Here is a 125,209-nt window from a genome sequence, read left to right on the forward strand (position 1 = left end):
AAATTGGGCTCAAGTGAGGTTTATTCTACATCTTGTAAACAGTATCAATTCAAATCCATTTCTTAAACCATAGTACTTTGTAAGTAGTTGTATATAAATTCAGGGAGGTGCTAACATCCCCAAGTAATCTCTGTTGAGCTGCAAATCTCTTCATTGATTATCGCTGCAGGCTGTAGACCTGGAATACACGACAGACACAGAGGGTAAAGGAAAATAAACTACACAGAAGGAAAGAATGAAAGAAAACTGAAGAATTGGGCTTTTTACTGTTCTGCCTGTGCAACTTCAGCTGCTGCTGGTGACAAAGTCCAGGGCTCTAAATGGCATTCTGATTGTACTGGCCAGGGGGATGTGAGCTTTGGGACTAAGCGTTAAGGGAGAGGGCACACAGCAGTCGCTGTGTTGCTTTTTTAAAACTACCGGCCACACTGAGCTACAGTGAGGAATTACTGCACACCACACTCATCAGGAGCAGCTGGGTTCATCCCAGACTCCTGGGCACACACAAAGGTAACAGAGGCTCCAGTTCAGGTTTTATTTGTATTGTAGTACAATAAGAGTGCAATTTGAACGTACACATATTGAACAAAATGTAAAAATATTATTTATGCAATGCTATGGAAGGAAATTAACAGAGCAATGCAACTTACTTAATACTGACCCTGTTTCACCTCATATTATGGCAGGTACCAGGTCACCTACATGATCTGGAAGGGACTCAGAGAGTGAAAACTTAAGAACTCCAGCCAAAGAAAAGCCTAGCAAAATCTGTGGGAAGATGTAAAATTCTCCCAAGCTCTGTGCAACTGAAATGCTCTGTTTGTTCTCACCCTACAGCTGAGCAACTGCCCACTGCAGCATTAAAGAGAGGACTGCCAAAAATCCCGATCCAACTCTTGTCTCTCTTCTTGCGAAGTAACATTCTGGAGCAGTCCTCAGTTTCCAGGTAGCTAGGCTTTCTCCCATATAAAGTGCATCTGATTTACATCTTCCATGTATATATACCAAGTGCAAGGATTTTCCCTGACAAATCGTTACAATAATCCTCCAAGAAGGGAGCTTGCCTTGCCTCAGTACCTGCTGGTGACATCTGCAGCCTGCTTAAGACCTAGTGAATTGCATTTATTTTACACCTAGGATGTGCTGGTGCACCACAAGCATTTAAGTATCCTTTTCCTCATGCTTTGCCTTTCCCACTATGCCTTATTCATTTATAAATCAGAGTTTTCAGCTAGAAAGTGGCAGGTAAAATAATTCTCCCACCACTGGGAAAACAAACCTCTGTTGAATATGAAACCAGGGTAGCGGACCTAGCTCGAGCATAGTTTTTCTCCATTGTTGCAGTAACTATGCTGAAGACTGGGAAGTGCAGACACAATTGAATGTAATTTCTTTTCTGCTAATCTTCTTGCCTCAAAATACTCCTACTTTCCTCCATCTGAACGACTGTAGCAAACTCCATGTAAATGGCTGGGACTCTATTGTGCAGCATAAACAAAAAGTCTTCTGTGAAGTCAAACTTTATTTTTCAGTTGCAGCTTTCTCTATAATGGTCTTTTGATAGAATACATTAAAGATGCTGGTGGCAAAACTCACGTAACATTTTTGTAATCGTGCAAAAGTAAAAACATTCAGTTATCAAAAAAGCATCATAATTTCAACCCCAACAAGGTTTGGTTTTTTACAAGCAAACAGACCGTTTTATTATCTGCAAAGTAATATGCTGTAGCATAAAGTGTCACATATGTAACATTAAGTGTTTCATTTTTAAACTATGGCACAAATACACATTTAGCCATAACAGTCTCATCTGGCTACCTGTAGCCTAATTTTTGGCTGATCAGTTTTTATTTTGATAAAATGGAGTAAAAGCTTCTGAAAAGTAAAAGAGGTACACGAAGTACAATTCAAGATTCCTTAGAAAATATTAATGTTCCCTTATATAATACAGCATAAATAATTAATGAAGGTTTTCTTGATGTCCAGAGAGAGTTAGGGATCCTAACCATCCATGGAGAATTAGCGCCATCAGTTTGGTAAATAAGACCAGCTGACTCGGTTGTTACACAGTACCTTCTCAAAAGCTTGAACACTTCCCAGAAGGATTCAGATGTCTACTGGCTCCAGGAGAATATAAATAGTCCACCAGTGCTGAACTTAAGTTTCTTCCTTTCTGAGAGTCCTTACTCAAAACTTCGAGTGAGTCTTTGTGCTTTGAATAAAACATGAGCTCCAGTGGAGAAAGCTGGTTCGTGCACATTTTCCATTATCTTCAGAGTTCATTGTGTGAGTTTTTCTCTGCAGCTTTGAACATCAGAATGGAATTAAAGATTTTTAGGGCTGGTCCCAGTTTAATGCTCATTATTTTGACTATGTCTGATTGGGTCATTAGCAGAAATGCTTCTCCGTCAATTTGCTTTAAAAGAAAAACACACAAAGCTATTAATAGCTCTGACCGTGCAGCAGTATAAACGTTTCAAAAACCATGAAAAGAAAAGCCCCAGCAACTTCAGGCAAAGTTAAAGACTGGCTGAATACAAGCACTTTCAAATGCTTTCAGGAGAGCTTTGATTTCAACCTTTAGACAGATCAGCTAGAGTCCAAGAGAACAGGATGATCTTCCTGCTTGAAAACAACCATCTAGTTAAATTTTTGCTAAACAGTTCTTATTTTCATACTAACAATATAACACTTTTTGAAAAGTGAAGTGGATAAATTAAGTATAATTCAACTATACTGAAGCACAGCAATGCTTTTAAACATCTCCTTTTATGCAAGCATCTATAGGGAAAGCTTCTGGAATTCACTCCCAGCTACAGAGCTGGAATCCCCTTCAGGCCACCACTTCTCTGCTCACTATACGGCAAATTGAAATCAATTTGATCCCGGATGAAAATAGGGGCCAGGCTAATAAAACTGCCTCTTTGACACACAGAACATTTCAAAACACAGAATATTTTTTCTTTGTAGTGTTGATATTTTACTAAACATTACAAATGAACATTCTCCTGTAAGCAAATCACTCTCTAAGGAAGAGTCCTAAATCCCAACACAAAGAGTCCCCAGGGTCCTCACTTCCAGGGGCTTCAATGGGGCCAACATTTCCTATGTAAACTTTGGATCATTTAGGTATCTATAGGTAAACTTTCAGTGGAATCTAAGATGGATAGGTACACATAAAATGCAGCTGTGGTTAAATCAGGAGCACAGCTTAGCCTTTAAGATACTAATCTGAGACAAAGAGAGTCTGAATTTCTGTAGGGCTCGGAAACAAGTTTTCTGAATCACACACGCTGCAAAGGACACCCCAGCACTCTAAGCTGAGGAACGCTGCAGTCAGAACAGCACCATCAGTACCCACAGGTACTCTCTACTCATTTTGTACATAAAGCCAGACTTGGTGGGCTCAGAACTCGAAGTGTGTGAACTTGGGGCTGCCCAAATAAAAAAGCTGAAGCATCTTAACAGAAGCAGGGTGAGGGCTCATTTCCATAGTAGAAGTTTGAACCAGCATCTTCTACCAACTGATATCAACCAGTCCATGCCTCAATGAACTCACTGGCCTCGGTGGGGGAGGTTACCAGTTACAGACAAAGCCTGAGAAGATGAATCCTAGAGAAGGGAAATATTTTCTCACACCTCTGAGAACGAAAGTGTTAAGGATTCAATATCTCCGTGGCACTTGCTGTTTGCTGACTTGATTAGCAATATGACAACTTGTATTTCTAAATTCATTGATGAGACACCCTAAGTGATATAGGGGAGATCCAGGCTTGAAGAGAAAAATGCTCAGCATCTCAGCAAGTGCCAAATGCCCAGAGATGCAGCCTGTCAGTCCTTTGATATGCAGTTGTAATAGTCATTACAGTCTACAGCAGAGCCTGAAAACTTCATTGCAGGAGATTAACGGGGCCATCTGTATGCATTTTCCTCAGGAGGTGCCTTCTCAAGTCTAAGTACCACAATTATTCTTCACTTGAAAGGCTGGCTGACTCTGCTCATTCAGGTCCTCTGGCTGCGATAAGCACATGAAGTATTCATCTGGCATCCGTGATCAAACTGCCTTCTTGAGGCTAAGCATTAACAGGAATAACAAACCTCTGAGTAGAAAAAAAATAAGACAACCTAGTATATAGGGCCTAATGTATCTAAAAGTCCTATCCATTCCTAATGACAACTTTGGAAAAACAATCTTCTCAGATGACAGAAATGCACACCTGGCATGCTCACAAGGTGAGTACATGCTCCTTTGAACCGCATCAGAACCATCAGATCTTCTCACTTCCTGCTGAGTTCAATCACGTTCATAAATTGACTATACCAGGAGGAAGAGCATCAATAGCTAAATGTGATCAGACAAGACGCAAAAAGATTTAAGAGATGGTTGTCTTGAACCATTGTTCTGCTTTGTTTCACTTATTAACATCCCAGAGAACTAAAATAACATACTTGCTTATAAATTTTGTCCAACCAGATCAAGAGAGAACAGTAGTAAATCACAAAGTTTCTAAGTAATATCCATTGGCAGGAACAAAGTTGGAAAAACACCTGACACTTGGCTGGTTTTCTTTTATTTTCTTCCTCCTTCATGACCTGAAAACCAACCTAATCTTCCACACCTTTGCATCTGACTTTAAGCAGTGTGGCACTTTGCTTTGAAGTAAGTCTCCCAGGGAGGTGGTGGAGTCACTATCCCTGGAAAAGTTTAAGAAGCATTTGGATCTGGAGCTGGTTGATAAGGTTTAGAGGTTACAGGGATAGTGCTGGTTTGGAAGATTAGACCTAATATCTTAAAGATGTCTTCTAAACCTGATGATTCTATGATTCCATACAGTTCATCCTACTAATTTATATGTATTTCTACCAAGCTTTGTTGTCTCTGTCTTTTTGAAATAAAATTCACGCACCTCATCTTTAAACACCTTGCCATGTTCTTCACATCCTGGTAAACTTCGTATAAATTCAGAGACCTGCCACCAAAGTACACAACAAAAGATTTAGTAAGACTCACGTTTTCTCAAAATAAACTTTAAGGCTGACAATTGTTAAAGTCCTTTAGTTCTTGTTCTTACAGACTTGTATTAGGTGTTCCGCCTTCTTCTGTAAATGCATAGAGTCATGCTTCTTTTTTCTCTGATTAAATGAGATCCAACAACCTCAGGTACAGGGAACAGTCACAGGTATTTGTGAAAGTAAAGCAATGAGAAGATTCTGTCTGTCCAAGCATTGTTACATACCTGAACAGAGGCTCTGATCTTAAAATCAGGTGTTATGGTCTGACCATATCCGTACAGTTCCTCTCTGCACTATATTCTCACCCTCCAAAGCAGTCTACCACACCCAAACTATGCAGCAGGAATAGCTTCTTGCTTCATGCAGACCCCTACGCCATTCCTCCAGAATGTTTGTGTGGGGACTAGATGCTGGTACTGGAGACCATGAGCACTTGGTATGCTGGGCTGTACATTTAGCACTTCTCTTTACACCACCAGTGAATATGCTTTTACATACATACACACACGGGTTTATCTGTATCAATACACATATGAATGAATATTTCTGCTTCTGGGGCTGGATGGCAGTAGAATGAGCATTTTGGGGATCAGTTACATTAGGTCTGGCTGAGTCTAATCGTCTGAGTAATCACGTATTATTCTTAATCTATGGGGATAATCTGAAGCTCTGAATCAGCCTTCAAGGACAGTGGAAATAAGACAGAAGACAAAGGGGGAACCTACCTCATCGGTACTCCACTTAGAAACTTTACTGGCTGGGATCCCAGCTACGCTTGGAAGGAGCTTGCTCTGCTGTTCCCAGCGCAAGGGTAGGCCAGGGATTTGCAACTTAGAAGACACAATAACTGGTTGAGAGAGAAGCCTCTGTGTGTTGGGTTCTTCAAAATCTTCAGCACAGGAAACAAGAAACAAGAATTAAACCCCTCAGTCGATGATGAGATCAGTCATGGTAAAAGCACATTCATTTCTATTTATGGGCCTCCCTACACAAGCTGTACAGTTTTGCTTGAATAGTGAAATGCCATGAATGCCATACCAGAATTGGAAGTGCCATGACTGTTCTTCCACTAGTATGACTATCATTTTTTTGGCTCTCTATAAATATAACTAACTCTTACATGGAAGAAGTCTCTTTCAACACAACACAATTTCATGCCATCAGAGCTGTTAGCATAACACACCATAGGTCAAACAATTTTAAATATTTTGGTACAATAAATCACACCCACATTTAATAGTAGTACAGCAATACAAGAAGTAACTTAATTTTGGGGTTGAGCTGTTAGAAAATCAAAAGCAGCACTGCACTTCCAAGTGAAATTCCAAGTGAATCAGTTACACAGTTCCAGCCCACACAACATTTATGGCTCATCCACAACAAAATGTTCTTTTGAGGAGAAAACGCAAATGTCTGCAAATTCTCTGCTTTCACTTTAACTGAATGCTTTGTTTGGAAAATAACATTAAACTCCTCCGCACTGCTTTTTATCTCACTCATCCATAATGGAAGGGATGATCTCCCATCCCACTGCCCCCAAAGGTGGGAGGGTGTCTTCAGACACATGCTGCTGTTGTCTGGAGAAAAGCAGCAGTTGCAGATGTGTGCAGCAGGAAAGAGTGAAGAGTCATGCCTTGAATGATGTCAAGGCATCATGACATCCCTGCTTATTTAGATCCATTGGCAGTGCAAAAGCTACATGCCTGCTATCTGAACTGAGGCCCGAGTGCTTCCCAACAGCCAACTAAAATTGTGAAAAACCTCTGAAGTTCACTTCTTAATGAACAGACAACAAAGTACACTCTTAACGCGTAATATTTCTTAATGACATGGTTCATGCAGTTACTCACAAATCCCTACGCTATTTTTGTTTGGATTGCTCATTTCTGTTGCAGTTCCATTCTACTTTTATTTTTGAGAAGTTGCTATTAACTGCAAATACTCCAAATCCTTACTGTTCTATTTTTCACACATTTGTGCCCAACAATTAGGGCACAAATGCCCATTATGGATTTTTGCCAGCACAGTGGGGCTGGTCAATAATACACCTAACATAAAATGGTATTACATTTGTGCTGTTCTGCTCCTCTAGACTAATTTTTTGTTACTTTCAAGATTTGTCTTCATTTCGTATTAGTGCCTATTATTCTGAAGTTGACTCTCAAGTCGTTTAGTCAGCACTGTCAGCCCACTCATTTTTTTTTTAAAATAGATTCCTTAATATTTTACTACCATTATACTCTCATTCTTCAAAGAGAGCCCCCTAAACGTCTTTTTACACTTCACTGTTGTTTTACAAATGCTCCTTAGAGCCTCTAATACTAATAAAAATCTCAGTGAGAAAGGAATGTGTATTGTCAGGTAGCAGCTATACTGAATGTAAAGCATATTTTACTGAACAGTATCTTTCTAATCTTTTCCTCAAATCCCCTCCCCATCCTTATCCTCTGATCTTTTCCTTCTAGACAAGGTCTCTTAAGAGTTGAAAATATAAGTGTTCAGCTATTTTTCCTTTCATTCACAAAACATGCAATATATTGATATTGCCACATAAATAGCAGACTATAATACTGTGTGAAGAAAATACCACACAAATCACACCCTGTATTCACACATTTAAACATATGTATACACATAACAGCACACAGGTACAGGAATAGTGAGCAGCATCCACAGTCTGTGTAGTATCTGCCTCACAGGTAAGGCAAAGATCACAGATGGAGCGTGTAAAGTGCCTGTTTGCTCAACTAGATGGAGAAAATTTAAAAAAGGAAAAAGTCCCTAGCCCTGCAGCAGATACAACCACAACACCAAAAAAAGGGAAACTTAGATTTAGGGTAGATTTGGGTAACCTCGTATTAGGAAGTACAGAACGCACCACTTTGGCTACAATCTATGTCTCTAATACCAGACAGTTGAAAGTTTTCCCTACCCTCATTCTCTGGAGTATTTCTCACTTTGCAAGCCCTGCTCCCCATAGAGAGGCAATCTGGGCCATAGAGAATATGAGATATATTCCAAGTTATGTCTCAATTGGGACATTTAGGAGAAGAGTAACCTGAGGTGAACGAGAGGTTAGCCAGTTTCAGCGCAGAGCCACAAACAGCTTCTTCAACCACTTAAGTGAAGAAACAAAATCTGCTTGCCATCTCCACAAGATAGCAGCCAGATGCACAAAGTTCACACTTTTAAACCTAAACCATGTTCTTCTCTGCTGGCATTTTGCTTCAGCATCAGCCCACCTGCCTTTACATTGTTCTTCTTACTTTATGCCACCTTGTTATCCTTCTCTCCATCTTCTTAGTGAGTTACCGCAGATCAAAATATAAACTTACATTTCAAAGAAGACAAGTGGCAAATACTTTCTATCATTAATGAGAGACCATTAACACTGCTTATTGCCTCCTGCATGGGTCTAACTCTTAGCATATAAGGGGTTTAAGCCCATAAAAAAAGTTAGTATGAAGGGGCAGTGATTTCAGTGGAATTCTTTAGCTCCAAATAATCTTTCTCCAAACAAAGGGAAGAGAGCAGTACATATTTTATAAAGTTATCAGTAGGGAACAGTTCAAGTGAGTATGGCAAAAGTAGGCTGAAGAATAATAAGGTAAGTGAATGACAAAAAAATCAAGGCAACCAGCACAGGCACCAAGAGTGACAGTTCACGAATCCACAATTACTTTATCATGAGTTTTCCACGACTATGATAGCAAGAACTTAATGATCCATTTTCATCTTACAGCTTAAATGTGCCATCCTACTTAAACACATAACAACACAACATTATGTGTTTAAAAAGGACAACTTTTCCAGACAATAACGTAAGAAAATGCTCTGTTTTCCTAAATCTAACTATGCAAGAACCTAGTAAGCAGAGCTTTGTTGGTGAAACTTTATCCAAACAGTCAATTCTGTCAAACTCAAAATGCTTCACAAAATCAGGCCAACCTTCTTAGAATTAAAAGAACAATCCCAGACAATATAAAATGCTCCCAACTATTTGATTTTGTTTGTGTCAAATAATGCAAAGGTTAAAATTACTGCAAATAGTTAAAATTACTAAAAAGCCTCTTCTATTTCCTTTAGAGACCTGCTTCTTTTAATGCTTCATTTTCTCTAGAATTCTGAACCACACCATGTTTCAAAACACTAACACAGCTTTTTCACAGCCCCTACAATAGATGGAATCTCTCAAATTTTACACGCCCACCAGAGTGCTTCAGATCTATCTGAAAAGTACTGGCAGACAAATCATGTCTTAAGATAAAAAAATACATCAAAGGTTAACACCTAAAAACAAACCACTATCTTAATTTTATCTTTATGCAAGCTTTACTAGACTCAAAGAATTTCCTGGGTTTTGCAGAGATGAGCTCACTCAACAGGTAACACGTGTAGCTCTTATAGAATTACTCAATTCCTATGAATTTTGAGGAAAGCCTTACAAACTGTTGTTGCACAAAAAATTGCGGAAGAAAATAATGTAAAAATACAAGGAATTAAGATTAGGAAATTAAGACACTTAACTTGCATGGACTTTGTATCAGTTAATACAATTATTGCAACAGAAGTTGCACTGAAACAATGCACTGACTCAGTCTAATAACAAGCCTGATAAACTAAGTTTCACACGTGAAAAAATTAGCAAATATAAGACTGATGTTCTGGATTTGTGCTGTATTCTTTCTAAACAATGAGGATTAAAATTATTAATGAACGGCTGCTTCAATCCGTCCAACTGGATCTGCGAACAGCCAAGAGTTTTGCTCCAGCAGTACACACAACTACACAGAACCACTGAACAGGTGGAAAGTCCACATTGGAAAAAATCTTTGGAGACCACAGGAAAACTTTCCTGTCTCACCAATGAGGAGCGACAATCTGGCCATCACCCTAGACTGAGGCTGGGTTAAGTAAGTCACCTTCATTTTGCATCGTATCTGTAATGTGCTTTAACTTTCAAAGCACATTCGAGGCAATAAGTGAATGTTTTACAATTTGGACTGGTTTAATAAGCTGTTTTTAAAAGAGTGGAAAAACATCACTGAAATGAGATTTTTTATATTACTATTCATTTTGCACTCATCCTTACAAGTGTGATGAAGTTCTTGGAAAAGCCTTTGATGATGACAAGATAATCTCCTGAACAGGTAGGGGGAAGTACAGCTGAACTGTGCCCTTTAGGGAACACCCCTTTGGAAGTTTCCTTCCAAATTTGTCCCAAACCAGGACACAGTCCTAAAAGCGTTGCTGTCAAGAAATTTTTGGACACAAACAATGAATGTGGAAAATAAGTTGTAAAACAGTTTCATGAGAATTTCAAGGGACATCACACTTCTTTATTTCTGCAGTTCTTAGTTTGAAACAAACAAAACACTGCCAATTTACCTTTGATTTCATTTGAAATGAGCAGCTTATTTTCTGTCTCCTCATCTTCACACTCTTTGTGCTTTATGCCGTCCTTTGTTTGTAGTACTCCACTGAGGAAAATAAGATGTTCAATTTTTATTAATACATCATAAAAACCACTAAGCATGATGACACCTCTTGCTAGCAATAATATTAACACACCAGGATTCCCACACAAAGGATGCTTTATTATTACAAAATGAAGAAAGAGAGAGGATCTTATTTCTGACTTACACAGAATGGCATGGCTACTGACATGAATTTTTCAAAGAAGGCCCAAGAATAGTGTAAAAAGATTACGTAAACCATACCAACGCACTTGACTTAATAACTGAAACTGAAAAATACACAAATGGAGGCAGAGGATGTGTCCACACCAGAAGATGGGAAAAATGAAACCCACACATATAGCTGGATATCCTACAAAGCCTGGCCAGCTATGCAGGCTGTTTTCAGGAGCTGTCTAAAATAACACCTACTCCTTTTCCTCTGCCCAACATTCATCTCTACCTAGAATCACTCCTCCTGTCAGTTACTGACACCCTCTTAGTGCAGCTGCTACTGATCCTATCAAAAGTATCTGTATACCTTTGCATCTGCTTTTGCATTGCTTCTTATCCAGCTGTTCCCTAAGTTTTGCCAGCCCAAAAATTTGCAGAGGGAATGTCTTCCCCCTGTTGAGAAAAACTGGGCAAGAGATGTGGAAATAAGAGAATTTCTTAAGGTGGGGGTGTGTACATTTCCATCTTAAAGTCAGCCCCTGGGAAGTTCCTTTCCAAACTCTGCCTTCAGAAGGTATTTCCAAATGTATTTCCTGGTTTCTTACAGATGTGAAGTGATATGAATCTGCTGACATTATGTGTCTACTTACTTCTACTTTTTAAGAATTTCAGAACACTTTGGCCAATTCTTACTAAACCATCACAGATGCAGAGCACTTGGAGATACCAAATACATAATGAGCATTTTTTTAAAAATAGGCACCAGACAGAAGATTCTGGTGCACCAGGCACCAGATTCTTGGAGTCAGGACTACAAGAAATCCCACTACTATATGAATTGATGCTTTACTACCTACCACAGAAGGGGTCAACAAGAACACCTTAACAAAATATCAAAATCACAGATAAAAAGGTGATGCACACCTAACACCTTGCTAGGCATCAAGATAAGGTAACCTGAAAACAAAAATCCATAGATGAAACAGACCCCTTTTACTCCACTGTTTACATTTATACTGCTAAATACCATTTATATATTATATACAAGAAACACCTGTGACTATATCAAGTAGCAGCTTCATGTTCACTGACTTCAACAGAAATATAATTGTCACACTACTAATGGTGCAAAATGAACACTGCAGATCAGGAAATCCAAGCTTTTTAGTATGACAGGACACAAATAATAATGGCAGGACAACCAATATCATGGAATGCATACAGCAGGCATGACTTCTTCTTCCACAAAGTAATTCTTCCCAGTATCTTCCTCAGAAAGATTTATTCACATAAAACTTATTTTCCAAATTCCACAAACACAGAAAACTTTCTAAAGTAACATGCTAAAGTAACTAGTGCAATTAATTCCAAAGGCAAAGGAAATGACAGCTGTAATTCAACACAAGGAAGAGAGACCACCAAATCCTGTGAGGAAATGAGTACCTCCCTATTTTCTTGAGGGCAATTTTCATAGCAACATACACACAGAAATTTTACCTCATTTGTTATATATGACCATATTGTTAATTAAAGGTTTTGGGGAAGAGGTTGGAAGACAAATCGAACTTTTTAAAGAGCCATTATCATTTGATTCCCAAGCCTGAGTGTTCAGCTTCCTTCAGTGTAAAGATTTCCAGAATGGAATTTTTATTACAGTGAAATTCTTTTGCTTCTCTGAAGACACTGTAAAATTGAATATGCTATAGGCATGTAATTTTTATAGTGACTTTAATCTCAGGAACATTCCAGAGGGACACACTGCAGTATTTATGTACATAATTATATTTTGGCAAACCAAAATTTTCTAGTATAATTGTTTGATGCATAGAGAGCTAAAAAAAAAAAAAAAAAAAAAAAGAGAGAGAGAGAGAGAGAGAGAGAGAGAGAGAGAGAGAGAGAGAGAAAAAAAAAGGAGTAAGTGGAACCAGAAATTAGCTGAGTACCACTTAGATTTAACACAACAAAACAAAACTCCTGTTTGGGATCGATTGTGGTCGGTTCCTCAATGAAGGACTTCCATGAAACAAAAGATTACCTTTGAATACGAAGGCATACACAATTGAACTGAAGTCAAACATAATTAAATCCACACTATGAGCTCAGCAACTAAAGAGCACACAAGTGTGTGTATCTACGTCTTCAATTATGCATGTGTACTTTGAATACACATCTAAAAAGATCCACTGGGTATTGCAATAAGCAGATGCTCAATATTTTATAACCCCAGCAGTTCATATATACCTAATGTTGAGAACAGTCTTTTTCATGCTTTTTTCAAAGGGAGATTCTTCAACTGAAAGTCCTCTATGACTTTGCTGGGTACATAATGAATGAGGAAGGCTAGAGGATAAAATGCAGCCAGTCATCAGTGTATTCAAACAGTTGAAATACAAGCTGCAAAGTCTCTGGGTAGTTCAAAGCTGGCACAAGACTTATTCTCTTAATGAAACTGACTCAACACAGTGAACAGATAGCACAAGTATTGCTTATCTTAAATCTTCTAAAGGTAGCACCCTATTAAAAAAAGAAGACAAAAATTTTTCTTCAATTAATCTTAAGATGTAGTTGTAAAGCCAAAGTATATTTCTAAAAAGAATGCGAATTTACTCTAAGTATGGTGAAAAAGATGAATTACAACTATTTTTTAACACAGGTTGTTTCAAAACAACACTTGAAGCCATCTTTTTTTTGTTTGTTTTTGTTTAAATTCACTAGAGTATGACTAGTGTATGCTGTTCATTATCCTGAGTTGGAAGGGACCCAATAAAGATCATCAAAGTCCAATTCTTAACAAAACACTTCCATTTCAATCGTCAGCTTTATTGTGGGCTATTTACCATATAATACCAACTCTCCTTTCTCTGTGTCTCAAGACTATTATTGCTAACACAGTTCATATATTATGAACACAAAGTAATGTAGCTCATGTAAACATATAACAAATGACACCTCTTATTCCAGGGTGTCATCTATTTCTGTTTGAAAATAGTCAATAAAATAATGTACCGATACTGTAACTAATTAAAAATGTAGGGAATCCTATTGCCTCACATATCCCCATGAAAACACAGAATTGTATATTTTTAGCTTCAAAGATAGTTTCCAAACTTGCACTGGAAAATAATATATGTGGTATTAAAAAAAGTTCTCATGTCATTTTCTCTCAAAAATGCATGCCAAATGTTGAAAGTGAAAGAATTACTTTTAATTTTTCCATGTTTGTACATATTTGCTTATATAAAATATTTTGGACACAAACCTTGGAAGAAGGATCTCAGTTTCCAATAATTGTATTGTGTTTTTCCTCTTCTCTGACATGTATTTTTTATATACGTTGTGATACTCCCTTCCCCTCTATTTCTAAGATAAAGAGAGATGAAGAGCTTCCATCTCCTTCCCCACCGCTTCTAAGAATTCCACAGACAAACCACTGGACTGCTTTGCCTGCTAAGTTGCATTTTAAAATGACTCCAAACACCCAATACTTTGAAAGGAACTGAGAATTACCCAGGTGCCTTCTTTTCTTTCACATTGCATAATAGGGGCTTCTTGCAAGGAGATTTATTTTCTTCATCTTCCAGCTTGGTTGTTTCTGGTACAGTTTTCCCAGATGGTCGATTGTGAGGTGAAGATTTCATACCTATGTGACCAGGGCTGGGGCATTTTCTGTCACTGTTCAAAGCAAATTTTAAAAAATGTAAGAACTCTTTACTCCATGAAGTCAATGGTAAAATGATTAGGCAATTCAACAGGAACAGAATTTGTCTAATACTATTTGTGAAAATAAGCTATCCACTTCAAATATTTGTAACACAAGAACACTTTGAGGTATTATTTTCCTTCTATCCCTTCTCACCCATAACATATCACTGTGCAGCCTTTAAAATGTTCTATGCAGCCCCTTAATTGAGACAATGAAAAAAGCAGCCCTTGACAAAGTTCCTGCCACTGAGGACTTTGCTTCAAGTGATACAGGTATGTAATGGTACTGTAATGGTACCCAGGCCGCCTGCCAGGGAGTAATTAAGTCACTTCAGATTTCTAAAACTCTACATTTCTAACAATCAAATCAGACAGGACTCTTAGACAGTGGAACATTTTGGGGTTTAAAGCATGAAGCTGAAATTGTCTCTGAGAAGGCAATTTAAAACACCATCTATTGAAAATATGTGGTGATTACAGTGGGAACTGGAAATCTTCACATTTTCACATTTCACATCATTCACACTTTCACATTTACATTAATGTAACCCCTGAAAAGACAGGAAAACCTTTATTCCTTTCCTTCCTAAATCCTTTATTTTCCCCTCTACCCCAAAATATGCACAGGAATCAGTATCCACAAGTTCTGAAATAAAAAAATCATTTGAAAATAGCAATCTTGGTATCAGACTCCTTTGCTTTTTCCCAGTGCTTCTGTTTAAAAGCTTCAGCTACAGACTTCAGCAATATTCTTGCAAAACTCAGTCCTGGTAATTTGATTCCCCACTCCCACAGTAATGACAGAATAGTGCTGTTCTTCAAAGAGCTACATTAATTTACAGTCACATCAATAATGCCACTACAGCAAACAAAAGAAACACATAGAAATAATTTTCTAAAGCGAAACCAACTGGTCAACATCCAGTTTTAAATTCCAATTAACCACTTAGTAGTCTAGATAGTTACACTGAAGATGAAAAAAAACCTCTTGTTAAACCATAGACAGTAAAATCAGTAGCAGTCTTGACAGCTCCGTGACCTTTTTGATAAGCACTAAAAATAACATTTTTCTTCCCTGTAAATGAAAATGTAGATAAATAGGCATGCCTTTCTGAAACCGTTCAGTCATTGCACAGTCATAAATCACATTGGAGAACACAGAAGTAAAATACTGCTGCTAGTCACAGACACAGTTTCAATCATAATTACTTGATTACAGGAGAGGTGGATCTTTCATTTGTTTCCACTTTTCTGTTTCTGGGGATAGGACTGGCTGCAGGCATCTCCCCACTCAATCGGTCAGGTAAGAGGCTTTCTTTGTTCAAGTTCATCTCTGAATATGGACAGCTGACTGCACTAGAAGTTGAGGAAGAAAAATTACTTCTTATTCTCAGATATTTTACTGATTTCAAACAAAATTACAATGGAATTTCCTAGAAGTAAATGCAACAATATAAAGAAGATAAAAAAATTGTAGTTAAGTAGTTGTACTTTAAAATGTTAATAAATCGAATAAAAACCTCAACTTCGCATTTCCTTCCGACAGTAACTTGTGTAACACAAATTGTGTTAATTTCTATTACAATATTCATTGTGGAAAATTGCTTGATAAATGTTTAGCCTGCTCTCTCGTAATTTTAATGGCATTTATACACACAGCACAGGATGCCTTTGACTATACTCATGTCTTTCAAAATAAAGTTTTATTACCAAGCCTATTCATTTATGTGCAGGATGATATTTCTATTATGTAATGTCTACACAGAAGCTGCATTTCAAGGGTAGAACATGAGGAATGCTGCACATCCCATAACTGCAGTGACTGCACCATCTTTGCAAATGCCATTTTGTGATATTCCATTAAGAGACTGTGATATTTTTACTGTCTTTCTTAACATTCAACACTCTCTATTTCCCTGAACTCCTGCTAGGAAAATAATTTGACAATGAACATCGATACAATGACTTGTAAATACTGCTCAAAGAAATGTGAAAGTTATACCAAAGTCAGAAAATCTACATTTGCACAAGAAGCAGGAAATCAAAAACCAGCAACACAAACCAAAACACATGGGGTTGAACCAGGGTTTTTCTTTAGTAGAATGCTCTGCAGTGTTCAACTGATTAGTCAGCCAGACCACATATTCAACACATCAATGATAATATCCTAAACTCACTAGTATCCACATGTCACAACAGTGAATAGCATCACACTCAAGTTTTCAAAACTATGTAAGACACTGGACAGACTGTACTAAATATGACGCTCCATTTGTGGTTCATGAGCTATGACATTAACTATGTTCTGAAATTATGCTTTCTTACTCACCTGTATTGTTACAATGCCTTCCATCATTTTAAAAGGCAAAAAACCCCATGTTCTGCAATTTTGCTTATTTTCTTTTCAAGAAAGAACCTACCATAACTACACATCTTTCCATAAATCACTGCAATGTTTTATTTGTTTCACTGATAGTTATGTGCATGATTTCCAAAGAGAACTGTCTTTAAATATAAACAAGTCTACTTTGACAGCCATATGCCCTGCCACTTCCAAATTTCAAAAACTAATAGAAAAAAACAGCTTTCACGATAGTTTTCTTTCTATAAAGCACAGCATTAAAAAAGAAAAAGGCCTTTTAATTCAAAATATGCTGTACACTCTCCCCTTCATTTACCAACAAAGCTCTGGTTCAGAATGAGTATGTAACAGCCCCTATAGTGGGGTTGGACCAATAGTGGCGATCTAATTTTGATGTTGCCAAGATGAACAAAAAGTTGGTGGAAATCTACATTTCTATCAGCACTTGCATAAAAGGAGAAAATTCCTTAAGGCCAAGTCAGTCAGCCCTTGCTGGGGTTATCAAGACAGGATATCCACAGCATGCTTGATTTCTTCAGTTGGCTCATTTGAAAACAAGACAGTATCAACTCTTTCTTTTTTAAATATTATATTATTATTTTAAAATCCTTGAGTTGCTATGCTGAACTTGAATTATGGAGAAATAAAACCAGAATAGTTTCTGCTTTTCTAATCAAGATGAGATCCCTGTTTAACGCTACTCCAAGCAGATGTGGTTCCATAACAGTCTGTACAGGGACATGCAGCCATATCCCCAGGTGATCCAATCTTTTTGCCTTCTGAGGAACTTTTTTGTTTATACATCCAAATCAGAGAGAGTCCAGCCACCCAACTGGCTATACAACACTAAACTTAAAGTATGATATGCTTGTGTTAATGAATTTTTTTAGAGAAACAGAACAAAATATATCAATAAAAGTTAACTTGGAGCATTCACTTCTTATTTCTACTTTCTCTTAAGCAGAATGGGGCATTTTATTTTAAATCTATTTATTTATGTCTATCTACATTTATTCTGAACCTAGTGGTTTTGTGTGCCTTAGGACTAGCCTCTGCCAGATGTCTTATGCTGCTGCATCTATTACAATAATACCTTTTTTCTCTTCCAAAAGAAATACAAGATAAAGGTACAGAAAAAGGTGCTCAGAAAAAGGTTTTAAGGCACTAATGCAAGTGTGATTTAAGTTCTTGCTGTGACAAACACATGCCACTGTGATGAAATACAGTTTTCAGAAATTCATTAGCGTATTGGTTAATATAAGTTCTGCCATTGCTACAGAGCAAAGCATGTAATTTTCTTTTGGCTTTTTAAGTTCACAGAGGTGTTTGTGAGCAATGTTTCTGAGCAGTTAAAGGACTATCACAAGGAAACATGGAACACTACAAATGTGGTATTTAACTTCAGCTGTGTATTATTAAGCAAGCCTTACATCCCAATGAAATCTGACAATACAATTGTCAGACTCCAGCAGTTTTCTGTTTACCAACATCATTAATAGGTTTTAAATATTAAAAAAGCAAAACAAAACAAAACAAAAAACACCCAAACAAAAAAACCTAAGAAAAAGCCAAAAAATTCGGTCGTTTATTATAACTTGCCTGCTTATGTACTGCCTTTCCCTTTAGTATTTTCTGGAAAAACTGAAGTTGAACCACAGTTACAGTCAACAATAGTTATAATATTAACAATGCTTTGGAACACTAGATTCAGATTATTTTTTCTCTGCAATTAATCACTCAAGTTGCTGTATCATTTTTTAAAAACTCCTTGATAGTCCATTGATGTTACTGTTACTTGAAGCAACAAAAAGAACCCTTGTGGTCTCCACAGTTAGCTTTGTTACAACAAAACACAGCAGGAATGAACCTGCATATGGCTTTGGATCAATCAGTAAATCCTCCTGAATCTCAATGCCTCCAGCCTTCAGTTCAGTTTAACTTGTCTACTACAAAGAATGAAGAAAATTAATCTTGCTATTCATACATAATAGAAGTATTCGATTTCTAAAGGACTGTAAAGTTTTTAATACAACTCATCTCAAGGGCTCAGAAGTCTTGGTGTTTAGGTTATTTAATATTAAATAAGGATTTTTAACTCTTCTGTCACCTTAAACCTGGATTTCTGCTCCAGCTTACATTTTGCTGTAGCACACGATTTTGAAAACAGCAGAAGTTCAGAAGTTAGTTTCCAAAATGATCAGATGTCCTTGGCTCGGTGGTACCAAGGTCTGCCAGAGGGTCAGGAAGAATGGCAGTAAGCAAAAGCAGCAGCAGGTACTCAATGTGAAACCTCTGCTATCCTTCTGACAGGGCTGTACACCCCCCAGCACTGCTCCACAGCTTTGGAACCAGTCCAACACAAAGACCTCAATTATCATCGGAGCTGCCTCAGTAAACAAACATTCACATTAATACCACCTGACACACACGAGAGTAATCAGCCATCTCCAAATGCTGGAGGATCAGCACAACACAGCAATTAGCTGTCTGCAGGGCACTGCTGAAATGGCAGAGGACTGGCTGGCAATATGTGTGTCCATAGTTCTCCGAGGAAAGGGAGCCACTGCTTCCAGAGTCCTGCATATGCTGAGTGAAAACTGAGCATTAAAATAAGTTTCTGTTTTCACTGAATCATCAAAGATGAAGAGAGAAAAAGGCAATGCATCATCCTAATCACAGGCCTAGGATTTTCAAGTCAACAGAGGTTTCACATAACCAGCCCTTTCCAGAATTGTCTGATGGAACTGAAGTCTTGAGTAGCACATCCCGCCTGTATTTATTTGCATCTGCTCTTCTATCACACTCAAGATCTATCTCTAGGTGCAGTTACATACCTATCTTTTTTCTGTAAAGTTCAAGGGTAGGAGGATAAAAGTGGGCTGCTGATAGGCATGGACCTTAGTCTTCTCCAGACATTTGAAGATGCTCCTATCTCGTAGCAGTATGCAAATTTTCTGAAGCACAGAGTCCAGATGGAATACTCTCAGCTACACCTAATATCAGAAGGGAACATAGGCCAGGATTCTCTCTTAAACTAAAGAAGAGGAAGGCAGCACTCTGTTAGGTCTAAAAACTTGCATACGAGTACTTTTAGATACATATTATTAGCCTTTATGAACATTTGGAATATTTTTCCAATGTGTATCAAGCCACAGACAGGTCTCCCGGTGTACTGGCTGGAAATGTTACCAACAGCAGCTCCTCAGTGCCTTTCAGGTGCAAGTTACTGCTGAGCACTGCCAAGGGATGAGGCTGTATGAGAGCTCCAGACCGGGCTAATGGATGGATTAGACTGTCTAGAGCAGCCTATGTCCAGGTGACCACATCAGCTGGTAGCAAAATATGATTAGCAGGAAACCTTCAGAGAAAAGATACTGAAGCATCTGAGAGATGTGTTCTTTTTTTATTTCTGCTGGTGGATTTTGTTGAGTGATCTCTTTACTCCAGATTTTATGAAAACATTTTTAACTAGTCTCAAAACAAGCAATACAAATACTCTTTCACAAGTTACAGTGAATATTTATCACCAAAGCATTCATTTTTTGGGAGAAAGCTGCTTCCACAGTCTAAACCTGAATTAGAACGGATTTGGCTGGTGCCAATGACTGTACACGAAAGAAAAAATGAAACTTGAGACTGGTATCAAAAACCAGCTGCCAATTACTTCAACAGACACTGAACAAAAAGATGTGACCTCCTGCTGAGCTGAAGTTTCCATGTTTATACATGTGTTGTTAGAGGACGCAGCCTCTACCACAGCAATTCAGTTCACCTCAACTTAATACACAATGCATGGGAAGATTGAAGTTTCTGGCCAAAATCTCTACTCATGAAGAATTGACTCTAAACTCTAATGAACTACTTACAACCGACCTCTTTGTGCTCCTGCTTGAACCTGAGAATTAGTGCATGCATTAAACCTCAGGGTATTCAATTCACAACCATAAATATGCAGGTGATCTGCATAATGCCAACAATCCGTACATCAGGCTGCTTCAGCTGTGCCGCATGTAACCCTAGATCAACTGTTGATAGATACTAAGTCCTTAGTAACATCAACTTATCCAAAAAGTAAATGCTTTAGCACTGCTATATAATTAATCACCAAGGCTTTCATCTGATTCCTAAGGAACAAGCTCTCAAAATTATTTCAGAACTACTTAGCATTTTAAATTATCATCTTTTCTGCACACAGGCAGAAAATGCGTTGCACCTCATCACAAAAACAAGATAAGCATGGTTAATTACATTTCAAGGTTGCCAAGATAAAAGAGCCATGGGAATGCTACCTGATGTGGAAAATTGTACAAATTTCAAAATCTCTTTGTTAATTCAGCAAAAGTGGTGGTACAACGTTAGAATTTTTGTGGAGACCAGGAGCCTCAATTTTGTAGGCTCCAGAAGAGAAGAAATCTCATCATTTTCCAGAGAAACGCCCAAGAACAAAACTAGAATATCATCACAGAGAAAATCAATAGCTAGTGAATAAGATACTTACTGGTAAAATCTATTTGCAATGAAACAGCAAGTATCTGTCTTATGCTCAACTAAATCTCCTTCGTTATATTTTTATACCCTAGAACTATCAGTTAATGTGCAGATAATAGGATTGCTTAGACTACAGTAAAAAAAAGGCACAATGAAATGCCATGAGTTTGTTTCTTTTCTTAATATTCAGGATGAGTAAGTATAACAACCTTTAAATAGCATGGAAAATGTAGCTATAAAAGCAAAGGCTACACAAAGTATATAGACATACAGCTCTTACTCATCCCTTCCATCTAAAACATTAGAACTTTTAATTGCCAATGTTTATTTAGAGAGATAATAAATGAAAAACTTTTCAGACTAATTTACTTTTTTTTTTCCTCTTATTTTAAAATTCAACTTCGGGCTGAAACCCGTGGTATGTCCACCTGATTCTAAGTAATTGAGACAGTACTTGGTAAGGAACTGGAATTTATTGCCTCCCAGATTAGATGCAATAATAAATCATACAAGACTCGAGTCTACTAGAATGTGCAATTAAATGGGTTTCAGCTAAGCAGTCAGGAAGCTTTTTAGGCAAATCTAGTTTAGCTCACATTTGCAGTGGACTAATGCTACGAATGCAGAAGGTTACAATACGGTAACAGACAATAACCTCTTAAGAACTTGATTGTTTAAGGAGTTAGACTACTCGCTGAGGGAAATAAAGGGAAACTAGAAAAGGAAAGGTAGAAAAACTGTGAGGAAAAATAATGGAAAAAAAAATAACATAAGACAGAAAAAGCCAACAGGAATAAGGTGAAAATAGTCTGAGAGACAGTGGTGTGGCATACTGTTTCATGGCAACTCCATCACAGATCATACTGCAAGTTTTGTCAGTGGAGCTATCCCTAGCTACGTCCCTTCCTGGGGATAAAGCCTGTCCTATAGCATCAGGACATCTTCTGCTCCTAACAACACAAACAATGCTTCTGCTGCAGATAGGGAAGAATTTGCAGCAGAAGATGCATTTTGCATATCAAAATGTAGTAATATAGTGAATTTTGCTGGCCAGGTATCTTTGATAGGGATTAGTCAGGACCTTAACACATGGTGATGTACCAGCAATACCTTGTGGTGTAATTTGAGTCAACAGGACGTAATTCTCTCATCAAAAATGTGAAAAGATTGCAAAGCTCACTCTTGGATCAAGGTAGTTTGAAAAGATACTTTAAAAAATAACCAAAGAGCAGTTGTCTAACCACACGAGAGAGCAAGAAGAACAAAGTGATATGACATTTGAGAATTTTATGACTGTGTAATTGAAGAATGACAACGTTTGGAAGCTCAAATTTGCAAAAAGGTAACAGGATGATATTTATAGTGCTTCATTCTCAACTTAACATACTATATTACTTGTACATCTCTTAATGAAACAGTCTGGATTCACCTCACACTGTAAATATTAAAAAAAAGAAAAAATCAACTTGGGAAATGTTTCCCATTTACTTGGTCATTGTCTCTCTGTCCCTTCCATTCCATTCTCCCATGCTAATACCAGCTACTCTCTAGGATGGGATATCCATATTTCTGTATTACACTACAGAAGATGTTCAACAAAGCATCTTTAGAAACACAAAATATAAGCAGCAAGTTGTCATCCGGAATACGTCAATCGGAATTTCCTTTTTAGCATTGTTCCAAGCCAACAAGCAAATCCTTACCATTACCAAGCAAGCAGAAAAAAACCACCCAAGCCATAATAAAATCAGTGGCCTCATATTTCAAAACGTTCAAAAGTTATTGCTCTATACATATCTGCCTGTAACATTTTGCAATCTGGACAGCAAGCCGAGGAATCCTCAAAGGAACAAAATACAGAGTAACTGAATCTACCAATTGTGACAAGAAGTAATGTACAACAAATCTTATCTCAGCACACCCTGGTGAAATGAAGTTACAGATTGCTAATGTTTATTTCAGTATGCTCACCATGGCAACTGAAATAACTGCATATTTAGGTTTACAAGATTTCCTATTTTTTTCCAGATTGGATCTGTTTTCTTATGAACAATTTAAAAGAACCATCTGCACACATCCCTCAATTGAAAGAATAAAATCAGTTTCACAGAACATACCTATGATGGCCAATATGTCTTGCTCTTTTAATGTGTCCAACTCCCTTACATCCTGCTGTGGGACATCCTCCATGCTCTAAAGCTTCCACCAATTCCAAGGGACCTGCATACCAGGGGAAATTACAAATGAGATTTTAAAAAACTATCTAATATTTAAAAGCTGCATAAATATGCACAAATACCAGTGCATTCTAGCAAGCATGAAGAAATAAGTAAACAGAAATACTTTAATAATACATTCTGTAAAAGCATGATGGAGAGTTGAACAATCTAATCCACTGGAGAAATAATTTTATTCCATGCGACTAAATCTCTACAACAGAACTACATCCATATAAAGAATGCAAATCTTGGAGGAGCTGCATGACATCCAATTTCTCTTCTACGATCTACATTTAGTTGGAACCTGGCTGTTTTGCAAGAGCACAAAAAAAGTAAGTTACTCTATCCCTGTTCCTGTTGTAATGTTTACTGTCCTTACACACTTTTTAGCTGAAGTTTTCCAGTAAAAAAGATGTAAAAATGAAGGCTGAAAATACTACTAAAAGGCATGAGCCGTCAGGAGATTTTTGACACTTTCACTTCTCTGAATTTATGTGTCTGTCTGATTTTCATCAACCTGTAACAATGATGCCTGCAGAGACATTAAAGAATGCACACCAAAAGGAGCTTTGAGGCCCAAGCAAACATAATATATAACCCACAGTTTCACAGCAAGTGAGAGACAGCTGTGCTCCAGTACATGACACTGGGAACACCTGCTGTGCCTCTGCAAGCGTGCACTGTCCCCCTGTGGTACCAGCTCTTCTTGAAAAGAACATGAACTTGCATCTCCCCCTACAGATAACAATACAGACATGAAAAGGTCGATTTAAATATTTTTCCAGATGAAAGAGTCTTGCTCCCAGATGGATAATGAAAGACAGAGAATTATTACGTATAATTGGAACACTCTAAAAGCTTTTTTTACCAAATGTTCCAGCTAAATATTATAAAACTATCACTACACTGAAGTCCAAAGACTTCTATAGCCTTCAATGACTGTAACAGGTGAAAAAACAGGCAATTTCACCTTCTCTACCTTTATGCAGAAATCATGCTTATAATGCACCAAGTAAGTGGAGTTAGAGGAAGAGTTATCTGAATAGGGATGCTTCTGTAAACAGAGAAGTCCTGCTTCACTGATGTTCTGATTTTTAAAAAATTAACTCCCTACGAATGTTCACTCTTCCCTTTAAAAATCTGAACTCTTTAAAAATGTAATTTAATAGAGGTACAATTGGTTGTCTGTGTTTATGTCAGAAACTGCTGTTTGCATCACTGTGAAACAATGTTAAAATCAACACCAATACTTGGCTCTTAATTCCCTAACTGCTACCGAAAAGGTCATAATCCTTCATGATGACAAAATTACACCTGAAAACAGTATGAATACATGGATACTGGGAACTGCTCTAGATGAATACTGCTAACATTGCACAGCATTCACACAAAGCTTCTCATGTGAATGCCAGGGATCTGGACCTCATCGATGAAAGTCCTATCATAGTGACTGAGGCAGAAACTAGTGAAATATTTACTTCCCTCCTCATGAAACCCTTGCAGAAGTCTGGAAATGCCTTTTAACTTACCTGGAAACAATATTAACATTTTTATAATATTCTACATGGTAATAAAACAAAATCATATTGTTGGAATAATATTTTATTCAGTAATCATTCTATTTTATATGTATTTGTGTAGATTATTACTTTTTTCCTATCTAGTGGATGGTTAACTTCCTCTTCTGTCATATCATCCATCTTAATTACTGTAGCTTAACAGAAAGTTACTTCTAACCAGTCCTTAAAAGGGATCTACAGTGCCTCTTAAGCCACCACCTAAAGGAGATAACATTATATGTGATAAGCACCCATACCTTGCTTCTTTTAATATCTCAAAAAAAAAAATTTGCTTATTTTATACTCCCACTTAGGCTAAGATTTTTATTTATATATCAATCTTACATAATAGAAATGTTTCAACCTTATTCAGCCCTTCTGCCATATGCTACAACTTTCATTTATGTGGCCACAGACTACTTTTCCCACTGGGCTGCTCACCCAGCATGTGTGTGAGGACACATCTCAGATTAAGAAGCAGATATGCAGTATCCTCTCTTCTCCTCGTTATTCACTTTATGCTTTGGCACTTATGGCACTCTATTCAGATTCTGAAGGCAGAATGATTAACTTCCTAACAGGCAGTCATCACTGTACTGCTGGAGTGCTCAGAAAACTAATGAATATACTCTGATCACACCCTGGAAAGGAGTCATTTCTTCTTGGCATTTAGAGGCATTGAATTGAGGTACTGTGATTTTCAGGTAACACATTCACACTTTGTGTGACTTAGCTCAGTTATTTGATATTATTATTTTTTTTTTTTTTTCTGAGTACTTGGCATTGCTCAGCATTTCTTATTTTCCAAGCACACTTGCTTCTGACCTTGCTACAGCTGTGAATACTCAGCACGTGTGCAAACTATAACTCAGAATCACTATGTAAACCGATCTCGGAGAACAGCACTCACTTAAAAACTCATCGGTTCAAAGTTTGGCTAAAGTGATTTCACTGCCATTATCCAGAAACACAGTGGCCTAGGCAGGGACATATTTACCAAAAAGTCTCTTCTCCCTGCAACCTCTCCCACTTCTACAAGTAAATCAAAATCCCCAGAGAGAGCAAGCTGGTAAACCCAGCGTTATTATTGGTACCACGCTCCTGTTAGATGTATTTCCAAAGTGGGTACCATTAATCCCTCTTTGCTCAGCTGAAGAAGAAAAAGAAGTTAGTTGTTTTTGAGGATTTGCCACAGCATTTGAAAGCAGTGCCTTCTCAGTGCACTCTGGACTCCTTTGAGCCAAAAAGCATAGTAACCATCAAGAGAGATGTGAACAAAGGATCTTAAGAGTGATACCCTACCCCTACCGAGTGCCACAGCGGTTTCAGGGCTGGCTTTGAGAGAGCCAGGATTTTACACAACAGATCTTTTACATTACTTCTGGTTTTGACTGTGGTTCCTGCATTTCCATTGCAGTAAGGGTCAATAAAGCCATCTTCTAAAAAGTGATTAATTACTGACTGTTGATTTTGCACTAAATGTCACATTTGCAATTATTTTGCATATCCTAGTGGCTTCTTTTCCTTCAATGGCAGTGGCAGGGAAAAAAGCACAGCACAGATGTCATTTACCATCATTACATTACAGTGTGGTTTCCCTTACTGAGTGGGGGCTGCAGAGGGTGGCCAGTTTTCGCACACCAGCCTGCAGGATGGATATCAGGGCTGTCGACATCAGTCCAATAATCATAAATACTATCCCAGCCATCAAAATGAACCTAAAATACAAAAAGGACAATAGTGCATTTTAGATTGGGAAAATTCTCCATAAAACCAGCTTGCCTGAGTAATCTCTAGAGATGGCATGTCCATTAGAGAAGTCACTTTCAGAGAACTACTGAAGTTACACAGAAAATACATGTACATTACATTCTGGACCCAGACATACTCTCACTAAAATAAAGAGTAAACAACCATATGTCATATGATTTTTACTGTGTTATTAGGCTCAAATCCCAGAAATAATGCAGTTCTCACATTAATAGTTAAATTTAGGCAGGAATTTCTGCCTTTTTCATATCTCAAAAAAACCCCATAAAAATCTAAATGTTTGAACTGGATTTAAGAACAGTAGAGTAGTAAGCAAAGGACTAAAAAAATTGAATTTATCTATAAAAAACAAACAATCCCCCCATCATACAAGCAACAATTTTACTAAATCAGACTATATAGGATAAAGAGTTGAAACGGAAGAGGCAATGAAGCATTTGACTTTGCAGGAACAGCACCGGTATGGGTTATGCACACATTTTTTCACATGAAAGCTAAATATCTTCAAATCTTGCATGACCTCTGTAGCAGTAAATACCTCGGATCTCTCAGGTGCACATGTGGATGCACGTACACACAGACACATACAAACAGAGCTCTTTCAACATATGCTACAGAGCCAAATTACTGTTCTAGAAGTTACAAATCCTGTCATTTAATACATTAGACTGGAGAGTGGGTTTTTTCTTTATTTTGGGATAGTTGGTGGTTTTTGGTTTTTTTTTTTTTTTTTATGTCCAACTCGAAGTAGAAAATGTGTAAGTGTGAAGATACTAGTTCTGATGACTTCCTACCAGCAGTTAATTCAGATGATTCAAAATGAAATGTCATCCTCCTCCTTGAAATAACAGGTATGCCTGCTAAATACGTACAAACACACACATCCTTCATTTCTAATTGGGTATCTGGTATGTGTTAGCCCTTCTAACACTTAAGGCCTTTGGAGTGAAAACTGGTTTCGTACAATGAAAGAAAAGTAATTCAAGTACACAACTTCTACAAAATACATTAAAAATATGTTAACTTAGCTTAATCCAACCCAAAACCCGTAATTAACAGAAACCTCAGAATTGCAAAAATCCCTGATGAAGGATGAAAGATCAGGGCTCTTTCATATCTCACATGTATCTCTCTCTTCCCCTTGGAAACTTATAGAGACAGATTCAATTAACCTAGATCATATATGTTAATGTCCCTAATACAAATATCAAAGCAGCCCTTTGACACTTGATATTAAATAATGACATTTCTTGATAGAATAGACAATTGTTTCCTATTCCAAAAGCAATTTTCCAATATATTCAACTCTGCTCTCTAACTACCCACATCAGCACAAGTATCTAAGAGGACAATAGAACAACCTATTCCAAAGGAATTATGCATATATCAATTAGTGAAAAGCAAGAGCAAAAGCTTAGCAGGACAGAGCACTACCACTTATTTTTTTCCATGGTTAATTTTACAACTACAGGATTTTTGTTTTATGAAGTCCTTATCATTTACTTAAGCAGGATAGTACAATAAGACAGAGAAACTTACTTTTATTCTATAGTCATCAGTATCTACAATGGTTGCTACTCTGATAAATACTGGATTTCTCTTGTCAACCACTTCAAGTTTCATGTTCTTCTGAAAGCCATGAGAAGGTTTCTAGAAAAGAAGAATACTATGTCAAACAACAAAATCTCAAGATCTGTTGCAGCTGTAAAATATATATAATCCATCAAAGCCTTTCTGCCTTATTTTTTGCAAATTTGCCATCCCTCTACTAGGAATTCAAGCATAAAAACATAATTCAAACTAGTGTTATCAATACAGTCAAACAAAGTAACTACTGTGGGATTCCAGATTCTCCTGGAGTGGACTGGATTCAAGCCATCTAAGGATGTAAATGGCTAATTTTAGTTTAGATCTTCTTCTCCCCTCCCCCCCCACCCCACCCTAAATTCTCTAGAAATGTTTTCCTAGAGATTTTGGCCAACAGTTTCAATGCAGTATTTAATAAAGCATTACATACCAGCTGTCTGAAATGTCTATGAAATTGACTAAAGGAAACACATTCGTGCTTTGTGGTATATTTTTGTTTCATGAATCAAACCCTTTTTCAGTTTCCTGCTGAAAACTTAACTAATCCACGGCATAACAGTAACAAACAGGACCAAATGCTTGGGTTTGTAATGCTATTTTGACAAAATTAGTGTCTTTGGTAGAAGTATCTGATTTTGTGTTTGTCATCTGCAGTCAGGAAAACTAAAGCAAAATTATTTCCATTTTAAAGGAACATATTCACAAGTTATGAGGTTTATTCTAATTTTTTAGGAAAACAATGTATCTGTCCCTCTAGGATTTCCCGGAGTATTGGTGTTTTTCTTTCAGCTGCAGCTTAAGAACTCAATTTTCTCCCATAATACAACACAAAACACTGCTACTGTCTCAGATATAACCAAATAACTTCCTAATCCTTGCTCAGGATATTTGTGCTGAATGCAGGATTGAGAAACATTACCAAGCCAGACATACCTTAGGCTGATAAACTGCAGATCATTAATAACCTCTGGTAATCTAATGACCCCAGGAACTATATAAACACCACATTTTGCCTTTTGTTAATCCAGCCCTTAGCAAAGTCGAGAATTAGTGCCCCTACTATGAAAAGCTGAGGCAAACGTGCTTCCGTGTGCTGTGAGACAAGGACTGGGAGCTACTGACCACCCACTGCTGGCTCCCAACAGCAATCCAAGGTGATCAGAGGGATGGAGCCCCTCTCCTGTGAGGAAAGCCTGAGAGAACTGGGTTTATTCAGCCTGGAAAAGAGATGGCTTGGGGGTGATCTAATTGCAGCCTTCCAGTACCTGAAGGGAGCCTACAAGATAGAGAGGGGCCTTTTTACCAGGGCATGTAGTGGCAGGACAAGGGGAAATTATTTCAAACTAAAAGAGAGTAGGTTTAGATTAGATATTAGGAAATAATACTTTACTGTGAGGATGATGGGGCATTTGAACAGGTTGCCTAGGACTGTGGATGTCCAACCCCTTGAAGTGTTCCAGGCCAGGCTGGATGGAGCTCTGAGCAACCTGGTCTAGTGAAAGGTGTCCCTGTCCATGGCAGGGAGATTGGAACCACGTGATATTTAAGGTCCCTTCCAGCTCGAGCCATTGTGTAATTCTTTTCTGCAGTAGTGACCACCACTGAAACCTTAAGACCTCAAAAAGATGGATCACTAAAAGAAACTAGCAAGTGCAAAGATAAAAGAAAAGGATGTTGCCCATAAACACCATAGTTAAGCAGGGGAGCTGCCTGTGGATGCTGCCCACAGGCCCTAGTTGCAAACTTGCAGAAGAAAACGTCTGCTAAAGGGCATTGAAAACAAGCCCAAGACAATGGACTAGACAGACAAGCATACTAACCCTCTTACATTCATTTTTACACTGTATCTATTGCACCACACAAAATGTACAGAAATAGAAATCTTCAAAATATGTTATCATGACTCAGTAGCTATCTCATTATTTGTAATAGGTAGGCAGTAATTTTCCATAGCAAATTACACTCATTAGTAATATACTGGTAGCATTTAATCCCATTTATAATAATTAAAATAATACATTAATAGTTATTTATAATAATCTGATTTCAACAGTGAACTGCAAACTTGCATAAAAATAAAACACCTACTGTGCAACTAATTAACTGGCTATATTTGGAAACATAGGAACACCATATATGTATTATCTTCTGAAACAAATTAATTACATGAACTTAAAAGCATAAAAGAAATTTAAGCATTTTCTCACCACTTTAAAAGCCCTTGCAGGTGCAGGTAATGAACTGGTTTCCTCCAAATACTTCTCCCAAGAAAAATGTTTAGCATGTGGATAATCTGGCACAGAAGAAATATGAGAAAAATTAAACACAGCAGTGCAAAAAAATGAAGCTAACGTCTAGTTTACAGAGTGTCTAGCACTTTTATAAAACTGTTTTGATTTATACATTGGACTTGTGAAATAATTGCAAGAAAGGCTCTTCTAAACTGACTCTGGTAAATTCACCATGCAGGTTAAAAGAGTCAACAATTCTCTCATACACACTACTGAGTAGCTATTGTACACAACTGCTTTGGATATGAGAATATTTTGATTCCCTCTGCAATATGTGGACCCAAAAAATCTGTCCACTTAACTGAGGAAATTAATTCAAGTAATAAACAGTCATTCACTGGTAAACAATCTAATCAGTGATAGCTTTGCACCACAGTTGAGCACACTGACTACTTGTTATTCTTTTAGTGAGCAATTTTTAACTAAATTTCTAACAAAACACCCATGACATTTATGAATAATCTACAGACATCATCAAAGATGTTGCCTTTCTCAGAAAATGTCGTGTTTATAAACACTCTAGGGAAGAAACACAAATACAGCTTGGCTGTTAAAGAAAAGGCAGTGCCTGTCCTTCACCTTTACTCACACCAGAAGTTTAACTTGAAGTTTAAACATTAGTATTCATAAGCTAGAAGAGAACAAAGCCAATTATAATTTGTTTTACAAGGGATTCATTGAATAATAGGCTGCAATTAATCTCCTGACAGACTGCTTACAACTTTTCAAGACTGCTGGCTATTAGAATTTTTGTTGAAGTCGGTTTTAACCAATTAAAACTTTCCATGTTCTCAGACCCCAGATACCAATTTCCACAACAGGGCATTTAGGTCATCCAGCCATACACAACAGTCCTGAAAAACTGTCTCAAGTTTCACACTAATGAATATACTTCCTTTCTTCTTTATCATCTCTCCCACAGCATTTTCCTTCATTCCAAAGATCCCTGACATGTTTGATTCCTTGATCATGTAAGGCAATTTTCTCATCAATCCATTACCTTGCACACTCAGTTCACCTGAAGATGTTTCTCTAATGCAATGATCTCACACACCTGAAATCTGCTTTATCAGCACTTTCAGAATGTGAGCACTTGTCAGCCATTCAGCCAAAAATGCAAACTTGTTCAGGTTTCAAGGGATACCTTTTGTGAATGATGTCTCTTTACTAAATCAGTATATATTTGCATACTTAATGCCTAACATCTATTATACTTCTATTTTCAAATTATTAAGTCCTGTTAAAAAAACCTTACAACTCTGCAAATATCAATGATTTTCCTGATTACAGAAAGAAAAATATTCAGGAGAGGTAAGAGAAAGCTTACTGTAAATTTTAACGATGCTAGCTGACTAGAGCTATCTTAAATCTCTCAGACATGTAACAAGATACAAACCTGGTGGGGTGATGAGAGTTCTTTTATGTTCTTTGCACCATCCAACAGGATGAATATGTGGGCTAGCTGCCTCACACCTGGAGGAAGGGGAGAAAAAAACAAGGCCTGAAAATGCAACTTTTCATACATCCTATTATGCCTACAAACCAAGACCTACAAGAGGGACTTAAATTCCTAACAACCCACAACACCTTCAACTTAAACTGCAAACCTAACCTGAAGACAAGAACACATCTAACACAGACTTGTTACCACCTATACAAGCATAAGGATTTATTTATAATTTTGCTAGAAGACCAAGAAAATCAAGCCCTTTAAATTAGTGAGTTTAGAGAAGCTATGATGCTGGATCTGACAAATTCACAAGCAGAGAGACTCCCGGTAGAATCACGTTGGCCAGTTGCAAGAACACCATAATCCCATCAAAGACATATGGAGTCTCGCAATGCCAAGACCATAATTTGAAACCAAAAGCTCAAAGATCTTGATTAATGGTCCAGGTTGCACTTGGAGGTGGAGGAGAAAATCATATATAACTGCAACACACTGCCAATAGCAAGCAAAAATTCAAAACTGGATTCTGAATGGCTTAAATGGAGCTATAAACATGTTACTGTAACCCAGCAGCACATAAGCAAAGTAGGTAGGTCTGAGAAAAACTCTGAAAAAAAGCCCAAACCAAAACACCCAAACCCCCAAGAAACAATAAAATAAGCATTTTAGGCCCCAAACAAAGGAAAGAATTAGTGATCCAAGACTGCAAGCTGCTGTTAAAAAACAGAACAAACTCTCTTACCCAAAGGGTTAACAACTTTAACAGTATTTTCTGTCAAGTACATCTTATTCTGCATTGCTGCTGTTGCCTGTGGCATGCCACAGGAGCCACAGAAGACTAACAGAGGCAGGGTGAGCTACATGTGCTGGCATCTGCTTGAAGCAGTGAGAGAGATCGCTCTCACTGTGCTCCCTGGGTCAGTTACATTGTGCACGGGGAAAGCAGCAGTGAGTGCTGCTATCAAGTCCTCTTACAAAAACAAACAAAAGAGACACACACTGTAAAAAAACTCATCTAAAAGCAGACAAGAGAAAGCCTGTTTAAGCCCCCAGTAATATTAAATTATTATATAAAGCACTCTATATCCTTATATATACATATTAGAATATTATTTCATAATGTAACATTTTTGCACAATAAAACACAGTATTACTGTATATTTGCTATCATTATTGTATTAGTACTCAATATTGTTATTAAAGGCAAAAGTAAGACTGATCTACAGGAAAAGTAAAAAGCTATCAGGCTTTTTACTGCTGTGAAACATGCACCATCCCTTCATGTGCATTCATACTTACTGATGGTTTTTGAGTTGGCTGAACAATTAACAGTGTTTTTTTAATGAAGTACATTGTATTTATGTAGGCAGGATGACTAACAAACATGCTGCTGACACAAAAGGCCAGCATCACTCTGCATGGCACTGCACTACACTGTTCAAACACTGTTTGCCTCTATTTAGCTGAAAACTCATATATTATAACCATGTAATACTCATGTAGATCTGCCCTTAAGGACCTGGCTTAGGACCCACCTAATTTTTTCTTTAGTTAGATAAATTCAGTAGTATAATGCACTACCTCTCACCTCCACTATTTCCTATCCCTAAAGGTATTTCAGTAGCTGACATTAAATATTTCCAGCTACACCCCCCTCCTCTTCTGGAGAACCTCACCAGCATTTCCATCTCTCCAGTGGCCATGAGCTCAGTGTCCCAATCACTCCAAGGATCCAGAGAGGCCAAAAAAGTGAAGCCTGAATAAGCTGAAGTAGTTAAGGTCTTCAATCCCAGTTCCACAGGGAGAGATGAAGAAACCAACCTTAAGCAGCCAAGCAATAGTCTAGATTCAAACACCATGTCTCCCTCCTGAGTTTTCCAAACACTTCTCAAATATTTAATAAGAAGACAGGAAGAGAGCAACAATGCATGAAGACACATACTTCATATAATAATCACTAAGCAAAATACTGAACCACTCGTGATCCAGTTTCTATTTAATCTCTCTCTGAAGTCAATGTCTCCATCATTAGGCTGGAGAATAATAGGTATTCTCTCTACTTTCCCTCAACCTGAGTTATTAATGTAAAATACCAAAGTGTGGGGCTGCACTCTCTGAGTGTTATAAAATAATTGTTATCTGTATCTACCCAGAAAGTATTAGCATGCTGGAAGTTCAAATTAATTAAGTCCCCTTAATGAGCAATATTAATTTATATATTTCTAAAATATCACATGCTGATAATGTGCAATACCTAAAAGGGTGCAATGAACTGTGCATGAGAGAAGAAGAAACTTAAGGTAAATTATGCAGGCACTCCATAGTCTTAAGATTCAAAATGCCAGATGTGCAGATCTGGAACACAAACATACTTCAGGGACCGTAAAAGGATATAACACAGAAAAGATTGCAGAATGGACCCTGGGCTATATCACACTGCAGTTTTGAACCTTTTGCTGCATAAAAGAAAAATGAAGGAGATCATCATACTTGAAATACATGGAATAACTTTTATTTTTTTTTTTTTTTTTTTTTTTTTTTAAATCTTAGCAGTATTTTACATGATGTCTAAAACTCAGTATGGATAAACTTCAACAACAGAAATGCAGGCTGGGTGCCTCAGAACATTGTCTCACAACAAGCATTCCTCAAGCCTTCTACCTAAATAGAGTGAAGCACTAATGATGAAAAATACTAGCCAACATAATATCATTATCTTGTGGCTATATATATCTGAAACGGTTCTGCCAGTATTTCTTTGTAATGATGCCAATCAGATATTTCCCAGCAGATAAAAACTACTTTAGATCGACTCTGTAATGGCTCTGACAATAGCCAAGGATTAAACTCAGTTCACTAATACCAACATTTTGTCCTTCTACAAAATATAAAGCTATACTCTGTGTATTTATAATATCACACCAGGTACTCTCTAAATCGCTGAAGTTGCCATCAATAAAAGGAAGCAAAGGAAACAAGAGACCTTTTTTGATAATTTAGCACTGTAAAAACTCAGCAACAGACTCCTAGAAATGTTCTGCCCCCAAAAATAAAAAAAAACCAGTGAGTCCTTCATGCTTCCTCTTCTTTTCTCTTTACAGTAACTCTGAAGAGAAGCTAACAAGAACACGGGGCAGCACTCCTCTCTTTGATCCCTCTCACGCTGGTAGTTTTACATGTATGAGGTGTACTTCTACACTGAAAAGACATATACTCTTACTCCCTAAAATGCTTTGAAGTTCACAAATTATTTTCAGAACTCTCCCAAGTTAAATTTAGGAGTAAGTCCCAGGTTCAGGATCACTATGGTATTATCAGTATTATACTTAAAATAATCAAGCAGATGTGTAAAAACACTTACCAGAACAAACCTTCTAATTGCATTTGTTTGGTTTGATTTCTCAAGCATAGTCTGAACATACATTTTAATAAAACTCTGAAAAGTGTTTTCAGACAGCAGACTCTTCCTGCCTTGAAGATTCAAGAAGAAGCCAATGACCAAGGCATGTTGCAATGAAAGACAGATTCCTGGAAGATGTTCTGAGCATGGAACACAAAGCAACCTGCGATTCAACAGCATTGCAAAATAGCGCTATGAAACATCTACAAACTTTGATTTGCTTTAAAAGAAAAACCCAGTCATTACGGATAAGCCTACAAGTAGCTTCTGTAATCATGGTGGACTCAGGAAAAACAGATCCCTGTTCCAGCAAAATGAGATCACGCAGTCCATCTTCACCTACTTTCACACAGCCTTTTAACTACTAACAGTTCATTTAACAACAGAAAATACAGATCAGTAGAATCACACACAAAGTAAAACTACTATGCTTTAATGTGTGCTATTTAATGGGCATACATTTAGTTTGGAAGAACAACAACAGGCTATCAGACTAAGCCCAAGAGTTGTCAACTGGAATGTTAAAGGCTATGCTGACCTTTCACAATCAATTTGCCACATCCCACAGCTTTTTATCTCCTTTGTTCCAAAACAGAAGGCAGATCACCCAGCTCACACGCTTCATAAAACACGATGATCCACGAATTGCGAGGATGCCTGCTAGGCCGAAAAAGGTTACCAACACTAGCAGGAGCTGAAGGATTTTGCACCTCCAAACCTACCTACCCCTGGACCACAGCAGAGCACCAACACCACCTTCTGCCGAGCAGCAGAGACGCGACAAATGCACGCTCGACTAATAAAACAAGATTACAATGTCCACACAATTCATGTCACTTGTGAACTGTGATATATGTCCTAAAGTTAATTCGTTTTTGAATATGTCTGTATTATAATACACCCATATAAAGTGTAAGTTTTATATTTGCCCAAATGTTTTGTAAGAAAACGAGACAGAAGCCACACAAAGGGGGGGAGTGCAGGATGTCTCTGCTGGCAGCACAGTACCAGAAAAAGGGACACGAAAACTATGCAAAGAATGACATAGAAATGCCTCTGCCGGGAAACTCTGAAAAGAACACAAAAACCACGGAAGAAGCAAATAAACAGCTCAGGAACCAAATAATCACATCAGATCTATATCTCATCTGACTCCTACAGACATTATCGTATCTACAACACACCTGGGCTCAACGATTAAGGTCACTGTCTACCCAGGAAGAACTATTCAAGACACCCAGACCCGAACATGAATAGTTAATGAAGCTGCCGCAGACGGGGAAAACATCGGAGCCCCGACTTTTCTCAGCGATCCAGTGTATAAAAAGGGGCAGCTTCAAGCCAGAAATGTGAACTTGGGGGATAACAGACTGGCAGAGTGTGTTATCATTGTTCACCCAGCGCCGATCCCGGGCTCAACGCTGTCCTCTTAATTGTGGCTGTCCGAGACTGTCATTCTGTCTCTCAATAAAATTCTAAATTTTGATTTCTAAAATTTGGTATATCGTATTTACTACATGAACCATTCTTTCTGTTATGTGAGAACACGCAGACAGAAAAAGAAATCTAATATCCATACTGGAAACTGAAGCTAATCCAGAAAGCTGAAGTGGAGCCAAAAGCAGCAGTGCACCAGCTGAACCTGTAGGAGAGCCACACAGAGGGACAGAACAAGTGACAGCTTGCTGAGTTATGGATATCTTAACTACCGAAAAAAAAAAAAAAAAAAAAAAAAAAAAATAAAAGCAGGGAATAGCTACATGATGTAAATGGCCAGGAAATAGTTCGGCAATAAGGAAAACCGAGAGCAGCTGACAAGGATTCCCTGGCGTGTGCACCACTCTGTGTGAAAGGAACACGTGTAAGGTTCAACAGCCCTTAACTCACGGCAGGAGGGCACATCCCAGTGGGAGACTCACAAATAGAAGACAACTTAATATTCTTCTACTGATCACTCTCACCCGTCCTGCGAATTTTTCCAAAAAATCTGTTCACATACGCAGCTCATCCTAACTCGATCAAGAGACATGGATAATAATGCTTGCTGCTGAAAAAGTTAATATGCAATTATTTCAGGAAAATATTTTCTTAAATACATCTTCACCAAAAATTCTGGACAGATTTTTTAAAATTAAATAGTCAGCACTATCTTTATAGTAAGTGTTATAATATTTTCCTGTTTTGAAATTATTTCTGATTTTCCCTTCTGGGAAACAAGCCTTTTGATATTTTGATATTCACTTTAATAATTGTAGATACAGTTTGTTACAAAAATGCTATCTATCAAAACCCACTCATACATATAATAATGTGCCTTCAAGAACGTTACTTATACAAGTTCTTGATTGTGACATGTCAGTTATCCAAAAGAAAAACAAAAAGAAAAAAAAAAAAAAAAAAGAAGAACACACAAAAACTATCCTGCAGCCCCATCTAGTGCATAATTGAGAATACTTCATCACTGACAAGTATATAGCTGGTATAATTTTAGGTCAGGGCTTCTCAAAACATAATCCAGGAGGTTATGGTATGCATCCAGAGGTGTTATGACATTACCATAAACCATTACTATATTTTTCTATTTAAAGTCTGATAAGAAAGCTGCATGGTGATTCACATGAAATTTAGGGTCAGACAATAGATCATTATCCATTTAAATAGTTAAAAGCATGCACTGTGACTCATGGTTCTTAAGGACTGTTTTGTCTTCTTTTCGATGTGATATAACCCCTCAAAAAACCCTTTCAAAGAGAGTGGAGCAAAGTTAATTATCTCAGAAAAAAAACCAAGAAGAGTGCAACTTTTAAGAACTTGGCTGCTAGGAAAGTACTGACAGAGAAGAGGGCTGGCCTCTTAGTCTCACAATGAAGCCCAGTCTGTTCCAAAGGCCATATAGATCAAAAAATGGTTCCAAAAATCAAAAGCTATTTTATTTTCACAGGAGGCTTCAGAAATCATTTTTGTATGCAAGACAGACAGGAACAGAGCAGTGAGCGATGCATGAGCCATTGTATTTTAACACACTCCTGGTAAGCTGATCCCTGTACAACCTTCTCTGCAGGGGAACTTCAGACCAAGCCAAGGATGAGTGAGGGCACCCAGAGCCCTCTGATGCAGCAAGTCTGGGATGCAGTATGTCCAGCACAGCCACTGCAACACTTCTCCTGTGGGCAGACAGCAACAAGCTGGCACAGCTCTAACATCTTTTATGAGCTCTGGCTGTGTTTCCATTTGGTCACAAAAAATTGGGAAGATGAGGCAACATGAATCTGTGTGTAAGCAAAACTGATGTAATGGATTGGAGGAATACAGAATTGATCTACAGTTAATTCATAGTTCTGACATATCCAAAGATTCCCAATGCTATTTCCAGGTTCAGACAACGGTAAGAAAATTGAGAAGTTCCACTGAACAAGGATGCCTTCAGCTTTCAAAGCCGTATTATGCTTTATCAAAAGAGATGGAACAGATGGAAGGGGCCTGAAGGCTTATGTTGTATAGGTCAAAATTCTCCTTCATTAAGTAAAATCTTGAATTTGACAATTTTGTTCCATCTAAAAGCCACTATCAAAGGAAAATTTAACAGGATTTATAATACACTGAAAGTAGCATGACCATGCATTAAAGAGCTGCTGTAATGACTAATTCTAGCCAGGGTACTTACTTTCAACCAAAATGCATTTTCAAATGCTCAGAAAAAGGTAAGGAAGAGTATCTTCAGGCTGAAAGCCTGGAGTCTAAAAACCCTTAGGTGATGGTAATGGATTTCTGTTGCCTGAAGTCAGTATTATCAGTCAATTCTCTTTTAGGTATCCAAAAATAGGAAAGGCTTTTTTAACCACAATGAGCAAGTTGAGTCTACTCCAAATAAAACACAAAAGGTATACAGAGAAAAGAGGTACTTGTTTGAAAATAACCAACATGAACAATTCTGAGATTTAAACTTATAATTCTGAGATTGAAACTTACATGCAGGCACAAGGAAACTGTGAGGTTCAGTCCTGGGTAATCACAAAAAACCTATTTCTTTTTAGTTAGAGACAGCAGTTGGTAGACATGAAATTTATGCACCTAAGATATTTTAAGCTCCTTACAAACCTGCTATCTAAAATTAAAAATGTAAGTGGGATGCATTCAGGTTACATTTTCCAGCTGTCTTTTGGCTGGACATTCCACTGCTATTTTCATTTGCCGCTCTTTTCTCACATTTTCTTTCCTTCTTTCTCTATTCACTATTCTCAATGAAATGCTGAGAGGTAGGCCACATTACTCAGAAGTTAATTTCCATGTACAGTACTTACAGAAGCATTTTTTTGCTGCTTCCAGACAGGTATTTCCCAATTTCATCGAAAGAATAAAACTTAAGCTTGACTTCAGTGCAAACACAGCCCCAGTGATTTCTCAAAACCTATAGGAAAACCTAAAAGTTTTCTCTTCAAATTTTCTTTATCCTTTAGGAGGGTTTTGTGTCATGTATTCTACATATAAAATTCAGAAAACACACTTCAGGATGCTATAACTAATACCATAAATGTAAAGCTTGGTTATGTACTCGAAAACTGTTCCTCCCTCCTCTGAAAAGATTGGTGGACAAAGTTCCTGTTGACATTGGAGAATTAACAAGTCTGAAATTCAGTATATGTCTGCTATGTAGAGCGTAGTATTTTAGAAAGATGCTGTGCTACCTCTGGACGCTTGTCCAGGTTATATTGCACCATGTTTTCCCTAGAAGCTTTGGCAAACTGCCATTTTAATTATTAATTAATGCCATAGCTATTATTAGTGAACATTCAAATACCAGTCCCCAGTTTGCAAGGAAAATGTATGGTTTGTGTTACTTCTTCATGGAAATAATTACTAATCTTTTCTGGTCTTTGACTCCTGTGGTCTATTATCTTGATATTAATTTCTTGACTTCACTTAACTGACTGTTCACTACTGCTTCAATAATTCAGTCCTACTTCAGTTTATTTGCCACGTTGGCCACAAAGTTATTATTTCAAGAGATGGACTCACAAAGTTTTGAAGTTATTTTTATAGTTTTGTGACATTCTCATTGATGTAGTGCCAAAGTAGTCATCAAATACAGATGATGAAAATTCTCTTCATTTATTTTTATAGGCTCAGCTATACAATTAAGTTGCCCCGGCCATAAAGGGGATCCATAACAATGCTCTGCCTGTTCTGCAGTAACTTACTCTCTAAAGACAGTAAGGTAAAGTACATTGCTCCAAATGATCTATCAAATGAAGTGCCAAGTGCAAAGAAAAACCTGCACTGTAACAGCCTAAATCTCCTTCACTATTTTTATGCTCCTAGTCCATCCTGCTCCATCCACTGACTTTCTTATATAGATAAATGCAGCCCCTCCACCATACAACATACAGAAAGGTCGTCTCTAACACAGGTCAGGATAGCAGGATCTCAGTTTCCAATGGAATGTAGAACACAGAAGACTAAAAGCAGGTTTTGCCACTATCCTGATGCTTTATAGGACATGACTACAGTTCAGTTTCAACATAAGTGGATCAAGAACCTTATAAATACGTGAAGCCTCTCCTTCAATTTGCAATTCTAAGTAAAACTAATTCCAGGTACACCTGGTCTCATTATCATGGTCTCATTATCAAGTATATTTTCCATGTAATTGAAGTCAATCCACAACTCCAGATGCAGCAGCACACGTGAACGTTCATTTAGCACAACCTCAGCATTTTTCATGTGCAACTTGACATGAGAAAATTAATTCCTCCAGTCTGCCACTGAGACTTACTTTGGTGGCCATACTTAAAAATCTAGCAAAAGTTGGTATGGTAACTGTATCACCAGTCTGTGAAGTATCACAGAAAACAGCACTTAAAGCTAACACACATTTCTGATACAAATCACTAGGATACAAAACAAAAACATCATACCAGTAGTCATAACTCTCGTCCCAGTTGTCAAAATGAACCAGAAAACGATTGTCCACCATGTCTGTTACCGTGGCAACACAAATGAAAGTCGGGTTCTTCTTGTCTACGGCTTCCAGCTTCATCCCCACTCGAAATCCCGACGGAATCACTGTCTACATAGAAGAAGACATTTAACTGAAGATGAATACTATAAATCCAGAAATCTCCCCATCATCCACAATCAATACATTCATGCCATTTCCAAGTTTCCCAATTAACTGTCCCAACAGAGTGGCAGCAGCCTAATTAGCTGACATGAGAGATGCTCAAACACAGAGATTTGTGGTTTGTGAAAGAAAAAAATGTCCTCAACATGCTAAAATTAAATGTGTTACTTTTAGCTGTCTTAGATACTCTCTCTGAAGGACCATTCTTGTTCCACGAGATTATGTATGGTGAAAGACACAGTACAAATAACAAACGTTTAATCTAAGAACGTGTTGGAAGTATAAACAGTGAAGTAGGAAAGTAATGAATTGAAATTGAAGAGGTTAGCTGCAGTGGAGAATGTTAGAATGTTTTTTGTCACCGAGACACACAAAGCAGTCACACGCAGACGAGATTTCGCAAGGCAGAGGTCCTCCCGATCCCAGCTCACAGCTGAAAACTGAGAGAGGAAGAGCCCCTTTGTTTATTTTTACTTTTTATACATTTGTGGGTCTAGCAGAAGATTGGCTTTCTGGGGTTTCCACCCCACAGCCTCAGTGGCCAGACGAATTGTCAGTTACAATTGTTTTCAGGTTAGAAATATGCAAACAAAGGACAGAGAATGAAAAACAAAGGATTTGTTTATATTACTTCTGTGGGAAAGGTAGAAAACTGCTCTAATATTCTACAGCAACTTAAAGATCTGACTCCATTTATGAAGATCAAAAGGCTAATAAAGAAACTCAGAAAAACCAGGGTAACAGTTTTTCATTTTGCTGTAAACACTTAAGTCTGCCATCACTGAAATGCACTGTAAGTCTCTACCACACACATGAACATACTCACAACTACACCATGAGTAACAAGTGAGTACTTACTGCATTCTGGTTTTCAAACAGTGATTTAGGAGCAGCTTGAGCCTTGCATGCCTTTAAGTAGGAGGGCCAGCTGAATTCCTCTTCCTTATATCCTAAATCAGGTTTGTAAAAGAAGGACAAGAAATTATAGGTATGAGACACAAGGTGCATTTATCAGTAAGAGGCTAATTTTATACTTCTGTCTTCTTCTCTTTGAATGAACATCTGCAGGCAGCACAGGCTACAAGTCACCTCTTTGTCTCTCCCCCAAAAAAACTCACCACCACCTGTCTGCCTCACAGGTACCACCCAACTTCCCTTTGTTGGTCTCACTGACACACACACACAGAGCTAACAAGTGTTCTCCAGCTGCTTTTCAGTCTGTTGCTTCTACTTCAGAATCAGAAAAGGACCTACAGATCCCAAAGCTCTTCCCACTACGCCAGTCAATCCAAGTGTCTTAGGTTCTGTAACCTAAAAATGTGTATTCTATTTCATCTGTTGAAAGCTGTTTTTTGGGAGATGTTTTATCCTTCTCTTGTAATCCAGGGGGGAGGGGGGCGGATGCCTTCTGATAATGGCCCACCCATTAAAACCAGGTAGGGCAGTGTTTCTTATCTCTTTCACCACCCCTCCATCCTCCAGGGGACATCTTCTGATAATGGGCCATTAGGGCCCACCAATGACATGACACATTCCATCATCCCATTGTGAGATGCTCCTCACAGTGGGGGAGAAGTCACTGTTTCTAGCTAGATAAAAACTGGGACTGAAGGACACAAGGGATCTGGTTTTTCCACTGGATCCCTGGAGGAAGACCGGACCCATTTCGTGACCACTGGACTTTCTACAGGACCATCTCTACTCCACAGAACCACATCTGTTACTCTAGGAGGACTTATTTGGACTGCTTCCAACACCCTGACCAACAGGGTGCCATGTTGTATCCCTGACTAAATCAGGGTTTTTTCCAGGTTTTTTTGTACTACTACATTTGTATTTTCCTTTTTTTTAAATATCCCTAGTAAAGAACTGTTACTCCTATCCCCATATTTTTGCCTGAAAGCCTCTAATTGCAAAATTATATTAATTTGGAGGGATGGGGGTTTACACTCTCCATTCCAAGGGAGGCTCTAGCTTTCTTTGGCAGACAACTGTCTTTCAAAACCAAGATACCAGAAAAAAACCCCAAAACAACAAATCCTCCTCCTCCAGACTTTACCATATTACATCATCAGGCCATCACTAATACATCATCATCACTACTAGCTTTAAAACAACCCCCCTATGTTATATCAAAACAGTTGCTTACAGAATCAATGCCTCAAGACCCCTCCTCAATTCACAGTATAAACTGTCCCCTGCATGGACACTATACATTTTTCATTCTGTGTATACAATACTTGAAAAGGAATCTCTTTTTCTGTTAATGTTTTGATTCTTAGGGGAAAAAAATACAAATAATTCATAATACATTGAACTGCATAAAATAATTACAAAAAACCATTTGTAGTTCTAATCTAAAAAACAATACTAGGAGTTGGAAGCAAATAGATTTCCTCCTTCATTTTTCTGTTATGTAACAGTTGTAGAAACATCTCTTTTAGTCAAGATGTTACAACCCAGCAAAGCAAGGCCAAAACCACAACAAATTCCAGGGAGTGACTGCCTTTACTGAAATATGTCACCTTAATTACTTGAAGTATTACTCAAATATGCCAGAGACAACTGCTTTGTTTAACCTGAGATTCTCATGTTATCCCAGGAATCACAAGTTTAAAACTCTTTACCTTCACCTTTTCTGCACAGGGCTTTCTCACTTCTCACTTTAAGTAGTAGTCAACAATAAATTAACCTACAAGTCTGAACAAAAATACTTTCCTTATACTCTAATTGCCTCTTGTCTTGATACACTACAGCTGCAGATAATTTGAAACCATTTTTAAAGCAATACAGTATTTTGGCTTTTCATTTTCACTTTGTAATTCTAGAGAGTACTCAAACTTAAGTTGAAGCTCACAGCAGAAAATAAAAAACTCCCACCTATGCAAGAGTGATGGGATCAGTTACTGGGACTAGGACAAAGCCCAGAGGAAAAAAACAAAAAAAACCTGGTTTCAGTATACTGTGAAACAGTTTCTGGGCAGTGTGGGTCTTTCTGTCACCAAGTGAGAAAGGGAGATCTTAAGCTCCTAACTCATCTCTCATAACAAGACAAAAGGTCAATTTGATTTATTCACTGTAGATATAGTCCAGTCAATGCAATTTTTACATGCACACATATACATGTACATCTATTCTCTTGCTGATTTTGCCCTGAGAGACAAAAAAAGTGGCCTCCTCTACACAAAATGAATAGTGTCCTGAAAGCCATTTTTTTTAATTTCTGTGAAACCGAGTTTGATTTTGCCTCTTCACTCTGCTATGCCTTCTGGAAGCCCAATAGCAGCTGCCCACTGCCTCTGCTGCTGTAGGGGTGGGAGACATCCCATCACAAGACCTGTCCTGCCCAGCAGCACTAAGAGTTACCCACACTTTCCATTTTAATAAACATGGGTAGAAAGATGTTTTAGAAAACATCTAGAATAATATTCTTCCTGTCTCATGTCCTTCACTCCCCACCCCCTCCCCCCAAAGTCAGACCACTAGGTTCCAAATGGCTTAGGGTTTATACCATGAAGGTGATAAATTTGCATTTTAGCTGGAAAATGAAAGGCTACTAATGCAAACCTTTGAGTTCTTCTCTGGGATGGTATTTTGTATAAATGCGGTGTCCTATGTCATAACTCTCACTGGCTTTAGCATCTGTAAAACTTGCAATGGGCACTATAGAAATCATTATTAAAATGTCATACCACAGCAAAATATAACCAATCTATCCAACCCAATTAAAACAGAAATACAACAACCTACAACTGGCATATTGTCCTTCTCCTTGGAAAAGCAGATCCCCACAAGGTTCTTCCAGGGGAAATAGCTCATGGTTAACAAAAGCTTTCTAAACCAGGCATGTAAGATGTAAAAACAAATCCTCGCCATAGATACAAAACTTACTAAGCACACTGTAATAACATCAGGAATGCTGTAACTGGGAACTACTCATTTGCTACATACAAGTTATTACATCAGTGAAGGCCAACCTTCTAAGAAATTATTTATGTTGAAGAAACTGCTATTTCTACACAGCAAATTATGCAGAACTGTGTCCCAAGGCAAGTGGCAACACAGAGTACCTCTGCCTTGTAGCCAGAGCGGAGCTTGCAGAGCACTCAGAAGAGCAGCTCATGCTTCTCAAGGCTCACCCAAAGAAATGCCATCTTCTCACACACTGGCAGGCCCCTACCCTTACACTTCCAGTGGCTCTACTCTCACTTTCCACACCTGAGCCCTTACATCCACAGTTTTATAATCCTCTGCAAGCACATCCTCCTGAATCTGTGCACTTCTCATTTTCCAGCCTTTCTGAATCACAGTTTACTACCCTCACTGTGTATGCCAAATTGGCACATTCATTTATTTCTCACTTTTCGGACTTCAGGACTTGCTCCCTTCATGCCCACATACTCCTTCCATATTCCAAAAGGACAACATTTATCTATTTTTCATGGTAGAGTTCAGTGCAGATGCCCTCCAATTGCCAAAAGAAGTTACACAATGTGAAATGGAATTAATTATGCAAGTAAATTACACACATTTCAATACCTGTATACCATTTGTACATAATCAATGTACAAATTACACTTCCAGGCTTGTAATCTTACCTTCTTTTCTCCCTATTGATTTGTTAATTCTTCTTTTTGTCTCTATTTCATACTAACTTCGTGGAAAGAGCAGTCTTTATTAGTCTGTACCAACATATGTACACTATGTTGTAGCCACTATTCATAGTGATCACCATGCAGTAGCAAAAATGTCTTAAGACCTTCCACTAAAGGATCCTCAGCTGCCTGTGAGACCTCAGCTTAAGCATATATGTCACCAGTATGCTGCCATTTTCCTTGCAATAAGCTGGGGTCTAGGTTTGCTGCTCAGATTTTTTTTTTTCCTAATGCCTTATGAATGAATCATGGCTCATTTTGTTTCCTTGGTTTCTCTGAATTTCCACTGAATAAAAGGGGCATGCTTTCGAACTTGAAATTTTAGGCAAGAATTAGTGTTTACCATTTTCAATTAGTGTTTGCCATTTTCAAATAATCTTGACTTAAATGAACTAAAACATTTCTGCCAAAAGAAAAATATTACAGCATTACACAGGTAGTCACGATCTCAGAACTGTGTAAGACACACAGATTTAAACTAAACAATACCTTTAGGTGGATGAAGCTTGTGACCTGTTTTTTCACACCATCCAACAGGATGAATGTCTGAAGAATCAGCATTCACCCAGAAATCATAACAATCTGGGTATCCATCAAAATGTAGTCTTATTCTGTAGCCACAAACCTAAAAGCAAGAATTGACAACATACAACACTATGTTTTAAGATCTTTGCCCTACATATAACCACTTCTATTCAATATTATGTATAGTAACTGTATGTTTTCAGTCAGCTTTTTACTTCTGCCCAATCCAGCACTGGATGAAAAAATTAATTTGATAAAAAGTAGAGAATTAAAAGGCAAAGCTATTCTCAGTCTGAGAGGCTCCTCTCTTGGTCAAAAGAATTTAACTAAAAGCTGCTATTGCCAGTAGTGTTAGTAGTGTTCAAAACCTTGAAAACGGTTCAACCCAGCATCAGAGTAAAGCATAAGCCCTACAGAAGATCATGAATACATCTGATACAGCTGAGAACAAAGTGCAGATAATGAGGTTCTCAAGTGATCCTGATAAACTGATATGCAAGGGAGCGGTGAACAATAAGTATGTTCAAAAGGCTCTCTGGAGAGGTACTGAAAACTGTTTAACTAAAGATGAGAAGTCAGTGGAGGCGTTCCTCAGAACTTCATTATTCCATGAAGTGATAAGTCAACCACTGAGAGGAAAAGAAAAACAGGACACAATACTCTCTCTGTACGGAAGATCTCCACATCTCCTCGAGTGCCAAAAGCCATAAATTTACTGCAGCCATCAGTGAAAATCTCAACAGCAATGCTATCTTATATTTAATTTGTACTCTGACATAACTTCCAGTTCCCCATTTTAATCCAAAAATTAAATCCAAAAACCCATTAAAATTATGCAAAAGTTAAAGTAAGATATGTTTAAAAAATATACAAAATATGCCTGAGAAGCAGGTTCTCTACTGAAAGCAAAGAAGCTATTCATCAAAAAAACTATTTCATGAACCACAGCAAAAAGAAAAACTGTTTATATTTTATGTTAACTAGCACAGGTTGCCAATTCAGGCAATTTCTGTGCCCAACAGCCTGAAAAAGTCATTATCTGTCTGTAGCTGTGTATGTTAAATATATGTATTGCTGCATTGACAGTGGAAATATTCTTTACATGTCTATCAGGCAGAAATAATACAGCACTATTAATTTTAAAACCATCTTCCTATGTATAGTTTCTGTCTGCTTGTTAGGTAAGAGGGAGGGTTTTCGGCTGCTGCTGTTTCATTTTCAGTCTGTACTGTAACTCCGCACTGTGGCTGCCTGCTTACCTCAGCCACTGTGAGAACACAGTAGATGGACTGGTGCTCAGGATCCACACCCTCCAGCTTCATCCCTGCCTTGAATCCATTCTTGTTGTATGGGAAAGACTGATACTGCAATGGGAAAGAACAGTATCAATACTTCTGAAAGTATACCAGGGAAAGACACAACATCTTTATAAGGAATAGAACAAGGATTATTTACTATTCATGTTTCTGAAGAAAGTAACAGATCACTTTAAGTTTCATGTTTTCAAAAATGTAGAGAGGAAAAGAGAAATCGACGGTTGTTTGAAAAACACACTGATACAAGAATGACTTGAAACTTGAGAGTAAGTAAGAAAATTAGGAAGAATTAGCAAAAGAGTCCAGGGGAAGAAGATGACATTTGTCTTCAACTTTTTCACTAATTATCAATAAGACATCTGAACAATTTAGTTATTTAGTTTTCAGCTTGCACTGACACCTTCTCGGTGGTCATCGCTCCTGTAATAATCACAATGACTCTGTTTTGCCTTTTCGGTTCCACATCTCAGGCCATGAAAGATGCACTGAAAGGCAGAAATATTGAACACTGTTTGTACGTATGGCCTATTTGCTGTCCTTTATATGCTGAGTCCAGACTATATAGTCTTCCAAGAGAATTTCCACATCACAGGAACATCACTATCCTTACATCACATTACAATGAACCCAGAGGAATATCTTTCAAAAAACAAAGTGGAAACAAGGCTAAGCAGCAGGGATCAACCATCTTTTCAACAGCAGACATCATCATCCCTCTTAAAAGAGGAAGGAAGGTAGCAGATATTGAGGTTAAATTGGAGGAAAGATCAGAAAAAATATGTAACCAAAACTGAAGACAGTTTTCCACAGGTTATCAAATTTACAGCCAGACAGTTTTGTGTCCCAAATGGTTACAGAGAAAAAACACAGGAAAAGCATATTAAATGCTCCTTTTTCCTTCTGTTTCTGTCTAAGAGACAAATGCTCTCGAGTCAATTGCAGTACCTCTGCAGCCAAAGGTACCAAGGGAGCTACTCAGAGAGGTATCACCTACTTGGAAAGAAAGGAAACCTTGTGAGACACAGCTTGGAAATCACTTCTAAGAACCAGGAAATGGCAAGGACCCTCCATCATCCTGACCATTCTTAACTAAGGGTATGAAACAACATAGTGAAAAGTACTGCTTCTGAAACGGTAAATCTCAAAATGCAAACAAATCAAGGATTCATAATTGGTGGTGATGCTTGGTTTGGGCTTTTTTTCTAACCTGTGTGGCTTGTTCGTTCATCTGCAAAATGGAGAAACATTACTTGGACAATTCTGAGACTTAATAAGAATTCTCTTTCTGCTACAGGTTTTAAACATTGTGCACTAAACCAAGCATTACTCAGGGGCTAAAGACCTGGAAAGAAAATACTAAATTAAGAAGAACTGGATGACAAAGGTACAATGTGGAGGAAACATTGTATAACTCCGCACTATAGCACCGTGTGCAGTGCCCTGCAAAGCCTTTGTACCACTATAGCATTTCATGGACCTTCAGAAAGGCAGAACAATGCTTTGTAAGTCTACCTTCCCACTAGGACACTTTTATCCTGATTGCTTTCTTGCAACCAGTATATAGCACAGGGGGACACAACTGAAGATAGTCAGGGGACTGTTGTTCTTGCACCTACAAATCTATGGGTTCTGTACACCTAAATCCCACTTCTTCTCTTTTCTACCTCAACAGTGACTAAACCACCAACTGAAGATCAGCTTCACATGCACGTGTAAGCTGAAAAGCTAAGTCCTGCTTTAGAGAAGATTTAATAGCTGAAGTATGAACAGACTACAAGTAAGAACAGAATTATAAAAAAAAAGTAACATATAGCAGGAGTACAGCAGCTGAGACATGTTCACATCTCACCAAGTTTTGCAAGGGAAGATAACAGTACAGAAATCTTGTGGATTTGGATACAGAGCTCCCTTCCAAGCAAGAGAGGTGGCACTAATGAAAGCACTGAAACGACAAAGACTACCATAGCAGGTAAAGGATATGCAGGACATGATGATGTGACATCCAATTAGAGGACAGGCAAAAGGAGCACATGACAAAGCAGTATCTGATGTAGTAACAAAATATAGTGTCAGCAGAAGCTGAAGACAGGTAATACAATCAAAGCAACAAGACAAAAGATGACCTTTGTACCACCTTCCTAAACATATTTAAAGAAAATGATATGGCATGAAAAAGTGTGGGTGTTTATCATACTTTTTTAGCTTCAGAGACTAGAAGGAAGGGCTAGAACTGCAGATTTTGGAACAGCATCTGCTTTCTGCAGTCTGATTTGACAGCATTCATCTACAACAACAGAATTCTCTGAAAAAACAGAGGGACTTAATGGCTTTCATAATTGCTGATGGATACAGCATTACTTTCATCATGCAGGTTTTCCTGAGAAAAACACAAAATCTTCAAATTATTTTTGTTTATTGATTTCCTAGGAATTTCATGATCTTAGGTGGTTGACTGACTTCAATTTCAGAAGATCATACCTCTTTAAAAAGCTTAGTTGGCACTGCAATGGCCTTTTCTTCCTCCAGATACGATGCCCAACACCATGCTTGCCTTCCTTTAGAGGGTACAGCTATAAAGAAGCAGAAAACAGTGAAATAATTCTATAACTGCTAACATCCCAAGGAAAAATAAAATCCGTAACACAAGTTCATAATACTCTTAAATTTACATTTTATGAAATGCACTCATGGTGTTGTTCTTACTTCAGGAAGAAGAACTTATTTCAGAAAAAGGAGAAGTTCTGTAGGCTGAAAGGCACCAGGAATATCAAGGTTCCTGGTTTGTCCAGAAACATTTCCAGCAGTTCAAACTTTGGTAAGTAACAGGAAAAACCTCCTTCAGGCGACAAGAACAACTTACAAAGTCTTGCTCCACTGCGTTTTTCCTTATTGCTCCTAAGAAGCATTAAGATATACAATTTGCAAATGTGTAAAAAGATGAGTTCAGATCACAAAATAGCTCAGTATTTTAAGGGGTTTCTTCTTCCCCCATGTCTTTCTTTTGGTGGAAAGCATTTTTAACTGGATACTGCTCATAGTAAGTTGTGGTTTTGTTTTGTTTTTTTTTTTTTTAATCATGGCTGAAATATCCCGTTCTTTAACAGTATTCAGAATGTTTCTCACCTACTCCATCACTTTCCAGTTCGATGGTTTTGGGTAGAAAGGCAGTGATTTAACAGTATTTTCTGCAAGCCTTCAGAACTGTCACCAATGCTTTTTTTCCTCAGGATGTCATTAGCATATGACAGAAACCTCCAGTTTCAGGTTTGTTCACACAGTATGAACGCTTGCACAGTAACTGCAATATTGCTTACAGTCCATCTTAATAATGGCTACAGTAACACAGCTTCCAAGCCTTGAAAATAAGGCACTACCTGCACTAGCAATAGCCAGGAACTTCAAAAACAGATGGTCTGGAGGCTGGCCACGTATGTATCTACTTTCATATACCTCTACTCTGCTCTACTCATCTCCACCTAAAATGCCTCCCCTGTACAGGCAGCTTAGCATTTCAGACCATAAGCTCACACTGTCAGAAGGATTCATCACAGTCCGCACTGTGATTCTGGCTTGATCCAGACTGTGTGCTACTCACAGGAAAAATAAATCCTTTAAGTAACAGTCTGGCTTAGCATTTTTATGATTAAAACATGAACCATAACAATACTGATGCCAAACTCTCCTGAAGAAAGCTGATAATGTAACCAAAAGATAATAAATTTCAGAGTGATAGTGATCATTCAACACTATTAAGACCACATTCATTTTATTTGGGATTTACAGTTTTTATTCCATTAAAGAAATACATTGTGCTTTGTTCTGAATATAAATTGGTCTTTCATACCAGTTTATACTTTTATACTGACATTTTCCCAAATAAAAATAAAAAAACACCTCAACCGAAGAAATTTGTAAATCAATCTGTGAGTGGGCACCAGTGATTTCCACGGAGCATCAGCTTTGTGCTTGTGTCGCACATGCTTCTCATCTCTTCAGCTTTTGAAGCAACTGTAGAAACATTTCAGGAGTGATTCTGTCTTGGAAAGGGGATCTTTCATAACTTCTATTGTTGCATCTTCAGCCAGTAGTTCATCTGCCTGGTGTACATCAGAGCTAATAGGAGTTCTGTGTTGATTAGTGGCCTGGCAACCTCTGTAAATGTCTCCCCATCTACCACAAGAAGCACTCTGGAGGGCAGGATGTAGGTCTGTGGTTGGTGTAGCACTGAGGTACAACAGCAGCTGATTCTCCAATTCTTCCTAAAACTATCTACCATACAAATAGCTTGAAAGAACAGCACTCATTTAAAATATGTTTTATTATGTTGCTTGATGCAGTATATGTCCCTTTGGATTGATTATAGCAATTATTCCTAAACAGTTCCATAAACGTGTCTATTTCCAGCACATAATGAAGATGCAAAATTGATCCCCAAGGAAACAAAAGTAAACTTTCACTTTTGCTTGATACATGTCTTTCAACATCTGGGAACTCAATGGAGTTGATTCCCTCTAATCCTGGCACTATTTAGAGAGATGAAAAGAAAAAAACTAAAATGCACATTGGTTTCATTTACACTCACAATACCCTCCCCTAGGCTGCCTTAAAATTTAACTGCTGTAAATAACACTGCCACTGTCTTTTTACAGTATTGAAAAAAATTCAATAGGGAATACAGATTCTGTGAAACAATGCTGGCAATTCACAATAAGATATGGATATTACCTGAAGAATCGATGGTTGAGATTTTTGTTTCATAAACTAACTTACTTTGTTTCAAAACTGTTATCTCCCCTTTTCTTTTTCTCCTAGCTCTCTGCGAGACTCTCAAGATCCTTCCTTCAGGTTTGTCCTCCTAAATTAGAAAAAGGGAAAAAAAAAAAAAAAGAGTACAGTAACCTCATTAGCTTTGAAGTCTAGTATGACAAAAGTTGAGATACCGAAGTTAAAACTGTGACTTTATTTAAATGGCTATTGACTCAGCTTGCTCCTACCTCAAACAAACGTGCAGATGTCTAACAGAAGCAAAGTGAGGCATCAGTGACAAATCACAGCAAACACAGTGAAAACAGCAGGCAGAAGGATTCTCACCACTTGCATTCAGCCAGCCTTGCCTGACCCAGGAACAGATCATGATGCCTTCAGCACACCTCACTGATAAGTAACAGTATCTTTGGCATGTTCATGCTTCCAAAATAATTTAAAGGAAAACCTCTTCCTTCCAAAATAATTTAAAGGAAAACCTCTCACAGCTTTACTCTGGTTTGTTATGGTTTTTTTTCCAGAAGTACAATTGCTTTATTATATACAAAATGGCACCAATCCTTTTAATTTTTTTCACTGCTTTTGTGTTAACAGTTTTGTGAGCACCTGAGCAGATGAGCAGAGTAAGTACTCATCTGAGAGGGCAAAAGCATGGAAACAAAGGTGTCCCCCAACTTTTGCCTAAGATATTGCTATACAGAGAGCTGCAAATTCCCACGTGACAACTCTAGTGTTTTCAACCTTTTGACAATTCGGTGGTTGCAGAACTCTACCCTTCTCCCTGAAAACTGTGCTAACACCAGTAGCATCACAACTATTGTGAAAAGCCACATACTATAAGAAAACAAACATTAAAGGGAAGGTACTGTGGTAAGCTTCTTCTAAAATGAAGAGTGAATCCGGAAGGCGGGGGGGGGGGGGGGGGGGGGGGGGGGGGTAAGGAAAAAAAAGAAAAAAATAACAAAAAGAAAAAGTGCCCCAAAGCAAATTACACTGCAACACAAAAGCAAAACAAGTTTTTTGCTTTGATTTTCAAAGGCAAGTTACACTAAGAAAATCCAAAGTACTCCCTTCTTAACTGTAGTGTAGCTTTCTCTGTAAATAAATTATTGGTCTATAGTTACTTATTCATGTGCAGAATGACAAAGTAACAGGGTTGTTGGGAAATATGTACTCCTGGTTTTCCATGCTGAAGACACGGCAAGTCTATATTACCATCATTTTTCCTTTAAATTCTTTCTGTTCTGTTCTTAAAAAAGCAGGGAAAAGAGACAAAAAACAGCTTTTATCAATTCATGGTCAATAATTACAATTTACTGCTGAGGCGTAATTAAATTGGCAAACGAACCAACTACTTATTGTGGTTCTGACAGAGTGATGAAGTCTCTTCTCTTTGAGGACTGATGGAGCAACTGACATTGCAATACAAGGCAAAGCTCCCACCCAAATACTTGCAGGAATGGGTTTATGATGCATACTAACAATTTCATCGGGATTCTCCTTCTTCTCCCCATTATCCCGGGACTCTTCTTTGAGAGGTACTTTCGCTTTTCTTTTCCGAATGCCTTTAGAATCATCTTCCCCATTGCATTCCATGCTGGGATTTTCCTCCTTTGGTTCTCTATCACAGGAGTAACACAATGACACAAAGCCAGTATTATTTCACTTCTCATATTCATAAAACAAGCAAAAAACCAAGTAAATGTGTGGGTCACGAAGTATTATACCAAATATGTTCTCAGAAATACTACTGAAAAATTAAGTCTGTCAAAAGAATTAATCTGAGAGACACACAATAGCAACTGCAAAAAGAAAGCTGTCAGCTTATGCTGAACAAGTTTTACATGTTTTAAACAGTGTGTCTTTTCTCATGTACCATCAAGTCTCCCAGAGAAGAAAACTGTGAAATGTTTAGGACTGCAGGGCAGTTTACAGAGAGGAAGGCAAAGGTAATTGTTAAGTCTGACAAATCCAATTGGAGAAAGCTGGTATGTGACTGTACAAATTGCTAAACAAGAATTCAGAACAGAAAACTTTGAAACAATTAGCTAAAAATGAAGGAAACTGTACAAAATCATCAATGTTTAAAACTGCCATAATCTAGCAATATGCAATACAGAATGGACACACTAACACAAACATGCTTTTACGATGAGATGAAATGCACTAGCTGAAAAAAAGGAACTGAGAAACTGCAGTATGCTCATGTTTTCACTCACTGTCAGCTATAAAACAACTCTTGCACTTAATTATAATTAACTTACCACCCCAACCATCTCATTACTGATTATCTTAATTCCAATGATTGAAACAGGGTGGGAGTCTGACACTGATTCATGCTTCCCATAGACTGTTTTACTGCTGGCATCTGACAGCAGAACACAGCACACTGAGTGAAAAAGACTGCCTTCAATGTCAGTGTTAGACAAAACCAAATGTTGTTAAGGCATTTACACAAAAAAACAGTGAAAGAACATTATAAACCAATGGTGACACTGAAATTTGTCTGCTTAATACCTCCCTCTGCCCCACCACGAACATTTTATGCCATTTTACTCTTGTGCTGCATTTATGCCAAATTCTTTGTTTCTATGCTTTATTATAGCACGTACTTGTTTTTTACTTGCTGGGCACATTTCTGGCTGCAAAATTTCCCTTCAGGAACAAATTCTTCTATGGTACCATAGCGGTAGCAGTTTTCACAGAAAACAAGTCCATCCACTTTTGCAGTTTCCTTCAACCTTGTGGGGATCCCTGTCTTTTCTGAAAAGGCTGCACAATGACAAAAGTTAACTTCACTTAAGCAGAGATGATACACTCCTGAACATCCTTAGCAGGCCTTGCCAAGCAAAGAGAAAAAAACGTCAGGCACAGCACTCTTTTGAGAATGAAAACCCAGGAGTTAGTGTATGTATGAGGTCCAGATTGCTGACAAGCAAGTCGGGTTTTCACATATTGCAACAGGAGAGAGGAACCCACTGTTCTACAGTTCTGTTACGGCTTGATGGGGCTACTTGTGGAAGGACTGAATTTGTGATAGACACTGACTGCCCACAGAGTCATCACTGCTCAGAATCCATGACCTCATCTCTTGCTGATATGCCTATACCTAAATTTGGGAGGAAAGGGTTGGGGGAAGTTATCTTTTATTAGGTGAAATTACTTCTGGAAGCAAATCACCGACTAGAGTCTGCAGTCTCCAGCAGCAGCTATTGCTCAATCTGCCTGAGGTCCACCAGAAGTGAAAACATCACTCAACTTGTAACAAAGCTTCAAATACAAAGTTACCCACTGATCCCAGGCCGCAGTTTCCCCACAATAGGCATAGAGCCTAGGAGAAGCTATATCTAGGAGGGAATGCAGTTATTTTCCCTCACAAGCAAGTACGAAGCACTGTCAAGTACTCCAGCCTCTAGAGCCAGTTGTTGTCATTGTACCTCCCCAAAAGGCAAATTTCAAGTCACAGACCATTTATGTTGCTTAAGCACTGTACTGTCTTTGAAAGCAGAGCCAAATGAACTCTTGCATGCAGGCTATCTCCCCCAGAAGAATATACAATGTATGTTATATTTACACACCAGCATCATAAGTGGTTCAAAAGAACAATTTTTTTTCTCACAATGGTAATTTTTTGCAGCGTTTTTACTTTGGGGGAGCACTAAATTAATCAAAGACAGTGTAAGCTAGTAGCAGAATGACTACTCAATATGTTTATACATCCATAAACTGAGTTCAGTTGAGAGGAAACACAATTTTTTAGGTTTGTCAGACTGGAGGGGATGCAGTTGCAACTCTGCCCTCCATAACTCACCTCTCAGTCTAAGCTCACCAGAAGAATCTCCAGGTCTAAGAACCTCCAGACCACACTGTCATAATGTTGCTACTCTTACCACAGTTTTGAAACCTGAATTAACTATCATGCCTTACCACAGAACACATTAACTGTGGTCTGAAGCTTCAGACCTGGGGAGGGGCCCAAACCACTTTCCTACCAGTGTCAATGTCCCACATGACAACTATGATCCAGTGGCGAGTGAGAAGCAAAGGAAAGCTCCCACTGACTTCTCATCCTCATAGGGATGATTACAAAACAAAAATTGCGAAGTCAGCTCTTCAAAGGACTTATAGAAATATATTTTAAAAGAAAATTTGATAAAATGTAACACCGACAAGGAAAACAAACTAGGCAGTTGTAAATAATCACAAAACCAGTTGTGATATTCTCTTTCATGCTACTCCATCATTACTGGAATCAGTGTGAAAAAAGATTGCAGTAATTTATGACCATGTAAACCAACTTTCCTTGAACAAAACAGGTATTCCTTACTTCAGCATTTTAAATCCAGGAAACACTTTATCTGATGGATAGATACTACCACTCTTAGAATTTTACCATTCAAGATCAACATTAACTGTTACTACACACTGATTTTAATGCTGCAAAAAAGCATGGTTGGCAGGAGCGAGGCATCTGTGGGGGTACACACTGCACATCTAACACTGACATCAGCTGTGCTGACGTACCAAGGCAGTTTGCAGTGCACAAATGAACTCCAGGCAGTCAGCAAAGTCTCTGGGCAGGCTGGAGAACCAGCTCACCAAAAATTTCAATAATTTAAAATTCTCAAGAGTTAGAAGAAATTTATTATTTTGCAAATAAAATAGAGGGAAAATACCAATTCTAAATTTAGAGAAAATGGCTGTAAGGAAAAAAATTGTGGCTGCAATTGAACTTCAGATGTTTAACAGTGGAATTATTTCCTTTCAACTTGAAATGAATTTATTTTCATACTAATTTACATCCCAAGAAACAGGTTACTTCATCAGAGATACTTAGTCCACTAAAGCAAGAAAGGGTTTTTTTGTTTGTTTGGTTGGTTTTTTTTTTTTTTTTGGAGGTAAGCTTTAAGGAAAGCGGATACATTAAAGAAACTAAGAGTCTACCACAGAAAATGTTTACTGCTTCTTAACAGACCTTCTTGAGCAGTTGGAACCATCCAGGTTGTGGTAGCAGTTGCCTTTTTAACACTTTCCATCTCAGTTTCATCTGTAATTACTTCCAGGGCCCCAAATTCATTGACTCTAAACTGTAAGACAAAACAAATGGCATAGAGCATAGTAAAAAATTACTAGAAGTCTCTTGAAGTATCTTCTATTCAATAGAGTTTTTTACATGGTGTCCTCACCACATTGCCTGCTTTCTATGTGTTTCTGCTTATCCCCATGGAATTAAAAACAAGCCATTCTTGTTTCTATCAAGCCAAATGCAAATTCATTTTGATAGCTATAAATATTAATTTGCAATAGATACTGACACAGATGCCTCCAATAGTTAACTTACACACACATATTAAAAAAAAAATCAGTAACAGGAATTCATGGGAACATCCCCATACCATATGTTTTTCACTGCCAGCAAACCAATACACTCCAGACACCGAGTATTCTTTCTGAGGACAAGGGAGCTGAATGAACATCACACACCAAATGCTTCACAGAGTACAGAAAATTCAGCATCCCCTGAAAGCACAGTACTTCTCCACTATAAAGTGCACAGAAACAAACATCTCAAGGCAGTTTATGAGGTGTTTAATTACACACTGAATGTGATATTACTGTCAGCCAGACACAAGGCTCGACAGTGCCCCACACGCCGTGCTTACACTGGAGCACCTCGAGTTGCAGTGGTCCTGCTGCCAGAAGAAAAGCTTCTTCCCAACGTCGTGGTGATCACAGCACTACCACACAAAAATAACTTCTGCTTCCCAGTCACTGCATGGTCTGCAGGCCCAGCTGGTTACATGGGTTTAGCTCAAGGCAGGGTTTTGCCTCTGATTGTCTGCTCTGAACAGTGAAGGGGTGCTTTTGCCACACAGAACAGGTCTGGATGAGTGTGGTGCTCTTACCAACAGCTTTTAACACGGAAAATTACATCCCAGAGAATGAGTCCTTCAAAGCTCCCCAGCATCCACCAGAGAGGATATTCCTTCAAGACCATAGCATTAAGCCTATTTCTGTTACTCTGGCCAGGCAACTTTACCTTGGGAAAATGAGAATGGGAACAACTGTCTGGCACTACATCGACCTTTTCCGTGCCTCCAGAGGCTATTGAACACATCACGCCCCCTCACTTTGGATCCTGCCATGGCACAGTACTGAAAATAAGCCATTCTGGCTGCAAGCAAAGGTGACCCCCATATACACACACCAGAGCAGTGTGCTTTCACTAATACAGTCCTTCCAGCTTCAACATTTGCAAAGACTCAACAGGTCCCAAGGAATGTGAACAGCTAAGAAATAATAAGCTGGGGGGAGGGAAAGGAAGAAGAGGCCCTCACACAATCATATGATGGCTGGAGCTAAGATTTTTGCTTGCGATCAGCTGCGCTCACAACAGATACGAAAGCATGGGCAAACTGCTGATAAATCCATCTGGACTGAAACACCATGACTTCAACTTTGAAAGGCAACCAAACGCACTAAACACCACGTGCTGATACTTCAGTTTGCAGAGAGACATTCATGCTGTTCCACCCAAAGAAAAGCAGTAGAGTTACTATTCAGAAGAGTCCCACAGCTGACTTATGCACTCAGCCTTGTTCCTATTTTGGTTAAGCTCATTTTTGCTATTGGTGCTTTGCTGCCTCTGCAACAGGCGAATGTCAGAGAGAAAATCTTCCTTGCTTTCAAGAGCTCCAACTCTGCAAGAGCTGTCTCAACAGCAGGCAAGCTGTGAACGTGAGCCAAGACACCTGCAGGTCGCTGCAGACTACCAGCGGACTGGGCACAGAGAGGTCACTGAGCAGCTCTTCAAAACACTCACCCCACAGCTTCATACAGGATCAGCTGGCACATCCACGAACCAAGGTATTTCTGCACAGTCCAGGGATACCTAAATACCTGGGATATTTCTGCATGATTCAATCAATGGCCAGCATGACACCACACACTTGTTCCCCCTGCACCGGGGCCTCTGTGGAATGCAAGGACATCACCGCAGGTAATGCAGGGACCTGCCAGCCCTTCTGGCTCGAGGGGGCTGACTGCCAGGCACCAAACAATGGAAGACAGATGACTGCAGGGAAGGCTGCTCCCAGCCACTCTTTCCCTGGAGGCTGTTAATAGCAGCAAGAACTGAACTATTAAGGAAAAGCTCCTCAAAAGCTAGCTAAGATGGTCTCAATGACAGGGAGTGACACCTCGCCACTGCCTTAGCAGGTGGGAGGGCACAACAGCCCAACTTGGGCACTGCCTCACTCATCACTGTAACTCCTGGTTTTGCCTGCAGCCTTGCCTCTACTGGTGTCAGAGCCTCCAGCCCCTGTTTGGAGGCAAACTTGAATTCATTTCTGCTCTCACTCCCTATTTCCCCAGCATCAGCATGAACATATACACCAAGCTCTTCGTGGCGAACCAGAACAACACCTCAGACTTGGGAAGCTATACTCTAGTTTTAGCTGGGGAGAAGAAGCTTGTGACAAAGGTTAACTGCTTAAAAGCAGGATAAATAGATGCACAAAGCAGCATGCTGAACAAAGTCATCACAGGAAAAGAGCTGCCAGAGCAACATGCCAACTAGTGTATACTGCTGGAAGCATGACAAAAAGGGATCTAGATTAATGGTAGTTTATGTGCCTATGAAAAAATGCAACACATTTGTAAGTCTCTTCTACTTAGAGTGTAGGCAACAGAAAACATAAAAGGAAAGTTTTCATCATAATATTTCCTCCAAGCCAAAATATAGTAAGAGCAGTCCTCCCAGACACTTCCCTAGGTGTCCTGACATTTTGAAATGTCACAGCAGGTGATATAGAGGGATAGAAACAATGCCATTGAGCCTGCTTCTGAGGATGGATCCACAGCTTTCTGAGAAGTAAAAATTTGTTTTCAATCCCCAGGAAAATTTTAATATTCATTCAACAGATAATGAACATACTGAGGGAAGCCAAGGCTTAAATGAATAATAATCAAACGTTATCAATACTTTCTGAACCATTTCTGTCCGCCCACATGCTAAGTTTTTCTACAGGGACCAAAATTACTTTCAATAAACATTTTCAAAAAAAATTAAAACTGCATGAAATTTTACACACAACCGAAACAAGTATCATAAGCCACTGATATGAAGCCTTTGTCTCTTGCAAGCAATAGTATCACACAAAGTATTTAATAAATGTTTCAAAACAAACAGGTTTTCAATTACCAGTGAACTGAAAATCCATTCATGAATTTCTTTCTTGAAAAACTTCTTTTTATATTTTAATTTTCACGTATTCATGGTCAGTTTGTACCCATTTTTCCTTAGGCCACATTACCCTATGGATTACATAGCTGTAGTACTTTTAACACTTAGTCTCTTGTTATATGATAGAGCAAGGAATTATGTACCTCCTCAAACTCCATTTTATTGTGCTAAGCACAAGGTCCTTCTCTTCTTATGAAAATATTCCCCATCTTCCTGTTCAGCCTGTCATTCTTTGCCCACCATGTGCTATGCTGAACCACAAAAAACCCAGGGAACATGAAAAAGCATAACTCCAGTGGGTTTAGAGAATTTCCATTTCTCATGGAAGTTCTTTGCCTTATCCTGCTGGCTGGAAGACACTATAGTTTTATGTAGGGCAATTGAATGTTAAAAGGGCTCTCAGTTCTCTTTCCCACATTTCATAAAAGTACTTTTGAGCATTTGTCTCTATGCGGGATGAACAAAAACTGCAAACAATGCAAAATGTCTATCATATTGTAGATTAATTCTTAAAAACTCAAACCTGTTGGGAACAAATGCAGACAATCTAGTTTCAAATTAAGTCCCCACTGTTACTTGTGTCCAAAGCAACACAGATCAGACTATCAATGTTAGCTATTACTCGTGCCCTCTTAAGAATGCAAAAGTTCTCATCAGTTCCCACACGTACCAAATCAGAATAAAAGCTGCTGTTGTTTTATATATGATAAATTTATCATTTGGGAGGAAAAACAAAAAAAAAAAAAAAGGAAGAACAATTGCAGTGCAAAGGGAAAAAAAAAAGAAAAAAAAGAAAAAAAAAGCAATATCCTCCCATATGTTAATGCACAGCTTTAAAATGAATTAGAAAAATCAGCCAACACCACCATCTACTGGGCAAGACAAGGACAAAAAGTTCATTGCAATAAAGACAATTGTTGCTCCATTCTGACAGTAACTTCAGCTACGAAACGTATCTTGACACCACAACAGTGGTTGTGGACATACCCAGAAGAAATCTGCAAAATTTTTAATATCCAAAATAAAAGTAAATTGAGTAAATGCTCAATATTCTTTATGTCTATAAAGCAGCTAAGCTTAAAGTAGCAGAATTCCACAGCAGTTTGTCAAGAGTACTGACACCTGGGATTTCAGTAATACAAGAATTACACTCTGATCTCTAGCTAGCAGAAAGTTATCATCATTTTTCATGTTAATCACCATTTAGTCACAGTGATTTCAGTGGGACTCCTCAAATAAATCAGAGCTTTTCTGGCACTTTACAGCCTTTTTCAAGCGAAGGAATCATCTGTCACCACTGAATCGTCCAACCATGTCCTGGTACATGCCAAACTATTTTTTTTTCCTATTACTTAAGCTGAATAAGTTATTAAACGCCAGAGTTTGTCCATTCATCCAGACCCCTCTTCCCTGAGTGTGTGATACACTCTTTACGCTCACAATCGCATACTACTTTTTCCACAGAACCCCTGCCCCAGGCAAGGGCTGAATAGCATTCAGAAAAATGAGGCAGCTGTTGGTATTTTTATACTCTTTCTTCAAGCAGTAAAGCCAGTCTTATTTACTCTACACGGTTTGAAAGCAGAATGACTGTTTATTTTCTTTTTTAAAAAAATCCCAAAGTACAACAAAGAACACGTATCTAAAAAAGCTTTAGGCACTCTAGCAATTACTGTTACAATGCAGTGTAAAGTAACTCCTGAAACAAAATCTCCGTTCTCAGCCACTTACAAAAGAAAAAAAAAAAAAAAATTACCAAAAACCCCCTCTCTTTGGTAGCTCTTCATCCTTCTGAGTACTCTGCTCACAACTTATGTTAAAGCACTCAGGAAGCGCGTGACCCCTTACATTTGCCTCGTCACAAAATTTTGATTCTTTTAGGGATAGAGAATATTGGGAAAATGTGCCCCCACACCTGCCAATTCTGCTTCTTCAATGACGAGAAAGGATTCTGCCTGCACTCTGCTACTCTGCAAGTACGGCAGAAGACAAACCTGAGCGGGATCACAGGGTATCCAGGGCTCCCTAAATCACAATCAGCAGAAATTAAATTCCTCACCACGACCAAGGGGTAAGGCCAGACCCGCTCTCACTGGAATGATGCTGTCAGCAAAAAAGCCAAGCACTTCCACCAATCTTGGACTGATTTTAAGATGCTTCAGTAACACTGCAATAGGCTAATCCTGAAGTAATAAAGAAAGAGAGGACAATTTACATCCAAAAAGAAAGGGTTTTTTCCTATCTGGGCAGGCACAAGCAGGAAGGAATTGCTATCAAATTATATCCTTCCAAAAATAAAAATAATAGCAGCATTCTCTCATCACTGCTGAACAGAAAGCTAAGGTACCATCAGAAAACATACCCATTTAGCAAGAGAGACTGACTTTTCCCCAGTATATACCAAAACCTCAGCCTTGTCTGCAGTTATGTTTATCTACTTTATTCTTAGACACTCCTCAGGCTCTTCCAAACCCCCCAACCCACTTCAAGTGCTCAAGAATTATCTCAGTACCAGAGGGCTTCCCACTGATTTCTCTACACTGCAAACTCAGTCTGCCTTATTATCTCCACTTGAGTAGGAAATTGCAGCTAAACAGACTTTCTTAAGGTGACACATAAATCAGCAACAGAGCCAGAAGTCAAGGCCTGCCAAGATGACGCTTATTGATCCAGAAGTTGACCTACAAGGCAACCCTGGCTCCGAATTATTTCGGCCAGAATATTTCTAAACACAAAACACTAATATCTCATGGGAAGCCCAAGCTAGCAAACAAATGAAAAAAATGGCTACCTGCCAAAAATTTGGTTCCAGTGAGTTGCTCAGCGTTGCGCAGAAAGGCTGCGGTAGAAACAAGTGCGGTGCCAAGCGTTCCTGTGTGGGATTTACCTGCAATTACCACAAAACTACTCCTTTTCCTTCCTGAAACCCTCTGCCCATTCGCTTGCAAGTTTAACAGCATCTACAGCAAACAGCCCAGGAGATTCTGTGGTAAAATACCATGTGATCACTTAAGGGAAGACTACCATGAATACACAGTTTCCACAAGGGAACCCAAACAAAGATCCAAAGGCAAACCTAAATCCAGCATTTCTTGCCTTTGCAGTTTTAACAATTTTACTAGCGAAATATCCTTTTTTGGTCTTTTCTTTTCTTTACATAAGGCTTACTCATTTTATGACATTGAAAAGTTTTAACCAGAAATCTATGGCAATGAAGCAGAGCAAGAGCTCATTAATTACATTCGATTGCAACAGAATAAAGTTAATTTCACGTGCAAAGGATCAGACCGCTAGGTAGATCTGCTGGGCCTCACACATCATCAGAGAAAGTCCCCACCTACCTTGCTCTCTGCTCCTTATGCTACTCCTTACTGCCTTCCCTGAAGGGAGTCCACCTTCTCTCTGGAGCAGCGCCTTCCCAGCGCCGGCAGTGATTTAACCAGGTACTGGTAGTTGATGTTTCCCATGGACACCACTCTCATGGACCCTCCCTGCCTCTCCAGATTGCCACCACGAGAGAAGCGAAACAGCTTTGCACTGAAAATGCACTGTACGAAGTTAACACCTGAGATACTAGCGATGTTTCTGTAACAATGTGAGAAAATAAGTTGTTCTAAAATCAAGTAATTATCTCAGGCAAGCTTGAATGCAACTGCAGAACAGGCAGGCGGAAGGATGTACTTTGCTGCCTTGAGGTGCTGCACCCATGCATTCAGAGACACAGCAATCCAAATCACTCTTAGCTTCTTCACAGCACTGCTGGAAATACCAAACACCACTGGCCATTATTCCACCATTCAGTTCCACTACTCTGGTTTCCTACAATATATTCTTCATCATCAAATTTTAATCTTTTTTCTTTATGTTCAAGCACAATTTGCAAGCTGGAAATAACCAAAATTCTGTCCACGCAGTTTATAACTGCTCACTTTCCAAACACAGCACTAGAAAATGCATTAAAAAGTACTTCATAAACTTCTGTCACTGCAGTAGGAAGTGACTGTAAATTATTACAGCTTTTCCAATTTAATGAGTATATTTAAATCTTGAAGCCATGGTGTTACTGTGTGCACTCAGCACAGAGATTAAAAAAGAAAAAGAAAAAAAAAAAGAAAAAAAAGAGGAGCATTCACATTTACATTCACACCATGCAGAGTAACTGGTAAGCACTGATGTTTTTCAGATGAGCATACATTACTTTGCCTGCCACATGAAGGCATTCTGTAATTTGTAAACTATTTTAAATTCTACTGGAATTCAAGTTTTCTGTTTTATTTAAACATCTTGAAAGAACTAATATACAATGCTAAATTTTTTGTTCACATTCTTCAGTGCATCATACTGTACAATTTTTAATTCTTCCTATCCCCAGTGTAATTTGAAATTCTAGCATTTTCCACAACTACTCACTACTTATCTGTCACACAACATGCTCAAAGCAGCGTTCAAAGAGTGTTAACTATTTTTGCTGAAGATTTTTTTAACAAAATCTGTGTAAGTATGTATTTCCACAGCATTCTCCAACTACAAGTGACAAACCCCTAACAATTAACAGTGCCCAAAGCCATAGGAAAAAACATTACTAAGCGTTTTACTGGTATAGAAACAGATGCAGGAATAAGAGACTGTGGCACGGCTGAGAATGGAAGCTTGGTATCCCATCTGGCCCCCACATTTTGATTAGACTGGGAAGTGAGTGCCCCCTGGTGCAGCCCATCTCACTGAAGTCTGGCAGGCATGAAACTGCCTACAAGACTTCCTAACCAAAAGAAATAATCCAAGTATCTGCTCCTGATTTAGATGTTCTTTTGTACCATAACAAACGTTAGGTTAAAGAAATTATAAGAAAACACTGAGAAAAGTTATTTTTAAATGTTTCAAAAGCATTTGGTCTACTTACAATAGTGTTTACTAACTTTTCGTCATTCAGGAACCCATATTCACAAAAATGAAGTGGTTCGAAAAAGAATGGTTGCTCATATATACTCGCCTGATAACCCCAAGCTGGATTTTAATAAAGCACACAAGAAAAGAGATTTCTTAAAACATGCATTAAGTTAGAATAAGCATGAGACTTCATCATGCTAGCAGTTAAGACAAGCAAGTACTACATGATTTATACAACTAAAAATAAGGACTTCAATTAGGTAACTCCCTAAAATGTCTATATTAAAAAGCAGCATTTCAATATTTTGGTATAGGCTTATCTTAAAGTTAATATGCTGATACAATACAGTTTACTGAATCGGACTGTTCAATTTCCCCTACCATTTCAGGAAAAGAAAAGACTAAATGTGAGAATTTAAGCAATACATTGTCTACAACAGATATTTAGGCTATCAATTATTATTTGCTATAAAATGCCTCAGACACTCTAATCTATTACCAAGATGTAAAAATAGAACATTTTTGTTTAAGTATCTTGCTATTACGGTGTTTTCACCAGATTTTTCAAGTGCATTTCAATGTAAATACACAACAATGGTTTGATACCTTTAGTGCAACAAGTCTATTACAATTTTTGAAACACACACAGAGGCTTACAATAAGTAACTGCTACATAAGGTCATTTTCTTTAGGTTCAGGACGCAATAGTAAAATACTCTGTGATCAAGAGAGTTTAGGTAAATAATCCTCATTAACCTATTCTGAGAATTCCACAAGAGCATAACCTATCTTCCATGATCACATTTACAATTTCAAGTTATTAGTCACCCTTTCAACCATCACTGTTTAGAAGCAGTCCTGAAATATCATAAAAGCCTAAAAGTCCTTACTATTTTAACAGCTGAAATTGTTTTAGTATCTGTGTGAACACCTAGTCTCTCACTGAATCTTGATGTTCCCCGGTACAGTGACCTTCTTGGGCTAATTCTGCATTGTTAGAAAATGTTCTTCCTTCAGTGTTTTAAAACTACTCGATTTCAATTTCATCCCTTTCATCCCTTCAACCCTTGCTTTTGTATTTATCAAAATGCAAACAAGCAAACAAACCCAAATAATAACCCAAAGGGGGTTAAAATAATAACTCCAAATCCAAAAAGGTTATAATAACCAAATAATAACCCAAAAAGGAGCTGCCTGGTCAATACTTTGTATATTTCACCATCCTGGGTAGAGTACTATTGCACCTCTGAATCCACCTCCCCTAATGCTTGGACCAAAGAAAGAATCTCTGTCCAAAAATCAAATATGCTTGTTTCCAAATTAAAATAAATAAATAAAAAACCCAAAGAGCAGCCTTAGAATGAAGCTCATGCTTTCCTGGAAAGGACATAGTTAAGAGTCTTCTACATGATTTCTTGAAGTTACCCTGAACTACTTCCCAGTTCTTTTCCCTCACTTTACATGGAAACTTTCCCATTATTCTACTCATTACTGACTCAAACCTTGTTTCAGTTTTGTTCTACATAGGGTAACCACAACTGAAAAAAAGCACAAACCAGGGATTTACAGGAGATCATTATATTTTCCTGCACTGTTCCCTCTTGTATTGCAATACTATGGTTCCCTTCAACACAATGTTACATATTAAAATAGGAAGAAATTTTAAAAGCCTGGACTTAAAAATACAGAACTGTTCAGGGATGTGGAAGCTCATCATAGCCTTGGCTATCCTCATTACCGTGAGATGATGAAGTTTGAAGCCCTGAAAGAAGTCAGAGAAACAAATAATGAAACTGGACTTCAGAAGAGGCATATGTTGGCTTGTGCAGAGATCTGCTTGGCAGGATCATACAGGAGACTGTTTTAAAGCGTAAACAGGCCCAGGAAATCTGTCTTTCTCTCCAAGGACTTCACACCAGGAGAATGAAGCATGTCAATGTGCAAGAAGTTAAGCAAATGTGGATGAAGGCCAACATGAATGAACCAGGGACTCCTGACTTAGTTCAAAAAGGAAAAGGAGGTAAGCAGAATGTGGAAAAGAAAACTTCATAGACAAGGTATATAGTAGTATTTTTGTAGTGTACAGTCATGGAATTAGAAATCCAAAACTCAGCCAGAGAATAAACTAGCAAAGGCAAAAAGAGAGGCTCCTCTATGAGTACAGGCAAAAGCAAACTATGAAACTGAAGAGAATGGCTGATGAACTGAAGGGCAGGCTTGCTGTTCAGATAGATCTCAAAAAGCTGAAGAAGGTGGGCTAACAAGATGCTATGAAGGTCCACCAAAGCAGGTGCTAGGCCCTGCACGTGGAACAGAGCATCTACATGCACTAGTTCAGAGCAGGGGATAACTACCTGAGAGCAGCTCTGCAGAACACCTGTGAGCTGAACAGGAGTCAGCAACTTTGCCCTAGCAGCAAAGGTGGCCAAGAGCACCCCAGGCTGCCTGAGCAAGAGGGCAGCCAGCAGGACAGGGGAGCACACCGTCGTCCTCCAGTGAGTACTGACGAGAGCATATGCAGGCTACTGTAGAAAGCAGCCTTTCTTCTACTAGGAGAAAGGCACTCACACACTGCAGCACCTCCATCAAACCAGGTATGGGCTGTGGCAGATGGCATGCAAGAAGCTGAGTGAATCCATTGCTCAGTCTTAAGAACAGAATGAGAGATTTTACAGCTGTCTTCCAGCGGTTAATGGGAGGATATAGAGGGGACGGAGCCACGTTCTTCTCAGATGTGCACAGAAGCACAAGAGGCAGCGGGCGTAAGCTACAAAAGGAGAAATTCCAACAAAGTAGCCATAAAAGGAAAAAATTACCATGAGCGTAGACAAATGCTGGAACAAGTTACCCAGAGAGACTGTGGTATCTCCAGCCCTGCAGATAACCAAATCCTGAGCAACTTGATCTAAGCCGCCCTGAGGTCTGGGGTACTCAGTCTGGGTGTTAGCCTGAAGTACTCTGCAAAGAAAATTATTCTACAAATTTATTCTAGTGTTCTGTGCCTAAAAGCAAAAATTCAAACAAGCCCACAAAACAAACAAACAATGTAAACACTAACACAAAACCATATTGACAACATGTATGTCCCAAATTTCAAACATTTTCTGAATTTTTACCTCAACAATAGAAATCCTATCAGGCACTAAAAGATAAAAAGTTGTTTTAAATGCCACACATTTGCTTGTGAGATTCCTTTCAAAAAGTAAACTACAAGTAAAACACATTAGTTTGAATTATATGAAAATATTGATTTTAATCAAGATGAAATAGGTAAAAGAGTCTCTAATATCAAAATTCCAAGCACAGCAAAGGATACCTTCTGACAACAGTAAAAAGTATGAGATAAATAAGAAACTACAAACAAAATAGTTATTATTTACTTCAGGAAACTCAACTAGTGTGAAAAATGTAGCAAAATTACTACTCCTTTATAATTCAAGTTTCTAAACTGCAACTGGCTCAGAAGCACTCACTTTATTCATCTTTCTAGGCACCCACATGACAAAAGCACAGCAAAAATAAACTACCTTTAGAAATAAAAAGACCTAAGAATGTAAGATCGTGAGAGTCAATGACAGTATGAAAATTCTTAGTGATACAGTGGACTCTAAGCTCTAAGTGGACTGCATTTTCACACTTTTGAGATTTCTTTGGGATTTTGTGCATTTGATTAATCCTGTCTGTATAGTGAGGCAGTGCTAATTTATGCCTTCCTACAGGGATGACAGCTGTCTGTGCCAGCACCATAAACTGAATCAAGAAACTCCAGAACTAAAGCCTAACAGGCTACAGTCTCTTAACTCAGAACTGCAGATTCATGTTTTATTCATAAAAGCAGATACCTACACACCAGCTTTTCAAATGCATTCTTTTGTCATTTAACATTTTTATTCCACTTATTGAAAAAAATCACATATCTTACCTTTAGGTCACTTCCTGGCAGAGTACCTATGCCATCCTTCCAGTCCATTGCACTAAATACATCAAACTCCTGACCATTTCCACTAGAGGCAGATTCATTCATGATGCATGTACTAAAAAAAAAAAAGGAAAAAGTTACCTGAAAATTCTCTAAGTGGTTTAATGCTTATATCACCAAATATTTCTTCTAATGCATTTCACAGATCTGTAGCAAATGCTTCCCTCTGCACACTGGCAATGTAGAAAACTGATGACAAGGATGACAATATACACGATGTCATAAAAGTCAGGGGAAATCTCTCTAAAACTTTGAAAATAATACCTGTTTCACATATTAGGAGGCAATGGGGCTGTACTGGAGAGAAAAGAAAAATTTCAAACTACAAACAAATTGACATGAGGAAAACATGTCAAGTACACTTAAAACATCTGTTCTAAGAAAGGCAAGACACAAGTGCATGCCTTTAATAAATACATTAAGCACTGATTAACAGAACTGCATTTCCTTAATACTGGATAGCATGCTGATGTGAACACTTTACCCAAGTTCAAATTAAAAATTCAAAATTAATTTGAAAACTGTCAGTCTCCTGTCCAACTCAGGACACTTGAATATTCTTTATCAGTTTCCATACAGTTTCAGTAAATTTTGAATTGCATTTGTTAAAACTTATTACCATGTAGAGAAGCACCAGTGAAACTGACTGCTTTGCAAGACTTGACTTCACTGGATCCCTCTGGTGCAGAACAGAAAATGCAGAGAGGGTAATATTTATCTTCAGAAATAGTGCATCTGGACATCCTTTTCTGTGATAAAAAAATCTGCACAAGCAACAGAAGTACATTGCACTTGACCCCTGGCTTCAGCTCACCACCTGTCAGTGCCACAAACACACCATCAGTGGCACTGAACTGCAACTGTTTCTAGCAGCCGGTTGTGAGCGCCACCAACTTCTTCCTTTCCACTTCTCACAAACCCAGCAATTTTTAAATCTGTGGCCTGGCACCTAATTTACTATTTGTTCAATGTGGAATCTGACTTATTAATTTTGTTTCTGAAGAATGGCAGCACTATTCCTACCAGCTGAAATAATTTGTGGCAAAATTAGCTGTCATTGTTTGTGAACTATTAGCAAAACCTCACCACTTTTGAAATTTGTACTTTCTGAACTTTTTGGAATGTAAACTCTCTAAACTTTTAAACGAACACTTTCTAAGCCTTATACCCCATCTGGAGACAGCAAACTTTTGCTGCAACTATTAGTATTTGAAATTCAAACAGATAGAGAACTTCCTCAGAGTTGTTTTAACCTTGTTTTCTAAAATCCAATTTCTAACTTAGGTCCCACTCTGAATCTGCAAATACTCTCTGGAGATATTGACTTTTCACAAAAAAACCCCAAACAAAGCAAAAACAGCAAACAACCCAAAAGGTGCTATTTGTTCACTCCAATAACAGAAAAAGACACAAACCAAGCAGAAGTAAACTCAGGTCATCTAGAAGCTTTTTATTGGAAGGTTGAGGAGAAAGACACTTAGTTAACTTAGTTGCATGAAAAACAATTGAATTTACATTGTATTCATCAGAAAAATAGATGAATCACTGTAACATCACCACTACAGACACATAGTAGTTTGGTTTGGGGTACACAATGTCCCTTTCATTTCTCCTTGGTTTCTTCTTCATTTCTGGCAGAAGTCTTTAAAATCCTGAGCAACACCTTACTCCGTGAGCTCTTTCATTACACTACAGCAACTACACAGTTATCAACAAGAGAACAGGAGCTAGACCTCCATCAGTATCCTGCTCAGAGTAAAAGCTCTTGCATTCCCCTTCATTTCATATGGTAGGCAAGGTTCAGCTCTTTGAGAAAACTTCATGTTTTTCAGATGACAAGTTTGAAGTCAGAAGAACCAAATGATTCAATGTGTCATCCCCACCTTTAGGTAATTCTCTGCGAGAAAGTATTGAAAATCATAACAACAATGTACAAAAATTCATTTTAAAAAACATCAATAAATCTAAACAAATCCATTGCGAACTAAGAATTTCCCCAAAGCCATAGATCTCATGTTCTAAAATCACTCCCAGGCAAAATCCACCACCCTACCTCAGGGCAAGCTCCTGCAACACAGCTTGGGATCTCTGCTTGGTCTGAGTACCAAGTACCACTGCAAACCAATTCAAGCAGGTTTGACCGAACTGAACTGCAGCACAGTGGCAGAGGCACAGGACTTCCCTCAAGAACACAAGACCCAGGCTTCTAAGGAGTAGCTTAGAAAAAAATGGGATCTCTCCAGGCACCTGTGAAGTTTTAAGGACATGAAACATTGGTGGAACAAGCTCCCCAAGATTAGCCTAGCTAAGCAAACACAAAGATGTGTTCTGCATTAACTGAAGTCTCTAAGTAATCTTAAATTATCATTCTATTTAAAGGACACTTCACTCAACCCTCCTGTGGTTTATTACAGAAAACACGCTCCAATGATTTCTGCAGAAGGTATGACAGAAGTCAGGAAAAGACTTGGAATGCTGTGGAGAAACGCTTCCTCTCAGCAGCTGCTGTACCACAGAGCAAGGAGCATCGGACAGCACAGCTGCTCCATCAGATGCTGTCATCTCCCATAGTGCCACTTTCATTACAGACACAAAAATTACATAGAGTGGGAAACTGAGAGTCTAGCCTGCTTAGGCAGGGAGTAAACCATGAAAGGTGATGAAAAAATGGTATCAGAAATGTTCAGGACATACTTGTCTCAAGAAAACATACAAATTCTGACTTAATTGCACATAAGAAACTTTCCTCAGGTAACAAACAGCAATAATGATACATTCTGAAGATGTCTAAAGACATTCATTATTGCTTTTCTTTTGAAATTAAGTCAACGTCAAAGGCACAATCTATATACATTTCACATTCTGCAGCCTTCAGAAGCGTTCTTGGTGGGAATGAAAAGGTCACAGGGCAACACAGATAGAAATTAACTTACAAAAAGGAATCACTTTTAACAAAATATCTGCTTCCAGCTTTGCTGACTTTGAACAGATGAAAGATAGGCCTATATCCCTCTACTAAATGACAGTAAGAAACAAGATACATACCAATAAAATTGTTACAGCACTGAGGTACTAAAAAAGGAAGAACTCATTGAAATAGTTACATCTAAATCTCAGAACAAAGAAAACTAAAGAATGTCTTATCTACTACTTTAATTTTTTGTTTTTAAAGCTCTGATGTAGTTCTTTGAACTAGTATAACTCCTTCTATAATGATTTCATCTGGTATCATTTCTGCTGCTGTACTGCCAGAAAAGTAGTAAAAATACTAGATGAATAAGGGGCCTGTCAGTGAATGCCATCTGATGTGAAGGAAAGGACATAATAGTAAGAACTTGGAGCAGTCATCTTCCTAAAGCATCTCCAAGACCTTTCTTTAGGGATGTAGCTATCTCAGTCCTCACAGCCATAAGAGAACTGTGCTAAATATTAATATTTCAACATTATCTTTGTTTCAGACATATGTAATAAGGTCATTAAAATAAACAAGCATATTAAATAAGATTAAGACACATCCTTTAAAAAAACTTTCATTTTTACCAACAGGTTCAACAATAAATGAGCACCTCACAGAGGAGATACTTACTGAGAATAACAGCACTAAAAATTAGATAGCTTCATCTGGTGAGAGACTGTCTAAAGATATAAAGCAAAGAAGCAGGACAGAATATGCCAATTAGACTTACAAGAGTTTTTGAAGTAATTACAGGGTTATGTAGTGAATACATCAGAAAGTAGTAATAGGAGTCTTTCTTCCAGTCAGTGCTTTAAAAAACTACCTGACCCCTACCCGAATTTTTAATGTCTATGACACTAACTATGAAATGCCTGTATGATTTCTAACCACGGGGGTCAACTCAATTCTGGTCACTGAGCAGCAGAGACAGAGTTCAGCAGTAAAGCCACCAGTCATCATTGCCAGACTGGCATAACCTGTCTGCAGTAATTTGTCAATTCTTCTTAGGCATCTCTATGCATTTTTATTCGTACTTTTGAGGACCTCTGTAGCTGCCGTGACAAGACAGCCCAGCAGATTTGCCCCATACTGATCCACTCCCCAGCTGACAGCTCCTATGAGGAGACCCAAAACTGGGAACACAGACCCAGGGGAGTTCACAGCAAGTGACAGCAAGAGTGAGTTCTGAGGAAAAAAGATCCCAAGAGAGACAATATCCTTCTGCAGGCAAGCTATGGTCACTCTTCCCCTTGGACTGGGTGACACCAGCATTGATGGATGTTCAGAAACAAAGGCAACAGGTTAGAGTTTTTGCCCTAATATTGTAAACTTTTACTTTGGAGATCTCCAAAGCTGCCTGGTGTAGCACCCATGAGCTAAAAGAACACATTTTCCTGTGCCCAGTAAATAAGAAAAACAAGGTGGATCTGAAGGGAACAACTCAGTATACCAGAGCTGCAAACACACCAACTTCTAGACACTAGGGACAAGTGGATACTCAGCTTAGTTTCATTTAACATGTAAGAATGTGAACATTACCAGCACTGACTTGTTACATTCACAAAGTCACATGAAGCAGAATTACTTCTTGCAGTGTAAGATCCCTATATTTGATAACTGTAGTAGGTTTGAGCTTCATGACAGCAAAAGCAAAGCCAATTGACTGTAAACCCACTGGGGTGAGCCCTGCTTCTCTCTTCACAGTGCTCCCTTTGAGTTGGGCACACCTCACACTTCCATCTTACTCACACTTCATATTTTTGCACAAGACTCTTCACTTACAGAAAAACAACCACAACAGGAACAGTGCAGGAAATGATAAAATTCTTTGATGTTACCCACCACATTTTAATGTGTTTTTTCTTGTACCTGTTTAAAGGTTTAATTATTTTAATAGTTCATTAAAATAAGTATTTTTCAGATACACATTTTCCCCAAAAATCTCATTTTTCGTTGCCTGGAAACTACTTTACAAGTTCTGCCAAGCTTCTATTCTTCTGCGGTGAAAAGTTGTTTGAGTAAATTTCACTATTTTACCTCTTACTCATGAAGTTTATTACAAGCAAGGTATTTTAAAGATGAGATACATAGCTTTCTTATGTATTCACAAAGGGACACAGCTTAAAAGTCTTCGCCACTCAAAGACTGTAACAGAAAAAGGCCTAGAATTCCTATCAATGATGACCCCTTAAGCATTATTTACTCTTATCTGTTGCTACTCTTCTGACTACAAGATGCTCCATGGCTACTGTGTATGTTCATTCCTGTTTCCCAATATTTTGGCTTTAAACCTTTTTCTCCTACAGAAGAATCTGGTCACAAAAGCATTAAAAAAATACTACGAAGCCTGGGTCAGTACCAGGGCTTAAAGGGGGTTCATGCTGTCCTCATCCAAGTCTGGTCTCTGCCAGCAAGGTAACACTGTTATTGCTGTACCATTGCTAGAGACTGTGTAACAATTACACACAGCCTTCATCTACAGCCTCATTATCAAATATCCACAAGACACTACAACAGCAGTAGCTACCCAATACCGAAGCTATTCTGTCATCTAATGAAACTTACGATCAACAGCCTTTCCTTGTTTATAAACAGCCTGTACCTCACATTAGAAAAGTATTTCCTCTGCAAAGCTTTCATGGTCCCCTTATTTCTGTTATTGTCTGTGGAGGCCTGAGTAGAGATTTAAGCTACTCAGACAGTAAGAGTTGCATACAACAACTTTGAAATACTATGTCTTAAATTCCCTTAATAGCTTGAACCAATCACAGAAAGTGACAAAAAACTTCTCTGTTTATTTGTTCCTTCTTCCTTCCCCTATGCAGACACTGCCTGTGCCGAATCTTCACACCTCCTGTTTCAAATTGTTATTTCCTACCCAAAGTTAATTCAGTATACATCTGAGCATCCCTTTTGTCTGACTCATGCCCTCCTCTTCCTCATCTGCCAGTTATTACCAGCTCCCATAAGTTCTGCTGTTCATAAACAATTAGTACACCTTTTCTAGCTCCTAAACACATGCAGCAGGTTACTGCATTTACAGACTTTCCTTTCTCCCCCATTCATAAAAAGCTGCTGCATTTCCCATTGTGTTGAACAGTCCTATTACTGGAGCACTAACAAGCTATGACTACAGACATGCTATCACTTTCTTCAGTAAGCCTCATGCTAGCTCATCACTGATTCCTCACGCTGTTCACTCACAATCCACCATGCTCCTTACCAGCAGCATTAAAAAACAGATGAGAGCAAATTAAACAGCCCCAAAAACTCAACCATATCTCTTAACAGAACAAGTGATGCCAAACTAAACTCAACAAGTTAGAGGAAAAGAAGTCACCACAAGTTATTGAAACTTTTAACATAATAATGTCAAAGAAGTCAGTAAACTGAAGGTGAAACATACACCACAAACTAAACCAGAGTCTATTACAATTGCCCAGCTGACAACAAGCACCATCCCAGATGATGGCTTCAGCCACCTTCACTAGAGCACTGGTTCATGAGACCAACTGGACCACAGCAGAAGCTGCTGAATCCTCACTGGGAGATAACACCTACCTAGCACCACTAAAAGTGGAAGTGGATAAAAGTGGAAAGCTTTGCTGCCTTCAGCCACTACTTTCAGGGAGTTTCTCTCTCACAGATGTTCATCATATAGACTTCTGGGAACGTGGTAACTTTCTTGGTAAAAAACACTGGTTCCTGAACAGCTTTAAGATTTGCACTGAGAAAACTACGTTACAATTCTGAGCACAGACTATTTCCTAAAATGACATTGGCTGAACTTTTTATGTCATGAGTTTTATTTATGCTCACCACCTGATTTTTAGCACCCACGACTGAGCATCCTTTCATGAGTAGAAACAGCAAAAATGATCGGTCCAGTGCCACTCAACTATACGGAAGAAATAAAGAAAACAGAACCAAACTAAAAACGTAACTCCCGCCGCCTTTGGCCGTAAAGCTTTCACACCGCGCTGCTGAAGCACAGGTAATTAAAAGACATGGAAGAGCCCGTGACCCTCACGCCCCGGGGGAGGCTGCCGCATCTCCAGGGGCCTCCTAACGCACGCAGCGCTCCTCCAGCCTAAAACCCGCGGGGGCTCCAGCCGCGCTCTCGCGTGGGACAAGTGACACGGCCGCAGGGCGCGCCCCCGCCGCTCCCGCTCCGCCCGTGTCCCGGCTCTCCGCCCGGAGCCGCCGGGCCGCTCCCGCCCGCTGCCCCTGCGCCCGGCGCGGCGGAGCGCGACGGCGGCCGGAACGCTGCGGCGAGGCCCGGCGGGCGCGGCCGCCGCTCCCCGGCGCCGGCAGCCCGCGGCCTACCAGCAGAGGTCCCTCCTTGGCCAGTTTTGCGGCGTGTTTTTGCTGCACTTGAAACTTTCTGGAGAAAACCCGGGCTCAGGTCCGCGTCTTCCCCAGGCTCGGGCAGAGCCACCGAGACAAAAGCGCCCGCCCGGCTCCACGGGAGGAGCGCTCGGGGAAAGCGGTTCTGGAGTCTCTCCGTTTCCCTCCCGAATTTGCCTTTTTCTCCTTCGCCCCCGCCTCGGGCAATTAAACAGAGCGGGGGAAGAGTGCCCCCCTGCCCCGGCGAGGGGGCGGCGGTGGGGGCGAGCGCGGTGCGAGCGGGGGTGGGAGAGGAACTGGGTGTTAAGTGTTCCTGAGGAAGTTGCACAACGAGAGAGGGACTCTGCTTGTTTACCGGGTCCCTCGCTTTCCCCCCTCCTCTTTCGCCGCCCCCCCCCCCCAACCCCCCCCACCCCGGGGACTGGGATCCGGGAAAAGGAGGTTGCCTCCGAGTGGAAAAAAAAAAAAAAAAAAAAAAAAAAAAATTAAAAAATGTTACCTTCTCCTCCCTCCTCCCCTCCCCCAGCGCGGAGGAGAAAGAGGAGGAGGAGGGGGGCGATCTCTCTTTTTTCCTAGGGGGCTGCGGGGGCTCGCTCCTCGGCCGCTCGCAGCCGATCTCCGGGCATCTCTCGGCGGAGAAGTCACCCCTTCCCGCGGGAGGGGCCGGCACACGCCGCCTCCCCGGAGGGCTCGCCCCCGCCCGGCCCCGCAGCCGCCAGCGCCCGGCCCCGCGCTGCAACTTTTTCTCTCACGCTCTCGCGTGCGCCCGCTCCGACGGGGAGGGGGGAAAACCATGGGGGTGGGGAGCGGGCGCCGCTGCGGCCCCGACGCGGCGCCCCCCGCCCCGGGCGCCGCAGCCCCGGCAGCCTCTCCGAAGCCCCGGCCGGGGGCGGGCGGCCGCTCCGCGGGAGCGCCTTCCCGTCGGCCGCCGCTCCCTCCCCCCCCCGAAAAAAAAAAAAAAAAAAACGCTTTCCGCCCCCCCCACCCGAAAAAAACACCGCCCCACACGCGCTAGCGAGAACAAGTGTGCCTATATCCTGTTGTTATATGCACCGGCTGCGGAGACGGGGAGGGAGAGACGGGCGTGTGCGCGGGGGGCCGCTCCCCCACCCCGGCCGCACTTAAGGCGAGAGCGCGCAACTTAACAGAAAAGCCGCGTCCTATTCCCTGCCCCTGCCTGCCCCCCCCCGCTCCCTGCCCCCGTCGTCGGCAAAATACGCACTCACGTGTATGTGCGCTCACACACACCGCCGGCACCCCGGGGCCAGCCCCCGACAGCCCCCCGAGGCCGGCCCGCGGAGCCGGCGGCGGTGACAGGCGCCGGCCCCCGCCGCCGCACGCAGCCCGAAGCGGGCAGGGGCCGTTCCCCCGCCGCCTCACATGTCTGCCGCAGCGAGCGCGGCGCACGCACCGCACAGAGGCAGGAACTGAGCACTCGAGCAAAAGACTTTTTTTTTTTTTTTTTTCCGTCTCTTGAAAAAAAAAAAAAATTGCTACAAGCTTGCCTTTTTTTTTTTTTTTTTTTTGTATGCGTATGTGTGTGCAAACTTTCCCCAAAATGGCGGAAATTGGGAGATGATTATATTTTAAATATCTCTCGCACACAATCACACAAAGTGCAGGAGCGACGGAAAATACAAACTCTCCGCTGCGCGCTGGTAGAGGCCTTCGCACACGGGGACCCACGGCACATTCAACCGGTATATCCCGGCAGCCGCCACCTCTCGCCGCTTCCGACCGAAAAACCCTTTTTCGCACCCCTCTCCGCTGCGCATTGCCCCCTCGCAGCCCGCACTTCTCCCCGTCCTTCAGCCTGTGCGAACAAAGAGCCGGGGCTGCGGAGGGGGGCTCGGGTGGCAGCGAGCCCCCTCCCTCCGCTCCGCTCCGCTCGCTCCCCGCCCGGCGCTCACACACACCCGTGCCCCCCCACCTTTCCCCCGCCGCCCGGCCGCGGCACCCGCATCACATTGTTCCCAACAGCACGGCGGTGCCCCGTAAGTGTCATTAAATGGAGCCAACTGACAAGCTCATTGGTGGGGCAAGTCTGCAAAATGTCTCTCCCCTTCCCTTCCCCCTCCCTTCGGAACCCACTCCCCCCCCCCCCCCCCAAAAAAAAGGGCCCCCCCAAACACATTTCCACAGCTCCCTCCCCCGTGTATATATATATGTACATACACATACGTGCGTGCGTGCCTGTGTATGTATATAAATATACAGCGCATATATATATACATGTACTCCCTTCATGTGTTTGGGAAGAGAAAAAGAAATACCAGGCACCTCTCTCTTTCTTTTGTTCCTCTTTCACACTCGTACACTTATGATTTAGTGAGATCCCCGGTGCCCCGGCCGCTCCCCAGCCACTTGCGAGTCACTTGCCCACTTTACCCGGCATTAACTTCCATCCTTTCTGCTCGAGGTGGTCGGGGAGAAGCCCCCCTCCCCTTCCCCAGATACGTTTCGTAAGGGAGGGAGAGGTGGTGCGTCTCTCCCTTTATCTCTCGCGCTCTCTCTAACTTTCATCCTCACCTAGGGGGAAAATTAAAACCCGTCACCAGCCTTTGCCATCGCGGCTCCCTAAACGGCTTGCGGATCAGATCGGAACCCGCCGCTCCTTACCCCCCCAAATTCTCTCTTTCTCCGTCTCTCGAGTAGTCCTGACAAATATGGTCCAGGGCTGCGGGCACAGTGAGCATGCGCCCGCGGAGCCAGGGCTGGGGAAAGGGGAAACTGCCGCCGCCGCCGCCGCGGCTCCTCTTCCTCCCTCGCCCGCGCTGCCGCTGCGCCCCGGCCGCCCGCAGCCGGCAGCCGGCAGCCGGCACCGGCGGCGGGCATCGCCCTCGCCGAAAACGCGGCCGCCGACGAGGGCTCCGGCGGAGGTGCATCCTCCCCCTGATTTACTGCCGACGCTGGAGGAATAATAAGGAGACTTGTGCAGCAGCCGCGCGCTATTTTGGGCGCTTTCAAAAATAACGCCTTGCACTTTTCGGGGGGGGGGGGGGAGGTCCGGTCCTCGGGGGTCCCGCCAGGTGCTGCTGAGGTTGAGTGGTGGGGGCCGGGGGACCGGGGAGAGCCTGTCTGAGGCTCTTGGCCCCATCCTCTGCGCAGAACAGACCTGGGGCAGAGGCAGAACAGCTGGGCGCCAGTAAGGAAAGCGCGGGTCCTGCGGGAGAGGGGCTGCCCACCGCCACGGCCGGCGAGGGGATGGATCCCCGAGGAGATGGCCCGAAGCCGGGCAGCGCGGAGCCAGGCTCCTCCTGCGCTCCCGAAATGCGGGGTGCATTCGGTACGGACGCCTTCCTTGCGGTGGGCCTCGTCTCGTTTACAACCTAGCCGGCTGACAAAGTAGAACTAGTCTCAGATGTGCCACCTGCTTGATTACGCTCCACCGGTGGCCTGTATTCCCAAAGACAAGTATCGTCGTCATTTTATTTTCTGTCCCTGGTTCAGAAAGCAGTGAAAACTGAAGGCCCTTGTTATTTCATGGGATTGCCCAGGACGGACTTTGCCTGCAAGGGGTTGTGTTAGCAAAAGAACGTTACACAACGTAGACCTGTACGAGGCCTAAGTGTGCTGGGAAAGAGGGAGGATGGAGGATTGTGATCAGATGTAAATATGATACTTTCAAAACTGTGTATGCATATGTGTGTGTGTGTAGTTTGAGGCAAGGTATAAAACAACACAGAACACAATCTTAATTATACTAATCCTAATTTTTTTCAGACCACACAGCATCTCTCTAAAGTCATTCTGCCCTAATGGCAAAAACTGACAAAGCAAATTCTGAATTTTTTGATCGTTTGGCACATTATCTCTTAAAACAACTCTAAAATCTCAATACATCTTTTGTTAATCCCAGTAATGATCAATGACCAAGCTTTGTCTTGCTTTTATATATGCTCCCTTCTACAATTACACTTCCAACTTTGGCCCAAATTACTAGAACAGAAATAATAATAAATACTAATAGGCAGCCAGTAATAAGTATCAGTTGAATATCAATAGAAATAAAAACAAATTACAAGACTAAGTACAACCTTTTAGGTTATTATGGATGCATACTGTGGTCCCCATGATGGGGACAGCATTGCAGTGGACATGGGATAGAGATCATCCATCTCTGACCAGACTTCCTGGCCTCAGCTTCTGCTCAGTAGAGTATTTGCTTCACAATGTGAGTTAAAATATTTAAGAACCAAGCTTGACAACTATGCTCCCTTAAACTCTGGCCCTTAAACTCTGCCCATGTTTAAACAGTTCAGAAAAGCAGGCTTTTACCATACTATCTTGACAGTTTCTGTCTATTTAATTTTTTTTTTTTTTTTTTTTTTTTTTTTTCACAGCAGTAAAATGGGGCTCACGATTAAGTATTTGCAGGATTGGTGCCTAAGCAAAATACATTGTAGTTGTTTTATGGTGAGCAATGATGAGACTTCTCACACTCCTTCAGCTCAAATGGCATTGCATATAGGCTGCAGTTTTCATCAATAAACATATGTTCATTAGAAACTAATTACAGAAAACAGTATTAACCTAATTGTAATAATTAGTGATAACATACATTTTAACTCTTCTAAAACACAGATGCAAAAAAACAGTAAAGGATGAGGAATTTCCTGCTTTCCACCAGTGAACTCTTAGTTGAGGAAATTTATGTGTTAGAAACAAAGAGTAAACTGTAACTGAAGTCATTCAGCACTTTTTTGAAAATTATTTCCCAATGTTCCCAGTGTTCAATGTTGTTGAAATGTTTTAAGTCAGACAGTTGCCAAAGAACTAGATTATTCTATTGTAGCATTAAATTAGCTGGGCTCTGCCGAAGATACTCAAAGTATGGTGCAATTTGGTGTTATTTCAAAGTCTTTACGATGCTTGACCTGTACTGATTATTCTCCAGATGATATCGATGTTTTGGGGGATGGTATAACATACCATATTAAGAAAATACATTTCTAAGAGTGCAACTGAACTAGTTATCTGCCATAATTTTATTTATGCCTGAAAGACTTTGTGTCTTTCCTCTGAAAAATCCTAAAGGGAAACATGGTCTGTGTGACTATGTGTCTATGTGACTATGTGTCTATGTGAAACATGTGACTATGATATAAGAGGGTAGCCCCTTACAGAAAACGGTGACACAGGTGGAAAACCTCCTTGAAGGATGTATATTGGAAGTAGTAATTGAAACCAAGGATTTGAAACAGCACATAGCTGTTTTATTGGATCAAACAGATAACACTTTGATTAAAATAAAAGGACCTGTGAAATTAATAAAGGTACCTTCTGTTCTCTGTCTCTTCTTCGATCCTTGCCCTAATCATAGTGTGTCAGCTCATCAGCTCATAAACCCATTATTTTGTCAATAAAAATTTATTGAGTAAAAATAGATTAAACATTATTCACATATGCTCTTTAAACATTAGTTCTGTTGCCATTTTATTTAATACTAGAATTCCATCTGTATTCCAAAGGCAGAGAATTTCGAACACTTGTTTTCTATATGTAAGTATGGCATTTAATATGATTTTGGCAGTATGTTTAATGACAGATTTTGGAGTAGCTAAATTTGGTCTCTCTCTGAGTATTCTTGTAACTCGTTGAATAGGTGTTTGTGCTGTAGCCAAATACTGATTATCTTTCTAAGAGCATGTGCATGAACATCCATATACATGGCTTCCAAAATCCAAATCTTGAGTACCGTTTAAGGGGGTGAGAGCAAAGCATTGTACATTATCCATTCAGTTTGCATACTGGGTTTGTGTGCTCTAATGGCTCCTCGGCAGGTATCTACCTAAACCAAGAAAAAGAGAATTGCTATTTACATTTTACTAAATAATTTGACATTTTCAGGATCTTGATTTCTATGATAGAGATGAACATGCCTTAAAGATGGCCTTGTTAATCAAAAACAGCCTGGATGGGACTTTTTATGACACTTCTAGTAACCTGTGCAGCTCACTGTGTGATCTTTCTTACCAGTGACAGTCATCAGTCTGTCATGTGATTCTTCCTTAACCTGGACAACAGGAAAGAGGGTTTGAGGGCAATCACTGGGGGGAAAAAAAAAAAAAAAAAAAAAAAAAAAAAAAAAATTGTATATGTTATATAAGCCAGGAAAATGGAAGTGTGACAGCTTTAAGAAGTTGGGAATTAAGAGAGAAGGCATATGTGCTCATTTACCAATTGAAGCAGGCAAATTGCAGTCCATGGTGATTCCAGTTCCTCTCAACAGTACTGTCTCCCTGTCCAGAGGGCTTGATATTAAGATATCCCTGTCCACGCTGATATTAAGAAATAATGATTGATTTATTGTCAATAGAAGCAACTGGTTTTGCCACTAATCCCAGAATAATTATAAAAGTTGGTTCAAGTGTCAAGCTAAACTGGAGAGCCAGTAATACTTCCTAGCTTTCAGATCTGTGTGCCTGCCTGGCTGCATCCCAGCTCCCTACCAGAGTGAGACTTGGGTGGGCAACAGTCTTTTTTTCCTGGCAAGGAAACTTGAGCATGAGTACTCAGAAGAAACTGCAGTGTTTTCCAAAGAGGTTTCAGACCAATGTGCCCTGGATTCACTGTAGGTGCAGCCTGGGAGAGCTTCTTTCTGGAAACATTGATGAAGCCTTTGAAAATCCCTGCTTTCACAAAGTTGCAAAGACTACAGAGCTTTCCATAGTGGGTCTTCATCCTAAAGAAATTCAAAGACAGATAGGGAACTTATTGGATTGTCAGTTCAGGAGTGAATCCAGAGCCATGTTGCATATGAAGAGTTTGGGGAGCATTGGACCAGAATAATGAGTTGTAAAAGCAGAAAAAGTAATTTGCAAGACTGAGTCAAATGCAGATTAAGAATATTAATGAGGACTTTTGAACCAGAAGAAGGCCAAAGTTAGAATCTTGGACATGTGAGTTGGACATTAGGGAAGGGCTTGGAGCACTGGCAGATTTTAATGAGTTGAAGGAAGCAGGAGAAGGAGGTCTCATTTTACCCAGAGACAAGAGGTATGAAGATACAGCAGAGATTGTGCGGTATGGAATGGATGATAGGCCAAAAGAAATGGGTAAGAATAAAGGTCCTGAGGGAGAGGAAAGGAGGGGGTAGTAGGAAAAGAGGCACACCACAGAGGAGGACAAGTGGTATGGAAAAGGTCAAATAGAATGTAAGTGGGTCAAGAGGGAGAAGGGGGAAGAAGGGAAGGAGCCTGTGCCAGGCAAAGCTGAAAGTAATAGGAGCTTTGCAGTCTTAAAAAATGGAGTTTCCTAGATGTAGTTTTAAGGGATAATAATGGCCAATATCGTGGTTATGGGTGGGTAAGAGGGTAACCACCACATGGCTCTTTTTGGACCAGAACTTTATTCATACGTGCTCTTTCCTAAGGTATGTGGGCACACTCTGGTATGAGGGCCATTATCATTTCACATAGTAGGCAGCTTTGGCTCCATGAGATTATAACAGCCTTGCAGCAGAGCACTATATTGGACATTGTGTTCAGGCTGGATACTCCAGACCTGTCATCCAAGAGCTAGTAGTCACTCTGAGAGCTAAGGCTGTTTTTTTTAATATGCACAAAGAAGGCAAGTTGATGAGGCAGCACAGAATAAACATCACTCTCGGGAACAGAAACTGAATGAGAAAGGGTTGCAGTCTTCACTTCTTAGGTGGAAAACAACTCTGTTGAAATAGGCAACAAAAGCAGGGGTTATTTTAATAATTGTTTGTAGAATTTTTAGATCTGTAACTGCTGCTGAAAAATATCTGGAAGTGAATAAATAGCTCATCCTGTGAGTCTGCTTGGATGGCAAAGCCTGACAGCATGGGGAAAAGAGGAGGAAGTCCCATCCAAGGTCCTTAAAACACAATGGCAGGGTGAGAACTTGCTCTAACTTGCTCTCCCTAGAGAGCAATAGAACAGTTTTCAGAGCAACATGTGTCAGACTTAGTGACTCATGGCCACATGTGGACATTCCTAGTAAAATATAAATTGGTCCAGCAGTAGATGAAGAGGAAAGAATCCCAAATATTGCTCCTATTAGGCATAAGAGCAAATGACTCAAAGTATGCATGCAGACTCTTCTTTCTTTATTTTCAAATCTTTTTATCTATCAGTGTGTTCAAACAAGTAAATAACACCCCTTTTTTCTTCATTTTCTAGTACTGGTGGTGTCAGATTGCATGTACCGCAATACTTGCTTGATGTACGTGGGATAATGCAGAGGTTTTCTCTGAGCAAACATCTCTCCTTGTAGAGGCTAAAACCCTGATGCCTATGGTTAAAGGCAGTAGAAGGAAACCAGAAATGTAGCAAACATTGAACGAAGCGTTTTTGGATGTTGATAAGAGGTTTTCCTTACCTGAGAATTCAGAATTAGGATTCCAGCAGAACAGGTATCCAATAGGCCTGCCAAACATGACTGCAATTAAAGCAACAAACAAAGCATCTCCTGTTTGCTGTTAGGTCCCACGTAGAACAACAAGAAGTGAGTCCTTTATAATATTTTTCCAGTGATGTTGTGTCATGTGGACACACAGCAACAGCATTCCCCTCTTTGATGAGCAACAGAGAATATTAATGGGGCCTGTTTCTGTGACTGACAACGAATGGAGTATTCAGAATCTGAGAAATTTATATTCCATTGCCAATGATCCTGAGTCATCAGGCTTTGTGGAGTCAACTCATACATTTCCTGTTTGGCATAGTGGGCATTGTGCCCTCATTGATCTATATATGTAAGTGAATATGTAAATGTAAATGTAAATAGTAGCTTCAGTCGGTAAAAGGGAGTTTTTATTCTGGACTTTTAAGCTATGTGCTAACCCCTCATGCTAGGAAATCAATCTGCCAAAATCTCATTTATTATCTAGAAAACAATCACAAGTGCAAACTAATATTCTTAGTAAAATAATTACGCACAATGGTAAGAGGTGGGAGTACCTGTTTGCTTTAGAATTCAAGGTTCGACAAGCACATTTCAATGGAGAACTCAGTCTCCTGGCTACCACAACAAAGCAGGCAGGATATTCTCCTTGCTTTGAGCACAAAACTGTATACGTTAGTAGTCTGTGCAGGCTGATGCCTATTTGTGGAAGAACCAACTCATGTTGGTTTACATTTGCAGTTTCCCACAACATGATTTGATTTCAATATACACTGATAACAGAGCTGATGCATGCTCTTAAGCGTTCAAGAGGAACTGAACTTCAGAAAAGATACTTTTGCTGAAACTAGTTCATTTTCACATGTTCCAAGATAAGCTTCACGTGACATTTTACATCAAGCCCTCCTAGCTTCTTACCCCCCGGGGAGTTCTTGCAAATCGAAATCCTCTGTGCCTTAAATATTAGAAAGAAAACGATGCAGCATGGGAACCTCAACTGTATAATCATTAATATCATTACAGTGTTGTACTGGGAAGCATATATATCCTTCTTTAAATAACCTCCAAATATTTAGACTGGACAAATTAAGTTAAAACTGAAGGACTTTTTGATTTGCAGTGCGCAAATACTGCATTTAGGGGTGTGGATGTTGTTGAGTTCTCAGGGAACATTTAAAAGTTCCAAGAAAACAGAGAAGGACTTTAGGATCATTGGGTAAAAATGGATAATGGACCTTTCTGGTTCCAAAGAGAAAGTAAATCTCTTGCCTTCTCACCACTCATCCAGGGAGTCATGGAAAAGTAAGTAGCAGTTTCACAAATATATTTGTTCATCATGAAAGCACCATGCATATTCTTCACCTTACAGAAATAATTACAATGACGGTGTTGTGTAAGTGTACTGCTAGACACAAATCTCACCTGGGGCTGTTATCAGTGGCTAACTTATGGCACCTCTCCTGTGTGCTGAGTTTGGAGCTAAGGCTTTATAGAACACCAGTGGAGTGAAGAATGTCCTTTAGAGTGGGACTCAAAACATGTACATGAAAGTTTTATTGCTTTTATTAAATGTACAGTGAATTCAGATACCCACCTTACATTACAGCCCATGTGAATATCTGAATTGCAATTCTCAGTTCAGAAATTTTTGTCAAAAATCGTCTCCTACATTATGATGATATCTTTCCATTCAAAATATTTCTGACTGCTCCTGTTTTGGATGAGATAGCTGTAAGCATCAATCCAATGAAAAACAATCCACCTAAATATATCTTAATGAGTGAGAATAGTATATGCTCTCTTTATTTATTTGTTTGTTTATTTATTTGTTTATATTAAACTACTTAATCTTTAGTTAACTAGTAGGGTTGTTCTTCTCCATGGAATGTAAGCCAAGTTTCAGCTGGGAACAAATAATTGCGTTATATAAGCTCACATAAAAATAGGCTGACCCACATCTATAACAACAGGATCATATTATAATAAACTGCTATTTCTTGTACAATTTCCTGAAGGCAGAAAGCACCTATACAAATGGACTTGTATAAGGAAAGCCATGTTCTATTTGGTCTATATGCTTTACATTCACGTGAGCCACAACATGAACTGTTTCTCTTTTGGTGCAAGTTTGTTCTGTAACGAAGATGGGTATTCAGGCCTGAGTATCATTAGTACCAGAAGATTCATGTAAGATGACATCGTCTGAGAAGAAGAAGAAGCTGCATGCAAAAAATACTATGCAAAGTTTAGAATTTTTTTTATTTTTGGGATAGGCCACAGTGCTGTACAATTTTGATTAGGTTACAACGACCCACCAGAACAAGGCTTTACTGAGCACAGTTCTGCACACATCAGGGAATCAGCAGCTGCAGATTTAAATAGGATAAGAAACATTATATAAACTTACTGCACATGCTGCTTCTCCTGTTGTAGTAGCTAATATGTCAAGACATGCTTATGGAAACAGACACATGCATATGTGCGTGGCAGACAAGGTAGATGCTCGGCTGGAATTCAAACCAATGTGTATTTACAACTGCTGTGCTCTCTTGCACAGCTTTCAAATTCACAAGCTGACATGGTATATTCCAAATATTTTAAGTTGTAGTTCTCTTCAAAGCTAAAAGATGGAAGCACAACATGGTAATTGTGAATATTTAATACTTTACAATTCTCACAGACTAGTTCTATCAAGCAATATCTGTTCCTAAACCAACTGACTGTGTACAACAAGAACACCTTTCTTTAACTATAACTGGCATTACTGGTGCTCAAAGCCAACTTACAAATCCTTAACGCTTAGTTAACTCAGAATTGGTTTTCTTCACAGTACGAGCATGATGTACTCCAAAGTAATGAATCTTTCCATGCCAATTTCTTTTTTAAATTCTTAATTTTATTGTCTATAACATTTATTTATTTATTAATGTCACAAGAATTCTTTCATAACAAAGAAATTTTCCCCACTATTCTTTCATAGCTGCTCCCTAATATTTAATAGTTGGAAAAAAAAAAAAATGTTGGTAGAAGATAAGTGTGGAAAAGTCCAGCCTAAAATACTTCTTTAGGTAATGAGTCACTGAAAATAGGGAATTGGAATGAAAACCATTTCTAACCTTGTTGCATTTGCCTCCTTGTAGCTCAAATATAGAGTTCACAATACCAAGGGGGTTGTGTGTATGTTTCTGCAGCCTAGACCTGGTTGCTTAACCAAGAACACATAAATCTAACCAGCCAAGTATGGCATAGAAAGCATGAAAACTGGGAGTTTTTTACGTTGCTTAGCTTCTCTGAATTAACACAGATGTAAAAGTAGCCACTTGAGGCTAACTTAGGCTCCAGTTGCTACCTGAGCTTAGCTGAGTTTCATTTCAGTGTGCGTTGGCTCAAACTTATTTCAGCTGACTGTTAATAAGAGCAAACCCCAAGAATTTCCCATGATATAGAACTCAGTTCATTTAAAACTAACCAAGAGCAGAAGGTAATCTTGCACTGGTTATTGAAGAACAATCCAAACAATTTTTTTCTTGCTTCTGTTCCAAAGTGGACCGAATTTAAAAAAGAATTTTACATCAGAAATTTGCAGCAGTTCAAGATCAGAAAGATGTTTAGCAGATCAATTATGCATAACAACTGGTGATTAGTCCTGCTAGCACATACGATCAGATAGACTGGTGAATCATGGCAGTATTCCGGGTGCTTAGTGGGTTAGATAGCAATGCTGATGTTTTAAAATAAGTGCAACAGTACAGTCAGTAGGGCACTGATCCATCAAACAATGTGACTGCCGTATTCTCTGTATCTGTGTGAGATTGCAACAGTGCAGGTTTTATATATGCTTTTACAATTAAAATAAAATTCAGAAGATAAAATGCACTTCTAAGTCCGCTCAGTGACTGGTCAGTCAAAAGCCCACAGAGATCAATAGGGCAGTAGTTTGCAATGGGAACTGGGCTCAAAAACCTTTATATCATTTTGAAAATTTTGCCCAAGTCTAAAAACAATTGATTTTTTTCTGGAGCCAAAATGTCATGTGTTTAGTGGATCATCCTGGAACTTCAGGTTGTGAAAATATCTCTGACATTGTGAATGTTAAGAAAAATAAAAGTCATTGTGTTTTACATATGCTTGGCATCAGGAAAGACTGATCTCTGAGACCAAATATAAGCTATGTGAATTGGAGCAATTAAACGAAGTCAGAGTAGTGTTTATACAAAACTGTTGAGTGTTGCCCTCTCCACAGACCGCAGCAAGCAATAGAGATTCATCTGATCTTACATGTGTCTTTCCTATTAGACTTCCTATCTATCAATAACTTTGTGAAACCTTAGCAACTTCCTCAAAAGAAAACATTTCAAAAACTGACCTTTAAGCAAAGTAAGAATCCTATTGACAGATTCACCTTAACTAGGGCATACCATTCACTGCACTGATTTAAAATTTACCTGCAATCAATCCCATACCTGGCAACTGGAAAACATAGGACATATGGTTTAAAACATAGCTTTCAAATCGCAGAAAGGAAGAAAACAATTGCTCAAATCTGAATCAAAGTCTCAATAGGTGTTGACTTTTTTTTTTTTTTTTTTAATGTAGGTATAGCCATTTAACAGTAGGGGTATTAAGCTGCAGTTCCCATAATAAAAAATTAATTTCCTTGGCTATATCTGTTCTCAACTTCCAAATGTTCTGGGGCTTCATGTCAGCTCAAATGTTCCTTTGTTGGCCATCCCTCAAAGCTCACCCAGTGTGATGCAGCATAATGTCAGCCCAGGCAACTTGCAGAGACTTTGCACAACTGTGGAGCTTGTGAGAGAGCAGCTGAATTTCACCCAGGTCTGGAATGCACAGCTGGGAGATTTCCCCAGCTCCAGTAACGCTCCGATCCCCACTCATCCACCCCAGTCACTCCAATCACACGTAACTGAAGAGATCCTGTAGACTGCGACGGTAAATTTAAAATGTCTCTGTCATCCACATATAAAAGCCACTGTGGGCCACAGATAGCTCATTGGGCATGGGTAAATAAGTAGCTTGTTCCAAGATCTCCCTCTTTAACTTCTGAACCCAGCTTTTGCCTGCAGTTCATCTGCTTAGTAACTATTCCCAGCAAGGAGTTTTTGATAAACCAGTTGGCGGGAATCACTGCTTCCTGACAAAACCAAACATCTCCCGTGCCCTTCTGGCAGTTCTGACACATTCTGCCTTGACTGTGAGGATATGATATGAATCACCTGGTCTTTTACAAGCAAAGAAAAAAAAAAAAAAAAAAAAAAGGTAAAGTCTTGATACCCACAGATCCAATGCAGGAAGTATTGGTGCTCTTGGACTCAGCAGAGTCTGAGCAGTGAGCTCTTCCAGCCAGCTCTTCACTGCTGTGATAGGAAAATACATCAAAGGAGCCACACAGGGCGTTTTGTGGTAACATCCACTGGATGGCAAGTCGTTAGATTCTTTGAAAATTTGGATTATATCATTCGGATGTCTTGAGGTAAAAAATAAAAGTCATACTGAGTCTTGTCAAGTAGCTTAAAAATCCACAGTTCTGATCTTCAAGGTGAGGAAACATTTCCCTTTTTCTATATGATAATTGGTCATGCCTATGAATAGAAGCTATTGAACGAAATGAATTTAAAAAAAGGTCCACTTTGACCTTTCTGGAATAGCTGCTAAGAAACCTGGATCTAGGTGGGTGAGGAGCAATCTAAATTAAAACAGATAGGAGTATGACCTCATCATTATCATGCATGTAAGTGTTACATCTATCAAAAATGTAACAGTTTTCTTATATAGCATAAACACTAATTTTTGCAAACTGCTGGAAAGGTGTGCCTTAGCCTTGAGTAATTCTGTGAGGATGGTAAAAAGGTAATTGGAAGGCACTTTTTATGCATACATTTTTGTTTTAATATTATTCATCTTTTTAAACACAAAACTTTGAGATTGCTTTGAGGTTTGGCACCTTGGAATTATTCCACTGGAGACAATTAATACACTGTGCTTCCAACTGTCTATAGTATTACTGACTCAGATAGCACAGTCTGTAGTGAAAATGTCCCAACATTTTTCACTTCAAAACAGCTCTTAGAGTTACTTTGTCAAATGAGTTTTGGACTGAAAAATTTCTTACTAGGTGCTTTTCCTTAGCTTCATTATTTTCTCGTTTGTTTCTCAATTTACAGATATAATAATGTAAGCTTTTATGAGGAAAGGGGTAGACAAAAAGTGCGTCATGTTGCCCATGTTGAAAATGTTCTGGGTTTTTACATTAAAAGTTTTACTCCATCCAGTTATTGAGGTAAAAAATATTAAATTTGACAGGAATAGAGGGCTTTATGCTAGAGAATTATTCATGCTGCTCCTCTTTAAATCTATTCACGTTTGAAAAATTTCATTATGCAAGCGTTCAGAAAATACTAGCTAGATATTTAGCTGAAAATTCTGAAAAGTCTCTCTGCTATAGACCCACTCGAGGCTGCCGGGACTTAATTCTTCCTATGATTAGAGCCCAGCTCCACAAAAATGTGTGTCTCTCAGGGACCTTTCTGTTGACAAGGTACAGAGGAGAAAACAAATTAATTTGAATGCAGTGTAGACAAAAGTGAAATTTAGGAGTTAGTTACTACATATGTGGCAAAAGAAATGGAAGGAGTGTGATGAGCAAGAGGGTGGGACAATGAATCTCCATATATGCTGGAGACTGGGACAGGGAGCTTTTGTGGAGGATGAGGTTTGGAGGATAACAGCCAGCCATGGTGCACAAAGGAAGGGAAATTAGGTTAGCTGAACAAAGGGCCAGGACAAATATGGGAAGAGAATTAGATGAAGGCTTCAAGGGAAGGGGTCAAAAATTAACACCAGTTTTACCAGGGATTAAATAGTGCAGAGGGCTAACTTGTGGTTTGGAAGTTGGTCAATGGTTAAGTTGAACTGATTGGGTAGGTGAGAAGACAGGATTGTAAAGGGCATAAAGAATAAGATCCAAACAAAACAAAACAGCATTTTAAAGCTGCAGTGCAAGGTTAAATGTAAACTTTTAACACACAGGAAATGTGGGCATTGACACTGCTTTTGAAACTTTAATTTGAACCCTTGGGCACAAGCAAAATGATACACTCTTATGGCATGGTGATAGACTATTTCTTCTACAGAAACCCAGCCTTACTCGGGGAACCCCATTATAGGAAATCTCCTCTGGGTTTCCACAAGGTTATATATTGAAGGTTACAAAGCTCCTGCTTCATTGACTCTGGCAGTCAGAAGGTGTGAAATGCATTAAGCAGTGGATTGCTAGAAGGAAAGCCACCTGCATGGAGATGCTGAAAATTAGGTTCTTTCTTTGCCTCTGACAGTTTTCGTATAATACTAAACAAGTAATTTCCAGATGGTCACTAATTGCTTATTTTCAGAGAGCCACCCAAAGATCTGAGATCTAGTTTCAAATAGTGTTGGCTAGTTATAGCTGAATTCTACTGGAATAATGCTTCAGACATAACGATTGAGAAGGTGTGTCCTTGGCACATTGGAATAGTTTTGAGTTTAAGTTTCAGCTTTCCCATTCTATGGCAGTTAATGTTTCTCACCTCAAACTGTTCTTCAGGTCCAGATAATCCTCCAAATACTTTCTGTATTTGTATCTGTAATTTAATTTGTGTATTCCAAGATATTCCAAATTGAATATTTCAATAAACAGCTCTCTTATTTATGCAAAACTACATGAATTTGTTTGCTTCAACTTGAACATCTAGTCCAGTCCTATAGGGCTTTTGACACTTTTTTGATTCGCTTGTGATTCATCTCATGCAAAGGGTCAACTGTGCTCTTGAATTAAATACATAAGGAGAAAAAAATAAACAGTTTTAGAATGAGAATATCACTGTAGCTTGGATTTACTGAATAAAAACCTATGTGGTTAAGCTTTGTAACTAAAATAGCATCTCCACTTTTGGATGGAAACCAGAGTACAGCTTGGAGTTACAGTAGAATATCATGTAGACAAATTAATTCCAATGGAACAATAGTTGGAAACATTGTATTCATTTTATTTTCAGACTAAAGAAACACAGACTGTGATTCTTTCATGCCCAAGCAGAGTTCATTAAATGACAGATAATGTCGGAAGATATAGAGCCAAAAACGTGGGTTAGAAAAGGAATATTTTTTGTAGTAGCATGGGAAGATTAAACTCAGAAGAGCCTTTTATATAGTGACTCAGGTATTACACACTCAGATGAGTGCCTAACAGCACAACAGTTTGCAGTGCAAATTCTCAAGCTAGAGGACTGAATGCAAAGGGTTACATAAGGGAAATTGTAAATGTTCCTGATTAGCTGAAATCAAACTCAGGGCACCCCTAATCCTGAAGTGATGTTTACTTCACTGTGATTAGAAAAACAAACAAACAAACTCACACAAAAAAGGCAAAACAAAAAAATTCACTATGTGGATCAGAACTGCAGATAGCACAGAAGAATTTAAATTTAATACTCATTCAGAGTATTAAATGGTGGAAACTTAACCTAGAACCTGCCATTTGCTAAGTCTGTCTAATTTTTTTTTTACCTTTTTCCTTTTTTTCCACATTGTGAACATATGCAATGTGGCATTAACAAGTCTCATATCACCTTTCTCTGACCCAAACATTCAAAAAACTTCATACTACAGGAAATATTGTTCTCTCACATAACTGTAGACTGATGGCAGATGCATAGGAAACCTAAGGCCTCCTAAATTCCCCAGAGAAAGTTTTAAGTGAGAAATAAGAAAACTCCTGAGACCCTGCCTGTTTCTTAATACAACTGTTAGCATAACAGAGACAATCCTTCCCCCTCTAGAAAGGTCACTCAAAAATAAGGATTTTTTTCTTCTAAATTTTAAAAGTGTTTGAGTTTGCATCCTTACAACCTCAAAAATAAAATTCCTTTTTCATCAGAAAAGTTAACAATCTGTTAGAGAAAAATGACTTCAGCCTTCTAGGCTGTGAGAATGCCACTGCATTTGGATTACAGATCTGAAATATTGCAGGACTTTAAGCAATTTTCCTTTGAGTAAGACAATGTCTGGTACTGAAAACAAGTTCATGAAATTTAAAAAAAAATCTGAGACACTAAATAGATTCTTAAACATTCATTTAATTTTATATAAAAGAGCCCTTTCAAACCATAAAAGGGATGATTTAATATAAGAACTGAATTTCCTTACCTTCTGCTTGAAAGAAAAGCCTATTGTAGCAGCTCTCTCTATGAAGGGGCTAAATTTTCAAGAGTAATTCATTTGCAAGGGAAAAACTCATTACTGTATATTCAGGTCAATGGTCTGGCATTTTGGCTAAAAACTCTGAAAACATTGTTTTTGGCATTGCAATAAGGTGACGTTGCAAGTTCCAGCAGGTATGATCTTTTGTTTTCACAGCCTACAGCCAGAAGGAGCCATTAGACCCTGTAGTTTTAGCTCCTCTAGGATACAATTACGTTTAAGGCAGACCTGTTACTGCATTACGTTCAAAATCAAGCTTTTAAGTTAGATGAATAAGGTTGCAGTGTCCAGAAGAATAAGAGATTTGTTGGCCACAGTCAGAAAACAGGACACGGAAGGTAACACTTGTGCCCAAGGCTGTGGCAAGAGCTGACAGCCCGATAGGTGATGTGACATCAGGAGATGAACCACACTTTACACAACAGAGGAAGAAAAAGTCCTCTGCGGTATTTGGCAAATTTAATTTGGTGGTTATTCTTTTCCACCTCCAAGTCTGGTAAAATCTGGGCATATAAGGAGGACAAGAAAAGCGGAGATCCTGCACGTAAGCATAACAACAAAGCATAAGTTTGTTCTTCCCGAGGTCCCATCTCCAGGTGTGGTTGATCTCTGATACTTCAGAGGACTATCAAGAAATTTGGGATAACTTTGCTTTGCACGTTGCTAATTGCTCATGAGGCAGAAAAATGCCGTGCTGATTCTTTCTGGCAAATAACTAATGGCCCAGTGCAAGAGATCCCAATAGCAATGATTGCTTTACTGCACAGTTGAAATTTAACAGGCACGCTGAGGGCAATGCCTACAATATCCCTGAGGCCTGGGAGGGTGGCAATAAACATCACTTCACTGGACACAGACTTAGCAAAGCCAGAGGGAACTGAGCACCTATTCAGTCAGCCCAGTGGACCTCCGACACTTTTTCTCAGGAACTGGATTAAAGAAAATCTTTTTAGAATGAATCTTGCTTGAGGTTCTGAAGTGTCCTAACCCCTCTGCATATTTCTAAAAACTGCCAGTTTGCCACACCAATAAAAATTAAATTAGAACCTCAAATTTTTTTTTTTTTTTTTTTTTTTTTTGATATCGTGGCATCAGTAAGCTACACTAGGATTTAAAAAATATCCCAGGTCAGAATTGCTAGCCTATTTCCATAAGAAAATTTCAGTACTGCAGCTGATCCTTTGTCCTTAAGAACTGCTAAATCTCAGATAAGTTAATCCACAAAATAACATGTGAAAACTCAGATACCAAATAAAAACTTATCAAGGAGGCGTACCAACATCAGTTAATGGCATTGCAAGAACATAATATTTAGATATACATTTATATATAAACATCTGAACTGTAGGAAAGTAAAACAGGCAAGCAAGATAACTTGCTCGCAAGATAACTAAGATAACTAACTCTTTCTTTTAAAAGGGATCTCTGTCTCTGACAGTTGATGCCAGACCAATGAACAATAGAGGAGAATACTAACAGACACAAGGCCTCTGCCAATTGTCTCTAATGCAAGATTACAAAATAATTTCTTGCATTATGATAGCAACAGTGAAGTGTCACTGCTGTGAAATGGATAAAAACAAGATCTTGAATATGTTAATGTGTTAATGAGTTTTTAAAAGTGACCACAAATAGCGCTTGTGTATGGAAATGTGCAGCAGCTGCTTAGAAAAGCCAGCCACTATTGCAAAATTATGAGGGAAAGGGAAAGGATAACATCATAAGAAGTCCTGCCCCTAGCTGGGGCTCTGTGTGAACTGATGGATGCAAAACTCTCCAAATCAGAGATTTGTGGCACATGAAGGGTTGGGTACTGTAAAATGTGAGCATTCACATGGGTCCTGTATAGCTGGGCACATATGAAAAAGGGATTTTGGTTTTCAAGCCTCTTTTGTCTCTGTTGGCATGTGCCACTCACTATTTCTTGAGTGCCCTGGAACATGCCTGGTACCTAAAACTGAATGATGGGCCTGAACTCTGGCATTTTCCCCGTGTGATTTGAAGTTAAAAGGCTTAGTACAACAGACTTGATTTAAACAAGCAAACAGAAACAAATATGATATTTACTTACTGTAGGCGATTTCAGTACCTAAGGTTAAAGAGCCATCTGTTTCTCTGGTGTAATTCCACTGGTTTCAACGGAATCAGGGGAGGATAAATTTGATGCATTACGTTCACCTGGTCACCTAGCACACAGCCGAGACGTTCCCTTTGTGTGGAAGGCTGCACACAATCAGTTTGCCATCTAGTGGTAACTATTTTGAACACAGACAGCGATTTGAACCGGTATGTGATTATTTGAAATAGCGGGATGTGTTAAATCAACTGAGGTGAATGAAAACACACATTTTCAGGTTAAAACTATTTTGAAGCCTTAAAGGGTAGCTCTATGTATACCCGGCACTGTACATTCAGACAGGAAAAATGACTGACTCAAGCTTTCTAATAAAAACCTTTCCAATTGTGCTAATACTTTCTGCCCAGTGTGACTTGATATAGATCACCTGTATCATTTTACATAGAAGAAGATGGAACAACGATGATCAGACACCTTCCAATTCACCCGTCTGCCTCTCCTGTCAGTCTTTCTCTGGGATTAAAAAACTGCTGTTGCTGAAGCTTTTCACGCAGTCAAACTGGCCCTACCTGAGTAATGACTGCAACTGCAGCTGCTTCTGTGGGAAAAGCAATGACATGGCCAAGTCAGACTGTTTGCATTAAGGTTATGGGTTACTAATAGAAAGACTAGTCACAGCTACAGATCAAATGCCATACCTCCAAACCATCAAAGCAGCTACCGGAGTCTGCTCAGGAAATGCAAAAGAGATGTACTTTTTGGTGCTGGGTGGCCTGGTAGTACTTAGGCATTTATGTGAGTGGGTTTATTTTCCCTTCTTATAATGTTAATTCAGTTGTTCTTAAAAGTGACTGGACATTTATCTGCTGGTAGTACTTAAATGATCTTTGTTACTGTACTATTCCTTGACTATTAATACCATATGGATTGTGACACAGGAAATATACCTGACATAGAAAAATGCTGTTATCCCCTTATAATTGCTTCAAACTCAATGCGGCAAAGACTTCTGCCCTTCTTTCTGCACAAGGATTTCCATAAATTTAATATGAAACTTAAAAAAACCCCATTAAAACCGGTGTCAGAATACAATGTTCCTAGACCTGATTTTAAGATAGTAAAAAGATATGAGTCCTGCATGTCTGAATTCTACTTAGACCCTATTCCATACTGATGGGGATTTAATACTTAAGAACAAACTGAAGTCAGTCTGTCTAGAAGGCATGCCAAGAGCTAGCAGTACCTAGCCTCAATGAGTGACAGGAACCAAAGAGTGACAAAAGGTCAGCTATGAACGCAGGTCCTCCAGTTTTAGAGTATCCTGAATTGGCAGGGGAATCCCCTGAATGCTGGAAACTTGAGCAATAGGGTGTAAAAAATTTGGTTTTAGGGAAGATTTTAGTCTGCTGAAATTCATATTAGGATGTCATTAGCTATTACCATGCAGAAAACCATTTAATAATGAATTATATTAAACTGGAGTTGTACTAGAGAGCTGTTGACATGTATTTTGGAGATGTCATAAATAAAATTTTGTTTGTTTTCTGACAAATATCAGCTTGATTTAATGTCAGAGCAGCACTAAAATTGAGTAAAAATTCTTTAGATGACAACATTTATCATGTTTCAGAGCTTAATGATATGTCTGCTTGCACTGTAGTCGTCAAAACTATAAATATACATGGATGTTTCATTGAGTTACTGAATGCATCTGTACTCCAACTCCTATTCAGTGATCACAGACAAACGCTCAATTCATTGAAAATATACTTTAGCTCCATTTGCCAATCTAGTTGTGATAAAGTGACTTGCTTTCTGTTCTGGGCCATGAATCATGGCCACAAGAGTTAATTAAAGTTCTAATGGCAGGGTCAACAAGGTCAAGTGAATGAGTTTGTCTACATGTAATTAGGGCTGAAGAGAAGATAATGAAATGCAACAGGTGTAACTGAGAGCAGAATCCGTCTGATATATTAAAGTGCTTGACCTGAAGATTCAAAATTGCTTTTGGAGTAGAAGGTTGGGAAAATATCTTTTTACTTGTAAATGGAAGAAATTTCTCTCTAAAATGAGACAATACCCCAGCACCATCTTCAGTCTCATTTTCAAACCTACTGGACTCAAGCATGTGAGTAATGCAACTGTTTCAAAAGCACATATTTTTATTTTCTAGGCAAATGCAGTGTAAATATGACTGCAGAAAAATCAAGATAAATGAGAAAATTTTGCAGATGGAAATTCGCCCTGGATGTGGTTTATTTCACATCAGATCGGTTTTAGAATTCCTCTATTTTCTCATTTTAGGAGGATGAGTTCAAACTAAAGATGGCAAATAACAAAAATCATGAATTTGTGGCACTTTTCAACCTAATAAGAAAATATATCATTTATCCTGACTCCTCTATATAGATATCTCTTTCTCACATGCTTGCTCCTTCTGAAGCTATCACTTTCCCTAGGTACTGATAAACAGAAAAGGCATACTTCATGAACAGGACAAAATGCATGCAGAATAATTTACTGCATAATCCTGAGAACTCGGTGCAAAAGCAGTGAGGCAGGTGTATTTAAGGGAAATGTGTGAACATGTAAGTGTCCCAATAGTTTTTCCCCAGCAATCCCCCAGCTGTACATTAACAGGTTTATGATAGCTATTGTCAGTGCAAATTTCTTTCTGCTACCTTGGCCATGCTGGAATCAGCCGTTCAATCAGAATGTACACTTCTGCAAATGAAAAAGGAGCTCAGTTTCCACGCCCAATCAATCCCAGTATGTCTCCTAAGAGCACCAAAAAGAGATCATTAATTAGTGCCACATATTGCCATGCTGGAGACACCTTCCTACGATGAACGAAAATCAGACAGGTCATGTTCTAGAGGCTCTACAGTTACATCTACCCCAGTGAATTAAAACAGTGGTATCTATGACAGTTATATCCACCCCAGTAAATTAAAATAGTGACTGGGAACATTCCTGGGCATAGAAATGGGATGGCACATTGAATTAAATAGTAACAGGAAAGGTTCTTTTCCACTGAATTAAATGGTAACAGGAAAGGTTCTTTTCCATGCTGGCTAGCACCGCTGGGGAGGATGGCGCAGTCCTGGTCATGTGGCTTGTGGGCAGCCATTCTCTCTGATGGAGTGAGGGCACACCACTCATGCCATGCCTCTTGGCCCAGGAGCATCCGTGGCCCTGGTGTGTTACCAGCGTACACAGAGTGGGTGGCTACTTGCTAAGGTTTCACATAAAGGATACAATTCATAGTTGAATCAGCCATACAACAGATAATCCTGTTAACTGCTCAACCATTCCATAGTCACCTGTAATATCCTGTCAGCTAGATTTTGGCGCTTTTTTTATGGTGGAAAACCAGGCTTGGCAGCTGTTAGATAATGTGGGAACAGCCTGTTGGCATACCTCTGAGAGAGAGCAGTGAGAGACAGTGTCAGAGAGGAATCTCAAACGATTCCATGGTGGGCTAATCCCAGGCCCATCAAGGAGGTCCACTCTGATCCATCTCTGCAAACCCAGGGGAGCTCTGACATTCAATGGCAGGCGGGAACACAAATTACAGCCTATGAGGTGTGAACGCCTTCCAGGCTTTGGGCAGAAGCTCAGCCCCTTTGCCCAGGTGGGAAACCCATCAAGATGAGTCATTGGAGCCTCTCTCTGAATCACCTTTCAGGCTAAAGGGGTGGGACACAGTATGGGATACAGGAGGTGTGTTTTTTGGGTTTCCCCAGCATTTATAATGAGATGTTTAAAGGGGGAACCAAAGTCTGAAAAAGGAGGGATTTAGGTGACTGGTGAAGGAACAAGTGTGGCAAAGTGTGAGAGTCTGGGCCAGAAACTGAAGTGGGGCTGCAGTCACAGGGGTGAGTATGTCCTGGACTCAGCAATGGGACGAACTGGGTGTGATGCCAATTCCTGGGCAGACAGTGTGCTGATCCATCTTTTGGAGCAGTTGGGAGCAGAATGAGACCGCTGGTGGTGTCTGTGTGTGTGTAAGTGGCCTGTGAGCTATGTGGTATCCATGTATATATGTACATATATCCCCATATGTGAAGTGTATGCACACGTGTACACTCTGTGTGTGTGTGTGTGTGTGTGTGTGCTTGCACAGAGCCTGGAAACTGTTTGGTCTTGGCAGCATGGCGGTGCAGCAGCCTGTCCTATCTCCAAGTGTTTGATCCCACATGATGTATTTTCCTCTAACCATAGCAACAATTTCACAGCTCCTCAGTTTTTGTGGGCTTTGTCCTAAAGGGATTTTTTCAGTGCTTCACTGTAGTTACCAAAAATTCCCACTAACTCTAGTGGAAATGCCAGAATATCTTCAAAATGTAGGCTTGTCAGCACATTTAGCTTCCCAGCAGAAAGGCCAAATATTGATTTTTATTTTTTTTTAAATACAGACAATTAAACTTTCTTCTTAGACATACAGTGGGGCCAGAGTGGAAAGTTTACATTGCTGCAATTGTGTCATAGCTTCTCTCTCGATAAACAGAAGACTTAATTTTCAGTTCTATCTATCCCGCACCATTCACAAACAATAAAATTAATTTCTAGTTTGAATAAATAAAGCCTACTAAATTGGTTTCTTTGCCAATACTTTCAAGCTTTATATTGAATTTGTTCACAAAGCCAACAGTGTCAGTTAACAAAACAAAAGATGTTGTTTACTATTTTTGCTATTAATTAAGTCAACTCCTTAGATACAAGTAGCTCATTGGGGTTAATTATTTCTAAAGAGAATCCAATTCATTTTCAGAAAGAATTATACCAGTATTTGATTCTTTTGGTGCTATGAACATTTAAAATTCTGTAAGCTTTAACACAGAAATTCAAGGAGACAACTTTTCAGAAGCTGAAAGTTCTTAAAATTCACCTCTTATTTGATCAATTACATTGTAAGTTCTTTTAGATAATATTACCAGGAATGGGGGCATTTTTGAAAGCAATTCAACACAATTCGAAAGTAATAGTAGACTGATACATTTAAAGAACATTCCTGCTTCCACCTAACTCTCAAATTTCTCACCCCTTAAAATGCATCCATCTGCAACAAAGGTTGAAGAAGGAGTCTAATTGCTTCAGTGCTCATGGTGGTAGAGTCTAAATCTCACACGATTCTGTCTCCTCCCATATGGGAGTCAAGCTGTCGTATTGAGGCTGGACAGTGCATATGTGTCCAAGGCCAAACTGTAGGGGCTGTCTTTCATGGGACACAACTGAGCTATATTTAGCCAAGACACGTTCCAGGTGAGGAAATGTTAGTTCCCTTCACTGCATTGACAGATTCTGCCAATCACTTCCAGCCACAAAAATAGTGGCCACCATTTATTTTTCCAAGCTCTTCTGCCCTCATACACATACACAGTGTAAGTGTAGTTCTTCCCTATCAGCAGATGGAGACAGAGTACACATGTTTTGATGTCATCTTCCAGTAAACTAAAAATTTCACACCACACAATCTGGTCTGCATCCATTTGGTTGAACTCTCTATTTTTTTAAAGATTTCAGGACAATGTATCTAAATTAAACTAATCTAAAACTTGGCATTTAGTAATTTCTCTGATTTTTAAACTTTTTTCAGGTTTTGTAATCACCTAAAAAATGTGATTCCTGGTCTAGCATTACTTTTTAAGGCACAGAGCTGTAGTGCAAACAATCATCTTAACAGTAACACAAATTACCTGTTCTTTTCCATGAGATATTCATGTACTATTGCTGTATGATACAGATCTTCAAATTGTTGTTCGTTATTTTTGCAATACTATTTGGACAGCAACACAAATTGTGGGTGTAAATGGTAACATTCTAAAAAAAGCAAAAACCCAGAAAAACAAACCCTCAATAATAAGCTTAGACAGCAAATTTAGCTGTAAGTTTTATAAAATTTTCCTCACAGTTCATTATTATGTTTGACTTTATGTTTTGGCACAGGTAGCAGATAGGAACTAGGTACCGCCTTGGTACTATTAGGTGCCATTATCATATTCTTAAGAACTACAGCCCTATAGAGATATCCTTAATTTTACTTTCAAACGGTGTTTTCCATTCTCCAATTTTCTACTGTTACGGTTTTTTGAATGTATCTTGGATATTGTCCATTACATATCACTGCAGAGAGAATATGTGTGTACACCCAAAACCAAATAATAGTTTTTACTAACTTTTGTCAAGCATATGAGGGTCAGGTATTGATATTCTATCTTAGTACCTGTTTCCTAGCAAACTAGCACAAACTCCAGGGGTTCAAAAGTAATGGAGTACTATTTTTCCTCACAGTCCTAATAAAATTCTGTAATGTAATGACTAAAAAAACCCCAAAAACTATGCATTTAAAAGGAGGACTTGTTGAAACCAGACTGGATGGTTGGTTTTAACTTCCATTAAAATTCATCTTTTGTCTCTCTCTGCTGAATAGGAGTTGTCATTTTTCCTGCAGCTGTTCCAGTAAATTTTAAGAAAATAAAAAATACAAAAAGTCATTATTCCATTATCTCAACATGTAGCTAACAGCATCATCTTCATATAGTTAACATTCACTATTGTGAATATAGTTAACATGCTTTATTGAGTGACTTAGTATTTTGGGTCACACACAGTTTCTGCCACTTCCAAGCTTGATTTTCTCCTGTTCACTGGGCTACCACAATTTTAAGTGTTTACAATCTTGAAGCAAGGGTGTGACAGAAATATTATCTGTTCTCTCAGAGTATTTAAAGTTTTCAACTATAGAGTAGGAATGGGAAGAACCTCTTAGTCTGCCCAACAAATCCATGCCTACAGCTTCAACTGCATTTCTGTCAAACTTGTTGACTTTGTTTCTATCATCAGTCTTTGGTTAGATCAACCCTTTGTGAAGAAGTCAGGGAATGTGAACTCTTGTTACATTTAATAGTTATCTGAGCTAAATGTGACCCACTACTTTTTCAATTACTTTGCTAGTTATAGCTACTGAAAAGGTTTCTGCAGATTAGCTTTAGGTCATGGCTGTTTTCAGCTGATTCTTTGGGGTAGATAGTGTGCTCTTTGAATGAATCCTTTTACTCATTTTCAAATATTTTTTAATTATTAAAGCAAATATTTCTTCATTTACTTGCTGCCTCTGACTATTGAAACTGTTTAAACAACTTAGTTTAGGTTTTTAAATTTTGTTTCAGTATAATCCTTTGTCATCACTGCAGCCCTCAAAATAGGACTTTACTGGTGTACAGATTTTCATGCTAGTATTTTTGCACAGGAAGAAATTTCACACAATATTACCAGTAATTTCCCTGACAGTATTCACAATCTGGAGCTATCCAATCTATGAGTGAAAGCTCTTGTTTGACGAGTGCAGGCTGCATTTTAGAGCAGATAACATTTACTTTGTATGACTAAAAAGGCATAAAAAACCCTAATGAAATTTGCACATATTATGTTAGTGTCAGCAGAAAACAAGAAAGTTCTTTCTTTCTTGGTTCAGTTTCAGAAGCATCTTCTTTTTTCCAAATAACACAGCATACTGAATCATAATGTGTCTATAAAAAGTCAAATTTGAATCCATTAAGGAATTGCTCACTAGAAGTTGGATGTGCTCTAAAGCACAGTGAATTTCATTCTACTGAAGGAACAAAATACGGTTCAGGAAAAAAAGAGTCATAACACAAGCCTGGAGTTTCTTAACTTAATTATACCTAATTTAAAGTGAATTATACTTGATGTAATAAAGTGATAGTCAGAAGAGAAATGTTAGCAAAGAACATTGTGAAGAATGTACCACTCCACATCTACAGTCAATAGAATTAATGCTGGAAAATGTAAAAGATAGTTAAAAGTAGGAAGTTATTATAATCCTAAGGAACTGTGATCACATAAATGATGAAAAAAAAGCAATTAAAAGGTAGAAAAGAATAATAATGTTGTCTCCAAATAGCCAAGTTATATTTTAGCTATGCTTTGGCTGACTGTAGCTACAAAAGTACAAACACCTCATGAGCAAGCAGGATTTTCTCTTTGCTCTTCAGCGGCTTACATTTAGCTCACAGATGTCTTCTGTCTCAAGTCAGTTTAATCCAATCAACTCACCTCATCCCACCCTGTCCTATACTTACCCATTAGAATGTTTTTTGGGGTGAAAACCAGCTGCTTCCTCCTGCTAAAGTTGGCATACGGAATATAGCAACAGCACTTCCTTTCACTCATCATGTGTCCATGGCTCTCAAGGTCAAAACTGCTGAAACCAAGGTAAAGGGAATTGAGTTTATTCAGTGTTATATATATCACCAAATAGTATTAGAGAATTAGACAACTGCCGTGGGGCTGGAAAATGAGCTGTTTCTTTAATTCTTACAGACTGTTCTTCAATGTTCTCTTCTTAAAAACCTCCAAAATTAAAAGGATACTTTATCTTATAGTGCTGGCAGCAAGTAGTGCAAAGTACATCTTACAGAAAGGATTTCAAAATATGTGCTGTTGTTCCACTTATGAGATAAAATTATTGGAAATGTCATAAAATTTTACATTTGATGCCACCAGTGATGTCCTAAGATTCTTCCTTTAAGTTGTTTTGACATAAAATGAATAATCCTGTAGATTTTAACTTGTGGGTTTTTTGCTTTGAAATACCAGAAGATCTAGAAAGGGAAAAACAGATTGAAACTAAAAAGTATTCTCAGAGTAAAAAAAAACCCCACCAAAAACGTATGTTTGAATTTCAGTAGCAAGGTCAAATTAAAAAAAAAAAAAAAAAAAAAAAAAAAAAAAAAAAGAAAAGAGGTAGAATGTGATAAAGCTAGAAAATTTTCAGTGTTTTCATTTTCGTGTTGTGTGCATTTCCTTGGCTTACTCAAGTGAGCAAAGCATACCATAACTAATGCCTCACTTCACCCCTAAAACAGGGCCCAAGAATATTCCAGGTACAAAGAGAAAAATACTGTGCCTTTGATGCCAATGAAAGTTTGTCGCTGACTTCAAGGCTAGGAATTCGCCTACGGTAATTACAGGTCAATAGGTCATCGTCTCACAGCAGCCCTTCAGATGTGTGGTTTTCCCCTCCAGTCCTCTCTCAGCACTTTTATTACTGTACCGATCTCCATCTAGGGCAGATAAAGCTTCACAGAGGCAAGAGGAATGGCAATGGAAAAAGGAGAATCATAGGAAAAGTGCAGCTGCCCAGAGCAAGGAAATGAAAAAGATTCTCACCAAAAATGTGCCAAACATTAAACTTCCAATGCTGGAAGTTATGTTCGAGGGAGTTAGAGGCAGCATGGCTGCCAAACCTACACGTGACATTGTCGTTAATTACCATTACCACAGTGATGGTGGACGCTGTGGAAAGGAAGGGATCGAATTAGTTATTTGGCCAATCTTCATTTAGAATAAGAAAAAAGACAGTACAAAGGAGTTGTATTTAGCCCACAAACCAATGTGGCTGAAGAGATTGATAGTTCTCAGGTTTTTTCTTAGCTTTTTTTTGATGTAGGGGAAAAAATAGAAAGAATAAGACTGTCCTGGACTTTTTCTTATTGACAAATATCAGTTTCTACCAATGTGTTTATCTCCTGTTGCATTGGAAACCAAAGCTCTTTAGTCTCTCTTCTTGTGGGTGATAGATGCAGTATTCAATATTTAACACTTTACAACATTTAGCAATATAAAAATAGGTGATTTGATATATTCACAGTGTTCCCACTTCTGTCAATGTTGGATGCTTCTGTAAATACATTACCTACCACACAACTACTCAGAGAACCAAGGCCAGAAATGAGTGTTAGAGTTGAAGTCTCATCCTCAGAAGCATCTGCTACTGCTTAATAGGATCTCTTATTTCCAAAGGGAGTTTATTCTTTTGGGTAATTATCTTTACAAGTCAAGATGTCCTTCCTGCTTCTTTTGAATTTGTCTTGCTAGAACTTGTAGCTGTTTACTTCTTGTGTCTTTTTTGATAGATTAAAGACCCCTTAAGTACCTGGCATTTTCTGTGAAGGTACTTATCCATCATAATCAAATCATCCCTTGGAGCTAAACAGATTGACCTCTTTAGGGCTGTAGCCCTAATGAAGAAAAACCCCAAACATTTCTAGCTACAGCTCCCTTGTGAGTCTCTTCTCTGTACCTTCTTAATTTCTTAGTAACTGTCAAGAAATGTCCTTCTCCTTTTAGGAACACTTGTAAATTGTATATATAGTAGGTATGAAACAATATATGATAGAAGCAAAGCCATACGTTATAGCCACACAGTAGGAGCTGAAGTGCGCCAAAGAGCTTTTAGCACATTTATGTAATCAGCGACAGCAAAAATTCTGCCTAAATATTTTATTTTACAATTTTTTTTTTTTTAATATTATGTTTGATAGAAACCTAGAATTATTTTCTGAGAATGCTGAGAATGATGTTAACATGGCTTTAGGTTTTACTGTTTTATGCTCTTTTGCAGGTAGTTCTGGTGAACCTGTTGATATGCATAACAGTTTTCTACACTGTGTACTATGTGGTCCTCTCTGTGTGCTTTGCAGTATTCAGGTAAGATTTCCCTGTCTTGGGTCTGACATGCTGAAGTACTGGAACTCAAGGGTGGAGACATGCCTGTTTAAAGGAAGTATCCAAACTGGAGGCATCCTGGCCTGGTTATTCTGTAAACATAATTTTTCAAATTCAGTTAAGTCGTTATACCTGAACCTTCTTTCAAATGCACAAATTGGCAAGTGGAGACTCAAAATTAACATAAAATGTTGGTCCTAATAGTCTTCCTTGCAGTTGTACCATGTAAATTAATGAATTTAAGAGAAAAAAATGACATAAAAAAAAAGGAAAATGAAGATTTTATAGTCAATGAAAAAGACGAATTATATCCCCCTAGGAAGTTATTGATTAGCATGCATAGCACCAAACATCTTAAATAAAAGTGAGCAAGGGCAAAACCACAACTCAGAATGGGATTTAGAGAGCTTGCAAAAACCCAGAGTGTTCCATTTGAAATCCTGTTTAAAAAGACTTGTAATATGTCATGTAATCACTAAGAGATTAAACTCAGTTTAATTTTTTTTTTTTCCACAGGATTAAAATGTTGGATGGTTTGGCACCTTTTGATTTTAAAACAAATCCTTCATGGATTAACCCATACTATTTAGGTAACTGAAGTTTTTTTCCCTTTTTTTTCCCCCCCTCACTCAAGAAAATATATTACATATGGATGTAAACTTGTCTTCCAATGGACAGTATTTCAAAGCTGTTTTGGTAATACCAATGATTTCTGTATTTCAACTACACTGCAATTAAATGTTTATGCATCTTGCCAGCGCTTCTCATTTCTGTACTGCTACTTAACATTCAAATGATTTTTAGGCTTTTTGTTGAGTTATTCTTCTGATCTTGCATCATCAGAAGAAAATGTCCTGCTTTGCCGGGATGCTTCATTTTCATTGCAGAACAATCACCTATTTTCCATCAAGTTCCTCCACAAAGTTGTTTAATTTAATTTTCATACTGCAGCAAATTTCTTATGAATCACTGGATTTGGATCAGAGAAACGGGTCACATTCAACTAATGGCAATTTTGGTTTGGTAATGCTTGAATACAGTGGGCATTAAAATATCAGAATTCGATTGTAGTTCAGTCCCTGAACATATATTTATATATCCTAATACAATTTTCTGCAATTTTTCTCAAGCTCTCAAAACATATTCTTTTTCCTAAACTGTCATTCCTAAGAAATTACATGCGTACATAAAATTTTACCCAATTTGTAATCTATTTTAAAAAGGCATACCTCATAATCTGTCAGTAAAATACATAAAGCTCAAAAGTAAATTGGTTAGTTCATATGTTAAAAGAGTAATAAAAATTCATGGATGTTTGTACAGTGTTAATACTGATTTCAGATGAAGAAAGAACATTTATGTTATGCCAGTGGAAAAAAAATTAAAGCATATGCCATTAGAATTGCTTTTCAGGGCGAAATGTAATTACTGTATCTCAACATGATTTTTTCCCTGCAAATTTTATCAGTTAGTTTGATGCAACATGTTTATATGCCAAAGACAGCAGCTATTTCATGCCAATAGCAATAGCAATTAGCATTCCATCCTTCTTTCTGTCCATCCATGAAAATGACATGGAAACACAGAATATAAGAGCATCTGTTTAAAATTTAAGGGCATAGAGTCAGAATGAAGATGTCTAAATGACATTGCAAATGAGAATTTTTTACTCAGGAGTTTCACTCATTTCTGTTAAAAATAGAATTCTGTCTTAAGATAATATCAAAATAAAGATGGAAATCAGCTTAGAAATGAGGTATCCTTTCTGGATACCCAGTTTTGTAAAAAAAGTTTCCAGAGTATTGCCTACATTAAAAACCCTTCCCAAATTACAAAATTAGTGGCATAATTTAAAGGGATTTATGAAAAAGATAAACAAAACATACTATAACACATTGTGAAACATTAATTTTCAAAGTGTTATTTCCCACTTTCCTAACCACATGAGGTTTTTCCAGTCACATTTTTCTTATTTTTCTTAGAATTTTTTAAACTACTCATTGAAAGATCCATCATACAGTAGGGACTAATAGATCCTCTAAATAAAAGAAAAAAATTGAAGGACACAAAATGTGGCCAAAGTAAATTTCACTGTATAAAGTGAGTGAAAAAAAAAAAGAGAAATATTGCCTCTCTCTACTGTCAGCTAGAGAAATCATAGGGATTATATTATTGCAACAGTAAGAAAAATAAATAATTCCAATAAAAACATTAATTTAATATGCCCATGCACTTAAAAAGAAGAACAAATTGCATTTAGATGGACAATTAACTGAATTAAGAACTCATTTTTTATGGCCTGTTGTATGTGAACTCAGGACTACAGCTAGAAGAGACATCACATATTTTCCATGCAAGCCTCTACTAGCCCACTCAGCCACACAGCACCGAGAAAAGCCAGGCTCCTGCTTGTGGGGATGCTCTGCCTCTGCTCACCTTGTAGGCTTTCTGCTCTATCTCCTCTTCTATGTCTTGTCTGTAAATTGTTCTGAGATACAGATATATATAGAGAGAGGTATAGATGTAGATATTTTGGTATGTATACCATATAAATATATGATACAATGAAGGGAGGAAGCCATAAAGTTTCTTACCAAGCATAACCCCTTAACCACACAACTTTGTTTTGTTTGAGAAAAAAAATTGCCTATGTCAGTATCAAACAAACTTATTTGGCACCGTATGCAAAGATTGTGGATGGTGCCTATGGAAAACTTCTATTAAATTTCTCATCTAGGCCATATAAATTGATCATATCACGTTCATAATCCTGTTATTACATGTTTTTATATAAATATATAACATTTTAAAGTCTACAGGCAAATCATGCTACGACCCATGCAGATGTATTTTGGAAAAAAAAAAAAAAAAAATCTTTGCAAGGAAAATATAAACATAATATTTAATAGAATCATAGAACCATCTAGGTTGGAAAAGACCTTTAAGATCTTCAAGTCCAATCATCTGTGTGGCACCACCACCATGTTCATGTTCATGATTAAAGCATCATATCCACACACTTTTTAAACACTTCCTGGGATGGAGACTCCACCACTTTCATGAGCAGTTCCAAAGTTTCACAACCCTTTCTGTGAAAAAAACCTTCCTAATACCCAATCTATACCTCCCCTGGTACAACTTATGGCCATTTCTACTCCTCCTGCCCCTGCTTCCCTGGGAGAAGCAGCTGATCCCCACCTGGCTACAGCCTCCTTTCAGGCAGCTGTGGAGAGAGATAAGATCCCTTTGAGCCTCCTTTTTCTCCAGCTAAACACCCCCAGCTCCCTCAGTTGCTCTTCAAAGCACTTGTGTTCCAGACCATTGACCCTCTCTGGACATACTCCAGCACCTCAATGGCTGTCTGGGAGTGAGGAGCCCAAAACTGAACTCAGTGATCTTGTAGGAAAATCTGCATATCTTTTAGTATTAAGCTATTTTAGCTTCTTACTGTTATTGTTTGGAATACGAGAAGAAATCTTTCAAAACTGTGTTTGGTGAAAATATCCCATTTCCATTTACAGTTCTTGTGATATCCTTGGAAATAACTTTCTTTCTTTGTGGTCTGCTGTTTGCTCTGGTTGTGGAAGAATGGGTTTGGGACTATGCTGTAACAGTTACAATTATTCATATCATTATAACTTCAGTTGGTGAGTATGTTTACTGCTAAATATTTGCATAGTATCACAAGTTGAAGGACAAATTCACTATGATTCATCTAATGTATTACTGGACTAAATTAATTTTCCCTAAAGCTAAATACATATGTATCTCTATTTTCCATCTGTTTGACTCATGCCTCTATTTAAATCCTCCCATTTTAAATTTAATTCTGGATTTGTTGCAGAACTTTAAACCATTTTATTCTTATTAAAAATCAGAGGCTTAGTTCATATTCTAGAAATTTGTATCAAACAGACCCAGGCTAGATACAATTTCTGCATCTGGGAGGTGTGGTTTTTTTCAAAACAAGACATTAATAGTTGTTCATGTCTGGATGCTTTAAGGACTATTCAATAACACTTTAGCTCAAGTTCAGAGTAAAAACAAAGTTTTGCTTCAGTCAAGTCAGTGCAAAGGTTTCAAGTCAGACCATTTGAACTACATCTCAGTGAAGAAAATGAAAAGTTTTGCCACTGAAACTCCTTTTCTCCCATGAAACTCCTTCTCTTAAAGAAAAGAAAAGAATTAGCTGCTGTAAATGAGACTCATCTTTTCTTTTTGCCAACACCTAGTAATCTGCTCCCCTTCTCATGCTGTTTAGCAGAATGCTTCTATGGCTAATTGGGAAATATATTTTAACTCCATCCTTGCCAGACCCTATCTAGGGGTTCTTTTCTCTTAAAACAATGAGGTTAATATGTTTTTTTCTAGAATGCAGAAAAAGGAAAATATTTTTGACAAATTAGGAAGCCCTCCCTACTGTATAGAGATTAATCTTTCATTTTCCACCACCTTGTCCATTTGCCTTTTAGCACTTTATACAGATCGGAGATTCCCCAGTTCCCTGACAAATTAAGCCAGAGAACAAGAGAGACTTTATCTTAAAAAATTAACCATAATTTATCATCTATTAAATTTGGTTTTCTGGAATTTTAAATACTGTTATTCCTCATTAATAATTTTTGTACTTAAATTAAGGAATTTAAAAAAAAAAAAAAAAAAAAAAAAAAAAAAAAAAAAAAAAACAAACAAAAAAAAAACAAAAACCAAAACACCAAACCAAAACACCTCCTCTTTGTACATAATTTATACAGGGAGTTAACTTCTGTCATTACATTGGATGATGCATCTTGATGTGCCAACCGCCTCAGCTGTATCATTGCTTCCTTCAGATGGCCAACCAAACCTCTGCTGGCTGGCCCTGAGCTGTTCAGCATGTGCACTGTGCTTCCCAGCCCCCTTTAATGCCTCTGTCAGCTTCCTTTGGGGGGACGCAATATGGGGTCAGAGAATGGTCCTGCCGTTATCCCACAGTGGGGATTTGGGTCAGCTCGGGAGTGGCCAGGGCTTGGGCGTGGTCAGGACCTAAAGCATTTGTCATTTCAATATATGTAAAACATATAATCTATGAAACGTAACTAAACAGACCTTTGATGACATAGTGCACTGCTTACTTGTCCCCATTCTTACTGTTTTAATATTTACATTTCTACTTTTCTTCTTCTTGCAGTTATGTCTGAATTCCCCCTGATGTTACACTGGTGGCTGGCATTAGGTATAATTTCATTCTTTATAGTTCAAATTGCTAAAAACTGTGTAGAAAATTAGTGTTTATAATCGGAATAGTTTCGATTAAATATCCGTTGCCTCACTAACATTTAAAGAAGTACAGACTTTTTGTTCATACTTTTTTAATGACACAGGTAAATAATGCTGGACTAGGATTTGACTCACCTTAGAAAAATCCCCTCTTTTAAGGAATATGCTCATCTTATGCTAGTCTTGCAAACAAACAGCAGACACATGACATGAAATGTCATGATTAAATCCTGACTAATTGAGATTAGCCAGGACTTAATCATGACTTATTTAATCTATAATAAGATGAAATATATCTCAATTCAGGTGTCAAAAAGACAGTTGTCCATAATTGTAGCCTTTCTTGATACCCTTTAAAATCAGTGGAAAAAACCAGGTACCTTCAGAGGCAAGTTTTATAAACATTATGTACAAGTACTTATGATAGATTAGATGAATTTCAGTCATCACATTTCCTCAAAGTGAATGGCAAAACTACATTTCTGAATGTTTAATTTTCTACAAAATTAGAAGCATAGATTTTTAGATGAAAAATAGATTATCTTGAAAAACAGCCGTTAAGGGGAAAGGACTGGTTTCTGTTCTTCTTATATTATGGATAACAAGGATCAACAGCTGCAATAAATTCCTAAATGATTGTGAAAGATAAATAAATTCCCTGTCCTACAACTGATATTGCATTAGCTGTTGTGGATGCTGATATCTTTGTAAGTAGTTAAAGTACTGGGTAAAATAAATGTTTAAGGTTTTTTTTGTTTGTTTGTTTGTTTTAATTGACGATTAAAAAAAATGTCAGTTTAAAGTTTTATCATAAAGTTTGTATTCCACTATAAAAATTAATACAAAGCTACCATATCTTTTCTTTCAGGATCTGGAGTAATTTCAATGATTTGTGCAGGACAGATTTTGGCATATTGCTTGTTCAAAGACAACTTCATTTACCCAATTCTAGATGACTTTTGAAAAGGAGTATTAGAACTTGCCTTTATAGCAATGTGAATTCTATTGTTTCATTAATTGATGTAATTAAAATGAATTGAAGTTAGCAACTGTCTAATTGTAAAGTTAATATTTCACTTACCAGACTTCTTGTATCATGTTTTTTGGCAATTTCATCACTTTCAGCTCTTGTATGTACATTTTCCATTAACCAAGTTATTAGATACACTGTCTCTTTTTTTAAAACCAAGAAGCCATAAGGAGGATTGGAGCAATGGTGCAACATTCCTGCAAAATCCTACAAGTAGAAGGAAAACACTTATTTGAATGTAAAGCTTTTGGGGTGCCTGTTATCTGTTGTATTTTAAGAAATGCTGACTCTAATTTAGGCTGCTGTCTGACCTCTCACAAGCACCGTAAAACTTGAAAGTCACCCCACCTGGCATAAATCAGTGTAGGTTTAAAGCAGCCTTTACTGATAAACTCCCGGCAAAGAAGAATCGTTGAACAGCACATATCTCTGCACCCCATTCCATCTTAACGCTCTCACTTAGAAGCTGCCCAAGCCAGCGGGAGGCAGAGGTACAGTCCCTAATGTTGGGTTGACTCTCGTGCTTACAGGGGTGCTACAGGCAAATGTTCCATACAAAAGCTTCAGGCTATTCTCATTTCAACTAGTGATCCATTTAGGGTCTGGCTGTGCTGAAAGGGAGAAAGGCAAATGCTACTGACAGACGCTTCTCTACATATCCTTCTTTCTTCCCCAACTACCAGTGGCCAAAGTGGGGGTTTATGGGTAGTGGTAATTAAAAACAACAAACAAATCATAGTAGGGGCTTCAATTTACTCTTTATGTCTTTAATCATAATAAAATTGTAACAGAAAAAATGTGAGAAGGCAGCTTAGTCTTAAATATGAAATCCAGTGATTGGATTTCAACTGCAGTTTGCTTGGAAGAGGAAGACTAAATTGCTGTTTGCACAGGAGTGCTAAATGTTGCATTTGCCTTAATCTCACTCAACAGATAATGCCTCTGAAGAATCAATCCCCTGTTGATCTAATCAAACATCTTAAAATTTATTGCAAGTTTTGAAATTTTCAATTAAGTTTCAGTACGGCAAGTACATGTACAGTGAGAAGTACCGTTCAGAGACTCCCAAAAGAAGGAGTTTGTTTCTCATGAGTGATAGATATATAAGCCATTTTAGAGTCAAACCAAATATGTAAATCCATAGCACTGAACAGATGCAGACTTTAGAAGTTTCTCACAACAATATTCCGCATACTGAAGTCAGAAGAGATAATTCTGGAAAGTGAATAAGCAAATCTTGCAAATCTTCAGAAACATGACTGTGCAGATAACTGCTACTGTCGTTTGAAAAACGTTTGGGCGCTTCTTCTAGGCTTGTTTCATTTCAGAGCTATAAAAATGGATGGGAAGGAAGTAAGGTCTACCGTAAATTTGTACCCCTGTTCCCTTCCCCACAGTTTGTGTGTGTAGGTAGTGTGCCATGTGGCAGAACATGAGTGGATTAGATATAAAGTTAATCCATGGGTGGAACATGTTTCTGTTTTTAACCTGACAGGATTTTCCTCTATGTGTGTCAGCCCAGCTGTAGCTTTTAGTAGCTCTGCTGCCCAGTCTTAACATTTTTAACTTTTACTTCCTATTTAAAATTTTAAATCACCACCAAGAAATACCTTCAGGCCAATATGAAGTGTGCTTCAGACCCAGTATTTTTTCAAAGCACATACAACCAAGTCAGTGGTAGAAAATCAATCACAGCAAGACCTCTGTCAAGGATTAAAAGCATTAGTTCAGCTACTGAAGGGTCATTAGGTTTTTGTTCTGCTTTCAAATATGGAATTGTGAGACAATTTCAACATTATTTATTTCACCTTTTCCATCACTTCTATGTTGCGTCCAATGATAAATATATCACCTAATGTTAAAGTGTAGGCAAATTTCATATTGTGGAAATAAATAGTAGCATATGAGCAACATGAGCTATATCTGTGTGGCCATTACTTGGTTAGAAGCCTTCAGTAATATCTAATACTGTGTGATTCCTAACTGAGGTACCAAAAGAGTACTTTTGAATATGACAAATCTGGCTGTTTCTGGAAGAAAAATAAAGTGTCCCACTTGAGAAATTTGCATGTGGATACTAATACTAATGGGTAACGGTCAAGACAGCCAAGGTGGCAAAGAAGAGCTGCTGGAAGAGACCAAGGGCACTGTACAATGCTTCTCACAGACCTGCTGGAGACTGCAAGAAAAGACAGCAGGAAGCAGAAAAAAGTGAGAAAACAACAACAGGGACATGGGTTTGGAAAAAAGGCATGTGAAAGCAAGAAATGAGAAGACAGGAACAGACAAGATTAATGAAAGAAGAAGAAAAATCTGCAGACTAAACTTTTCGCACTGGAGTCTCATGACATGAGACTCGTATGCCACTTGTAAGCAGCAATCTGTTTCTCTGCTGATGTACACATGATTCTAGAACAGGTGGTCTCCATGTCCACAGTTACAGGCATAATCTGTGATTTTGTGGATGTCTTGAGGCTCCTGCTCCAGGATTTTCAGAATTCTCTGCTCCCTGACTCAGCCAGTCACATGAATATTGCCTAATGTAGTTGTTGTGGGTTTAGTGTTATTTAACCCCTTGTTGACACAATCTAGCAGTCACAAGTTTGCACATACCCAGGTATCAGTGGGGGTGTAATCAATCTAGAAAACATTACAAGCACAAGGAGACTTCACCCACTTCCAGGCAGAGTCTGCAGGGAAGATTAGAAACGGCAAACAGAAATCAATGGAACAGTACACAAAGAGCATACCTTAATAATACCATACTTAGAGTAATTTTAAGATTCCTTTTCAGAGGCAAGAAACTTCTTTTCATCATGTTCAGCCACCTACTGAGACAGATTATAGTTCTCCTTGGTTCAGCCCTCTCTTTAAAGGGCTCTGCATTCCTACTTGTTCCAAATGGCGAAGTGTCTTTCTTGTAACAAAGAATGTGAGTGAAAGGGAAGTTGAGACTCTAAACATGTATCCTTAGGCTAATGCCTAGGAAAGTGACTAATGCCAAAAAAAACCCCCAAAACACCCAAACATTGCTCTGGGACCAACAAATTAACTCAATCACATAAAAAACAACCAAATGTCAAACTGCAGAGTACAGGAAACATTATGATTTTTGTTGGAATTTTTGCAAAAAAATAGGTTATCTACCTATAATTTCCTAGTGAAGTAAAGGACTGGTTATTACAAACCAAGCCTGTCCTTTTTCCAGGTCTGTAAATTGCTTGATCAACATTTGCATCTATTTTGTATGCAAACTTTAAAAAGTGAGCAAAACAAAACCTTACAGTACTCATTATTTCTGTATTCCTAAAAATACCAACAACTTGGGCACCAATAAATACAAGAAAACATGGTATGATTAATGCTGGCTTACCAGCAATGTAGATGAGTCACCTGCAGTTCCTGTGTTGGATGTACGTGCACAGGATTCCTGTGGCCCACAGTCTTTCGACCAAGTGACCTTTGTTAAACTGAGAAAAGATGTGAACACCTTACACATTCTTTATGTCATCATCTGGTATGTATGTTGAAACACCATAAAGTTAGATCCTTGGTAATGTCCACAGTATTTAAAGATTTATTGAAATATTTTTTATTTTCCAAGTGTGACATATTTGGAATATTTATTTATTGGCTTAAGACCCTGTGTAATCATCCATCTGCTCAGTAATGCCTAATACTCTAATCTCTTCTTTTTTTCTGAGCTAATCATGGCCCCAGACAGCATGCACACTCTCATTAGATGTCAGAGAGGATAAAGGTCTTAGGAATGGTTATAAAATTTGATGGTGTAATTAATACCTTTATTATTAGCTTTAAAACTTTTAGTGTGAGGCTATGTCCCAGCCTCTCCTCTGCTCAAGGAGATTGATATGGATGCCTTTACAGTTGCTGTTCAGTTGCTCCAGGATAATTATTCCTGTTTTGTGGGGCAAGCTTGCTCTGTGATAGACTTAGGTCCTACTCCATCCATCCACAATTTCAGGGGACAAAATTCCCAAGGGACCTCTCAGTCCTCTTCCAGTTCATACACTCAGGTTTCCTCTGGCAACAAGTGTGAAAGAAGGGAAAGATATGTGCCTAGATGTTGTCCTGACACATAGCATGGGCTTGGAATGGGGGTTTGGGAAGCAGCACTATGACACCAAATTCCACAAAGAAAACCTGAGGAAAGGCCTTAGTCTCAATCTTTTCAGGTGGCCAACCCCTAGAAAACAGTTGCACTCAGATGGAAGGAGGAATGGTTGAAACTGGAGCCTGTAAGGAAGATGCAAATTATGTTATACCCCTGCCGTCACTGTCTTAAAATCAAGATAGTTGCAGCCATTTTTGATCCTTACATTCCAGTGAAAATAAATCCTAGTAGGAGACTATTTACCGGGCATTTACAAAGAAAGATATGTAAACAAAGGGCTGACTCTTGCTTCCAAATCAAAGATCTTGTTATCTCTATTGGAACAATACTTTTTAAAAGGAGCGCAGTATCCAGATGCTCTCTTAGAGTGATCTTGTCTCCAGATTTTCAACATCCAAAGGAGAAGTGTTTAAAAACCCCCATGGGTTATGGCAGAATGCTCAAATACATTAAGAATTACCAATGTCCTAGCAGTCTTCAGAAACTTCTCAAGTCAAATTTCAGCTAGATCAATAGCTTTTGAAATATACTCAAAAAAGTGCTTTGATATTCTTTGTAAACCCTGATGAGGTTCCTCACAAAGAAGTATCATTAAAATTGTCAGAAAAGATCAATGTGTTTGATATCTCATATGGTATGAACGGAAAAAATTTGTAGATACTAGCCAAATTACACAAGTAAATTCAACAGCAAATTATACTGACTTAATTCAAATTTAGTATTTAAAAATTATCTGAATTGTAAGGAATTGTTTTAACACAACTTCTCTGTAAAATTATAGCAAATCCTACAAAAGTCGGAGTATTCCTTAGAACACTCCCAGGAGAGAGAAAGGCAAGCAGTGAGTGGCAAAGGCAGAGGGAAGAAGGTGTTTCAAGAATGTAGCAGCTTCAATACGGAGGAAGAATGAAAGAGAACTCAAAGGCGATGAGCCAAGTTATCTACCTCAGAGCAATTTTCCATTCTACTGGGAGATGTGCTGGTAACTAGTCCTGGCAAAACTTTTCAGTAAATCAGTGATACACAAGAATTCATTTTAAGGCACCCAAAACCATCAGTGAACACACCTGGTTGAGTTTTGCTTGAAAAATAAAAAGTGAAGGGTGTCAATGTTGGTTCATTTCAGTCCCATTAGATCTCAGTTGTTCAGGACAGACCCACAAGGGTACAAGCAATGACTGTGGAGACATTCAGATCTAAAGCAGTGAACTCCCTAGACCTCCTGAATTAATCAGTTCAATTATTTGGTATGCTATGTTTAACAGCAGTTTTTTAAGAATTCAACCCTTGCTTTAGAAATAAATGTTATTTCCTGAACATTCACCATTGAAACATTTATAGAAAAATGAAAATTGTAATTGAAAAGCAACTACAGTTTTTCCATTGTCAGGAAATAAAACATCAGGTCTTCAAGTTTTGAGCAAATAAAGTCAGTTTTGAACAAAAAGCAAAGTTCTATTGAACTGAAAATTTCTCACAAAAATCTGCTTAGACCAGAAGGTAATTTTACTGAAAAAAAAAAAAACCAACAAAAAACTTTTCCCCCCAAATGATAGTGTTTCAGACCTTATTTGTTGTATGTATTTTTAGAATGTGTTATGTACCACTAGATAACGTTTGCAGACTGTTCCAGTTGCCGAGGTAACTATGTTATTTTAATGATCAGCAGAGAGGATCATTATGTAAAACATTATGTTAATTTCAAACACAGAAAATTGATGTCTTGCTGTTACCTTGAAGCTGCACTTTTTTTTTTTTTTTTTTCCCCCTCCTTAAAGTGCATTTTTCCATGAAAATTAATGGTATAGCTAAGTGCTTGAGTATCCTTTTCAGAGTGATTCAGGTTGGCTTTGAAGGAAAATAAGGCAAAAAATTACACCTGACAACCAACTAATGGCAGACGAAGAAACCAAACCACCCTATTTTTTTACAGGAAGAGTATAAGAAAAAGAATTTCCATATATTCCTAATAAACATCTATAGTGTGTAGTAATTTTAGGAAAGCACATCTATAATTTCAATTTTAACTTTGAAATATATTATTGTTTAGTTAAGGAAACCAAATTATAAAACATATTTGAGTTCTGTTTATGAAAAAGTATGTGTATTGTCCATGATAGAGACCATATGATAAAGATATTAAAAACATGACATTAATTTTTGCTGCTTTTATTGGACTATGTATCTATGAGATTACTAGATTATACCAACAGTACAAATGCCATGTATTTACAATATTACTTCAATCACAAATGCTCTTTCTGAGCCTGCAGAGAGAACCTTGCTGATGTTAGTAGTTCACAGTGTATTTCTGTTCTCAACACTGCTTTCTCCATTAAAAAAAATTTCAAAATTACCCAAACTATGTCTCACATAAATTCTAGGGTTCACAGTGACAATTGCTGCTGTAGCACACCAGCCTCACAATGACAAACTGTCTCAGGCTACCAAATGCAATTCAATTTTGTCTCTAGAATTTTCTTTCACCTCTTCTCTGAAGTTCTGCCTGCAGATTGTGTTAAATTATGAACGCTTCTTTCTCCAGGTGGAACTGGATGCTTTCAGTATCAGAATATGATATGCTCAAGACATCTGAGAGCTCCTATATTCTCCTGCCACTTCACCATAATCACCTGATCCATTTTAGATTTAGTGAACTCTTCTGACAATTCCCAAAGTACATTTTGATGGAGTCTATATTTATATGGACTATATCTCTTCATTCCATGGAGCTTACTGGAATCCTTTCCCAAGGATTTCTTCTGCAGGCAAAGCTCTGACTTCAAAAGGTGGTAGCTCTTTTTCAGGTTCTTTACCCATAATTACACCTAATACACACAACCTCTCTACCCTGACATGCTCATCTGGCACACTGAGGCTTGCCAATTTGTACACATCCCAGTGAGGATTGCAAGTGGAAAATGTAAGAATGGGAAAAAACCCTCAAGAATTGCATTAAATCAGTTGGATATTGTAAAAAGAACATACAATGATCAGCTAGGAATAAGCTATCTATTAGCTAATAGGATTAGGAATTTATTTCCACTTTCCAACAGCTTATACCTTACTTGCCCACTATGGGCAGCCAAATATTTTATCCTGAAAAGATTTGCTTTCATCCTTAGCATGGTGAAAATAGTGGGCTAAGTTTTTAGTCCTTTGAATCATTGACAGTTTTCTGATGGATAGCTTTCTGCTAGAAAAAGTTGATTACTCAAAGTCTAACAGGTCTTTTTGTAGAAATCTTCTGACAGAATATAATCAAAACTACTGAAATACACCTAAACATGATGCAAAATAAAAATAAGTCAAAAAATGGAATAAAGTGAAACAATACTGAAACAAAGCTCCTGAAGTGTATGTTCTATTTCAAACATTTTGGAAGGTCTTTTTAAAAATTGTAAAACAGATTTTTCAGAATTATTTTCATGGAAAGTTTAAATTCTTGCAGGGAAAAAAGGGAAAAATTAATATCTGAGATGAACTTTTAGTCTAGCAAGATGATTTAAACATTTCAGGGAACAAACAGTTTGAATTTTAATAGAATTTTTAATCTACGTTAGATTGTTGATCTTTCTGAAAGACAAAAATGCTATATGGATAAATACAAGCATGGAATTAGCAAGTAAGTATTACTTAAGGAACTGAGAGATAAAAAATTTTAAGAAGAAATATGAAAGGGGGATCATTAAGTACAAAAAATATAAGCCTACTGTGCTAAAGCTGCTACAGATGAAACACTACCTCCACTCCACTGTAAATGGTATAGAGAGCAGCACAGAGGATGAGAACAAGCTAGCTAGTGAAGGGCAAATATTTTGGACCTCTAATTGACATGAGCTAAGAAATATAGGAAGTACAGAAAGAATTTATGGACAGTAAAATAATGGCATTCATGAAGCAACAAACTTGAGGATGTGGGATATAAAAACATATATACAATGAGACCAAAATATCCAAGTTGCAGTATTTACCATCTACAAAAAAAACACCACCCCAAACCTATTTTAACTATCTCTATCATCTCCTATATGTTTACAGAATCTGTATTCTGTCTGATTCATCAAACCCCCAAAACTAAATACGGTCTTCTTACAAATCTGATGCTGTCAAGAATGCGCAGACAGAAGGAATTAAAGATGACAGGAAACAACAAACTGTGTTAAAATTCCTACTCCCTATGGGGATTTCCAGGCAGTTCTTTCTAGAAAAAACTGAAATAAAATCTATTGTAGCCAGCTTACTTCAAGAGATGTGTATATATAATTATATGAACCAATAATAGTTCTAATAGTTCTAATTTATAGCAAACATTTAAATTGTATCTTTGTGGCACTAAGCTTACTTCTAAGCTCTCCACAGATCCCAAATACTTCCTGGTGGGCTGGAAACATTTCATGTATTGTGGCCTATCTTTGTTTATAAGTTTCAGTAGTTTGAATATTATCTACACAGTGAAATCCTTCATTAGAGCATGTAAGTAAGTGTATTAGGGAGGCTTTTGATGCCATGGATATTGAAACCAGTGATGATGACGTTGAACACCTATGGGTAAGAATTAAGGGGAAAGCCAACAAGGCTGACATCCTACTGGGAGTTTGTTATTGTCCACCCAGCCAGGAAGAAGAGGTGGACAACTTATTCTATAAGCAGCTGGAGAATGTTTGGATGACCAGCCCTTGTTCTTGTAGGTGCCTTTAACCTGCCAGACATCTGCTGGGAACTTAATACAGCAGAAAAGAGGCAGTCCAGGAAGTTCTTAGAGTGCGGGGAGGATAACTTTTTATCACAGCTGGTGGGTGAGTCCGCCAGGGGAAGGACTATGTTAGACTTGTTTGTAAATAGAGATGGGCTGGTGGGAGATGTGGGGGTTGGAGGCCTCTTGGGGTACAGTGATCATGTGATTATAGATTTCTCAATATTTTGTGAAATCAGCAGGAACATCAATAAGACTTTTACATTAGACTTCTGGAGGGCAGATTTTGGCCTGTTTAGGAGACTTATTCAGAGAGTTCCTTGGGAAGAAACCCTCAAAAACGAAGGAGTCCAGGAAAGGTGGGCGTGCTTCAAAACAGAGATCTTGAGGGCACAGGAACAGACTGTCCCTGTGTGCTGAAAGATGAGTTGACGAGGCAAACATCCAGCCTGGATGGGCAAGGAGGTTTTGGAGGAACTTAGGAATAAAAAGAGGATGTATCATTTTTGGGAGGAGGGTCAATGTAAATACCTCAGAAAGTATTTAAGGGCGTTGCTAGGGCATGTAGGAAAAAAATTAGGGCAACCAAAGCTCAGCTTAACTTAATTTGGCAACTTTTGTAAAGGATAATAAAAAATGTTTTTACAAATATAATGGCAAAAGGAAGGGTAAGACCAGCCTTTGTTCCCTACTGGATGTGGGAGGGAACTTAGTAAGAGCAGATGAGGTGAAGGCAGAAGTGCTTAACATCTTATTTGCCTCAGTCTTTAGTGGGAAGATGGCTTGTCCTCAGGACCACTGTCCTCCTGGGGTGGTTGATGCTGTCAGGGAGCAGAATGGTCCCCTGTTAGCAAGGAGGAGACAGTCAGAGAGCTGCTGAGATGCTTGGATACCCATAAAACTATGGGCCCAGATGGGATCCATCCCAGGGTGATGAGGGAGCTGGCAGATGAGCTGGTGAAGACGCTCTCCATCATTTACCAACATTCCTGGCTCACTGGCGAGGTTCCAGATGACTGGAAATTGGCCAATGTGACAGTCGTTCACAAAAAGGGTGGGAAGGAGGTTCCTGGTAATTATAGACCAGTCAGCCTGACCTCAGTACCTGGCAAGATAAAGGAACAGTTTATACTGAGTCTCATCATGCAGAAGTTGCAGGAGGATGGCCAGCATGGGTTTAGGAGAGGTAGGTCATGTTTGACCAACCTGGTCTCCTTTTATGACCTGGTGACCCACCTGGTGGATGCAGGAAGGGCTGTGGATGTTGTCTATTTGGACTTTAGCAAGGCCTTTGACACTGTCTCCCACAGCTCACTCCTGGATAAGCTGGCAGCCCGTGGCTTGGGCAGGAGCACTCTGTGCTGGGTTAGGAACTGGCTGGATGGCCGGGCCCAGAGCGTGGTGGTGAACGGTGCTGCATCCAGCTGGGGCCAGGCACCAGTGGTGTCCCTCAGGGGTCTGTGCTGGGGCCAGCTCTGTTCAATATTTTTACTGACGACATGGATGAGGGAATTGAATCTTTCATTTGCAGATGACACTAAGCTGGGAGCGTGTGTCGATCTGTTGGAAGGTAGGATGGCTCTTCAGAGAGACCTGGAATGGTTGGATGGATGGGCAGAGTCCAGTAGGATGAAGTTTAATAAGTCTAAGTCCTGAGTCCTGCACTTTGGCCACAATAACCCCCTGCAATGTTATGGGCTGGGGTCGGTGTGGCTGGACAGTGCCCAGGAGGAAAGGGACCTGGGGGTACTGGTGACAGCAGCTGAACAGGAGCCAGCAGTGTGCCCAGGTGGCCAAGAGGGCCAAGGTCATCCTGGCCTGGATCAGGAATGGTGTGGCCAGCAGGAGCAGGGAGCTCATTCTGCCCCTGTACTCGGCACTGGTGAGGCCACACCTTGAGTGCTGTGTCCAGTTCTGGGCCCCTCAGTTTAGGAAGGACGTTGAGATGCTTGAGCGCGTCCAGAGGAGGCAACGAGGCTGGTGAGGGGCTTGGAGCACAAAATCTGTGAGGAATGACAGAGGGAGCTGGGGTTGTTCAGCCTGGAGAAAAGGAGACTCAGAGATGACCTTATCACTCTTTACAACTTCCTGAAAGGTGGCTGTAGTCAGCTGGGGGTTGGTTTCTTTCTCCAGGCAGCAACTGACAGAATGAGAGGACACAGTCTCAGGCTGTGTCAAGGGAAATATAGGTTGGATGGTAGGAAAAAGTTTTTTACGGAAGGAGTGATAAAGTACTGGAATTGTCTGCCCAGGGAGGTGGTGGAGTCACCATCCCCGGACGTGTTTAAAAAAAAGAATGGATGTGGCACTTGGTGCCATGGTTTAGTTGCAGTGTTAGGGCATGGGTTGGACTTGATAATTGAAGGTCTCTTCCAACCTAGTGATTCTGTGATTCTGTAATTTAAGCAAGAATTTTGAGTCAGAAAATATAAATACAGTTTCCTGTGCAAGCTTTCTTCATAGAGGGTAATGTGTACATTATGAACATCTTTGAATTACACTTAACAGATACAACTTCTTCAAGAGTCTTGTCTTGTTCAGTGCTCGCACTGGATGCACGAAGGGGAGAATAAGGCTGAAGGGAT

The 125,209-nt window shown here is 38.9% G+C and overlaps 2 protein-coding genes across 5 annotated transcripts; one reads left to right on the forward strand and one right to left on the reverse strand.

Moving 5' to 3' along the window:
- Window positions 1-1,504: 1,504 nt before the first annotated feature.
- Window positions 1,505-79,902, reverse strand: L3MBTL3 (L3MBTL histone methyl-lysine binding protein 3). Of its 4 annotated transcripts, none has more exons than XM_040059323.2 (22): window positions 79,886-79,902; window positions 69,907-70,018; window positions 57,828-57,939; window positions 55,465-55,624; window positions 54,335-54,473; window positions 52,859-52,943; window positions 50,567-50,658; window positions 48,032-48,136; window positions 46,737-46,872; window positions 42,451-42,542; window positions 41,387-41,538; window positions 32,018-32,094; window positions 30,538-30,623; window positions 28,283-28,393; window positions 26,577-26,691; window positions 23,313-23,415; window positions 15,555-15,701; window positions 14,151-14,315; window positions 10,402-10,493; window positions 5,739-5,902; window positions 4,908-4,970; window positions 1,505-2,416 (listed from the first exon to the last, which is right to left on the reverse strand). In XM_040059323.2, the coding sequence occupies exons 2-22, from the start codon at window positions 70,006-70,008 to the stop codon at window positions 2,273-2,275; spliced, it is 2,442 nt and encodes an 813-aa protein (XP_039915257.1). In that variant the 5' UTR covers window positions 70,009-70,018; window positions 79,886-79,902; the 3' UTR covers window positions 1,505-2,272. The 4 variants fall into 4 exon arrangements, with proteins under 4 accessions (XP_039915257.1, XP_039915260.1, XP_039915259.1 ...); XM_040059326.1 differs by lacking the exon at window positions 79,886-79,902 and adding an exon at window positions 79,796-79,812; XM_040059325.1 differs by lacking the exon at window positions 79,886-79,902 and adding an exon at window positions 78,493-78,538.
- Window positions 79,903-105,176: 25,274 nt separating this feature from the next.
- Window positions 105,177-113,726, forward strand: TMEM244 (transmembrane protein 244). Its single transcript, XM_040060667.1, has 6 exons — window positions 105,177-105,209; window positions 107,401-107,486; window positions 108,021-108,094; window positions 111,026-111,151; window positions 112,675-112,719; window positions 113,632-113,726. The coding sequence occupies exons 1-6, from the start codon at window positions 105,177-105,179 to the stop codon at window positions 113,724-113,726; spliced, it is 459 nt and encodes a 152-aa protein (XP_039916601.1).
- The last annotated feature ends 11,483 nt before the right edge of the window (window positions 113,727-125,209 follow it).

This window comes from Hirundo rustica, chromosome 3 (genome assembly GCF_015227805.2).
Source record: "Hirundo rustica isolate bHirRus1 chromosome 3, bHirRus1.pri.v3, whole genome shotgun sequence".
Lineage (NCBI taxonomy): Eukaryota > Metazoa > Chordata > Aves > Passeriformes > Hirundinidae > Hirundo > Hirundo rustica.

Excerpts from the sequence above, each read along its gene's own strand:
- L3MBTL3 (XM_040059323.2), bottom strand. The coding sequence starts at position 70,008 with ATGAATGAATCTGCCTCTAGTGGAAATGGTCAGGAGTTTGATGTATTT. Across the intron at positions 48,137-50,566 it reads CAACTAAGCTTTTTAAAGAG|TATCAGTCTTTCCCATACAA; the intron begins GTATGATCTTCT and ends TTCCCATTGCAG. Across the intron at positions 41,539-42,450 it reads TGTTTGAAAACCAGAATGCA|ACAGTGATTCCGTCGGGATT; the intron begins GTAAGTACTCAC and ends TCTTCTATGTAG.
- TMEM244 (XM_040060667.1), top strand. The coding sequence starts at position 105,177 with ATGGCTCTCAAGGTCAAAACTGCTGAAACCAAG. Across the intron at positions 107,487-108,020 it reads GTGTGCTTTGCAGTATTCAG|GATTAAAATGTTGGATGGTT; the intron begins GTAAGATTTCCC and ends TTTTTTCCACAG. Across the intron at positions 111,152-112,674 it reads TATCATTATAACTTCAGTTG|TTATGTCTGAATTCCCCCTG; the intron begins GTGAGTATGTTT and ends TTCTTCTTGCAG.